Source organism: Abramis brama (assembly GCF_963993115.1).
Source record: "Abramis brama genome assembly, chromosome: 12".
Taxonomy (NCBI): domain Eukaryota; kingdom Metazoa; phylum Chordata; class Actinopteri; order Cypriniformes; family Leuciscidae; genus Abramis; species Abramis brama.
In genome coordinates, this window is record NC_139974.1 from 12,777,499 (window position 1) to 12,901,897 (window position 124,399).

Sequence of the window (124,399 nt, forward strand, 5' to 3'; positions counted from 1 at the left end):
CGTACACCCTAAACAGCAGGCTATAACACCTCGAGCTCCTGTAAATCGCTCTGTGGACCAGTCCCAAGTTCAGTGCTGGAGGTGCAAAGGACATCATTCCCCGGGAAATTGTCCCTATTTTACCGAGGCCGAAATTCCGCTTGGGTGGATAAATGTCCAGATTACCCTTCATAACACCAATATTTCTATGCGGGCAGTAGTTCTTACCTCAACATCGCTGACATATGTAGCAGTGTTGGGATTAGACTTCATCTTCCTGAGCGGCCTCCAACTCAATGTCTCGGAAAGGAAATACACCTTCAAATGTTCTCCTGGCGAGGAATTCTACTTCCAACTCGGGCACGCAAGTATACCTGCTCGCAGAGATCCATGTCAACGAAAAACAAAGAAATCTAAAAGTTCCCAGCAAAATCTTTCTTTAATGAGTTCTGTTCCTCCTCCACAACCTCTATTGGCCTCTCGAGATGCAGATCCTACCCATACAGAGGATCAAGTCTTAATGGACCGTGCATTAAAAGAAGCGACTTTACCACATGATGAAGAAAGTCAATTACGTCACATCTTGCAGACACATCAGGTTATGTGTACTCGCCGACCAGGACGTATGAATGTTCTTCAGCACTGCCTGTACACTCGTCATCAAGTACCTGTTAAACAGCGTCCTTATCGGCTCACACCCGCAAAGCAAACTATAGTAAAAGAACAGATTGAAGACATGTTACAGGCTGGCATCATAGAACCATCGTATTCAGCATGGGCATCACCTGTTGTTTTGGTTCCCAAAAAAGATGGTAGTCTAAGGTTCTGTGTTGACTACAGGAAGGTTAATGCTCTCACTGAAAGTGATGCATATCCAATTCCCAACATCACAGAGATCCTGGAGTCACTCTCTGGTGCAGCCATTTTTTCAACTTTGGATCTTAATAGCGGATATTGGCAGGTACCCATGGAACCTGAGAGCAAGTCAAAAACTGCCTTCATCATGTCAGGAGGGTTGTACCATTTCAATGTCATGCCGTTTGGTCTAAAAAATGCACCAGCAACCTTTCAAAGGCTGATGGAGATCGTCCTGAGAGGGTTACTTGGTACCATATGTTTCGTCTATATCGATGATATCATCGTTTACTCACCATCAATGGGCCAGCATTTTCTGGACATCCAGACCATACTTCAGCGGCTACAAACAGCTGGACTGACGTTGAATCTAAAAAAATGCAAGTTCTGCCTTCGGGAGATTACCTTCCTCGGTCATGTAGTGAACGGACGAGGTGTTACCGCAGATCCAAGCAAGGTGGAAGCAATTCGCACTTATCCAGTTCCCCGTAACCTTAAAGAGGTCCAGCGCTTCCTGGGTTTGGCTGGGTGGTACCATCGATTCGTGGCAGACTTCTCTAGGATCGCAGAGCCTCTCAACGCCCTAAAAAAGAAAGGACAATCATTTATTTGGACACCACAATGCCAACAAGCTTTTGAATATTTAAAAACATGCCTTACATCACCACCCATCCTTGGACATCCCAATCTCCAACTACCTTTTTCAGTGTACACTGATGCAAGCGACACCGGCCTGGGCGCAGTGTTGACTCAGCGGAAAGAACAAGGCGGTGAGGAAGTGATTGCCTATGCCAGTAGGACTTTAAATAAGGCTGAGATTAACTATTCCACCACAGAAAAAGAATGTCTTGCAGTGGTGTGGGCACTGGACAAATGGCAGCATTACTTAGAACCCCGAATGTTCACAGTGATCACGGACCATTCCTCGTTGCAGTGGGTTATGTGTTCCACAAAAACAACCAGCCGACTCATCAGATGGGCTCTTCGACTACAAAGGTTCGACTTTGTGATGGAGTACAGGAAAGGAAAGTTGAATGTAGCTCCCGATGCTCTTTCACGAATGTATCACCGACCAGGATGTAATGTTTACACCAGTCAAAAAGAGGAGTCCGAGTTTCCGATCACCCCTGAAAACATCTGGGATGAACAGCATCAGGATCCTGAGATCAGTAAAATATTTCAGGCACTTGCAAACAACGAACTCACTGAGAGGGAACAATATGTAGTATTGGAAGACAAATTGTATCATACTCACCTGACCGACAACCAAGTCCACTATCGTGTTGTCATTCCCAGCAGCCTTGTACCGAAAATACTACAGTACTACCATTCCAGTCCAATGAGTGGACATCTTGGAATTTTCAAGACCTATAAAAGAGTACAAGCTGTTGCCTACTGGCCGGGCATGTGGACAGACATCAAGAAATATGTCAAAAGGTGTGAAAAATGTCAAACTCTTAAAAGTGACAACAGAAAACCAGCAGGAAAACTTCAACCTATTACTACATCACGACCCAATGAAATGTTGGGGGTGGATGTAATGGGCCCCCTGCCAAAAAGCACAAAACAACATGAGTATTTACTTGTCTTTGTTGATTATTTTTCTAGATGGGTTGAGCTATTCCCCATGCGACAAGCCACTGCCCAGAATATTGCAGAAATCTTGCGAAGAGAAGTGTTGACGAGATGGGGCATGCCAGATTACATCCTTTCAGACAGAGGAACCCAATTTGTATCTGCGTTATTCACCGAATTGTGTGCAAAGTGGAGTGTGAAACAAAAACTAACCACTGCTTACCACCCGCAGACAAATATGACGGAGAGAGTCAACCGTAATCTAAAATGCATGATGGCTTCTTTTGTGGAAGATAATCATAAAAGTTGGGACCACTACCTTCCTGAGTTTCATTTTGCACTTAATACCGCAATTCAGGAGACTATTGGAATGACACCCGCTGAACTCCATCTGGGCAGGAAACTTCACAGTCCGGTGGACAAATTGTTGCAGGGACACAACCTGTCGCCCTCTGGTCCTTCCTATGATGTCGTTCATCAGTTGTCTCAACTACAGAGAAAGGCCATGGAAAACTGCAAAAAGGCCCAAACGAGACAATTGAGAAGTTATAACAAGACAAGAAGGGATGTCACCTTTTGGGAGAAGGATCGTATTTGGATCAGAAATTTTTCTCAATCCAGTTTACAACGCAATTTTACTGCTAAGCTGGCCCCAAAGTGGAAGGGACCATATTGCATAATTAAACAGTTAGGTCCTCTGAACTATCAAGTTGCACTGGAAAGCACAGGAGAGGATGTGCGCAATGTGCATGTTTGCAATATGAAACCGTGTTTTCCTACTGCAAAAGTAGAGGAACGTACTCAGGAAAATCTCCGAAAAATTTTCCATGATACCTCAGACGAGGATGAAGATTTTCTCGGTTTTTAGAGTGGTTTCCCTCTTAACAACTATGCGTTGTCTTCTCAAGGGGGGGAGAGTGTGGCAGAGTAAAAAAAACGATCTACTGCCATGAACTATTACTGTACTTCTACTTTCACTTTGTTAATTTGGTGACGTAAATGGAGGCCAAAGCCAGTGCCAAAGCCATTCTCATTCTCCCACACAAACTACAACACACGCTCTTCTAAAGACGCACGTCGTCCGGAATTACACACGCACTCACTGACACACCCACTGACCTTACAAAGCCACACATATGGTGTGTTTGTTTGACTAAGATTATTTTTGTGGTTGAATTTTCTTTTGTCATTTTTCTGTACTATGAACTGAACTGCTGATTTACTAAGCCTTTGTGCATGGGCCAAGTTGGTTATTGTGGACTTTGAGAAATCTGCACAGGTTCGTTCGCAGTTGGTATTATGTCCACGACGTGTTTGTGGAAAAAATAAAAAACGTAGTGGGGAATAAAATTGTTATTATTTTGTTGTATTGTTATTTTATTTTTATTTTTGTTTACCATTTGAAAAGATAAACCATTGGAGTTGAAGTTGTTGCTGTTGTTTTTTTCCTTTCAAAATTGAATAGCTCATTAACTTGTGACTCATTGAAAGTTTGTCAGCATCCCTCCTCCACCCCATCTCCTCACTTCCAGTTCCATCTACACTTCCAGTTCCATCTACACTTACCAACTGGGGGGAGTACTCTGGGTTCGGGCCTAACTCCGAGCTCGGAGCCCTCCCCCCGGACAGCACGCCAAATATGCATAAACTTATTGTACTAATTATATGTAGATGTGAACTCGTGAAAGAGATGAGGGGAAGAAAACTCCAGCCTATTGTCACTTTTGTGATTTCTATATGTAACAGGTGGTTGTGTTAAGCTATCCTGGGTTTATTTTGACAGGCCTATTCCTGTCTGGCGCCCGAGCAATATTGTTAAAAGTATTATTGGGGCCCACCACCGTTACACTCTCATCTACACACAGACACAGCAGTTATCATTTTTGCAAATCATACATTATTACGATAGATAGATAGATAGATAGATAGATAGATAGATAGATAGTTTATTATAAAAGCATACATCTAGCTTACACATTTACCCAAATTATCGTACGCCTGTTTAACCGAAGTTAATTTGGGTGGGTTTCTCCATCCCCAACGTCCCTGACGAGAACGTCAGTCTCCTCGGCTGTGAACCGCTCCTGGCGTGCGTCTGGCAAATCCGCCGTTATAATAGGAATCCGCTATAGAACAAGCGCGCCTGCTCTTAAAGGGAATGTGAGATGACGCTCTGATTGGTTTATTTAACGTTACGCCCAAACCACACCTATGAATAATGAAGCTACTTCAGACCAACCCATTTTAGATTTCAAGAGTCATTTATCCCGCCAGTATAATAGCAACAGCGCCCAAGACCCGCCCACAAAGTTACTTGCGTTTTGCGCTTGATACTTGCGTTTCAGATCGTTAAAATAGGGCCCTAAGTGTTATTTGATGTGTTTTGCTCAATATTAATATAGGATGGAGATCTGTTAGTGTTTAATGTTCTATTATTTTGGAATTTAAAAGTTTTTCTGGTATGTGTGAGTTTTTGGGGTTACCATTGTACTGAAGAGTAAAGCCTGTGGTTCGGTTGACTATTGGCTGAGCATCTTTATGACTCTACTGATTAATTTTTAAAAGTAATGACTGTGCACTTCTCAGTACAATTATAGTTACTTGGCTAAATTCTTTAGTAAATACAGGTGTACTTGTGCTCTTGTTAACTAGCTTGAAGATATGAAACATTTATAATGTAAATAATTAAAAAAAATATATAAAAATAACTATATTACATTATATATTTCTCTATGTGTGTTTATGTTGCATGAGTAAATATATTTGCAATATATTACACATGCAGTGCCATATCTGATCACATATACATCTATATATTATGATGTGTATTACTGAATATAAAATTACACACATTACCATATATTAGTAAATATATTGTTTACTAATATTATTTTTCAATATATGAAAAGCAGCAATTCCTTATGTATTATTCAATATATTGTAATATATTAACATAATATGGGCCCTATAACGATCTGAAACACAAGTATCAAACGCGAAATGCAAGTAACTTTGTGGGCGGATCTCAAATCAAAAATGGGTTGGTCTGAAGTAGCTACATTACTCATAGGTGTGGTTTGGGCGTAGAGCGTCAGGGCCGTAAAAGACAGAGAAGTGGCATTGTATGGGGATGGGAGAAACCCACCCAAATTAGCTTTGGTTAAACAGGCGTATAATAATTTGGTAGCTAGATTTATGCCTATTTTATCACATCTTCATGGACACCACAATGATTTCATTTGGTAATATTTTTCATATGTATGGTTTGCAAAAATGGGAACTGCTGCGTCTGTGTAGATGAGAGCAGCAAAGTGTATGCACGTTTTGTACACGCTACATTATGGCCAAGCATGTGCCCTTAAAATAGCATGAATAACGCGCCACTGACTTTAGACTAGGTTTTACCTTGTCTGTGGCAGAACTGTTTTCTGAAATAGTGTAATATAGCACCAAGGAACGTTTGCGCCGGAAGACGCCTCCTCTTTTCGCTGAGCTGCCCCCGGGAGCGCAAGTTCATTCCCAAATAAACCAACGTGCGTCTGTGTGTCAGCTTGCAAAATAGAACGTCGGGTGCAAAATAGGTGTAACGAATTTAGCTCAAATAAAGGGAATATTAATAATTATTAATCAGGGATATTATTAACGTATCGCATACAGGTTAAATCACCGGAAAAGGGGGATACTTTTGCCAAGGTATCTGTATAGAGGGATAATCAAATACAACGTATTATAATCAATTATCCATACAGGTAAGCAAAAATAGATCAATTGTATATATCAATAATTAATCACAACGAATTATAATTAACCATTAATATACCAATAGTTCAGGATAACCCTTAATGGAATTATTATCCAGCGAACGGATCACACGATTCTTTATCAACTCTCAAGAAAAGTTATCCTTTTATAGACTCTTACGAAAAGGGTATCTTCCTGGCCATGGAAAATGACTTTTCTGTTCTATAAAAATACTAATTAAAGTATCAACAAATGTAAAGCTTGTAGCTTAGATCTAACATTGAAGGGACTTCGTAATGTTGAGCAAACAGAAGCAATTAGGAATATATTGTTTTAATAATACAACTACGAATATAGAATACTATTCACACAAGTATGCATACACAAAATACAGAACACATAAACAAATACAATATAACGAATAATAGCTGAGAGGGAGAGAGGGTGAGAGAGAATGAGAGAGAGAGAGAGAGAGAGAGGGTGAGAGAGAATGAGAGAGAGAGAGTCACAGTTTGTCACAGTGTCTGGTTTGTGTATTCCTGGTGTCCACTAGAGGTCCTCTTCCCCACGGTGTCATCCACATTATGAACTGCATTCCCCACAATCCTTGTCTGTACCAATCACTGTTCATTGCACTCAGCTGTTCCCCGTCATCATTGTTCCCAGCTGTTCCCTGTTTCATTGTTAGTTCTGTGTGTATCTATACCCTGGTTGTTTCAGTGTTTGTCACGGAGTCCTTGTCTATTATCACACCACTTCCGAGTTCTGCTTTGTTGCCTGTTTTGTATTGTTTTATGTTTTGGATTGCTTCTTTGGTTTTGACCCCTGCCTGGACTGGTTACGATTTGGATTACCCTTTAATAAATTCTTATTGCAATTGGATCTCCCTGTTTCCCATGTGTGGATCGTGAAAGAAGGACTCCGTCATGAATAGATCCAGCAGTAAGGGTTTTCGTAGCTCTTCCCCAGCCATCAAGAGGGGGAATTCGAAGGACGAAGAGGTTCCACCGCGGATGAACATTTTTCAATGTTTTGCGCTATGGGCCCGTCAAACGGAGGAGACCATGGCGACCAAATCCCCCGAGCCTCCTTCAGTTAGGCATGAGCAATCATTTGAGGGAACCCGCCTGGCCAAGTTTTCTGGGACCCGTGGAGGCCGCAGGGGAGGAGGTACTAGAGGCGACTTCCAGCACCACTCTCCGCCTCAGTCTCTCCTCCACCCTGGGCCGGTGATGCTCGACCCAGAGCTCCCTTCACCGTTGTTCCTGTCCCGTCCGGAGCCTACTCTTCGCCATCAGAAACTGCGGAGGAGGAGGACCTCCAGCCTCCCCAAAGACCCAGAGGCCGTGCCCGAGCAGGCCGCTGTCATCCCGGAGGCCGTGCCCGTGCAGGCCGCTGTTGTCCCGGAGGCCGTTCCCGAGCAGGCCGCTGTTTTCCCGGAAGCTGTGCCCGTGCAGCCCGCTGTCGTCCCGGAGATCATTCCTGTGCAGGCCGCTATCATCCCTGAGATCGTCTCGGAACTGCCCACCATCAGTCCGGCCACGGCCAAGAAGGCTGTCTTCCTCTTTTTTGCTGTGGTGGTACTGCATGCGTGGAGGAGGCACAGGACGTCGGCCGATCCAGAGACTGTTCAGGTCATGTCTGCTGATCCAGAGCCTGTTCAGGTCACGTCTGCCGATCCAGAGCCCGTTCAGGTCACGTCTGCCGATCCAGAGCCCGTTCAGGTCACGTCTGCCGATCCAGAGACCGTTCAGGTCACGTCTGCTGATCCAGAGACCGTTCAGGTTCACGTCACGTCTGCCGATCCAGAGACCGTTCACGTCACGTCTGCCGATCCAGAGACCGTTCAGGTTCACGTCACGTCTGCCGATCCAGAGACCGTTCACGTCACGTCTGCCGATCCAGAGACCATTCAGGTTCACGTCACGTCTGCCGATCCAGAGACCGCTCACGTCACGTCTGCCGAGCCTGTGTCTCTGGACAAAATGGCCGCCGCCGAGCCTGTGTCTCCGGACAAGATGGCCGCCGTCGAGCCTGTGTCTCCGGACAAGATGGCCGCAGCCGAGCCTGTGTCTCCGTACAAGATGGCCGCCGCCGAGCCTGTGTCTCCGGACAAGATGGCCGCCGCCGAGCCTGTGTCTCCGGACAAGATGGCCGCCGCCGAGCCGGTGTCTCTTCCTGAGCCGGTGTCAGCTCCTGTTCCTGAGCCATGGCCACCTGAGCCTGTTCCTGTGCCATGGCCTCCTGAAAGGTCGTCTCCTCCCTGGCCTTCTGAAGGGTCGTCTCCGCCCTGGCCGCCCGATGGACTGTCTGTTTCACTCTGGTCGTCGGCTAAGCCGTCACTCACTGTTCCTGTTCCCCTTCATGGACCTGGCCCCCCATCCCTCCCCCTGATCCTCCACCATTCCACCTCCCGCCTGGACTTTTGTTTTGTCTTTTTCGTCTTGGAGCGTCTGGTAGCCGCTCTGTAGAGGAGGGGTTATGTCACAGTGTCTGGTTTGTGTATTCCTGGTGTCCACTAGAGGTCCTCTTCCCCACGGTGTCATCCACATTATGAACTGCATTCCCCACAATCCTTGTCTGTACCAATCACTGTTCATTGCACTCAGCTGTTCCCCGTCATCATTGTTCCCAGCTGTTCCCTGTTTCATTGTTAGTTCTGTGTGTATCTATACCCTGGTTGTTTCAGTGTTTGTCACGGAGTCCTTGTCTATTATCACACCACTTCCGAGTTCTGCTTTGTTGCCTGTTTTGTATTGTTTTATGTTTTGGATTGCTTCTTTGGTTTTGACCCCTGCCTGGACTGGTTACGATTTGGATTACCCTTTAATAAATTCTTATTGCAATTGGATCTCCCTGTTTCCCGTGTGTGGATCGTGACACAGTTGGGCCTATAGCAAGTTTCAAACAGTTAAGTCTGAGAGACACCGATACCTTGAATAGCCCTGAAAAAGGGGAATCGACAACCTTAAAACAGCATTTAAATTTCGATAGAAAAATAATACTTGCATGTAGTCTCGTTGTGACTGCGAAAGACAAGCGTGCGTGTCTGTTTGAGTTGGGCGCTCTGCTCGTGCTTCCGTAGGCGAACTGCGTTTGCGGGAAGTTCAAAAGGTCTACTTCGAGTTAAAGTTGCTGGCTGCGTTCGCTTCACTGAACGTAGGAAAAGTCCGAAGACGAAAATAAAGAAAGATTAAAGAAAGAAAAGAAAAACGGCGAAAACTCCCTAAGGAAGTTGTAGGACAAGGAATCTCTCACTGGCGAAAAGCAAGGTGTGTCTTCTGGATCGATCTTTTATGGAAAAGATGGGTTCACGCCTCTGGTTGCGCGAGCAACCAATGAATGTCCAAAGATCTGAAAAGTTCCTTTGTCTCTTGGGAGACACCCACTGGAATAAGTTATGGTGGTGTTACAATTTGGGCCTTTATACTCTAGGAAGACGATTCATATAGTAATAATCATATCATTGCAATCTATTATCGAGATTCAACTCCGTTAGGTCTCAAGATTTAAAAAGATATCAAACATGTCATATGAAAGATTATAGGGATACACAATATATAAGATATGCATGTTATAAGCATTTTAAAGTTCACTTACATGACTAGAAAAATCATGGCTATGATACTGTAACATGGGAAAACACACCAAAACAAATATCAATATACCTTTAGAAATGATTTTATGATGAGTTTAGTGTTCAAAGTTTGTGTGTGTGTGTGTGTGTGTGTTGAAATGTCTGTGTCAGGAGAAAGTCCTTATCTTTTCGGTGCATCTCTTTGAGGCTCACCACAGGGGAAGCAGACATGTTAGTTTTAGGTCCTGGAGTATCTCTGAGAGGACTGCCGAGTCGTAAATGATGTCAGAAAGCAATCTAAACCCAGACCTGGTGGCTCCATGCCAGTAATTTAGATGCTCGAGAGTCCTGGTTTACATTCAATGAGTTCAGAGTGTAAAAGGCTTTGGGTTTCAGAAGGAATGTGCTTAGAAAACACAGAGAGTCCGAATTTGTTAATTCAGAACAAACGAAAGAATGATTCATAGCCCAGTCGTTACATAGGAATGATACATGCGATGCGACGGTGTACAAAGTGTACTGCTCATCCTTGCAATTTATTTGTTCACTGAGGTGCAAGTTACCTTTGAATTGAACCAATTTAATCCCAATTTATATCGCTTATCACCTTGTTGCTTTTACCAAATGCCAAATAAAGAGACAGTACACAGTTAAAATAAATTTGAATTAAATAAGCAATTAAAATATATTTGACCCAGGCCTTTTATTGGAATCTTAACAGCTAATTTTTTTCTAAATGTATTCAGATGTTACATTATTAGACTCAAAGTAAAGTGGCAGTGACATATGGCTTAATGTAAGTCATGTCAAACTCTTTTAATGGAGGAACACAGTCCTACAGAGTTTAGTTCCCACCACTAATGCACCCTTTACCCCTTTATTTGATTCTGAACATAATTTATGTTAGTGCCACAACTGGTGTTCATGCAAAAGTGATTCAACCTTGATGTGAAATATCACCTACATATTTAAACTTTTTGTTTGTTTTTATCAAATGCCAAATTAAAGCTAGGGTAGGTAATCCTGTTCAGAAACACTTTTTTTTATACTGGGTGAAATGGTCCTTCCATCCTGAGAGTAGTCAATACATTATGTGTTCAGAAAAAGGAATGAAAAAAATCTGACCTCTGTAGCAGCTGCAGGACAGTAAAAACTCTGACCAATCACTGCCATTCGGTGCGAATGTAAAGAACCAATCAGATGCCTTCATGTCTCGTGCCCGAGCCCCACTGCGCGCGCTGCCCTGCGTGCACTCATCACATGTCACCGTTCCCGGAAACATTCAGCTCACTCAGAGACAATTTATATGGCTCACTACACCGAGTAAGCAGGAGTTTGCGGTACAATGGAAGAGAAAATGCAGCAAAATCTACCAATGCCAGCTTTGCTGGTAACTGCTCGCCCTGATAAAAAGCCTAAAAAAAGAAAATCGGAGGCAGAAAAGGCTGCAACGAAACAGGCACTGGATAAAGCCAGAGCACAAACTCGCGTCAACATTGCAGCATTTGAACGGTGGAGACAACTGAGGGAGCTGAAAAGCGATGCCGAGGTTGCGTTCTTTCTGCTGAACAGGTAATTATTTGTTTTGCTTCGGGGGGATTTGTTATTTCCATGATATATGTTACGTTAGGCAACGTAGCTACTTTTGTAGCTAGTATTAGCCCAATGCTAACATTAGCTTCTCTGTCGGTGTAAGCCAGTTGCGTTACAGGTCTGCTTATCTGACTTTTAGGACATGACATTTTGAACATATTGCACAGCCATAGTCGCAAGTGTCTGCATTATAATTGTGATAAAATGACGTTAATATATTGCTTATAAACGGGACAACTGTGGTGATGTGGCATATGTGTTTTGTTAGCTACGAGAAGAAATGTTTGTTACTGTGTGAAATGGAAACAAAGTTGTGTTGTCATTCATTGTGTGTCTTTGAGATGCAGTAATTATTGTCAGATGTGTAATTGTGATATTCTTCCTAAAGGTAAATCACTGCCAAAGGAGTAGATTACCACAGCAGACGACGCCTCATGCAAAGCCTGACCTGTCAGCCATCCCTGGACACTCCTTTTCTTATATATATATATATATTTATTATTTATTATATGTAAATACAGATTGTTTATGACAATCAAAAGCAGCGAAAGTACAGATACTTGTGTAAAAAAGTATTTCTCTTAGGTCTCTCTTGTTCGTTTTTTTTTAAAAATAAAACAAAAAGTGTTATACCACATTCATTGTCATTATTCATTTAGCATGTAAGGAGGTAAGAAAAGTAATAGCTTGTTTATGCTGAAATGGTAAAGGAAAGGCATTTATCGTTTCAAAATATTTATTCCAACATGACAAAAATACTCGGCTTTCCTGTGACCTGCAGCTGACTCCGACTGTGGATGCGCGTTCATGTTTGTGGGGGCGTAGCTTTGGACTGAGTACTGACGGGAGGGGGTTGAGCTTAGAAGAGGTGCCGCTTTCAAATCTTGCTAGCTCTCCCAACATTACCTACTATAGCTTTAATAGATACAACATTCAGTTTGGTTTCTGTTTTGTTTTCATGGACTTTTAGTTTGTAGATCTTTGTTTCCTGTGTTTCCCTTTTGTTTCCATGGTTTCTAGAATGCTCTTGTAGTCATCATGGCAACTCATTGTTTGATTGATTTGTTCCACCTGCTCCTTGTGGTGTGATTATTATGTGTTTGTTATGGGCCTCTTTAAGAGACAGAGGCTGGGAGGGGCTTGTTGTAAACTCAGAATCGAAGACCAGGAGACTTGGTTGTTTCTTCAGCAGGATTGTTTATTGAAAACACGAGCTGTCGGTAGCTGCAGTCACCAAGTCTGACTAATTCTCTGTTCTCTTACAGTTTATATAAATTTAGGGGCAGGAACCAAAACTTTGTGATGAGACAGGTTTCGGAACCTGTCCGGGACTGAGAGTGCTGCCCACCCTAATTCACTCAGCATATCTATTCAAATGCTGAGACCCGAGAACAGGACTGACAGGACTCTCTTGCTAAAACACAAACTCCAAGAGTTTCAGTAAATCAGGACTGACCAGAGTCTTTTGCTAAAAAACTTTGATAATAATAATTTATACCTAACATGCTAAATTCAATGTAAACCTAAATTAAACATTTTAATAAATTTGGAATCCCACATTTGCCCCTTTGAGAGTCTTAAAAACTCTCACAAAATACAAATTTAGACACTTAAAAGTTCATTCTTGTAACTTGTGTAAGTTACAGGCACATAGCAAGTTCAATCTTGTAACTTGTGTAAGTTACAGGCACAAAGCAAGTTCATTCTTGTAACGTGTGATAGTTACAGGCACATAGCATGATCTGTGTTGTTCATCTGTAATTGCATGCTGACACAGAAACAAAACATGCAATTAGGGTCTGTGAAGTTCTTACGGGTAATATTCTTTTATGGTTGGACCAGTCATTTTCTCGTGAGAGGCGTGAGTCATTTGTTGAATGAAACACTTTGAAATACTGTGGAAGCATACGTAGAACGCCAGTAGGAGAAATAACAGCAGCATTGCTATTTCTTTAATCCACAGCCAGGGTTTACCAATCAAGTTTCCGAACCATGAAGAATTGTCTTCAGTCATCTGGTGTAATTTTGTTGAAAGATCAAGAATGTCTTGTTGGATTTTGTTCAAGTTCTCTGTTGGATCCATTAACCCGGTGCAGCACTCAGGTACACCATATGATGGGATTAATGCTCCAAGAGTTCTTGACCACCACGTTTGAACACAAGTGAGTCCTGGAATGCAGCCATCTTTGTTGATAGAAGGAGCTGAATTTTGTAGCTGTGGAGAGCTTGGGGTGGAGTGTATATTTTCTCTGATAGCTGGTAGAACATAAACCAGGGTGCACCTGCCGTTGAATTGGCTGGGTAGGATGCTGTAGACAGAGATAGGGTGTGCCACCCATGGGATTCCGGCTCCTACTGAAGGTGCATGTGGCATGCAAACGTTCTTTCCAGCGAACAAGGCATTTCTTGACATATTCATCAGCTCTAAGAAGATGTTGTTTCTGGGGTCCACACTTTGTGCGATGTCCATGATGGTTAGTAGTAGTACGACAATCTTGATCATGATGAGGGATGACTGAAGTTCCCGTAGGTGAGTCTGCGTTGTGTATTTTTTTCTTCTGTGTTGGTTGTAGTCTCTGCAGTTGGTCTAGTTGTTTTCTGGAGGTTGGGTCTTCATATGCAGGTGTGTAGGTCAGTGCATATGGTTAAAAACAAACAAACAAAGAACAACTGCAACAGACCAGTATTCATTGTAAAGACTACAAACATTAGGGTTGTATCCTCTATTCAATCTGAGTCTGCTATTGTTGTTCCTTCTTTCCCTATGTCTTAATTCATGAGACACCTAAAAGGAACAGTGAGGTGAGGAGGGACTAGTGGTTGGGAAGGGCCTATAAGGGAAGGGCCTGTTGCTTTCGGTTCTTCCCTGGGCTCCTCACTGGTCCGTGTCCTATCCTATCCCTGTGGGGGGAGGAACAACTTTACAGTATGAAACATGAGTCCAGGTTTTCCTTCCCTGATTTTTCTGACATGTAACACACCTTTTGGCTGTTTCTGTGGCTACATTTCTGAATTTTGGATTCCACCATTGATTTGAGAACCTGTGATTCATCGTTGCTGGACCACTGTGACCTAAATTGTGTATTTGTTGAGCCAAATATGGCAGCAGTGATTCGGGAGCAACATACTTTCCCCCTTTGGTCCAGCAGCCAGATGAATCAACAGTGGCTCCTTTGTCTAACCATGTCCATGCTTCATATAGAGGAACATCTTTGTACAAATCAATGATAGATTCAGGAGGCAGAATTGTCTTCTGTGCTGTACTACCTGAACACACTTGTACAGTTACATAGAAACAAGCCTGTTTAGCTGCTACATCTGCAAGAGCATTACCTTTAGCTTCTGTAGTGTTAGTTGTGAGATGTGCTTTCACTCTGATCACCGCTAATTTCTTTGGAAGTTTCATGGCAAACATAAGATCTTTCACTAATTCAGCATGCTTAATGGGGGATCCAGCAGAAGTTAGAAACTGTCTGCTTTGCCAAATGACACCAAAATCATGAATAACCCCAAAAGCATACCTGGAATCTGTGTAGATATTTGCAACTGATCCTGAAGCTAGTGTGCATGCTCTAGTTAAAGCTACCAGTTCTGCAGCCTGAGCTGAAAAATGATCTGGAAGACGACCTGAAGCTACCACCTCAGTGGTGGACGTTACTGCATAACCTGCTCGTCTGTTCCCTTCAATTACTTGAGCTGAACCATCAACAAACAACTCAAATTCTGCATTTTCTATGGGAGTTTCTGCTATTTCACTTGTCGCTGCATATGTAAGCGTAACACAATCATGAGTCATTTCGCCTTCATCCTCTAACACAACTTCAGTCATTGCCCTCATCATACGTGACCGGTGCACGCTGTAAAACAATGTTCGGGGCTGTGAGAGTAGTTAACCAATTTCCCCAACGAGAGGAAGTGACAGAAGTGACTTTTGCTTGATTCATTAGTGCGGATACTGCATGAGGGCATTTTACATTTACCGTCTGACCTAACACCATTACTGATGAAGCCTGAAGCGCTAGATGAACGGCCTGTACTGCTCTGAGGCATGGTCCCATACCTTGAGCTACTATGTCAAGTTTACCAGAATAGTAATGAATGGGACGTAAACTGCCCCCATGATCTTGCATTAGACATGCAGTCATAAAGCCCAAGTGTTCATGGATATAAAGCACAAAGGGTCTATCAGATTGGGCAATTCCTAATGCTGGGGCTTGACATAGTGCTCTCTTCAAATCATTGAATGCTTTGAGGTGAAGTTCTTCCATACAAACAATATCTGAATCTTTACCATGGCCTTTCAACAAGTCATAGAGAGGCTGAGCAATCGAGGCATATTCTTCAATCCACGGTCTACAGTAACCTGCTGTTCCCAAAAATGACCGTAGTGTTTTAATGGTAGTAGGCGGAGGTATGGCTTTGACTGAAGCCGTTCGATCCTGTGTAATAGATCTATTTCCTGCACCAACTGTTTGACCCAGAAATGTGACTTGCTTTTTAGCAATTTGAGCTTTGTGAAAGCTGCATTTGTGTCCTTTTTTATGCAAATAGTCCAACAATGCTGCCAATTCAGTTTGATGTACCTCGTGATCTGTTGAGGCAATCAAAATATCATCGACATATTGGATCATAGTGGACTGTTTTACTGGACATTCTGGGTCACACAAATCACGTCTGACAGCCTGATGGTATATGGTCGGGGAGTTTTGAAATCCCTGAGCCAATCGGGTCCACTGATATTGTTCATGGTCAACTGTGAAAGCTAACCATGGCTGGCTGTCAGAGTGCAATGGTACAGAAAATAATCCATTAGACATATCAATTACTGAAAAAATCTTACAATCTAATGGTAAGCCATTACAAATTGTAGATGGATCTGCCACTAGCGGGGTGATTTTATCAATGTTTTTATTGGCTACTCTGTAGTCTATGGTGAGTCTCCATGTCCCATTGGATTTCTTGATGGGCCATATGGGTGAGTTACAGGGACTGTTGGTTTTAACTAGCACTCCTTGCGTCAGCAACTTTTCTACAATAGGTTTGATTCCCTGTATGGCTTCCTTACTGATCGGATACTGTTTGGTAACCGGGGGTGGAGTTCCTGTCAGTTTGACTGGTTCTACACCTGTCAATAAACCACAATCATCCTTGTCATTAGCCCAAATTGGATGATTCAGTAAGAAAGCATACTCTGGAGGGATTGCATTATTGGTAGAAACGTGTGCTGAGGAAATTGTAATGCTAGCAGATTCTGAGGACATGTCTAAAGTTAGATGTACTTGTCTCAGAAGATCCATGCCTAAAATTGCACCTGTATTCAATGGAGCACATATAAATTTTGTAGTCAGAGTTTTCGGGCCAAATTGTACCTCTATGGACGGGGTTTCATACAAAACAGAATCTTCACCTATTACGCCAGTTAAAGAAAGTTTGGTTTTCTTGTACGGGATGTCTAAACCTTTAGCCAATTTTGTAGGAATTATTGTAATCTCTGCGCCTGTATCAAGCAAAAAATCAATCTCTTTCTCTTTTATGCTACCTTTCACAAAAATTATTTTGTCATTATGATGGATTACAGGCGAAAGGTAGCTACTCACAGCCCCAACAATTAGTTTTTTTCCTGTTCTTTTTGTGCTCTTAGAAGAGCCTGAGCGAGCTATCCTAAAGTTTCAGTGGACACTTGCGGAACTACATCAGGGTTGTAAGCCGGCTGAGAAGGAGCAGAATTATGCATAGCATTTCTTTTTGTATCTTGCAACTTCTTCCTACACTCTCGCTCCCAATGTCCTAAGTTTCCACAGTAGTGGCATTTGCCTTCTTTTTTAGACCACCTGTTTTCTTGTTTTGCTGTGCTAAATGTAGCTGCTGCTACTCTCACTTGGGTTTTAACATCAGCATCTCTTTCCCATGTAGCTAACCTGTCTAGGTTACTTCTGAGAGTTCCGTTAGCCCACGTAACATGTAGGAATGGCAAGGCTGATCTGTACTCAGCTATAAGACCATCTGCCCAAATACGGATTAGAGCTCCTCTATCATCTAGTACACTTTCGGAATCCTCCACTATTCCACTGTAAGTTGCAGCTACCTGACAGAACCTCTCAGTATATTCACTAACAGTTTCTTCTTTTTTTTGTACACAACTGGTAATTTTCGACCAATCTATTTTTGGTCCTAAGAGATTCTTTAGGATTTTCAAAACACCTTCTCTCAAATCGCCTTTACTGGCATGTTGCAGTTCAGACGTAACAGCAGATTCAAAATTGTTGAATTCAGATTCAGTTAGAATTTGTGACATCAGCTATGTGACTTCTGGCAACGACATGTCGTAAAGACGCATTTTACTTATCAATGCCCTTCTAAATTCAGAAAATTCTGTGCGTGCTGAGGGTAAACTCTGGGATAGTCTCTCGATATCTTTGGGTCCTAGCGCTTTGGCAACAGCTTGTATTTGGACAACAGAAGAATTGGGAGGAACACTTTCAGTTCCCTCAATTCCCTGAGACCTTCTCCTTGCCCCACACACCTTCACTGAATCTACTGGCTTATCAGTTACTGATTGGATGGCTACATCTGTTTCAAAGAAAGCTTTTAAGTCAGGATAAATGTTATCCGGCTGACTAAATTCTCCCTCATCAGTTTTTTCTGCATCTTTGTTGCGGTGTAATTTCTTAGTCAAAGAAGATATTCTAGCACGGAGCTCATTGATCTGTTTCTCTAGCTCTGAGTTGCGCTTAGACTGTTCTGTAGCTTTTGCTAAAACAAATTCTCTGTGACAACAAATAATGCCCTTCACATTGTTTTTGCGGATGCTTGCTCCAAGCACCTTTTTACACTCATCTACTGACCAAGTTTTGTCTGGGTGAATTTCATATTTCTGAGTTAGTTCCTGTCTAACTTTTTCAGTGACTATTAGGTCCATTTGTTCTCTTAACATATTTTTGAATTCACTTTCTGACTACAATGGAATCGCAAAACCACCTTTTTCCATTGTGGGGATCAGTCTGGCATTTTTTTCTAAACATTTCTGTGAGTTTTCTTTGTTACCACACAATCAAAAAAAAAAACTAAAACTTCTCTAGGGTACACTTGTTAACACATCAGCTATTGTTAACTCTCCAAATGACCAACACTTCACACTTAACCTCCCTGCCTACAAAAAAAACAGAGGATAAACCAAAATATTAGCAATTTACGCTAAAATCTTCCCTGCCTACAAAAACAGAGGATCAACCAAAATAACTAGCACGTAAAGCTAATTCTTCTCTGCCTAAAGCAAAGGATACACAATATTAACCTGTAATGTTAATCTTCTCTGACTGGCAGAGGATATCTTTCATCTCTAAAAAAAACTTTTTTTAGACGATAACTTAGTTAACAAAACCCTGCAGCTGTCTGTTAACTCTTCTCTGAACGGCGCAGAGGATAAACACATATACTGGTCTGTAGCGGTTCTTTGAATGGAGTGAAACTCACCAACACTTGGTTGTAAAGGAAGATTCAGTCTGGAACTCAGTCAGGCTTTGAGATCTTTGAGCTTGAAGTTTCAAGATTCAGTCTGGAACTCAGTCAGCTTTGTTGAGATCTTTGAGCTTGAAGTTTCAAGATTCAGTCTGGAACTCAGTCAGGCATTGAGATCTTTTTGGAGCTTGAAGTTCTTTGAGTTTCCTTTTTCTCCATCCGGGTTCACGGCACCAAATTGTTGTAAACTCAGAATCGAAGACCAGGAGACTTGGTTGTTTCTTCAGCAGGATTGTTTATTGAAAACACGAGCTGTCGGTAGCTGCAGTCACCAAGTCTGACTAATTCTCTGTTCTCTTACAGTTTATATAAATTTAGGGGCAGGAACCAAAACTTTGTGATGAGACAGGTTTCGGAACCTGTCCGGGACTGAGAGTGCTGCCCACCCTAATTCACTCAGCATATCTATTCAAATGCTGAGACCCGAGAACAGGACTGACAGGACTCTCTTGCTAAAACACAAACTCCAAGAGTTTCAGTAAATCAGGACTGACCAGAGTCTTTTGCTAAAAAACTCTGATAATAATAATTTATACCTAACCTTAACATGCTAAATTCAATGTAAACCTAAATTAAACATTTTAATAAATTTGGAATCCCACAGGCTGGAGGAACCGGGGAAGTTGTGATGGGTGAGAGAGTTGTGCAATAAAAGATGGCAAGTGAGTTAACACGTATGGGCCTGATCTCTTTTGTTTAATAACGTGGCACTCCTTGTTTAGTTACTCTGTTTATTTATAGCCCTCAATTTGAGTTGTTCTTGGTCTGTTTTCGTTTATTTTTAATTGGTTTTTATTCTCCTGCATTCCAGTATTCTCCTGTGCCCCTTGTTGGATTACAATTTTATTATATGTTTAATTTAGTTTGCAACAGTAAAAGTTGAGTATATTGAAGTTAGCATTTTAAGGTTAGGTTAGGATAATGGTATTAACAGTTCCTGCCAGTCCTGTTTTCTCTATTGTGTTTTAAATGAGTCTTTAATGGCTCTAGCCAGTAGCCCCAAGACGCACCTTTTGTCTTTAATGGCTCTGGGATGGCCCGTGGAACCAGAGTTCCTGGCCAGTATCAGCATTTGAATAGGTATGCTGATTAAATTGATACAGGTAACACTCTGGGGTCTGGGGCGGGTTTCCTTAACCTGTATACTCATTTACATGCTTTGTTTGAATTTGTCTCCACCTTCAAAAGTCCCTCCTCCTAAAATGCCTATAAGACACCATGTAAATTTATGTACGTTAGACTTGGAAGAACACTACAGACGATCCAAATAAATCACTTCTGCTTATCCCAACGTCTCCTGGTTTGCTTTGAAGAAAGAAAAACTTTACAACAGATGGTGCCGTGACCCGGATGGAGAAGAAGGAAACTCAAAGAATTTTAAGCTCAAAGAACTGAATCTTGAAACTTCAAGCTCAACAAAAGATCTGACAAAGATTGCCAGACTGAATCTTTCCAGCTTCCTCCAGATTGAAAACTTCAAGCTCCAAAAAGATCTCAAAGCCTGACTGAGTTCCAGACTGAATCTTGAAACTTCAAGCTCAAAGATCTCAACAAAGCTGACTGAGTTCCAGACTGAATCTTGAAACTTCAAGCTCAAAGATCTCAACAAAGCTGACTGAGTTCCAGACGAATTTTTTCTGTACAACCAACGATTCGGTGAGTTTCACTCCATTCAAAGAACCAATGCAGACCAGTACAATTTTGTTTTTCCTCTGCGCCGTTCAGAGAAGTAGTTAACAAACAGCTGTAGAGTTTGGTTAAGTAAAGATGAGCCTCTAAAAAAGTTTTTCTTTTAGAGATGAAATTTACCCTCTGTTGTTGGCAGGGAAGATTAGCAGTTACATGTTAATATTGTTTGTATGCTCTTGCTAGAAGAAGACCTTTGTAAGCTAGAGAAGATTTAGCCTCATGTGCTAATAAGATTGTACCCTCTGTTTGCAAGACAGTAGAGATAAGTTTTTTAGTGTTTGTTTGTGGTAACAGAAATTCACAAAATGTTTAGGAAAAGTACTAGACAGATTACACCTTTTTGGACAGATAGTGAATTCAAGTCTTTGTTATCAGAGCACATGGACTCCATCGTGACTGAGCCAGTCAGATTGAATTTAACAAAGAAATTTGGCATTGATGCAGACAAAGTGTGGTCAATTGAAGATTGTAAGAAGGTACTAGGAGAAAGTATTCGCAAGAACAATTTGAAAGGTATTATCTGTTGTCACAGAGAATTGGGTTTAACACTAGCTACAGAACAGTCTAAGCGCAACTCAGAGCTAGAGAAACAGATCAAAGAGCTCCGTACTAGATTATCTTCTGTGACTAAGAAAGTAAACCGCAACAAAGATGCAGAAAAAACTGATGTGGAAGAAGTTAGTCAGCCTGATAACAATTATCCTGACTTGAAAGCTTTCTTTGAAACAGATGTAGCCATCCAATCAGTAACTGATTAGCCTGTAGATTCAGTGCAGGTTTGTGGGGCTAGGAGAAGATCTCAGGGAACTGAAAGTGTTACTCACAACTCTTCTGTTGTCCAAATACAAACTGTTGTCAAAACATCTTTAGGTCCTAAGGATATAGATAGACTCTCCCAGAGTTTACCCTCAGCACGCACAAATTTTTCTGAATTTAGAAGAGCATTGTTCAGTAAAATGCATCTTTACGACATGTTGTTGCCGGAAGTCACACAGCTGATGTCACAAATTCTAACTGAATCTGAATTCAACAATTTTGAGTCTGCTGTTACTTCCGAACTGCAACATGTCAGTAAAGGCGATTTGAGAGAAGGTGTTTTGAAAATCCTAAAGAATATCTTAGGACCCAAAATCGATTGGTCGAGAGTTACTAGCTGTGTACAAGAGAAAGAAGAAACTGTGAGTGAATACACAGAGAGGTTCTGTCAGGTAGCTGCAGTGTACAGTGGAATAGTGGATGATTCCGAAAGTGTGTTAGCTGACAAAGGAGCTCTAATCCGAATTTGGGCAGATGGTCTTGTAGCTGAGTACAGAACAGCCTTGCCATTCCTAGATATTACGTGGGCTAAAAGAACTCTCAGAAGTAACCTAGAAAGTTTAGCTATTTGGGAAAGAGATTCTGATGTCAAAGAGAGAGTAAGAATTGCAGCAGTTTCTGTTAAGGTCAACTCAGAGAAGCCAAAGAAACGCAAAAGTCCTAGAGAAGCCAGTTGTTCTTACTGTGGCAAGCACGGACATTTTGGAAAATAATGTAGAAAAAACAAAAATAACTTAAGACCAGTGTTGGGTAAGTTACTCAAAAAAAGTAATCCACTACAAATTACTAATTACTGCTCTAAAATTGTAATTTGATTACATTACTGATTACTGCATGTAAAAAGTAATCAGATTACTAATTACTTTACTTTCAAGTTACTTTGAAAACCTATTAAACCTACAAGAAAACACTACAAAGTGAAACTCAGTTCTTTCAGTAATTTAATATTGACTGAAAAATATTACAGAAATATGAAAACAGCAACTTGACTTAAAGATCCAATGCATTTCTATAACTTAACATTCTTAACATAAATTTGCCTAACAATGAAAACTGTAGTCTTTTTAAATGTCTACAGTATGTCTTAACTACAACATTCCTTGCTGTGTGCAACATGCACTGCACTGTATGTGTGTGCTAGCTTGTACTAACTGTGTTTGTGTGCATTAAAGACAGGAAAAAATACTTCAAATTGATAACACTTGAAAACAGTATTTATAAAATAATAAAAAAATATTGCATATTTGAATGCTGAAATGTAGTTGTTTTTCAACTACAAAGTGAAAGTTTAGTCTACACTACAGGGTACTAATATGCAATTATGCATGCAGCAAGTTTCTTTCTTGAAACTGTTACTTGTGACATATTTGCAAATCTCAGAGCATAACTTTTCTGTAATGGTTTTTGCTAAGTCTTACTTTTGTCATTAGGTTTAAATTAGATTTGTTGACGCATGTCCATTAAGTAAAAAAATGGGTTTGCTATAGGCTACACATTAGCCAAAAAAGACTTAAAAATGTAGGGAACAAGTAAAAACAGTCATCAAAAAGCACATTATGAGCAATATGAAAACAGCAACTTGACTTAAAGAGATCCAATTCATTTCTATAACTTAACATTCTTAACATAAACTTGCCTAACAATGAAAACTGTAGACTTTTTAAATGTGTCTACAGTATGTCTTAACTATAACATTCCTTGCTGTGTGCAACATGCACTGTATGTGTGTGCTAGCTTGTACTAACTGTGTTTGTGTGCATTAAAGACAGGAAAAAATACTTTAAATTGATAACACTTGAAAACAGTATTTGTAAAAAAAAAAAAAAAAAAAAAAAAAAAAACATTGCATACTTGAATGCTGAAATGTAGTTGTTTTTCAACTACAAAGTGAAAATTTCTTCTACACTACAGGGTACTAATTCATTTATTTTACTTGTCAGTAAAATAGCGGTTGTATCTCATCAAAAGAAGTTTCTCAAATCGCTTGCTAGAAAGTCTGTTTCTCTTTGGGGTCAGCACAAGACTCCCTAAACTGAAAAGTCTTTCAACAGGAGCACTCGATGGTGTTGCAGTGTTGTACTTGAGTGAGATGACTTTAATGTTTGGGAATTTGTTGAGAATGTCCAGCTCTAATCCTGAAGACTTCAAATACTCCATGACTTGTGTCTCTGAAGAATAACACGCATCCTCATCTTCAAACACAAAAAAATCATTGTCATTGGAGTTAGAAGGTTTCTGCTCCACAGGATTTGCAATGTGGCCATCAGAGTGCTGAGCTTGACATTCCGCAGTCAGCAGTGACTTCACATGGTTTCTTCTCTCCTCATCTTTAATCCACCGTATCTTGAACCGGGGTAAAGTGGCAGCCGCCAAAAGAGCATTTTTACTGTCCAAGACAGAACTGAATCGCACTTGTATGGCCTGTAAGAAAAAGTATATGTATTTACAAATACAATTACATTTCATTTAATTCCTTCTTTATAGCCTACTGTTTCAACATCTGAATTAAATTTATACAAGTCAAGTCAAATATTTAATGACTAAACACATTAGGTTACACCAGGGTGCGATTTGCCCCCTCCCAATAATTGGTCACACAATGATGCAGCCAGAAATATGTTATTCTTTGCTTTTTATAATAAGCTGCGCATGGTTAACATTTATCATGCAAGTAATCTTTATAAAAAAAAAAATACCCCAAACTTTATGGATAAAAACATACCAAATATACACTGTCATATATTATTTATAAGCATCATGTTTAATCTATGCTGTTTTGGGCGGAGACAGAACGCGGAGGTTTAACGTGTCATCGAAAGAAAGATTATGATCACGCAATATCATCTGACAGCGAGCCATACATTTCAGAATTTAGAGAGGGGCATTTTTCTACAAAAATCACACCCTGTGCGACACTAACAAAAGTATCTTTAAGGTTTAGAATTAGTAAAAAACTATAACTTAAATGTACAGTATCCACTTTTTAGAGTATAGACTTACCTTTACAATCGCATCTGGCAGACCAGATGTCATCGCAGAAAGCCCACTCTGAAGTGCCAAGGTTTTGGACATGAGAACTTCTAGTGTTGGTAAGATGGTGCCATAATAGCAGTGATCTTCACCTTGTAAGATATCCAAGGCAGTGGCGAGGGGCTTCAGTATTGCGCAATATTCCTTAAGGAAATGATACTCCTTTTCTGTGATGCATTTAATCCCCATTTGGTTGCAAAGGGTGTTTAAATCTGTAAGTGCGATCTGAGATATTCGTGATAGTGCATCATGGAATGAATTCCATCTCGTTGCGGTGGGGACAACAAGTTTTCTTTTTATAACATCTTCAACCAGCTCCGAGGCCACTGTTGAGCGGCTGGCTTTAGTCCACAAACCTGAGCATTTGCCGATGACACTTCTGTATATAGTTTTGGATTCACTTTTGGTTGTTAGCCATTTTTCTACATCATTACGCGACACCAAATTAAGCGTGTGGGAAGCACAGCTCAGGTGAGGGGGAAGAGTAAACTGTCCATCTGACTCAGAGGAGAGGGCCTGGCCGACATCTGTGAATGTCACTTCATCATCATCCAATTCGTCTTCAGAATCAGATTCTGTATCCTCAGCAGGCTTATACATTCTGAAAGCTTTAAGGAAATTTGACCCATTGTCCGTTACAGTCGCTGTGATTTTAAATGACAGTCCAAATGCTGAATGCACTTGCTCTATTTCACTTGCAATCACATCGTATGTGTGCCTTCCTTTTATTCTTTTACAGGCTAAGGCAGCTTTTTCACGGCTGAAATTCACAGGATTGATCTAATGGGCTGTCATTCCAAGGAAGCTTTTATTATTACAAGTCCATATGTCTGCGGTTGTGGAGACATATTCCAAACGCTCAAATGTTTTTTTAAGTTCATACTCCATATCCGCATAGCATTTATCTAGATACCTTGCAAATGTCTTTCGGTCCTGCAAGGGTACAGACCTGTCCGTCACGGGTATCATCGTAAGCAAGTCTCTAAATGACTGCGATTCCACAGTCGACAAGGGCAGCATTTCCTCCACCACATACGCTGCTACAGCTCTCTTCACCTGTCCAGAAGTTACCTTCCCTCCCGATCTTGTACAAAAATCCAGTCTAGCTTGTTTAGAAGAGGTTGCACCGCTCTCGTCTCGGGCGTGGGTAACGTTAACGTTATCCTCCTTGGCGACGAGTTTTGTCGTAGAATGCACTCTGTTCAAGTGCTTCAACAAATTGCTTGTCGAGTTAATAGCGGTAGAAAGTTTTTTAGAAATTGCGCACAGTTTGCATTTAACGGTTATATTTTTGTTTTTACGATCACAAAACTCAAAATAATGTTTATATTTCCACTGGAAGAAACGTCTCCGTCCATTTTAACAGCACGAGTTCTCCGGTAATTCATTAAAGCGCATGCTCAATAACTGACGCAGCCGCCCCAAAACGTGATTAGAAATGCATTCTAATTTATTTTCTTTAATATGTTTTTCTTACCAATACATTTGTAACGCAAGTAACTTAATTTTATTGACATCAGTAACTGTAATCAAATTACATTTATTTTAAATGTAATGAGTTACATTACTGCGTTGTCACGAAAAGTAATTAGAATACAGTAACGCGTTACAAAGTAACGCGTTATACCCAACTCTGCTTAAGACAAGTTAACAATGTTATGCAGCTCTTACTACATTTGTTTGCTACTTTAAAGCAACCCCTCCCCTCGTCATTGGACTCGTGGCTAAGCTTTTTGAGGTGTTAACCATTTGGGCTGTGATTGCTTAATCTCCCCAGTAACTCACAACAAAGATGAAAGACTTAGTGACTGTCACAGCCTTTGTTTGGGGGACATTCAGTATACTCACAGACTTAAATGTTATACTGCAGAACACTACAATCAGACACCATCCTCTGTTAATGATGTTTATTAGGACTGATGTTTCACTGGAGAATGGAAATGTGCCAATTTTCTCACACACTGTACAGTGTGTACACAACACAGGGACAGAATAGGACACGGACAAGTGAGGTGCCCTGGGAAGAACTGACGCAACAGGCGTTCGGGGGTGAACCCAGGGTGAAGACACTACCTCATAGGCCTTTCCCGATTTAGTCCATCCTTACCTCACTGGTCCATAGGTGTCAAATAAATTAAGAAATAGGGAAAGAATGAAACGACAACAGTAGACTCTGAAAACGATAGAACCATAGTGTTTAAACTGCTACAACCGTAGTGTTTTGAAGAAATACTGCTCTCTGTTTTTTCTGTTTTCTGTCTTACAGTGTGCAGATAAAACTTGATGGCTTTTCCGAGATCCATATGCAACGACCGTCTCATCTGCGTATGAAGCCCCAACCTCAAGAAGACAACCAGACCCACTGCTGAACGAACTATCACAAAAGAAAATGAAAAATACACAACGCAGAAAATTCACGGACCCTAATTGCATGTTATGTTTCTGTGTCAGCATGCAATTACAGATGAACAACACAGATCATGCTTGTGCCTGTAACTTTTAAGTGTACTTTGATAAAAGTTAGACTTAAAACCACTATACGATCAAATGACTTATGGAAGGATGAAGTCCATGCATGAATACTGCTGGTCTGCCGTTTCTTTGTTTTATTATGTTACAGGTATGTGTGTATGCCATGATGTCATCACAAGCGGCATCCTGGTATAAAGCATCACCTCAGATTTCCATGAACAAGCCTCATGAGGGACGAGTCATCCAAGCGACTCTGCGTGAGAAATGGACTCTACGGGAAACAGACTTCACAGCTATTCAGGCGCCATGGACTTTCCAGACTTCCACTCTTATGCTACATGGTTTTCTGTGTAATCATGTAGTTTATATGACATTTTACACCCTGCGTCGCAGGTGTCAACAGTTATGGTTTTGAGAAGAACTATGACACTCCTGTAAATCAAGGACACAACACAGAATAAGTTATACGTGCCTGTAACTTACACAAGTTACAAGAATGAACATATGCTATGTGCCTGTAACTTACACAAGTTACAAGAATTAACTTTTAAGTGTATAAATTTGTATATTATGTGAGAGTTATTAGAACTCTCAAAGGGGGAAATGTTGGATTACAATTTTATTAGATGTTTAATTTAGTTTGCAACAGTAAAAGTTGAGTATATTGAAGTTAGCATTTTAAGGTTAGGTTAGGATAATGGTATTAACAGTTCCTGCCAGTCCTGTTTTCTCTATTGTGTTTTAAATGAGTCTTTAATGGCTCTAGCCAGTAGCCCCAAGACGCACCTTTTGTCTTTAATGGCTCTGGGATGGCCCGTGGAACCAGAGTTCCTGGCCAGTATCAGCATTTGAATAGGTATGCTGATTAAATTGATACAGGTAACACTCTGGGGTCTGGGGCGGGTTTCCTTAACCTGTATACTCATTTACATGCTTTGTTTGAATTTGTCTCCACCTTCAAAAGTCCCTCCTCCTAAAATGCCTATAAGACACCATGTAAATTTATGTACGTTAGACTTGGAAGAACACTACAGACGACACACAGCGAAGATCCAAATAAATCACTTCTGCTTATCCCAACGTCTCCTGGTTTGCTTTGAAGAAAGAAAAACTTTACAACACCCTGCATGTTTTTTTTTGTTTTGTTTTTTAATTTCCATGGTTCTCATTCACATTAATAAATTCTTATAATCAATCAATTTTATTATTTTTAAATCTCATTAATAAATTCATAAATTCTCATTAATTTCCATGGTTTTTGGTTTATTGTTAAATAAAGTGACTGCTGCATCAATACTCTTCCTTTCTGCAACCTTCATATTTGCAAGTGTGACAATAGACATTAAACAGATAAAATAACATCAGACGCAAATACACTTTATTTGACCCAAAATTTTTATTTCTACAACAATCTTAATTGCTGAATTTTCTAAAAAGTATGAATTTTGATGTTGCCTTTAAAAGTAAAGTGAAAGTGACATATGGTTTCATGTAGATGTTCCATAGGATATCTCCCCTGCACCCTTTGGGATACTCCACTTTAAAATGATGACAAAATTTTCATTTTAAAGTGGAGTATCCCTTTAAAGTAGTGATGCTCCCTTTCGAATGGAATTTGCCCTACATTTATTTGATTCTAAACATAATTTATGTAAGACCTTTGCTATCATTAAACATAAATCCAAATTGTCAATTCTCTTTGGGGCCGTTTACATGACATTGTTTTCATCTAAAAACGTACATTTTAAATGTTTTGCTCATTCATTTGCATAAAAAAAAATAATCAAAGTGCAAGTTTTTGAAAACGAGACCGTTATCTACGGAAATTTGTGAAAACGGTGATGTCATGCGAATGCATATTACTTGTTCAGTCTGTAGTGTTTATAAAGTGACATCGCCAATACTGGCCTGGCAGCATAGAAAAGTGTTTTTAATAAAAAAAATTTGCGGTCCCGCGGATACGTGTGAACAGGGATCGTTTTGACAATTGAGTCGTCTGTAGGAAAAACGTTTCCGTTTTTAGTAAATCTGTCACAGGTGGTTGCAGGAAAGCAGACGAAGATAATGAGTATAATTCCAACACGAAGTTTAATGATGATAATACAAAGATTAAACAGACAAGCAAGAGGTGATGTTGCAGCATTATTTATCAAAGGGGAAAGTAAATTAAAAGGAAGAGAGGGCCAAAACCAAACAAACATCATTTAAATTTATAGTAGCCTATATCATGTAGGCCTACATTTATTCCAGTTGAAAAAAAAAATTAAACAAAAGAATAAAATGAAGAGAAATGCAAGATTGCATTTATTAAACTAACACATACATTTGCTACTTCTAAAAAAAAAAAAAAAAAAAAAACCCGAACTGTAGCCTACTTTTTCCCCCTCAAATGCAAGTAAAAAAACAAAACAAAAAAAAACAGCAACTACATGTAAATTTCTATCCTGGCAAGTTCTGTCACGTTTACACAGCACATTCCATTAGCACATTTATGGCATCTTCTGCTATGTCATCCAGAGCTCTCTTCAGCATTGTTGAGACTGTCATATAGGACATCCCTCCTCCCACCACAGAGCCAAGAATGGGTATGAGGCTCACAACATACTCAACTGCTTTTTCAGCTCCAACGATGAATACAGCACCCAGTAAAGATAATATTGAAGCTAGGTTTATCCCACCACGCAGAGGTGACTTCATCAGACTCTTTAGTTCCTCAATGGTCTTCCCAGATGTCTCACAGACCTTCTGTAGGGATGGATCATCTAGACCAAATGTATTGTAGTACGTTTCAATCTCTCTTTTGACAATGGCTAAATCCACAGCAACTGAAAGACCAGGAACAGGAAATGTAGCCAAAAAAGCAGACACCAAGGCTACTTTTCCAATGTTTTCCTCCAGAGCTTTCTTCTTTTTCTCATTAATCTCCAGTGTAATATTCGGTAAAGCCAACAGCAGCACACGTCTCTTATGCTGTGGAAGCTCATTCTCCATCTTCTCCTGCAGCTGATTTAAATCAAACTTGCCGAGCTCCCAACCAGAGATCAGGAACACAACAGGATCCTCTATACCAATCTTTCTCAGACCTATAGACAGAAACAAGGAAGGGCATCATAAAATACAAAAAAGTACAAATAGAGATTTATTAAATATTTTATAATAATAATTATTACAGTTTTTTTCGATTGCTAAACGACAGTGGGCACAACTGGAGTCACATGTGCAAAACTCTAACTACAGTCTGCACAGCAGCAGTTCATGTGGACCAAACTCTAGTTCGTTTTTCATTGGCTTGAACACAGTTTTCAAAACTCTACACACTTATCCCATGACTTTAACCACAACCTGCACAACACTGTGGATTTACAACACTTTGTTCAAATGCTAACACACTGCTGTCAAAACTGTGAACCACACATTCAAAACAGAATAGATTTCAGCCTTGTGCCTTTCAAACACTGCTGATTGTGGCCTGATGCTAGAGAGAGGCAGGATTAGCCCCTCAATTATTTGTTTAAATTACAGTGTGTACTTTTAGTTTCTACCTTTTTTTTCTCATTACTGTAATTCCGTAAATTACTACAGACTATTGAAGCAAACTGTTACAGTTTTTTTCGATTGCTAAACGCCAGTGGGCACAACTGGAGTCACATGTGCAAAACTCTAACTACAGTCTGCACAGCAGCAGTTCATGTGGACCAAACTCTAGTTCGTTTTTCATTGCTTGAACAGTTTTCAAAACTCTACACACTTATCCCATGACTTTAACCACAACCTGCACAACACTGTGGATTTACAGCACTTTGTTCAAATGCTAACACACTGCTGTCAAAACTGTGAACCACACAATCAAAACAGAATAGATTTCAGCCTTGTGCCTTTCAAACACTGCTGATTGTGGCCTGATGCTAGAGAGAGGCAGGATTAGCCCCTCAATTATTTGTTCGAATTACAGTATGTACTTTTAGTTTCTACCTTTTTTTTTCTCATTAGTGTAATTCCGTAAATTACTACAGACTATTGAAGCAAACTGCTAATTTTCATTTTCCTTAAAGAATTGTTATGTTCTAAAAATGTAAATAAATCATGTGAAAGAATGTCACTCTATTCTTTGAAGAAAATATTACTTTGTATGAAGTCACTGAAATTGTTCAAACTGTAAAGATGAAAAGTTTGTATTTTCTGTATTGGTGTTTGATGCTAGTGTTTTTACTCTCAGTGTGTTCTGAGTGACAGTGTGTGTTATCTCAGTGAGGGTTGTGCATAGTGTTTGGCTGCACTGAGCCTGTTTTGAGCCATGTGTTAAGAGTTGTGTTGCTTGGAATGAGTTTTGCAGGTGATGTGAACTGTTTAGCTCAGCTGACTGTTTAGCAATTGAAAAAAAATGTAATTTTCATTTACCTTACTGTAAAGAATTATGTTCTAAAAATTTAAATACAGTTTTTCTTGATTGTTTACACACATTTTCTGAAAGCATGCCTCATATTTTCCGCAACTTTATTCGGATCGGGAGGGAGAGGACGCTGGCGTTGTTTGTTCGCCGCTTCTCCGCCCGCGATCTTTAATTGCGTCTATAGTTTGATTATATATTTTTAAACTTGTGCTATTTTTACGAGCCTTGTGCCTTTTATGAGCTATTTTTACTGACATAAGGTGCACACCTTTTATATTAGTGGGGAAGCTATATAGGTAACTTGGCACCTACCTACTACAGATGACTTCCAGTTCCTGTATGGCGTTAAGTTATTCCAGCTCGCAAATCCGACGATTTAATTTTGCAACTACACCGGGATTTAACATCCCCATCATTAAAGAACTTGGACTTCTTCGCCGCCCTCGGTACATTCATAGAGGCTCCGGTAGAAAATTCATCTTTCATAACCAGCCAAGCTGCTCTGCTACAAACATCTCATCTCTCTGGTCATCTGTCGCATGTCTGACGCGTCATCAGAGTACCGTCACTCCAGCTACCATCAACACTGGAAATATCGCGAGACCTCTGCACTCCAGTATGGGATTCCAGCACTTTGGGCTGGATACATTTCGTGGAGTGGATTCCAGTCTGCGTGGAGTGGATTTTAATGTTTTGCGACCTGTACAGAGATTTACCCCACAGACATTGGTCAAATTCGAACTTTTTAACACTCAATCCATCAATAATAAATCCATATTGATTGAAGAACACATCAGGGAAAAAGGACTTGACTTCATGTGTCTGACGGAAACCTGGCATCAGCCAGAGGTTTACTCTGCCCTAAATGAAGCCTGTCCCCCCGGCTACAGTTACTTGGAGGCAGCTCGCAGTACTGGTCGAGGTGGTGGCCTAGCTGTCATTCACCGACAGGACCTGGAGCTGTCCCCTATTGCGCTGCCTGCAACATCTTCCTGCGAGTGTCTTGCATTTAAATGTAAGCCCCCCTTTCCAATGACTGTTCTACTTATCTACCGGCCCCCCAAATCAAATTCTGCATTCATCACGGAAATGTCTGATCTCCTAACAACACTCTGTACTACCTCTGCTAATACGATAATCCTGGGAGATATAAATATTCATGTCGATACCCCCTCATGTTATCCCGCTGCTGATTTTCTTCAGCTGCTAGACTCCCTTAACTTACAACAACATGTTGATGTCCCCACACATTCCAGGGGACACACACTCGATTTGGTTATATCTAACTACGCTCCTATCAGCAACCTACATGTTTATGATCTTGGTGTTTCAGATCACAGGGTCGTGTCAATGGAGTTGCCCTTTCCTTCCTCCCATACCAAACCAAAGCGACAGATCCACTACAGAAAGTTGAAAAACATCAATGCGGGTGCCCTGGCCCAGGATCTTCAACATCTCTCTACCGGCTTTACTGACTCCCTTTCTGTTGATGACTCAGTGGATTTTTACAATCAGTCCCTGAGCAGTCTTTTGGACCTTCACGCACCCTTAATATCCAGGTCAGTCTCATTCACGCGCTCAGCACCCTGGTACACCTGCGAGCTGCGAAAGATGAAGACGGCTGGGCGTGTCCTTGAGCGGCGGATGAAGGCCTCCGGACTGACTGTTCACAAACAGGCATACAGGGAACAAATGAAGGCATATGCAAATGCTCTGAGGGATGCACGTTCCAGGTTTTATTCCATTATCATCAATAACAGTCCCGGTAACTCCAAACAACTTTTTTCAACAATAAACCACCTTCTTAAACCCCCCTTATTGTCCCATTCTGAGACCACCGAGGAAAGGTGTAACATGCACATCAATTTTTTCAAACAAAAAGTTATTAACATCCGCTCTCACCTCTACGCCACCGCTGTCCTCCTTACTCTCCCAACGGTCGACCCACCGCTTGAGATTGTTCAGCCCCTCTGCTCTTTCTCTGATGCCACACAGGAAGTAGTGGAGGACGTCATCAAAAAAATGAAGTCGTCTACCTGTGCCTTGGACCCTTTCCCTTCAGCACTGCTGAAGGCAAACATTACTGCTATCTCTCCATTCATCACTAAGATCATAAACCACTCCCTCATGGTTGGCCATATCCCATCAACGTTAAAAACTGCTGTCATCAGACCCCTACTGAAAAAACCCACTCTGGATCCTGAAGTTCTCACTAACTACAGGCCCATTTCCAATCTTCCATTCCTATCAAAGGTTCTGGAAAAAATAGTAGCAGCACAACTTCATGTTCACCTCAAACACAATAATTTGTTTGAAAAATTTCAGTCTGGTTTCCGCCCTGGCCATAGCACAGAAACAGCCTTGGTCAGGATCACCAACGACCTCTTGATGGCAGCAGATACTGGTTCCCCATCTCTACTTATCCTTTTAGACCTAACAGCTGCTTTTGATACAGTAGATCATAATATCCTCCTTCACCGGCTGCACTACACCACTGGACTCTCAGAAAATGCTCTCAACTGGTTTATTTCATACTTGACTGGCAGAACGGAGCACGTCGCCCTGGGCAAAGCAAAATCACACACTCACAACGTCACCTGTGGTGTACCTCAGGGCTCTGTGCTGGGCCCTACACTCTTCTCCATTTATATGCTCCCGCTTGGAAAAGTCATTAGCAGACATGGTATATCTTTCCATTGTTATGCTGATGACACACAGCTTTATCTCAGGACAACCCCCACTTCTTCTGCTCCCTTGCCAGCATCCACATTGACCACATGCCTGGAGGAGATAGAGGCGTGGATGAAGCTCAATTTCCTTCAGTTAAACAGTTCCAAAACGGAAGCCATCTTAATTGGCACACCACATCAACTCTGTTTGTCCACCATCAACAGTATTACTTTCTCTGGCCAAAACATCGCCCTTTCATCATCTGTCACCAATTTGGGTGTTAAAATGGACTCTCAACTCACTTTTGACACCCACATCAAACACCTCTGTAAGACATCATTCTACCACCTAAAGAACATAGCCAAGCTCCGTCCAATACTCAACCTGGCAGATGCAGAGAAGCTCGTCCACGCCTTTGTTTCCTCCAGGCTGGACTACTGTAATGCACTCCTTATTGGGATCTCTAGTAAAAGCATTCAGCGACTCCAATACATCCAGAATAGCGCTGCCAGGATCCTGATGAGGGTGCGCAAGCATGATCACATCACCCCCATCCTAAAATCTCTTCACTGGCTCCCTGTCCCTTTCAGAATTGAATATAAGGTTTCCCTCCTCACCCATCAGTGCATTCACGGACATGCTCCCCTTTACCTACAGGAACTCCTCACTCATCAGACCTCCTCACGCACTCTCCGCTCTGCAAACACAAACACCCTCTACACCCCCAGAACCAAGCTCTGCAGCATGGGTGATAGGGCCTTCTCATCGGCTGCCCCGAGGTTGTGGAATGCCCTCCCTGATCAGCTGAGGGCCCCACAGACTACAGATGTTTTTAAACGAAACCTAAAAACGCATCTTTTTAAAAAAGCTTTTCCCTAAATGTATTTTCTTTAGGTTTAACTATTTTTTAAATCTTGATTTTTTTATTAGATTACTATATGCTCTGTAGCACTTTGAGATTGCCATAATGTAAAGTGCATTATAAATAAAATTTATTATTATTATTATTATTATATTCTCAGAACTCTACACACAAATAAAAAAACACACACAATGGGCAAAACCCCTCAATTCTCCTGCAAAATGAAACTTTACATTCAAAACAATGTTATTTCTTCTCAAAATGGTATTTTGTTTTCAAATGACACAATCCATCATATGAATAGACATTTATAAGAACCAGTTGAACACTGATGTGCTCAATGTAAAACACTATGATGAATGGAAAACACTTCTTCTCCATTCATAATGATTTAGGCCTTTTTTTGTTCAGTGTTACACTTACTACAGACAGTACATACATAAGTGTGTTGTAAAATATCTGAGAATATTGTTTTATACTCAGAACACACAAATACACGGTAACGAATATATTTTATTTTCCCCAAAAAAACAATGTACACAGTGTACATCCCAGCCAACACAAAGTAGGACATACAGTGGTCTACATACAAAACAACAGAAGAATTGACTGTATACAGTTACAGTAAAAAAAAGAGAAAAAATCCAATGTTGGCATCCATTGCTCCATTGAAGAGCTCACCTGTTGCCCTTTTATGCTAAAGCTCTGATTGCTAATTGTAAAACTGTGTGACGGGTGTTTGCCCATGTGATGAGTCAGTGTGCATATTTGAATGGCAGTGTGTTCCTTATGAAAACAAGAGATTTTCTGCATGAAAATTGTGCCAAAAGCAGAGAATTGTGTGTAGTGTTTTGAAAAAGGTGTGTTTTAGAACTGCAATTTGAGTGTAAAGCAGGAATTGTGCTTGTAGTTCAGCAGAATTGGTTCAGGGGGTTGGTGAATGAGTTACATGTTGTGGTCATTGTGTCTCGGGTACCAGTATTTGTGTGTAAACAATTGAGAAAAACTGTAAATCATGTGAAAGAATGTCACTCTTTTCTTTGAAGAAAATATTACTTTGTATGAAGTCACTGAAATTGTTCAAACTGTAAAGATGAAAAGTTTGTATTTTCTGTATTGGTGTTTGATGTTAGTGTTTTTACTCTCACCCAGCCAGCAATGACACGTGGGGCCCAGATGGGTTAACTACGGGTTCCATGGGTACTGTGTGGGCATGGGCTTTGGCTGGGTGAAATCAGCGGGTCCCATGTAGGTTTTGTAGTACGAGTCCCACATAGGAAGCCCATATGAGCTGATTACATGGGCCCCATAAGGGACAGGCATGGGCCAAGTGGGCATGGGTTTGATCTGGGAACACATATATGGGTCTTGCATAACATATTTATGGGCCAAGTGGGCATGGGTTTGATCTGGGAACACATATATGGGTCTTGCATGACATATTTATGGGCCAAGTGGGAATGGGTTTGATCTGGGAACACATATATGGGTCTTGCATGACATATTTATGGGCCATGTGGGCATGGGTTTGAACTGGGAATGCACATATGGGTCCTGCATAGAATTTTTATGGGCCAAGTGGGCATGGGTCTGAACTGAGAACGCATATATGGGTCCTGCATGGTTTATTTATGGGCCGAGTGGGCATGGGTTTGATCTGGGAACACATATATGGGTCCTGCATATAATTTTTATGGGCCAAGTGGCCATGGGTTTGAACTGGGAACACATATATGGGTCCTGCATGGTTTATTTATGGGCCAAGGGGGCATGTGTTTGATCTGGGAACACATATATGGGTCTTGCATGACATATTTATGGGCCGAGTGGGCATGGGTTTGATCTGGGAACACATATATGGGTCCTGCATAGAATTTTTATGGGCCAAGTGTCCATGGGTTTGAACTGGGAACACATATATGGGTCCTGCATAGCATATTTATGGGCCAAGTGGGCATGGGTTTGATCTGGGAACACATATATGGGTCTTGAATGGCATATTTATGGTCCAAGTGGGCATGGGTTTGAACTGGGAACACATATATGGGTCTTGAATGGCATATTTATGGTCCAAGTGGGCATGGGTTTGAACTGGGAATGCATATATGGGTCCTGCATAGAATTTTTATGAGCCAAGTGGGCATGGGTTTGAACTGGGAACACATATATGGGTCTTGAATGGCACATTTATGGGCCAAGTGGGCATGGGTTTGAACTGGGAATGCATATATGGGTCCTGCATGGTTTATTTATGGGCCAAGTGGGCATGTGTTTGATCTGGGAACACATATATGGGTCTTGCATGACATATTTATGGTCCAAGTGGGCATGGGTTTGAACTGGGAATGCATATATGGGTCCTGCATAGAATTTTTATGAGCCAAGTGGGCATGGGTTTGAACTGGGAACACATATATGGGTCTTGAATGTCACATTTATGGGCCGAGTGGGCATGGGTTTGAACTGGGAATGCATATATGGGTCCTGCATGGTTTATTTATGGGCCAAGTGGGCATGTGTTTGATCTGGGAACACATATATGGGTCTTACATGACATATTTATGGGCCGAGTGGGCATGGGTTTGATCTGGGAACACATATATGGGTCTTGCATGTCATATTTATGGGCCAAGTGGGCATGTGTTTGAACTGAGAACACATATATGGGTCCTGCATGGTTTATTTATGGGCCGAGTGGGCATGGGTTTGATCTGGGGACACATATATGGGTCCTGCATAGAATTTTTATGGGCCAAGTGGCCATGGGTTTGAACTGGGAACACATATATGGGTCCTGCATGGTTTATTTATGGGCCAAGTGGGCATGTGTTTGATCTGGGAACACATATATGGGTCTTGCATGACATATTTATGGGCCGAGTGGGCATGGGTTTGATCTGGGAACACATATATGGGTCCTGCATAGAATTTTTATGGGCCAAGTGGCCATGGGTTTGAACTGGGAACACATATATGGGTCCTGCATGGTACATTTATGGGCAAAGTGGGCATGGGTTTGAACTGGGATAATATAGGCCTAATATAAAAATATATTTTTGATTTATTTACCGGTATGTTGTGACATTTGAATTGTTTTTTAAAGATTATGTTTGTTGTTCAATGTAACAATTTTGTATTAATGTATTTTTTGGAGAGCTGTTTTTTTTTCAGAGATTTTTTTTAATTTAAATATATTTTTGATTTGTTTACCGGTATATTGTTGTGACGACCACAAAAGTGTTGTATTTGTGTTTTAAGAATATTCACAATTATTGTCTTTTATTTGAAACAAGTGATTGTATTTAAAAAAAAAAAAACAAGTATCCCAATTGTTTTATTTTTAATGTGAATTTTCGTGACTTAAAGTGAATTGTGTAGTGTTTGCTCCAGGCCAGTAGGGGCAGTGTAGAGTGACGAGTTACTGTAGCTGCGTAAGTTGCGGGTTTCTCATTACTGCAGAGAGCTCGAAACTGATAACACTGTTTCCTCGTTTCTCTCCTGTTTTACAGGTGGGTAAATGTATAAAAACACCTCAGAAGTAGCATTTATCTATGCTGGAATGTATGTGAGATATGAGTGAACTGTTTTTAGTGAAATGAGTTTCGTTAGGGTCTGTTTTTGATTTAGTTTGAAATGAGTTGAAACGAGAGGGCACAGTCCTACAGAGTAACTTAACGGTCGAGAGACATTACTAGAGAGCAAGTCAGCTCAACACACACTTTCCCCGTGTATATGATATTTTTTTGAGCTTGTAATGTTAACAGATATGTTTAGCTCACTGTATGTCAGTTTCCCACCATCTGTTGGAAATGTTTTTTTGCTCAATGAGTTTATACAAAAATGTTTACAGTTTAAAATGAGGTTAAAAGTTAACGTTACACTTTAAGCACTTTATGAGTTCTGAGCATGCTTTTGCAGTACTGTATTAACATGATACTGATAAAATACTGTGAATGGAAGATTCAAAGTATCTAAAAAAAAGCTGGTGAATATTACCATTGTCTTTACATTTCATTTTGATAAATAGTATAAAATACAAGCATGAAGAGTAAGTGAACATGCATTTGGTGGAAAGAGGTTTATTTTAATATGGATTTTGCATTGACATGGACACTGAAAATTAATTGTAATGTTAAAAAGACACTGAACATGTAATATGTGAAACATACAATGATACTTAACAATAGAGATGTGATTGCTGAAGAAAATTCAGAAAATAAATTACTGCAGAGAGCTCGAAACTGATAACACTGGCTGAGTCCCAATTCGCCTACTTATACTACGACCTAAAAGTATGTACTTTTTTTGTGATGAAAAAGTATGTACTTTTGAGTGTGTAGCAAAAAAGTATGCACGTTCTGGGACATACTTCGATGACGTCATGCAACGTGAACTTGAACGTGGTTGCCTAGTTACGCACACCGCGACTGTTAACAAAACATTTAACATTTCATTCATTCTTATATATCCAATATAATTTTATTTACTATTCCCATCTTTTTTTCCACAATACATTTACAATGTGTTTACCATATTGAGGAGTGAAGCAGGGCGTCGTCGTAGATCAACCAAACGCAGGTCGTTTGTGAGGCGGCTGGTTCTTAAAATAAGCGCTACTTATTTTCTGAGTAAAAATATTTAAAGTTTATAGTGTAACTATTGTTTAACGTATTTTATACTTAATCTTATACTTATGTATAATACTTAAAAATACCCCAATGAAAATTAACCATGCTTTTACTATAGTAAAAGTGTAGTAACCATGTTTCTTTGGTTGGACTGATAAAGTTAACATATGTACAGCCACAGTATTACTACAAATAAGTCAGACAGAAACATCAAAAGAAATACATAAAAAAAGACACTTGCATGACACTGTACTAGAGCCTTTTTATTTATTGTTTTGTAGCCTGCAATGAGGCGCTCGGTATCTTCATCGGACCCTACAAGATAAACACGGTACTTTTTTGGCACAACATAAACCCATTAATATTACGAGACAATAAAATATAATTTTAATTAGGGTTAAACATTTGAATTCTCACACTTAAAAACTGAGGGCGCATCTCCGTTGCTGCATCCGACTGCCAGGTTTACATCACCATCATCACCACAAAGCTCCTCCCTCCCGCACGCAATGGGTTGTGGGCAATATTAGCCGTTAGAGTGTGCATTGATCTGCACTTCGAATTCTAACCGGAAATAGTAGACCATCCGGGTATCTTTGGAATACTCATTTCAACATGCTACGATTTGGGACGTACTAATTCTAGTTTCGCATACTATTTAGGACGGATAGTATGCGAATTGGGACTCAGCAACTGTCTCCTCGTTTCTCTCCTGTTTTACAGGAATTAATCTGTTATCCACGGTGCCGTTGCTACGGTACCCGTTACATTGTGACATTTAAATTGTTTTTTAAAGATCATTTTTGTTGTTCAATTTAACAATATATTTCTTGCAGTTCAAAGCGTTTTCTTAGATTGTTTCCTTAAAGGAGAACTCCGGTCAATTTTAACATTGAGCTCATTTTTTTGTACATTTGGAGTGCTGTCAATACAGAGAACAACGACATTGGTGTTGCCTACACCGAGTTATCCTCTTTTTAAAATTTGCACCCTGTTGACTTCAATGGGGCAAGTTTTAAATCTGCTTTTAGCCTCTTAACATCCTTGATGTGTCATTACAAGTGCACAGGTCATGTGAGTGATTCCTTCGGAGTGAACGCGGGTCAATCTGACTGCAGTAGATGTGAAAGATATGGATAAAAATGATATTTATTTAGCCAGCGCTCATACCTGTATTTACATCCTGTTTTCGGTCAAAGTCCATAGTAATCAATTGTCGAGTTCACGCACATGATCATAGGTACTAAACCAATGCGCGTGAACTCGACAATCGATTACTATGGACTTTGACCGAAAACAGGATGTAAATACAGGTATGTGCGCTTGCTGAAATAACATCACTTTTATTCATATCTTTCACATCTACTGCAGTCAGACTCACCCGTGTTCACTCTGAAGGAATCACTCACATTAGCTGGGCACTTGTAATGACACATCAAGGATGTTAAGAGGCAAAAAGCAGGTTTAAAACTTGCCCCATTGAAGTCAACAGGGTGCAAATTTTAAAAAGAGGATAACTCGGTGTAGGCAACACCGATTTTTGTCGTTGTTCTCTGTACTGACAGCACTCCAAATGTACAAAAAAATGAGCTCAATGTTAAAATTGACTGGAGTTCTCCTTTAAACCATTTGGCATGGTTGGGCTTAGATAGGCCTTGCATGAATTGCCCAGTTAGGACCCACATAAGACTCTTACAGAGCCCATTTAAAGCCCATCTGGGTAGCCATGGTTGGATCCCGGGTGCAAGCCCACTTTAGACCCATTTGGGCAGGTGGGGCCCAAATGGGTCTGACATGAATTGCCCAGTTAAGACCCACATAAGACCCTTACAGATCCCACTTAAAACCCACCTGGGCATCCACGGCTGGTCCTCATGTGGATCCCGGGTGCAAACCCACTTTAAACCCCTTCAGACTGGTGGGCCCCAAATGGGTCTGTCATGAATTGCCCAGTTAAGACCCACATAAGACCCTTACAGATCCCACTTAAAACCCACCTGGGCATCCACGGCTGGCCCCCATGTGGATCCCGGGTGCAAACCCACTTTAAACCCCTTCAGACTGGTGGGCCCCAAATGGGTCTGTCATGAATTGCCCAGTTAAGACCCACATAAGACCCTTACAGATCCCACTTAAAACCCATCTGGGCATCCACGGCTGGCCCCCATGTGGATCCCGGGTGCAAACCCACTTTAAACCCCTTCAGACTGGTGGGCCCCAAATGGGTCTGTCATGAATTGCCCAGTTAAGACCCACATAAGACCCTTACAGATCCCACTTAAAACCCATCTGGGCATCCATGGCTGGCCCCCATGTGGATCCCGGGTGCAAGCCCATTTTAAACCCCTTTAAGCAGGTGGGCCCCAAATGGGTCTGACATGAATTGCCCAGTTAAGACCCACATAAGACCCTTACAGATCCCACTTAAAACCCATCTGTGTAGCCATGTTGCAAAGCCCACTTTGGACCCCATTGGGCAGGTGGGGCCCAAATGGGTCTGACATGAATTGCCCAATTAAGACCCATGCATTACCCTTACAGGTCCCACTTTTAGTACGTCTGGGCTTCCACGGCTGGCCCCAATGTGGATCCCGGGTGCAAGCCCATAATGGGGCCCACATTTGCCGCCCATGAAGCCCTCATCTGGGCCCCACATGTCATTGCTGGCTGGGCAGTGTGTTCTGAGTGACAGTGTGTGTTATCTCAGTGAGGGCTGTGCATAGTGTTTGGCTGCACTGAGCCTGTTTTGAGCCATGTGTTAAGAGTTGTGTTACTTGGAATGAGTTTTGCAGGTGATGTGAACTGTTTAGCTCAGCTGACTGTTGGTAGTGCAGACTGTAGTTAGAGTTTTGCACATGTAGCTCCAGTTGTGCTCACTGTCGTTTAGCAATCGAAAAAAACTATTATATCTAATAAATAGGCTATGTACCATATAATCTTTAATATTATAATTGTTTTTTTTTTACATTAGTAAACTAGATTTGTTCAATGTTACAATTTTAAACACAACATCTTAAACCATTTGTTGTTCAAATCATTGTTATAAACTTAATAACTGACTATTTTCACAATTCCCTCGAATGATATCCAGTGTCTTTTTCTGGTCAAAGTTCTTCTTCCTCTTCTCAGCAGTAATGCATAAGTCAATCTTAGAACGAACAAAATAAAACCTTTTCCCCATGTTCTTGATCTCTTTGGCCAGCTGAGTGTGGCATTCTCTGAACCGATCTGAAGCAATGATGATGAAAAAATCATAGCGTTCAAACTGAACCAGTTTAAGATACTCGTCGGCTTTGAAGTCTGGTGTTCCAATGCCAGGAAGATCCCACACTTTCACATTTTTGTATTTAGGGTGAAGGTAAACTTTAGGCTCTATAGTGGTTTCTACCGGGCCAGTTTCAGCAGAGCCTTCATCTTCATCCCCTAAACCCCTGAATGCATTGAGAAACGTGGACTTTCCAGAACCTGACTCTCCCGTCACACCAATGTTAAGTTCTACAAGATCTTGCTGTTTGAGGTATTCTTTGATTGTGTTTATCGCTGATGGGAGATCCAGAGTAGATATGGAATCTTTAATATCCTCCAGAAATGATGCTATAAAATAATCTTCAAATGTAGCCATCTAAAAAAGTAATGTCAATTTTAACAGTGTTATAAAAAGAAACTGTTGAAAAAATGTTGCTTAAAAGAACAGTTTAAAATGTCAGAAGTCCCTTTCTCTGTGTTGGCCCATTTTAGCTAAAAACTTAAAATCCTTACACTTAAAGGCCCAGTTTTCCAGACAGGGCTTAGAATAAGCCAGGATTAGGCCTTAGTTTAATTAAAAAATGTAAGTACACTGTAAAAACAATCTGTAGAAATTACAGTATTACTGGCAGCTGCTTGCCAGTAACTTACTGTAGATTTAAATTGATGTTATTCACTGGCAACAGTTTGTTCAAAGTTAAATGAACATTAAACATTAACAAGTCTTTATCTTTACAGAATAAAACTAAAATAACAGCCTCATGCAAAGCATTCTGGGAACCAAAATCTGAAGGAAAAAAAAAAACAGAAAAAGGTTGATGAAGATTTCTGGTTCCCAGAATGCTTTGCATTAGATTGTTATTTTATTGTTTTATTCTGTAAAGACAAAGACTTGTTAATGTTTAATGTTCATTTAACATTGAACAAACTGTTGCCAGTAAATAACATCAATTTAAATCTACAGTAAGTTACTGGCAAGCAGCTGCATAACTACAGCATTTTTTTTACAGTGTAGCTTTTATAAAAGTGCCTTAAAAAACATTACTGGTGTGCATCTTGAGACAAAAGAATGGCATTGACATATTTCAGGATATGTCAGTGCTGGTTGATTTCAGTTAAAACAGCGCAAACATGCATTTAGTCTGGGACTAGGCTTAAGCCTTGTCTGTGAAACTGAGAAAAAATTCTAATTTTTACTGATGGGAGGTCAAATGGGCCATCAACTAAACTATCAACTAAATAGTCTTTTACAGTTTTTAAAAATTGCTTACAATTTCTGAAATGGCTCCATTTCTCAAAACTCTACACACACAACCTCAAAACATGCACACAAGATGGAAAACTTCACACATCTCTCACAAAAGCAAACACTTAATTCAAAACTATTTTAACTCGTCTAATGGTGTTTTTGCGTAGTAACTACACACAAACCATTACATGGTTTTTCTGAATTGCTAAAACACTAAACCCCATTCTCTGAACCAAATTCTCAATAGCCTAAACCAATTTGTCAAATAAATCACCCTTTCTGTAAAACATTAAACAAGTTCAGGTAGTTAAAACACTGTTTGCAAATCTCATGCACTCTTTTTTCAAAACTCTAAACATGTTTTTCACTCACTAATACACATTTCGCACTGTGATGCACTTACTGTATGTTCAAAACGCTAAAAACACAGGCAGGCAGTAGTTTAACACAACTACAACACAGTTATCATCGTTTACACACAGCGACTAAAAATTGTTTACACTTATTTCTGATGATGTGACCAAACCAATAATAAAAAGTCAGTTCAGAGTCCCAAAATGGACTCAAAATGTTGCACTGAAAGTTGATACCAATAATGGATGGAAGCAATATACAGTAAGAGGGAAGAGTTTGAGTAAAAGAGTTGGTGAACAAGGAGGAAGAAGAGGAGGATGAGGAAGAGCAGGTTTGGAAAATGTTGTCAAGGCTGGATCTATGGGATTAATATCCTGCCATGATTCAAAACTGAAAATAAAGTTCTGAAAGGTTGAAACTAAGTGTTCGAAAACTCAAAATCTTACAAAAAAAAGTTTTGCAAGATCGAAAAATAACATTTGCAAGCTTGCAAAATGTAAAAAAAAAAGAAGAAAAATATCTCTGCAAACATTATGTTGTTTTTGAGATTTCCTTCTTCAGAACTGCAACATTTTTTTTATGATGTTGCGCAAACAATTTTTCAGAGTTTCAAATTTGTCACTGTTCTCCCACTGTATTAGTTTGTTTTCCAGGTTTGAAACCTTGTAAATGGTGATCTGAAAACTGGTGTGCGAATGTGTGAACAAAAGTTTTGAAACTCTGAAAACAGAGTTTTGCAGGCTTGCAAAGTGGTAAAAAAAATAAAATCTCTGCAAACATAATTTTGTTTTTGAGTTTTCCTTCTTCAGAAGTGCAACACTCTTTTTTACGGTGTTGTGCAATCATTTTTTCAGAGTTTCGAATTCGTCACTGTTCTCCCAGTGTATTAGTTTGTTTTCCAGATTTGAAACCTTGTAAATGGTGATCTGAAAACTGGTGTGCGAATAGGTGAAAAAAAGTTTTGAAACTCTGAAAACTGAGGTTCGAAAGGGCGAAACTTACTACATTACATTACATTTGCACTCCTATTGCAGACTATTTTTTCAGAGCTGAGTTTACAACACCCACTTTGCGGAGATACGCCCACACAGTTGCGAGCTTGCGACTCACGTGATTTGTGGCAGTGTTGTCACGCAGCTCTGCTCTGAAACTCTGAAACTCAGACTGAGCGAAAATGAAGCTTCGCAACCTCGCAAAAAAAAAAAAAAAAGCCTGGAGGGAGGGCCTTCTGCTCTTGGCCAATGCTTTGCTGTCTGCTGACGTACAGTCCAATCACAAGTCATATTTACTGAAAAGGTGGGATTGACCGACTGCTCTGCCAATGGCGAAAGCGCACAGGATACGCAAACAGGATGCACGGCTTTTTTAAAAGTTTATTTTATAAATGATCTTTAGAATAGAATATTCTGAAAAAGTGACATTTCCATTTTTGCTGATTCACATCGGTATCAAAACAGGTAAAACACATTTCAAAGTTACATACACCATTATATTTTTATAAATATCACATTAGTTAACTGTAGGCCTATAAATTACTTTCATGTTGTTTTTCTCTATCAGATTATAACAGATTATTATTTGATAACACCATTCAAAAGAATATTCAACATGAATGCCCCATTATGTTTTATGATTATTTTTTGTTTTTTAACTCCAATTGTATTCATAAGTTTTATTGGCTTTTTTATTGGCCAGCAGCAGTCATTAAACAAACATAAAATACACATAATATACACAAAATATTTTTTAATTTTTGCCCCATGCATTCATGTTGAATATTTGATACCAAAACAATGTTGTTGGTTTTTTTTGTTTTTTTTTTATGCTTGTTTTGCATATTAAACTTTTTATAAATGCCACCTCTGATGCAGATTCTGTTTTCTCTGCAGTGGGGGAAAAAATGTTTTTGTTGATACTAGTCAATTTGATTGGTAAAAGCAATATAGTGACTTAAAATGTATAGAATTTGACTTGAAAGATGACAGTTAGGGGGAAATTGCCTTTATAAATGTAAAAAAAAAAAAAAATGCAATGAGAATCAATTTAATATTATTGGTTCAGAATAAATGACTTTTACAACACAAAAATTGAACAGTTTACTGAAGTTAGTTATTGCACCAATACAGTACTTGAGATTTTATTATAATATTAGGCCAATGTACATGACTGAGTCGCTCGTTGCGTGAGGAAAGTGAGTATGGGGCGCCGTTTGTAAAGCGTCTCACGCTGAAAATAACAGCAACATGTTGTCACATTTAGCTTCAAACAATGTTGTATTTAACTGGTATGAATTTTTGACGGTCACTTTTTACCACATTTACAACAATATTTGTCAACTTAGAGATATTTTAAATAGTTAAATCTAAATATTAAATGTTACACTTAAATGTTAAATGTTAAATCTAAATCTAAATCTAAATGTTAAATCTAAATATTAAATCTAAATCTAAATGTTAAATCTAAATGTTAAATCTAAATCTAAATGTTAAATCTAAATATTAAATCTAAATTAAATGTTAAATCTAAATGTTAAATCTAAATCTAAATGTTAAATCTAAATATTAGGCTAAATCTAAATCTAAATGTTAAATCTAAATCTAAATCTAAATGTTAAATCTAAATCTAAATGTTAAATCTAAATCTAAATGTTGAATCTAAATCTAAATGTTTAATCTAAATCTAAATGTTGAATCTAAATGTTTCGGGTGAAACTAAATATTTAACTAATATGCAAAATCAAAATGCCGGTAACCGGAAGTGCCAAAAAAAAAGCTCGAGGAGGTCAGTGTGTGTTTATAGCATGGTTTATAGTGTCAAATAACGAATAAAAACCATCTCATCCGAGGAAATGGACTGCTGGACATGGATTATCGTGATAATAACTACCGAAAATAATAAACACGGTTTGGAGAAACTGTATTTGAAGAGTAGGCTAGTGTCACTTGTATGAAAAGTGTGGGACTTATGACCTGTAGCCATAATAGCCAGCCACGAGGGGGCTCACTTTGACTGAATGTCATGTCATCACTCTGTCATCACTCTCATCACGAAACTCTACAGTTTCTCCAAACGTGTTTATTATTTTCGGTAGTTATTATCGTTATATTATAGTTATTATTATGAGATGGTTGTTATTCGTTATTTGACACTATAAACCATGCTATAAACACACACTCAAGCTTTTATTTTGGCACTTCCGGTTACCGGCATTTTGAATTTGCATATTAGTTAAATATTTAGTTTCACCCGAAACATTTAGATTCAACATTTAGATTTAACATTTAGATTTAGATTTAACATTTAGATTTAACATTTAGATTTAGATTTAATATTTAGATTTAACATTTAGATTTAGATTTAACATTTAGATTTAACATTTAGATTTAGATTTAACATTTAGATTTAACATTTAGATTTATATTTAACATTTAGATTTAGCATTTAGGTGTAACATTTAATATTTAGATTTAACTGTTTAAAATATCTCTAAGTTGACAAATATTGTTGTAAATGTGGTAAAAAGTGACGGTCAAAAATTCATACCAGTTTTTTAAACATTGTTTGAAGCTAAATGTGACAAAATGTTGCTGTTATTTTCAGTGTGAGATGCTTTACAAACGGCGCCCCATCAGGGCCGGCCCTGACCAATTTGCTGCCCTAGGCAAGATTTTACCTGGCGCCCCATGCATCACAGCCCATTTCACCCCGTCATTGTGTTCATGATATACAGTATATATATATATATATATATATATATATATATATATATATATATATATACACACACACACACACACACACTACAGGCCAAAAGTTTGGAAACATTACTATTTTTAATGTTTTTCAAAGAAGTTTCTTCTGCTCATCAAGCCTGCATTTATTTGATCAAAAATACAGAAAAAAATGTAATATTGTGATATATTATTACAATTTAAAATAATTGGTTTTCAATTCATTATACTTTAAATTATCATTTATTTCTGTGATGCAAAGCTGAACTTTCAGGACCATTACTATCACATTATCCTTTAGAAATCATTCTAATATGATGATTCATTATCAAAGTTGGGAACAGTTCTGCTGCTTAATATTTTTTCATAACCTGTGATACTTTTTAGGATAATTTGATGAATAAAAAGTAAAAAAAGAAAAATAAAAAAAGAAGCAAATGTTTTAAAAACAGAAATCTTTTGTAACAACAATATACACTACTGGTCAGTAATTTGGGGTCAGTAATTTTTTTTTTTTTCTTTTTTTGAAATAAATCAATACTTGATAAATTGATAAAAAGTGATAGTAAAGAAGATTTATATTATTAGAAAATATTTTTTTTTATTTTGAATAAATGCAGTTCTTTTTAACCTTTTATTCATCAAATATATTAGGCAGCAGAACTGTTTCCAACACTCATAATAAATCAGAATATTAGAATGATTTCAAAAGGATCATGTGATAGACTGGATGTCACATGTGACACTGAAGACTGGAGTAATGATCCTGAAAATTCACAGAATCACAGAAATAAATGATAGAAGAACTTCTTTCAAAAACATTAAAAATATTAATGTGTCCAAATTTTTGGCCTGTAGTGTATTACATCTAGCATTCAAGTCAAGTCCCCATTATCTTTTATAGCGCGTTTTACAATACAGATTTAATGTGAACTTTGCTATTTTTAATAAACCTGTAAATAAATATCATTACTAATTTTTGCAAATAAAAAAAAAAAAATGCCATATATCCCCCAAAACTGCACAACTGTAGTGTAAAACATTAAAAAAGTGATAAAAAATGCGTCTTAAAACTGACATGATTGTTATACAAAATCACACTGTCTGTGGCCTCTGGAGAACTCACAACTGCTAACATTAAGTTTAAGGTTAAAATAAATGCCATTAAATTATAGTATCTTAGGCTACTACTATGCAATTAGATACTGTTAATTCACTACATCATGCACTTTACCTGTCTTTATCCCCTTTTATCTTCTTCTCTTCTTTTTGACACTGTATTTATTGCAGACTATAATGCTAATTTATAATGTGTCATGTAAATTTGGCCATCCGTCACAATCAGGAAACTTTCACCGTGTCTAGACCTGGCGCGAGCTGCCAGGTCCGTTTCTACAGGGGAGCCTGAGTGTGTTAAAACAAACAAAAGCAAACCAAAAGCAATGCTGTCTACATTGGATGTGGCGTCGCGCACGCTACACAACAAATTACCAACAACTGATCGCGCGCGCGCTCTTTTTCTGACGCACTTTAAGCAATCGCTGAGCGGGGGAAGATTGATGTGCCGGACTTTTTTTTTTTTGCTTTATTTGGTAGTATTTCGAAGTAATGGTTTAAATAGTATTATTACATTTTTTTTTTTTTAAATTAAAAAAAAAAAAAAATTCACTCGTTCACTCATTTTGGCGCCCCTATGGATGAGTGGCGCCCTTAGCATTTGCCTATACTGCCTATGCCGCGGGCCGGCCCTGAGTGAGTCGCTTGCTGAGGAAAGTGAGTCCGCTCGCTGTGTGAGGAGAGTGAGCATGAGAATTTCGAGAGTGAGAATTTCGCCATTGGCAGAGCAGTCGGTCAATCCCACCTTTCCAGTAAATATGACTTGTGATTGGACTGTACGTCAGCAGACAGCAAAGCATTGGCCAAGAGCAGAAGGCCCTCCCTCCAGGCTTTTTTTTTTTTGCGAGGTTGCGAAGCTTCATTTTCGCTCAGTCTGAGTTTCAGAGCAGAGCTGCGTGACAACACTGCCACAAATCACGTGAGTCGCAAGCTCGCAACTGGGCGTATCTCCGCAAAATGGGTGTTGTAAACTCAGCTCTGAAAAAATAGTCTGGCCGAGTGTCCGTATCTGCTTTACTTTTCGAAATGGATGATCCCCATGGAGGGAGAACCTGAATTTGAAAACTTGGGACGGTTGTTTTATTCTCAACGATATGAAAAGTGTTGCCACTCCCATTTATTGCACATTTTCTCCCGAAATCATATTGCACGACCCGTAATATGCAGGCAAACGCGGTTGCCTACTATATCAATCGAACCAATAGTGCGGCAAGATACTGACATAGGATTATTATTAACCAATCAGATGTAGTTTATTTAGAACAGCTGTTACACGTATGATTCAGCTATCGGACACGAGCAGCAGCTGCATCGGCAGCAGCACATTGACCATCGCCAAGGACATTCTTTCCTTGATTGTAAGTATTAATTTAATTAGAATATGATATCTAACGTTATATAAAATGTTTTGTACACTGTGTTGTTCAAACGTATGTAACGTTACTGTAAGCGTCTCGTTAGTGTCGTTTTAACCCTTGCATGGCAGGTCTGTAGGACCCGTTTTCATTTTTTATCAAGAGAAAAATTATACGATTAATTATTTAATGCCCCCCTCCCCACCAACCACCCCACACACCCCACCCCACAGGATGACCCGGGGCTAATAAAAGTGTGTAAATTGTAGGTCCTGTGTACCTTTACTCTGTCCTCCTCCTGTCAGGGCCTACTGTGTGTGTGTGTGTGTGTGTGTGTGTGTGTGTTCTTGCATAATGGTTTATGAGGACACAAATGTGTATGAGGACATCTGTGCCCTTATAAACCAAATGGCTTAAAAAACATACTAAATGGTGTTTTTTGAAATGCAAAAAATGCCACAAGTTTTCTGTGATTGGTAGGTTTAGGGGTAGGGTTAGTGCAGGGGGATAGAATATACAGTTTGTACATTAGAAAAACCATTACGCCTATGGAGAGTGACCGTACACCACATATCTGAATGAGTGAGTGAGGTGTGTTTGAGTACAAGAGTGAGTTTTGTGTTTCTACCCCTGCCGTTCCCACACAGGGTTTCAATTCTTTAATGTGATCTAACAAAGGTAAAGAAAAAAATATTAACCATATATGCAGTTTATATTGCTTGTAATTGTGATGAAGTAAACATCTGTTGAGTATTTTAACATAACATTTTTGATTGTGTTGAACTAAAAACCCAAACATACAGCGGGTCCATCAGACCCACGAACACTGGCTGAATAACAAAAATATGAACACCACACAAGGTTTAAGTAGGGTAGTTTCAGCTGGCTATCTAGCAGTAGCTAGCATCATGCGATTACATATTTGATTTAATCAAATTACATGTTGATTACATGTGCATCTACCCTTAACACAATTTGTTTTTTTACAAGAGCAGTGCACAAGTTCCAGTATGGCCTCTGGAGCTGGACGTGTAGAGATCACGGGGCGCAAGACCTCAGAGCCCGTGTTTTTACTGGAGTTGCCTCACCATCCTCTGCCTCTACCACTACAAAAAGTGCAAAACAATAGATCTAGGTTTCTGCACCCTTCCCCACATCACTGATGAAGGAAAAATGGTTTGTAACTTTCAGCAGGGAAACTCATGCTCCATATATTGGTTCCACCTGTTCCCTTAACATGGGTAATAACCAGGTTCACAGCGTTCAGGTGTCCGGCCTTGTTGATGTTAATGATGCCATAATTGGAAGGGTAAATTTTTGCAGGGTGTTTTTATTATATTACTGTTAATGCACTGTATATTATCTATATTATTTGTACTACTCTTATACTGTTACTGCGACTACACTGCACATATCTGCATGTTGTTCGTACTGCATATCCATATCTATTCTGCTCTTATAAGGCTACTGCTAATGCATTGCTCATTTATATTTACTTTATATTACTGCAAACCATACTATCTTAACTGTATACTACTGTCTGCACTGCACTGTATGTCTTATACTGCACCGCCTGTCTATACAATATAATACCAACCTTTCTTTGCAGTTTCTTCAGCTATTACTGCCTTCTCTCTTCTCCTTTGTGCTCGTTTTATCTTCGTGATATTTGTGCTGTAGCACTCCCTGTGGTAGCCAGTGCTAGCTGGTTTGACTAACTGGTTTGTAGGTTCATGGCTTTGTAACTTGTATGCCTGTACTGCCTCTTCTGCTATAATACTTTCTCTGCACTCAAGGTCTTTCCACAAAAACACTGATTTAATGAATTTGTCCCAACTTATGTCTGTGAAAGGAATGGTGGGTCCACTTCCCTCAAATATATGCATGCAGCACTTCATGTTTTGCCATTTCTACCCAGTAAACATGTACTGGACAAAAATCGGAGGTGAAGGAATTGAGAATTAATTATCTTACCTTTCCATGTCTCCCTAAAATGAAAGGTTCATTTTAAAGTAATAAATGACATATACCCATCTAAAGAATTCATGAAATGAATACGCAAAGAATTCATGAAATCTAAATTTGATATTGGAGAAAACTCTTCTCAATTTTGTGAACCGAGTATTGCAACCACTGAATATTTTTTTTATTATTGTAATCACTCAAAATTGTTTTGGTCTCAATTGTACAGTAAACTGTCATGTATTATTACATGTGTAAATCCCCTTGAATACAAACAAATTAAGTTTGGTGTACTTAAGAAAGATTGTCCACAGTACTACTTGCTGCTTAATCTTTTTGAATTTGCTAAATACTTCATTCATAAATGCAGATTTATTATGATTATGATTGTATATTTGATTTGAGACTTCGTCACTGTTACTTATTGTATTTTGCAATTGTGTCTGCCTTTTGAAAACTGTAAGTTAATATTGTTTGTTCAATACCTTATGTTGTCTGTAAATTTGAATTCAATAAAAAAAATTAACCGAAACAAAAAAAAAAATTGTGAAATCAGAACGGTGCATTTATTAAAGATTACAACTAAATGACAGGACGTCGTATGACAAAAGATGGTTATATAAAATAAAAACCGTAAGAATGGATAATGTTACCTCTACATTCACATTTTGTGTCAAACTTGGTAGCATAAGTGGGTAAAATGAGTTAAGTTAAATCTTTCCTTGGCGCAGAGCGCCAGTGTTTTGACAAACGCGTCACCAACACCGACACTTTCCACGCACGCTATTGGATGAAGGCAATAAATACGTCATACGTGTCAGACCCATAGACTGTAAAAAAAGACCCCACACGTAGCTGCCTGCTCTATTCGCCGGGAAAATAACCTGGAGAAAGTTACCGATATTATAGTAATGGACAAAGTATGTGAGTGGCAACAATTTTTATTTGCTTTGTTGAAAAGCGTAGCGGTTACATATAAAAAACTGGGTTATCCCTCACCACAGATCGTCCGAAAACACGAAATCTCCCCTCGGCCCACCGTCTAGTAATTGTGCTTTATCAACCATTTACTTTATGAGTACTCCATGCATGGTGTTGATCGATGCTGAGACGGGCGCGTTCACAGAAAATCTGGTGCACACGCACTGACCAGCACAAACTTGATGGGAGGGTATTAGTTGATAGTGGGGGAGGGGCATGAGAGTTGTAAACATTCAAAATTTTCGCTAAGTCCACTCAATCTTCCAGGGTTGCCGACGGCAGCTTTAATCAAACACAGTTGTTCTGAATTTCTAAAACACTAAACCCCATTCTCTGCAACTGCAAAATCAAGGTCAGTGAGAGAGATTTTATTCTACTTCAGATCATGTCTTCATGTTGGGCCTGAGGACTTTCTCCACATCACAGACAATGTCATCTCTGCAGGCAAAGGGAAAAACTCTAAAGCCAGATCCTATGGGATTAATATCCTGCCATGATTCAAAACTGAAAATAAAGTTCTGAAAGGTTGAAACTAAGTGTTCGAAAACTCAAAATCTTACAAAAAAAGTTTTGCATGATAGAAAAATAAGATTTGCAAGCTTGCAAAATGTAAAAAAAAGAAAAATATCTCTGCAAACATTATGTTGTTTTTGAGATTTCCTTCTTCAGAACTGCAACATTTTTTTTATGATGTTGCGCAAACAATTTTTCAGAGTTTCAAATTTGTCACTGTTCTCCCACTGTATTAGTTTGTTTTCCAGGTTTGAAACCTTGTAAATGGTGATCTGAAAACTGGTGTGCGAATGTGTGAACAAAAGTTTTGAAACTCTGAAAACGTACTCGGTTACTAACGTAACCTCGGTTCTCTCTAGAAGAGGGAACGAGTACTGCGTCTTAGCTAAGACGCTGCGGGAAAAGTCTCTTTTCACGAAATACTGAAGCAAAAAATTATCCTTAATTTTGTAATATTGTAAAGCGCATTTGCAGCAGCATACAGCCATAGGCGAGACGGCTCGCTCGCTCATTGGCTGCTCTGCGGCAACTGCATAAGCCTATCGAGCGAGGGCTGATGCAACATCAGACCAATGAGGGCGCTTCGCGCCCTCCTTGCCACTTCCCGCCGAAACGGGCGTGGCCTAGCCTTATAAAGGTAGCTCGAAAAGGCTGACTCACTTGATTTATTTCATCGCCGAAGCGAACCAGAGTGAATCGTACGCACGGCGGGGAACGCAGTACTCGTTCCCTCTTCTAGAGAGAACCGAGGTTACGTTAGTAACCGAGTACGTTCTCTTACGAGAGTTCTCTCGTACTGCGTCTTAGCTAAGACGCTGCGGGAACCCAATGTAAAACGCCGTGCGTGCAGGGATGAAACACCAATAAACCTGGAAGCGAAGCCCAGGATTTACAGTGCACAATCACTAGAGGGACTCACAGAGAGTCCTAGAACAGGAGGGGGAACCCTCCGTCCCCATATATAGCAGCGTCCGCAGACGCGATAATATGACATCACATAGTCAAGGCAAGAGCCTGACTAATGTGGGAATGTGGGTCTTACGCAATACTGCCCATATGACAGTCGGCAGCGCGCTGCGCTTGCGATCTCAGTGTTCCAATCAGACTACTGATTCAGCTACACCGACAACAGCTTAGCCTGTAAGGCGGGAACCTCTAGGTTATAAAACCTGATAAATGTAGACGGCGAGGCCCAACCTGCCGCCATACATATATCCTGTAAGGATATCCCACTAGACCAGGCCCACGACGAGGCAACGCCTCTCGTGGAGTGCGCTCTGACACCCAGTGGGCACTGAAGACCCCTGGAAGTGTAAGCTAACGCTATGGCGTCAACTATCCATCTGGATAGGCTTTGTTTCGAAACAGCCATTCCCTTGGAACGTCCACTGAACGAGACAAACAGCTGCTCAGTCTGTCTGAAGACAGCAGAGCGAGACACATAAGCTCTTAAAGCCCTAACAGGGCAAAGAGAACTTAAGTCTCCTTCCTCTTCCGACACCGGCAGGGCAGACAGGGAAATAACCTGAGCCTGAAACGGTGTGTTGAGGTTTGAGTATGACTCCTGAGTCATTAGGCCCAAGCTCCAAGCACGTCGGGCTCACCGAGAGCGCGTGCAGGTCACCTATGCGCTTCACTGAAGCGAGAGCCAGCAAGAACACTGTCTTAAATGACAGATGTTTGAGGCTAATCGTCTGGATGGGCTCGAAAGGGGAACCTTTCATGGCCTCCAAAACCGTAGAGAGGTCCCATACAGGGACTGAGGGAGGTCTGGGAGGATTCAGCCTCCTAGCTCCCCTGAAGAAGCGGATGACCAAATCGTTCCTTCCTATTGACTGACCATGCGTTGTTTCAGAGAACGCTGCGATAGCCGCCACATAAACTTTGAGCGTGGAGGGGGCTCTGCCCTTATCCAACAGCTCCTGTAGGAAGGAGAGAACCTCCGTCACCTCACAATCGAGGGGTGAACATCCCCGAGCTGTGCACCAGCTGGAGAATACCGACCACTTTGAAGCATAGAGCCGTCGAGTCGACGGAGCTCTAGCCTGAGTGATAGTATTTAGCACTCCCACTGAGAGATCAGCGGGTAACCGTTGAGCGCCCACACGTGGAGGGACCACAACTCTGGTCGAGGGTGCCAAATCGAGCCCCTGGCCTGCGAGAGGGGGTCCCTCCTCAACGGCACTGGCCACGGGGCAGTGTCTGCTAACTGCATCAAATCTGGAAACCATGGTTGGTTCTTCCAAAGTGGTGCTACAAGCAGCACTGAGCATTTCGTTTCCCTCACCCGTTCTATCACCTGAGGAAGGAGGGAGATGGGGGGAAAAGCATAGAGCGGACAGCGAGGCCACCTTTGGGACAGCGCGCTTTCGTTCTTGGAAAAGAACACGGGGCAGTGAGCGTTTTCGTGGGACGCGAAGAGGTCCACTTCCGCTCTGCCAAATCTCTCCCACAGCAGCTGGACTGTTTGTGGGTGTAAAGACCATTCGCTCGTGGGAATGTTGTTTCTGGACAGTCTGTCTGGACCCAGATTCTGTAGCCCAGGCACATGAACTGCTCTCAGCGAGCGCAAGTTGTGCTGAGCCCAAACCAGGAGGCGTTCCGCCAACCTGTACAGGTCTCGGGATCTGAGACCGCCCTGGTGATTTATGTAGGACACCACAGACATGTTGTCCGAACGGACTAAGACGTGATGGTCCTTGATTCGGGGACGAAAACGCGTCAGCGCGTTTTCCACTGCCAGCATTTCCAGACAGTTGATATGTCGGAGCTTTTCTCGTTCTGACCACAGGCCAAAGAACGGTCTGCCCTCGAGCAGCGCTCCCCATCCCGAGGTGGAGGCGTCCGTCGACACCACTTTCACTCTCGAGGAAGTCCCCAGGCTTACACCTGATTGGTACCAGTCGTTCGCTGTCCAAGGTTTTAGAACTGTAACAGCTCTGATTGACCTTGAGACGCAGCCGACCGGATACCCACGCTCTGCACGGTACCCGCGCTTTCAGCCAGAACTGCAAGGGGCGCATGCGGAGCAGGCCCAACTGAAGAACTGGTGATGCTGAGGCCATGAGACCTAGCATCTTCTGAAATTCCCTGAGCGGGAAGGTCGCGCCGCAGCGGAGAGAGCTCGCTGCGCGCTGAATGTCCAGCGCGCGCTGTGGCAACAGCCGCGCCATCATAGACTGTGAGTCCAGAACTATACCCAAAAACGGGATCGTTTGACTGGGGTTCAGTGAACTCTTCGTCCAGTTGACTCTGAGACCAAGTTTCTCGAGGTGATCGAGTAAAATGGCCCTGTGCTCCACGAGCTCTGATCGTGATTGAGCCAGAATCAGCCAGTCGTCCAAATAGTTCAGCACTCGCATGCCTCTGAGTCTGAGAGGAGCGAGCGCTGCGTCCATGCACCTCGTAAATGTACGAGGCGCCAGGGACAGGCCGAACGGCAGGACTGTTATACTGGTATGTCTGGCCCTCGAAGGCGAATCTCAAGTATTGCCTGTGACATGACGCTATCTGTATTTGAAAATACGCGTCCTTCAGATCTATTGACATGAACCAGCCTCCTCTGCGAATATGCGCGAGGATTTTCCTGGTTGTAAGCATTCTGAAACTGCGTTTCGCTAATGCTTCGTTCAGCTGTCTTAGATCCAGTATGGGTCTGAAACCCCCGTCTTTCTTGCCAGACAGTATCTGCTGTATAGCCCCCCTTCGCTTTGAGCTTGAGATACAGGCTCTATAGCCCCTTTGCTCATCAGTTTTGATATTTCGGCACGAAGTAGGTGTGCTACTTCTGAATTCACCGTAGTTTCGACGCGCGCTGTGAAGCGGGGAGGGCGTCGACAAAACTGTAGCGAGTAGCCTCTCTTATAATGTCTAGCACCCATTCCGAAACCTCTGGGCGACAGAGGTGCTTCGGGCGTGCTGTAACGTAGGCGTTATGCCTGTGACATTCGAGGCGGGGAGCGCGCTGATCACAGCGGGCAGAGCGCTCGTCCTCGACCCCACTACGGTGCTTAACCGAGAGAGGGAGGGCTGAGCGAGTCTCGTGGGACTCGTTGTCTGTGAGTAAGTGTGGGCGGGAAGCGGGCACATTTACTGCTTTTGACGCGCTGTCTGCCTGAGCAGAGCGAGCATGCACAGGTTTCGTTTTACAGAAACCACGTGACACGTGTGACATAGTGTTTGTGGCACTGGGGAATGTGCACATTTACTATGATGGGTGCGCGATCGACCTGAGTCGAATTTATGGGCGCAAGCCCCGTGTGAGGGGCTGTGCTTGTGTGTAGCGATGGGCATTGGGCAGTGGGCATCAGCACTACATTTATAGCACCATCGGCCGTGGCCGGGACACCAGAAAATACATCCATATGCTGATATTTCTGGGTAGCCGTAAAACGGCTTTTGTGTGCAGGCAAACAGGCACGGGTTGTACCACGTGGTCGTCGGCTGCAAAATACATATCTGCAGTCGCCTCTCAGGGCACTGGCAGAGCGATTTGTATTTGGCGGCATAAAAACTTTTTGCCGTCAGACCTGGGAATCGAACCCGGGTCGCCCGCGCGAAAGACTTAGAATCTACCACTGGACCACAGAGGAAGACACATAGGCTTTCAGTTACCGCGAGTATTAACCACACTAGCGTTTGTTGCAGGCATGTGTGTAGTACAACATGCAATACTGACATTTTCAGACGCCTGAAAAGTGTCAGAATGTGAGAAGAGTGGATATCGCCCGGTTTCAGCGGGGCTAAAACACTCCATTCTCTTTTCGCCAGTGACGCACGGGAACCGTAGAAACGGTGTTCGGTTGCAGGCAAGCGGGTACTACGCGCTTGCTGGCTGCAAAAATACACCTCTGCAGTCGCCCCCGGGGGACTGACAGAGCGGAGCATTGGCGGCATAAATATATGCCGCAAGACCGGGAAACGAACTCCGGTCTCCCATGCGTTAAAACCTATCATTTCACCACTGAGCCACAGGGGATACAGGCTTTTGGTATGCGTTGATCGTCAACATGTATTCTTCGGCGTTTGCTGGCAGGCGTGCCCTTGCTGCAAATGACATTTCCAGTCGCCGACAGGGAACTGGGAAATGTAAGAGAAAAGGGGCCAGTAACTACGAACACACTTTTCTCCTTTCGCCGGTGAATGACGCGCAGAGGCAGGGTAGTTTTTCTTGTAACGTAAAGAAAAACTAACCCCGACCGTCCGCTTCCAGGAGGAGCAGCCTCGGAGAAGGATGCCAGGTGAGTCCTCAGAGTCACCATAGGCAATCGGCTCGGAGTGAGGGCGGTCGCCGTCAGCGAGCGCGAGAGCTGCGAGATCCTCTAGGAAAGGGGGGCGTCTTGAAAAAGACGCCCGGCTCTTTTAGTATAAAATGTACATACATAATACACATTATACACAGAAAATATATAGAAGGATATAGGCGCCGGAATGCGCAGCAGGTACGGCAGTGGAAGGCGGCGCTGGCCAGCGGCTTCAAGTGGCTCGTCCCGCTGAATTGCTTCTCAGACGACGCGTTGCTTCTCTCGTGATCCAACGATGCGTGAGCTTCGCTGAAGAGATGAAAAATCAAGTGAGTCAGCCTTTTCGAGCTACCTTTATAAGGCTAGGCCACGCCCGTTTCGGTGGGAAGTGGCAAGGAGGGCGCGAAGCGCCCTCATTGGTCTGATGTTGCATCAGCCCTCGCTCGATAGGCTTATGCAGTTGCCGCAGAGCAGCCAATGAGCGAGCGAGCCGTCTCGTCTATGGCTGTATGCTGCTGCAAATGCGCTTTACAATATTACAAAATTAAGGATAATTTTTTGCTTCAGTATTTCGTGAAAAGAGACTTTTCCCGCAGCGTCTTAGCTAAGACGCAGTACGAGAGAACTCTCGTAAGAGAACAGAGTTTTGCAGGCTTGCAAAGTGGTAAAAAAAATAAAATCTCTGCAAACATAATTTTGTTTTTGAGTTTTCCTTCTTCAGAAGTGCAACACTCTTTTTTACGGTGTTGTGCAATCATTTTTTCAGAGTTTCGAATTCGTCACTGTTCTCCCAGTGTATTAGTTTGTTTTCCAGATTTGAAACCTTGTAAATGGTGATCTGAAAACTGCTGTGCGAATAGGTGAAAAAAAGTTTTGAAACTCTGAAAACTGAGGTTCGAAAGGGCGAAACTTACTACATTACATTACATTTGCACTCCTATAGGCGGATCTTTTGTGACGTCATTGTTTATGTTTGCCGCGTTGCATCACGGGAATCGTGTGGCAGGAAACACCGCTAGATACCTGTAATTTGATTGTTTTGCACGTTTGGAGGAGGATTTAGAGAAGATGATGGTTCACTCTTGCTGTGTGGTCGATTGTACGGCTCGTTGGGGGCCTGATAAAAAGTTTTTTCGAATTCCCTCCGAAAAGGATCGCGAAAAACGAAATAAATGGTTGCGTGCAATTAACCTGGACGCTCCGAAGCCTGGATTCCTAACGTTACTGATCGAGTTTGTGAGGCTCATTTTGTTCATGGTAGGTCTAAGTCTTAGTGACTATGTATTTATAGAAGATTGAATAAAATAAAAAAATAATAAAACTGAGTCAAATCAACCGAGTCATATGTTTTCGCGTTCTGATTCAGGTGTCCCAAACCGCGATCCACAGCACCCAGACTACCGTATTTTCCGCACTATAAGCAGAGGAGCACCTTCCATGAATGGCCTAACTGTTTTCATATATAGGGCGCACCGGGTTATAAAAAACAAGTGGCTGAGCTGTAAAACGTCTCCGGTTACTATCGTAACCTCGGTTCCCTGAGAGGCGGGAACGAGACATTACGTCAAAGACGTATATGGGAACTCCCTTCCTCCTCATTTTCACTGAAATCTTATAGGCTAACGCCAGCTGGAGACAGCTGGCCAATTGACGCGAAACATGCAAATGCTGACCGGTCCGCGGGCAATATAAATAGCATGGGCGCGACAATTACGTCAGAATCAAGACTGAACGCTAGCACAGCTGATCAAACGGCGAGCACGGCGGCTGACGTAATGTCTCGTTCCCGCCTCTCAGGGAACCGAGGTTACGATAGTAACCGGAGACGTTCCCTTTCAAGGCGGTCACTTCAACATTACGTCAAAGACGTATATGGGAACTGTATAGAATCCCGCCGTGAGAGCAGTGAAGATAAGCCCTAAACGGGGTCAAGCTACACTCCCACGAGAGACAACAGTTCTAAGCCAGCAGCGCTGCTAGGAGCACTCGAACTGATGGCGAAACTAGACCAAGAAACGTCTGTTCCGACCTACCAAGTTGCATATCCAATGCAATGAAGCGAAGGCTGCACTGGAGGGCAGCACAACACCATAAGCACTCAAGCACAAGAGTTAACACAGTGTCGACGGCAATAGCGGTGACAGCTGCATAACCTTATAGCCATACACAGAGTTAACAGAAATTGAAAACTACTGTGTAATGCGGAAACAGCTATGTAACATTATAGTCATAACACAGAGTTAGCAGCAATGGTAACTCTGCATAATGCAGACTACTGCACAGCTGGTGGAAACAGTTCATGAGTACATTAATAAAACTCACCGAACCCACGACGCTATAGGCAGTGCATAAAACTTGAACCCCTGGCGAACGTGTTCTGAGAAGACAGCCAGCATACCTATATCCCGTAGGCATTAAATCACATGAAAAGCGTCAAATTCAGTGAGAAAGTCTCAGTCCCTAGTACCATCCACCAAGCACACAAACAGCTAGTCAGACTGCTGCCTGGTGGTCCACGTACATCCGCAAAGCCCTTACAAGGCTAACAGCACTCTGAGCATCAGCATCATGTGAGGCTGACAGCTTCAGCAGAAGGCGGGCAAGGATAAATCTGTGCTCTGAACGGTGTAAGCGTCTTCGGAACGCAGTTTGGTATCGGACGGAGAGTGACGCTGCAGTCACTAGGTCCGAGACAATGTAACATCATTCAATAGAATGAGCGTAGGTCTCCAAGTGCTTCGCTGGGGCGAGAACAGGTGGAAAGGTCCTTCTCAAGGAGATCTCTCAGCACTTATTAGTGTGAAGTGTCTTGCTCAAACGAAGGACCCAACAGCGGACACACAAGAAGGTTCCACAGCTTGGGGCTGGGGTGCCAATCGTGCCGATCGCCTGTAGAAGCAGGACCTTACTGAGGGGGATTGTCATGGGGGGGGCCCCATAACTCTCTCAGGTCCGTGAACCGGGGATGATAGGCCAGCAAGGGGGTCACGAGGAAACTGACACTCCCTTGTAGAACATAGTCCGATGTTCTATAGCCGATGTACAGAAGTGCAATTTAACACATAACTGAATGTACATAAACACAGTGCCAGTGGCCGTAGCGACAACAACTGTGAATATACGCAGTTAGATAATAGCCCCATAATAGCATAGCACCTCAGAAGTACACAAACACAGTCGTAGCCGTAGCTAGAACTGTGAGTATACGAGTTAGTACAGAATAGCCAGTTGCAGTGAAGGAAACGGGGCAACATAATAGCGTAGCACATGTACGTAACAGCATCGGTCGCTGTAGCGCCAACTATACGCAGTAGCTCAGTATAGGCACTGAAGGATACGGGGCAACACCGCAGCATGAACACATCCATGTGCAATAATGCAGCGCAGGTCGCCGTATCGACAGAGACTGTGAATATGCACAGTTCGACTGGGATAGCTAGTTGCACTAGATACAGGGCAACATGACAGCATAACACAAGTGCGTAAGAATAGTGCATCCATGTATGTACATAACGCAGCGTAAGTCACCATAGCTGAGATGCACAGTTAGATCAGGATGGCTAGCTGCACTGAAGGAAACAGGGCAGCATTACAGCCTAACACATCCGTGCACGTACATATATCCAGAAACTGTGAATATGCACGGTTAGATTAAGATAGCTAGTTTTGCACTGAAGGAACAGGGCAACAAAATAGCAAAAACACGTCCTTGTACGTACATAAGTGCAGTGTAGTCGCCGTAGCGACAGAACTGTGAATATGCATAGTTAGATAGGACAGCTGGTTGTTGCACTGAAGGATAGAGGGCAACATAACAGCATAACACATCAGTGTGCACATTTAGAACATCTGTGTGTATAATGCAGCGCTAGTCATCGAAGCGACCGAACTGCATGAACAAGCGCAGTTCAAACACAATGGTCAGTTACGTTGAGGGTAACATAACAGCATAACGCTTCAGTGTGTACACAGATGCAGCGCAAGTCGCCGTGGCGACGACTGTGACTATGCACAGTTAGATAGGATAGCTAGTTGCACTGAAGGATACAGGGCAACGTGATAGCATAGTTACATTGATGCTGTACAAGCACAGCGTCAGAGGCATAGCGACATCGACGTCGTTAATCAGAATAGCCGATTGCACTGAGGATACAGGGCAATATATAACGGCATAAATCATAGACACATATCAATGTACATAACACAGCGTCAGCCCACAACAACTGTGAATACACAGTAATCAGAGTAGCCAGTTGCACTGAAGGAACAGGGCAATATATAACGGCGTAATTGTAACACATATCAGTGCGTAGTGTGTACACAGCGTCAGTTGCGTCGCACAGCAACTGTGAATACGTAGTAATCAGAATAGCCATATGCACTTTAGGATACAGGGCAATATATCACGGCAAAAATCATAACACATATGAGTGTGTAGTGTGTACGTAAACACCGCGTCAGTCGCATCGCGGAACAACTGAATACGCACTGTGTAATAATCAGAATAGCCATTGCACTGAATGATACAGGGCAATATATAGGCTAATGGCATAAATCATTACACATAGAGTGCGGTGCACAACACAGCGTCAGTTGCATCGCGCAACAACTGTGAATACGTAGTAGTCAGAATAGCCATTTGCACTGAAGGATACAGGGCAATATACAACGGCAAAATTCATAACACATATCAGTGTGTAGTGTGTACGTAAACACAGCGTAGTTGCATCGCGCAACAACTGTGAATACGTACTGAGTAGTAATCAGAATAGCCATTGCACTGAATGATACAGGGCAATATATAATGGCATAAATCATTACACGTAACAGAGTGCGGTGTGTACATAACACAGCGTCAGTTGCATCACGCAACAACTGTGAATACGTACTGTGTAGTAATCAGAATAGCCATTGCACTGAAGGATACAGGGCAATATACGGCAAATTCATAACACATATCAGTGTGTAATGTGTACGTAAATACAGCGTCAGTTGTATCGCGCCACAACTGTGAATAAGTACTGTGTAGTAATCAGAATAGCCATTGCACTGAATGATACAGGGCAATATATAATGGCATAAATCATTACACGTAACAGAGTGCGGTGTGTACATAACACAGCGTCAGTTGCATCACGCAACAACTGTGAATACGTACTGTGTAGTAATCAGAATAGCCATTGCACTGAAGGATACAGGGCAATATACGGCAAATTCATAACACATATCAGTGTGTAATATGTACGTAAATACAGCGTCAGTTGTATCGCGCCACAACTGTGAATAAGTACTGTGTAGTAAGTACTTAAACACAGCGTCAGATGCATCGCGCAACAACTGAATACGTGGTATTACGTGCTGTGTAGCAATCAGAATAGCCATCTGCGCTGAAAAATACAGGGCAATATATAGTGGCATAAATCCTAACACAACAGTGTGACGCGTGTACGTAACACAGAGTCAGTTGCATCACACAACAACTGTCTTCGTAGTAATCAGAATAGCCAATTGCACTGAAGGATACAGGGCAATATCGCGGCATAAGCATAACACACACATATCAGTGTACATAAACACAGCGTCAGTGGCTTAGCGACAACAACTGTGAATACGTAGTTGAATGACCAGTTGCACTGAAGGATACAGGGCAATATAACGGCACAAATCATAGCACATATAGTGTGCAGTGAGTACATAAACACAGCGTCAGTGGCGTAGCGACAACAACTGTGAATACGTAGTTGAATGGCCAGTTGCACTGAAGGATACAGGGCAATATAACGGCACAAATCATAGCACATAACAGTGAGCAGTGTGAACATAAACACAGCGTCAGTGGCGTAGCGACAACGACTGTGAATATGTAGTTAAATCAGCATGGCCAGTTGCACTGAAGGATACAGGGCAACATCAGCTGTAAGCACATCAAAATGTAATGTTACGTAGGCCCAGCGTCAACAGCATAAGCGGTAACGACTGCGCAACAACACTCACCGGATTGCGGCTGTGCACTTCCATTGTCAGAGCGAGGCGGCTAGAGACCTCTCTGCTAGAGATCTATAGCATCCGTACTTTTTTTCCCTTTTAGACACGGAGCCATGGCCTTTGCCTCGTCTCTCTAGACGCGCGTCTTGCGCACGACTACCAAAGGACGCCGTGGAAGACGGAGTCTTCTTGAAGTAGCCTGGCTGAGATACCGGGCTGAAGTATTCCTATCAACAGGGGCTATCGCGTCGAGTCCTTCTAGCGAGCCCGCGAAGAGGACCGGAGTGGCGACGGGCAGCGTACTCGTCCTAGGGCAGGAGAGGGCCCACCAGCGGCCTGCTGGCGGCAGTGGGCCTCATCCCCGCGGATGCCCGGGTTTATTCCCCTGAGGGCGCGCATTGTCCGGCACATGCCCGTCGTCCGTGAGTGCGGCCTCGGTTGAACTTGTTAGGGTAGAGCGAGTCGATAGGACCCGCACATATCTGGCATGTAAGTTAGCAGCCATCGGATGCGGGGAGGAAACATGGTGAGTAACCTCTATTGCAACTTCCACGATGACTTCAGATAAGACTTCTAGCGTGAAGAAAGAGATTCTGACGTAATTGTCGCGCCCATGCTATTTATATTGCCCGCGGACCGGTCAGCATTTGCATGTTTCGCGTCAATTGGCCAGCTGTCTCCAGCTGGCGTTAGCCTATAAGATTTCAGTGAAAATGAGGAGGAAGGGAGTTCCCATATACGTCTTTGACGTAATGTTGAAGTGACCGCCTTGAAAGGGAACCTTGTTTATACTCGACGCGTCCGCATGAGCGCGAAGGTAATAAAAAAAACTAATATCCGTCTGCTCGGGCAGATTCGGCTTAACAGCGCGCGCGCCTCCGCATCCGCAGATGCACGACTTTGAGCCGAATCTGCCCGAGCAGACGGATATTAGTACATCTCATCATCACCCAGTTTGCGCGTCTAAATCAGTTGTATGGTCTGGTGTTCAATCTAAAACAAAACAGTTGCGTCAAGTATAAATGCCTCGTCTGTTTGGGGAGTTGCACGCACAGTCAGCGGAGATCTCATATGGGCTTTGAATAACTTCGATTTTGTCACCAATACAAATTTTGAGCTTCTCTCCAAACCTCCTCCGGTCTTCAGATGTTAAAGTGCTTATATATTGTGGATTTTGCCCGCTAACTCTCTTGAAAGTGCTCGTCGCGTTACAGCCCGCAATACTGTTTGATTTGTTGCCACACAACCACTCGCGCATGCGTACAAAGATGTCAACAAAGATCCTCCTATACCTGTCGAGAAGAAATGTTGCAAGCTCTGACCTTCTAGCTCGAGGTTAACCGAGGAATTGGAATCTTTTCCGCCATCACTCTTCGTTACTGCGCGAACTTCAGGCGTGTGCATGTGATTGTAACGTGCGCACGACCTGTGATTGACAGTCAGATCTCACACCCCCCTGCGCAGATTGGACCCGATGATCCGGGAGTGGTGGATTTTTGCAAAACAAATAACACGCTCCAGGTGGAGTTAGAAGCTCGGTTTTTTTCTAAAACCACCTTATTTATGTTGTTCTGTCGGATTATAGTGTCGATTTCACTGAATATGATCAAAAAAACTTTGCCGACTTAAAATGGTTTTGAAGCAATTGTTTGATTTTGTCAGAAGAGTCAGAGGTTCTCTGAATGTGGTTTGAAAATTTGGTTTTGTGTTTAAGGTTTTGAAAAGTGAGTGATGGTTTAAAAAAAAAGTGTTTTAGCAATTCAGAAAAACTGTAAATGATTAGCCACATAACTGCACACAGATGTGAAAAATGTAAAACAACTATTGTATCTTTGGTAACACTTTACTTGAAGGGGTGTGCATAAGACTGACATGACACCTTCATAATCATGACATGGCAGATGTCATAATAATGAAGGACGTCTTATGCATGTTTATGACAACTGTCATTAAGTGTCATTCGCTCAATTATGACATTTTTAATGCAAATATGACATTGTTTGAGATGTCTTTGTTATGACAACTTGACATAAACCAATACATCATAACCTGTCAGCGTCTTTGTCACGACAACTTGACATTACCAAGACAACATAAATTGTCATAAATATGTCATAAACATGACATAGCAGATTAACTATCAAACTTAAGAAACCACTTAGCTTTATGAGTTAACATTTCATTAAACTGTCAGGTGGTTGGTTTTGACATAGGCTGTCATGAAGCCATTATAACTATGTAGGCTAATGAATGTTTTTCTTGACCTCAACTACAGTGGTACAAATTTAATTTGTCATTAAAATGTTATAATGGCTTCATGACAGCCAATGTCAAAACCAACCACATGACAGTTTAATGAAATGTTAACCCATAAAGCTAAGTGGTTTCTTAAGTCTGATAATTAATCTGCTATGTCATGTTTATGACATATTTATGACAGATTGTGTTGTCTTGGTAATGTCAAGTTGCCATAACAAAGGCATCTCACACAATGTCATATTTGCATTAAAAATGTCATAATTGAGCGAATGACACTTAATGACAGTTGTCATAAACATGCATAAAACCTTCATATTCATGACATGTGTCATGTCATGATTATGACGGTGTCATGACAGTCTTATGCACACCCCTTCAAGTAAAGTGTTACCGTATCTTTTAATAAATTAAAAGTCCATGAAAACAAATCTAAAGAAAACCACAACGGAATATGTGTAACACAGACCTTCTTTACAGCAGAATTAGATTTTTTTTTACTGTTGTGAAGCTGCTGCGAAATAAAGGTGATTTGACTTGTATGCATGTACAGTATATATTTACAAAATATACAGACATGCAAGGATCAAAAATATATTTGTTTCTCAAAACATTGAGTTTGATTTCTAAGTGAGCAATTTATGTAAAGTATTTTCCCATGATTTCCATTACATGAGAGTAGATGTTAAAACTTCATGCTGATTTGCACTCGGCTTTCGCCAAGCTAAGCACCAACTAGCTTTACAGTAACCTATGCGTCTCCATCCATTTACGCTTCCTTCCATATGATGATGTGAATATCCTTCTGTCTGGTGTTAATGGCTGAAGTATATTTCCTGGCGTGTCAACACACACAAAGCTCCGGGGATCAACCACAGTGCGGTCTCCCCAGCGGATCAGCATGACAACCGTCTGGATTGAGCCGAGTAGGGTACATCTCTGGGGTCTTCAAGTGGGCACCTTCCATCCTCAGTGTTTCGTTGACTAGCCCACAACACCTCAAGAGGGCTCAACAGTGATTCTGGCGTCCCAGAGTCAGCCCACTCCGTCCCCCACTCAACTCAGCCCAGATTACTTACCTGTACATTAGCGTTTCTTTCTTTCTATTGTGCTTGAGATCCCTCCTACTGCTGAGGTTGCTCCTTCCTCGTAGTTCGGTGGCATAAACACTTGATGTGACCTAACCACAATCTCCTAACCACAATCTCTAACGCCACAATCTCACCGCAACCCAACCATATGCGTCAACCCGTTTGACTAAGGCTCTAAGCCCCACTGTCATCGTTAAAGCAGGTTCAGTGGCAACGGTTCCGTATGGCATACTACCTAACCCAACCATACGCACCAACCCATTTGACTAAGGCTGTCGAAGCCCCACTGTCGTTGTTAAAGCAGGTTCAGTGACAACGGTTCCGGATGGCATACTACCTACTGCAACACACAACAATATCTGTTCAACACAAATCCTCATTCACACAAAATACAGTACATGGGATTGTAATAACTATGATAACTATGCAAACTATACAAATAATCCAACAGACTCTTCAAGTTTTTTAAGAGTTCTTCGAAACCGTATTGTGTGGCGGCCTGTACATAGCTAGCCAGAATCTTTTTGTCTCAATCACAGCCAGTTGCTGCTCCTCTCTGCTGCTTCAGATAAGTTCTTCACTGTGCAACGCAACTCTTGGCCACTGAATCTGACGTCTCTGAGCAACCGGGTTGTAGAGTGTGCCACAAATCCTTGACAACCCACTTCCACTGGATAAACCCGGACACTCCATCCTCGCTGTTCAGCTTCAGTGGCTAGATGAGCATACCGCAGTTTCTTCCTCTCATACGCCTCATCTACAGCATCCTCCCATGGCACTGTTAAATCTATCAGGTGAACAAGGCGTGCTGATCCAGACCACAAGACAATATCTGGTCGAAGGTTAGTGGTGGCAATCTCAGGTGGAAAAATAAGCCGTTGATCAACATCTGCCAGTATTTTCCAGCCTCAAGCAGCTTCCAGTTGTCCTGGGCAAGAATTGATTTTAACACCTATTCTTGCTGATTGCTCTCCTGGGCGGAGAAATATTGTCTTCTGTGTGTAATGTTTTGCTAGAACAGGTGGCAACTTATTGGTCATGTTACGCTTGTCTCCCAATGCTAAAGCCAAACTTTGCAGTTCCTGGTCATGGCGCCAATTAAACCGCCCTTGGCTAAGAGCCACCTTACATCCTGTCAAAATGTGCCTTAATGTGCCAGGTGATGAACACAAAGGACATCCCAGAGGTTTAGGTTCTGTGGTGATGGGAGAACATCATATGTTGACCTGATAAGAAAACTGATCCTACTCTGTTCCATTGACCATAGGTCTTGACAGCCCATCTTGCATTGTTCCACACTCTCCCATCTCATCCATTCTCCCTGCCTGACCTGGGAAATGGCATTTATACACCTCATCCTCTCCTCCTGCTTTCGCACCTCGTTGACTACCAGCTTCCTCCTTTGAGCTGGGGCTGCCTTGTGCCATGTAGGAGGAGCTAAACTGAGCCCAAAACCCCCTCTTCCATGCTGTACTTGCCCCACAATATCACCAATTTGAAGGGCAGCCTTTGCATCTTCCACAGCTTTCTTTGCTGAGCACTTTCTTCCAGTTTTCAACACAGGTGCTGCCTCTCTTACACATTTGTCACGTGTCTCTACTAATGTCATTTCCAGTCTGACCTTGGTGCACTTAAACTCCTCGGTTAAAGCGGAGACAGCTGCAATATTCCTTTACTATAAAGTCACACTCTGCTGAGGCAGCGTGGAACTCCCAACCTTATTCTGATGCATGAACTTATTAAAGCTTCCAGCTTCTCTACTGTTGTCAAAGAAACCTTGTGCACAGTCAGTGGCCACAGCAACCTCGGCAGTAGACCAAACTGAAAGCAGTTTGGTCTACTGAAAGAAAGAGTTTTAATTTGCCTGGTAGAGCGCAGCTGTTTATGCTCTTCAACCCTTCCACTGCTTCCACACATGATCACTAGGTCATCAGTAAATGAATGTGGCATTTAAATGGCAGTGTTTCCCAAATTAAACAAAAGAGCTGCTGTTTTGAGTCATGAGTCTAATGTAGAGAACTGTGAAACAGAGTTTTGCAAAAAGTTTGTTTTACAATTTCAAACTATAAAATTAGTTTTTACGTGCATATGATATGCACTGTAAACCCATTGGGTAGGAGGGAATTTTGGTTAATTTGTTAAAACCAGGTAACATGAGAATACATTATGCATATGTAAATTCAACATCCTGCTCTGATATTTATCTTGAACTCAAAACAAAAATTTTGCGCTATAGCACATTATAAAAAGAACTTAATACCACACTCGGCAGACGTAATAATTTAAAAATACGTAAATAATTTTTTTTTAATGTAAGGCATCATAAGTGTGTATAGCAGTGGCAACAGAGGTGATGTTGCAGCATTATTTATCCAAGGGAAAAGTAAATTAAAAGGAAGAGAGGACCAAAACCAAACATGCTCAATTCATTATATATTATTTCATGTATTTCATTTATTCCAGTTGACAAAAAATGTAAAAAAAAAAAAAAAATGAAAAGAAATGCAAGATTGCACTTATTGAACTAACATAAATTTGATCTAAAATGACAACAAAAAGATAACAGTTACTTATTTTGCTTATGATACGAACTGTAAACCCCTTGGGTAGGATTAGTGGTGTGGGTTTAATAAACTTTATTACAGTGTGTATCATATGCACGCAAAAACTGCATATCATATGCACATAAAAACTAATTTCCGCATACAAATTGCACAATAAATACAATGCATGCTATAGAGATGCATTTTATGTGATCAGGCTGGGAATTCCAGAGGTGTCAAAATAATTCCACTTTTAGTGTGTAAGCTATTTTTAAACTGTAATTTGTAGGTTACATTTGTTTTATCTTAGCATTTTTTAATATATGAGTACAAAATCATTCACTCATTTTAAGTTTTGTAAAATTATTTGCCCTGCACACTTTTATGCGCTTATGCAAACCATGTGGACATCTGTCACGGTTTTGTTTTTGGGTTTGTTCACGTCATGTTTCCTTGTTTGTCATGTGATCCTGCCATGTGTTCCCTTGTTTGATGTGTCATGTTGTCATTGGTTCATTGTTTCATTGTTCACAGGTGTCCCTTGTCTAGTCATTAGTCTTGTGTGTATTTAAGCCCTCATGTTTGCCATGTGTCTTTGTCAAGTATTGTTTCCTGTTCATGTTCATGTTCAAAACTGCACTTGGGTTCTCATTTACACTTGCCTACAGTGAATCACATTACAGAATACTTGACCTCGAACATGAACCCAGCAGTTGCCCTCCTAAATCTACACCAGGGAAATCTTCCCCTAGGTAAAATTTAATGATGTGGCTCTTAAAGACATTTTTCCTTTTGGGCTGAACGATCCGGTGCGGTCCCAATTGCCAGGGGGAAAATTAATTTTTCCATGGCCCAGTATATTGACTATGCCCTTTTGTTAAGCGGCTCAACTCTTACTGTGGGTTTAACGGATGAGGAACACCGCAAACCCCCAGTATCCTATCAGCCTGAACCACTTTATGCCATGTCTGCCAAGTCTGAGTGTCTTCATGCCATGTCTGCCAAGTCTGAGTCTCTTCATGTCATGTCTGCCAAGCCTGAGCCACTTCACGTCATGCCTGCCAAGCCTGCCAAGCCTGAGCCACTTCACGTCATGCCTGCCAAGCCTGAGCCTCTTCACGTCATGCCTGCCAAGCCTAAGCCTCTTCACGTCATTCCTGCCAAGCCTGAGCCTCTTCACGTCATGCCTGCCAAGCCTGAGCCTCTTCACGTCATGCCTGCCAAGCCTGAGCCTCTTCACGCCACGTCTGCCGCCAAACCAGTGTCTCCGGACAAGATGGCCGCCGCTCGATTTGGCATCCTCATCCAGAGCGCTGGTCTCTGCATGCATGGATAATCAACGGATACCCGTTGTCCTGCCAGAAGGGGTTGTGAACACGATCACACGGTCTAGAGCTCCTTCTACGAGAAGGCTCTACACGTCTAAAATGGTCTGTTTACTAGCTGGTGCGCCGACAAAAACCTAGACCCACAAACCTGTGGGGTCTCTGGGGTGCTTTGTTTCCTTCAAGAGATACTGGATAAGGGCAGGACCCCTTCCACGTTCAAAGTATCCGTTGCGGCCATTGCGGCGTTAGCAGAGTCGATGCGCGGCCAGTCAATAGGATGGAATGAGTTTGTCATCCGCTTCCTTAGAGGAATCCCCCGTGACCCCCGTCGATTCCTATTTGGGATCTTTCTATGGTCCAGGAGGCCCATACAGACCGTGGATCTGAAATACCTTTCGCTCAAAACCGCTTTTCTTATAGCCCTGTCATCAGTCAAGCGTGTGGGTGACTTACACGCGTTATCTGTTAACGCTGCATGTGTCGAGTTTGGACCTAATGACTCTAAAGTAATCCTCAAGCCGAGACATGATTATGTCCCCAAAGTGCTTGGCACTCCCTTCAGAGCGCAGGTTATTACGTTATCAGCCCTACCGGGATCCGGTAGCGAAGTCGATGTTAACCTCCTTTGCCCTGTTAGGGCGTTAAGGGTTCACGTCACGCGCTTCAGGCGCTCGGAGCAGCTCTTCGTTCCGCTCGGTGGGCGCGCCAGGGGCCTCGCCACCTCGAAACAGAGTCTGTCCAGGTGGATTGTGGACGCTATCGCGGCAGCATATGCGTCTAAAGATCTGCAGTGTCCCTTGGGCGTCAGGGCTCATTCCACTAGAGGCATGGCCTCTTCGTGGGCTTGGTCCAGTGGGTTTTTTATTCACAACATTTGTATGGCGGCAGGCTGGGCCTCCCCCTCTACATTTGTTAGGTTTTATAACCTAGAAGTTCCTGCCCTTCAGACTAAACTTTTGTCAGTCTAAGTTACGAGTATGTTCTGCTCAGATTCGTTTGCACGCAGGCTACTCTCACATTTATCCTAGCTCCCCTGGTTGAGCTGCACTATAAGGGTAGATATTCCCATTTCAGTATGGACCGGCTGTGCCACTCTGTATTCCCTGCCATATGATACTGTGTGCTTATGTACATGTACTGGCCCACTCATGTTGGCCGTCTTATTCCCACTAATCTGTGTCCCCCGGGTGTGCCCCTGGGACTATATGTGGTTGATGATTGGCGCACACGGCGTTGACAAGGGGTTCCCATACCGTAAGCAACTTACGCAATACGAGAGAACCTCTCGTAAGAGAACGTATTCGGTTACTAACGTTACCTCGGTTCTCGATGAAAACCAGGTAAGCAGCTCCCGAGCCTGTCCTTTTATACGCTAAGCCACGCCCATTCATTGGGCGTGACGTCACACAGGGCTCAGTGGTAGGCTGCTGCAGTTGCCGCAGAGCAGCCAATGAGCACGCTAGTTAGCCCGTTCTAGGTCTGCTAGCTGCTGCAACACGTTGACAATAAATACAAAATTAAGGATAATTTTTGGCTTCAATATCTCGAGAAAATATGACTTTACCCGTAGCGTAAGCAACTTGCGCAATACTCGTTCCCTCTTCTAGAGAGAACCGAGGTTACGTTAATAACCGAGTACGTTTTCATGCCATGCCATGTTTTTGTTTCATGTTTGATTTTGTTTATAATAAACTGCACTTGGGTTCTCATTTACACTTGCCTCCAGTGGATCACTTTACAACATCACAAGACAGATCTTAAATGCAATTTATTTTTATAAATACAGTTTTTTAAAGTTTTTTAGAAACTAAAAGTGGAATTTGAGGCCCATGATACGGTGGCCGAGAGAGCTCAGCTCAAAAGTCTACTTTATTTTATTTATTTTAACTTTTTTGTTGTTGAAAAACATGCAGAGATTAAATTTTTATGACATACAACTTGTATGCAATATACAAAATGCATTAACAATATGTTCAATGTCATCAGAATACAAATGAAAAAAGAACAATGAGCTGAAACCTAAATAAAGATAGAGAAAAAGAACATGAGGGAAAGATATTAATCTATATATCAGTTACACTGTACAAATTGTTTCATGTTATGTTTAAATTTTCATAAAGAAAAGATTTATAAGAAATGTTAGGTAATGTAGAGTCTAAAATTTCAAAGTTGAGACACTCGTATATATATAACGCATATTTGAAAAACTTTTTTGTAAAAAAAAAAATATATATATATATTTATTTGCAACCGTTATGTTAACAGCGTTATATTTCTGTCATAAGAACAGCTACTCAGCTGATGGACACCGTGCTGCGTTATGGGAACATCCCAGGTGAAAATAATGAGGAAATTATGATGTCGATATACGCCCTCGATGCGCACTGATGCGGGCTCCGCAGCACACTTCTTCCTGACAGTCAAAGCGGCATTACGTCATGAAAGTGCGGACTAGTAGGAAGACCACGAGTGCTTAGGGTGCCATTTGGGATAGGGCCATAATGGCACACTAGTGCCCTGCTCACTCCGAAGTCCCAATTCAAGGGCTCTGCCGTCTGCCCTTCGAAGAGAGTAGGGCATAGGGATGCTCACGGTTAATAAGCACATCCCAGCCGGGTTTGTCACTTATTTGGTTCCCCTGGAAACATTTCCATTGTGGTCTGTGTTATTTGCAGCGTGTTTTGGTTGTGTTGTGAACTTTTGCAGCGCGTTTCTGTATTTGGTTGTGTTTTGAGTTTTTGGAGCACACGTGTGTTGTAAAACCGATGAAGATGCGTGTGTTTTTTTCTATTTGCATGCGTTTTCTTCAGTCGCAGCATGTTGAGCTCTCTCGGCCACCGTACCACGAAACCTCTTATACTTAATCTTCCGACCAAGTCAGCAAAAATACAAGCACATCACATGCTTTAAACTCAGTTTGATATTGTAAAACAAACTCTGTTTCGCAGTGTTATGGCAATTTTTAGATTTTCATTGATTTACAGTATTGATTTTCATTTACTTTCAGTAAGACATTGAAATTACTCTTTGTTGGACTGTACATGGTCTGCCAACATATGACTAATGTGTGTGTGTTTTTTTTTTTCTCGTTTAAACACTGGGAAACAGGTGAGACGTCAGGAGGAGGCAGACTGAAAAGGGGCTCTAACCCCTAGGGTCAGAGGCCGTCCAATTTAGAACTTGTGAGTTTGTAAGAATAAACTCAGCAGGATTAGATCACTAGCAGAGAAACCTTCCCTTGTTTAGATAAGGGCCTGTAAGCAGAAGACCTTGAAAGCAGTATAAAGACTCCTCTGCCCTCCCTTCCTGGTCGCACTTGTTTCACAGACTGTACTTTTGACTTCTGTGTGGCAACTGGGCCTTCTTGCAAGAATAAACTACTTTTTAATGATCATTTGAATTTCAGAGTGTCTCTTACGCAGTGATTGATTGTTTAATGAATATTTTTGCCACAACAATTGGTGTCAGAAGTGGGATTCCTTGGATGTGCCCTTCGGACCCGAGAGCGGACGGTGAATTGGCCTCCTGGACTCAGAGTCACAGCCCTACCCCGAACAGTTTTGAGGGATGAGGGGCCGTTCCGCCGGGGTCCGGAGGAAGCAACCACTGGAATTAAGAAAACGAACCGTGGCAACAAAACATCTCTGGTAAGAGACAGCTAAATTATTTTCTTTTTCGGGGTTCAAAAATGATGAGTGAACGTGAACCATGTTGGCTGAGTTTGCTTTTGGTACGAGCGAGAGGTGATTCGGATAATCACAATTGAGGGAGAAATTGATCTGACGGTTTCAGACCGGTTTCTACCAGACTTAGCTCGTTGGTGGACAGGGGTCCACTGGTGATTCAGGGGAATCATAACTGTTGATTAATTAGTTTTGCTCAAAATCTCTGTAAAACCTGTGGGAATTCTTGTAAAGGTGGGCAAAAGAGCCACATCAAATTGATTCACTTGTTTGTTCTTGATACGAGCAGAGAAAGGTTTTTGAGTAGGGAACTGGTCGGTCGGACCCAGACCGGTTTCTGGCGAACCTAGCTCGTGGGTGGGCAAGTGAATCAAAATTAATCAAGCGCTAGGGAGCGCTCATGGGAAGAGTTTGAGCAAAACGTAATTACAGAACTGCAGCATATTTGCTGAAACCCGTCCGATTTTGGGTTTTTAAGATAAAGATCGGATCTGCTGAAGACGTTCGGCAGATATTGTAGGACACGTGTCGAATTGTGAAATCCAGAAGGCAGATTCAGCCAAAATGGGGTCATCTAACAGTAAATGCGACCGGTTTTGTACACCGGTTTACAGTCAAATGAAGAAAATGATGCAGAAGGAACTGGCATGTAGGGAAAGTTGAGAAGAAATGTATGCAAAATGTATGGTATAAAATAAAATTTCTGATAGAATTTAGGAACTATTTATGAACGCCTGTTAAGTCAAATTAAGTGATGTAAAACAAGGAATGAAGTTTTTATTAAGCAGAATGGGGAACAATTATATTTTACTGGTAAAATAGTGATGTCTAGAGAATTTTCATAACATTAAGTTGAATCTGCAGACTAACCATTTGATAGAGGAACATTTAATGAAATTGATGGCATAAAGTACAAATGTTTATACTTTATGAAGAATCCTGAAACAAACAGTGAAACAGAAGAGAGCAAACGCTGTAAGCAGCTGTGCTCTGAAGCTTTGACTTCAAAGAAATGTGAAGTTAAAAAAGAAAAAAGAAAATGTTTATTGAAAACCCTTATGTTGAGTGATTTTCTGTGCAACTTATGGAAATTAATGTGCTGCCAATAATAATGATGACGATTATGATTTGGCTGTTGTGATTGAATCCGCCACTGGTGGACTGTAAAAGAATACAGAGAACTGCTTATCAGTGGCTCTGTTTACATTCCTGATGGGGACACACTGCTTCAAGGGTGTGCAGTAAGTTGGAGCCGTTTGCAAGCTCAATGATCAAACTATAGGCAAAGAGAGTGTTTTAATTGTGGTCAGCAGGGCCATTTAGTCCGTAATTGTAAATGGACACTCAGAAAAGAAAGTGATAACGTGAAAGTGACGTGTATTAATGTGGGTTTTTGAAAGTAGAACAGTATTTAAATGACGATGTTAAAGTTTTCGTCTGAGAAAGAATTAAGAATGTGAACGCAGTGCTACAGGAAGTGAAAAGAATGTGCAAGTAAATAAGGGAGAAAAAAAAGTTGAAGGAAAGTTAATAGATGGAAGTCGTAAGAAGATTGAAGGTTAAAAGAAGGTTGAAAGATTTAAGTCTTAAGGGAATCCTTTTGAAGGAAAGAGCTAGTGAATTGATGAATACAGGTTGATGTAAAATTAATGACTCCAACAAATGAGTTGCAAAATATTTTAAAAGTACCGGTAACTAAAAGGATGATTGTGTTTTGAATGAAACGCTTTGATAAGGTTTTAGATGATATAGAGAGACAAATCTAATGAGTTTTATCACAACTTGTAATAAAATGTATCACAAGAGAGGCAGCCTCAAAAGTTAGTGTGAATCCTAAAAGAAGATTGATAAACTCCAAGAGAAAACACTGAAGTCAGGTATTAAATTATGGTAATTGAGAACCTGACAACTAAAATTGAGATGAAATGTGAAACGTTATTAAGAACTAGAATAATTATTATTCTTTCTTTAAGATAAAATAAGCAGAAGCAGTGTTACGGGATTAACAGTTGCTAAATGTAAAATGTGTAGAAAGGCATCTGATTAAAAAACAGTTTGTTAGTGTTTTGAACGTGGAGGAATAGTGTTGACCATGAAAGAACGAGGAGCTGATGTTTTGCCTTTCAAAGATAAGCTTGTGATTTGCTGAAACAGTTTGCTTGTCTGAATCTGGTGTGTGCTGTGGCTGAAACAGCCAGTGCGACAGAGACAAGATCTGAGAGGAAATTTGTAATGTAATGTCTAAATTCCATGATGTGGGCAAAAGACAAATATAAAATTATGTTTATTTGAAAATAGATGTAAATTCTGGCAAAGATGCCTTACTGCTGGGCTAGAGTTAAAAGTTTAAGTGGTAGATAAAGTTTGATTTTAGACGTTTATGAGAGATAAGTGTACCAGTCCTAAATGCCTCAGAGTCTCTCTCTCATTCAATGTCAGCTAAAAGCTGTTATGTGTCATAAGTGATAATAAGCTATTTATAGTGAAGCACATTGTTTTAGTTGAAACCCATAGACATGGGTGTTAAAAGAAATCATGCTACAAGGCAGTTCAGATTTCATACATTTAAAGGGAAATTTGTAAATGTTTTAAGAAGTAAACTGAATGACTTTAAAGAAGTCTTAAACGATAGAAGTGACATTTTTGACTAGTTTAGGACCAGTAACTTCTTTGTCTGATTTTAGCCTCCACCATGATACAGGGCTGATGGCTCCGGCTACAGATGTAACTGTACACTGAATGGACGTTGTGATAACTAAATTTACTGAGTGTAAGCTCAGTATTGCGATTTTGCTGATTTGAAGATGTTTAAAATATTTAAGTGATTAAATACTGTTGTTATTAACCTGTCTCCCTGTGTTAACACTATTAGGCAGTCCAAAGTGCTCTGGTGACTCTTGAATGTGCCTTTCCTAAGCTCCAGAAAACAACTGAGTCTGTTGGGGAAAACTGATTTCGTGATAAGAAAGAGCGGTTACCAGTGTGCACGAAGTGGCTACTCAAGGACGGGTAAGAACCTTTGGCCAGAGGTCAACCTAAGGCAGGGGGTCACGCCGACACTGGCCATCTCCTGAAGGGAGGTGTTTTTAGGTGAGAAAGGTATTAGAGTTGAGCGGTGACTGTGAGGCCAGCAGCATCAGCAGATCACTGAGAGGGGAGATGGGCTGTAAGGAGTTACGGCAGTCTGACCCAGAAAATGTGAGTTCCTCTATATACCACTTGCAAGAAACCGCATTCATTGTATGGCTTGTTTTTAATTATGACAAGTGTCTGCAACCATGCCAGGGGACAACACCCTGAAGAAGATTATAGATTAAGAGCTAATGGGAATGGGCTTTCAAGAGCCAGCTGAGACTGTGAGGTGATTGTCATTATTTGTTGTGGAGACAGTAACAAAACTTAATTTATATCAGGAACATGATGATGGTTGCCTTATGGGCAAGGGAAAATATTATAGTAGTTGATATTGAAATAATATGTCTTTAAGATAGTTTTAACTCCTGAAGGTCGTTAGACATGGTGGTGGCTAAAGATGAAGACAGCTTGTGGTGAGTCAAGAGAAATTTCTGGATAACAAAGGTTAGGTGAATTGAGTATTTAAACTAAAGATAACCTTAGAAATGCTCATAGCATGATGTATTTTAGATTGTTGTAATGGTACTAATTTGAGTAAAAAATTTTATTTTAACATTTGTGAACTATTAAGGGTTCTAGACTATGATTCATTTAGCTACAGTCTTAGAGGGCTGTTGAAAAGATAATTTGTGAGAGAGTGGAGGACTGTTTATGTTATCAGCCTGTTAAAGTAAGCTGAAGCAAAATAATGATAATGAACCAAAACAACCCAGCTGACTTTTCTAAGAGAAAATTAATAATGAACAAACGTGCTTTGAAACTGGTAAAGAGACCATGTAAAATTAGATAAAAGCTACAGGAAAATGAGAAGTTTAAAATCTTACTTAAAATTTAAATATGTTTAGAGAAAACACCAAAATATATGAATATGAGAATATGAGCGGTTCATAGTCAGGTATGTATGTACAGGTATGTGTGTGTTTGATGGTGACAGAATTGTATGTTTTGTGAGAGTTAATTGATGTTTGGTATGTGTTAGTTTCGAGCAGCTATTCCATCTGAATAGTGTGTATATGGTGTCATTAACCTCTGGAATGAGTGTTCTATCATTACAGATGGGTTAAGGCAAATTATAAAATTTAAAGAAAATCTGATGAAAAGATAATACAGAACACGGGGCAAGTTTTAAGTTGATTAGCCATCAAGCTCTGTCTGGCAGTAATTAATTTTGTCATTTGTGGTGTTGATTTGAATTACTTTCTGGATCAGTTTAAGTATTTATGTAAATTGGAATCGTTGTAGATCGTCGTCCATCGTGGGTTGATATAAACGAAAATGTTATAGATTTGATGGCAACAACAAAGTGACACATTGGCTAAGTCAATATCAAATTTTCCAGATAGCTCCTAACATTTATGATTATTGTGAACAAAGGAGGAGAATGTTGTTTGACTGATACTGACCAAGTCTGTACACCACGACCTGACCTGATAGAAACAATTGATGACTTTGACATTGGAGAATGTTTGTAGATGACTGACTTAAGAGACTAAATAAAAGGCCTGAAAAACAGTGAGACTCAGGGCCAGTGCCCTTCAAATTATTAGATAAGAAGATGAGATTGTGGCTTACGTAATGTTTTGTTTCAGAGGCAGAGAAAGATGTCTGGGGGAAATTTGGCTGAAGGACAACGTTTGGGTTAGTGTTGAAAACTTTGTTTACCCAAACACCATTATGTTAAATTGATGCATGAGTTGGATCATGCAATCAAAAGGGGGATGGTAACAATTGCCATACCAAGGGGTTCAGATTTGATGAATGCATTCGCACAGGTGGGACAATAAATGTTGGGAGGACACGGGGTTTAATTGGGAAAAAGCCCTGCAAGAAGCCATTCTTATGCCTAACAAAATTGCTGTCTGTAAGTGTCAGTCAAAAAGGACTGTTTCAACAGGAAACGCCAGGGCAGATTCGGCAGCGAAGGCTGCGGCAGCACAGCAGACAAAAGAAACTATGTGTACTTTACTATCTGACAATAACCTCGACGGTTGTTTTTCTTTACAGAGCATGCAGACTTTTGATACAGGGTAGACTGTGCCAAGTAAAATGATTGCTATGGATGAATGTGGCTAACTATCCTGGCCTGGGTTATTATTGTGGCAGAAAGGTGCACACCTGCGCAATGCGTAACTTAAAATTTTCCCTTTGCAGAATGTCAGGATGGATTGGGTCGAACAGAACTGATTCTGTTCCAAATGTATAAATATTGTTTTGTTGACATGAGCAAAGTGGGTTGAGTGTGTTTCAGGGAAAACAAGGACCCTGAGTGCTATTCAGTGAGCAAAATTATCTGGTGACAATATGTTTCAGGCTGTTGATTCAACAGGTCACACCAGAAGGGACGACCGGCTAGACAAGCGGTCAATAACAAAATAGCTAGGGTCTGCATTCACAGGTGACAGCAGGCAGGAAATGGTTCATTCCAGTGGAGGTGTGGTCGGGATCTAAGGAAAGATCTTGTGAAGACGGAACGTCCATGGGGCAACGAGATGGTCAACACACCTGGAGGAGGATGTGGATCAACTAATGGTTTAGGTTTAGCAGAATAATTTGTTTTGTGACGATTTTGATGATTTTATTTGATTAAATCAAACTAGGGCTTAGTATTGATATAGATCTAATGATTTGATTGGTGCAAATGTTTTCAGGAAAAGTATAAAATCTATTCAATGATGTGAAGTACGGTCATAAACAAAAAAGACAGTCTGTCTGTAATGGAAAAGTCAGAGTTAATTTTTAACAAACACATTGGATAGAATGGATAAAATCATAAAACTCTTCTGGTTAGATTTTATTAAATAGTGTATTAAATAGAGCTTACTAAGTAAAACCATTGCCCGATTGAATTAAAAGTTAACAAAATATGGTTAAGAAATATGTAGATGGGTGTGGATTAATGGAAAGGGCTGAATGTAGGATAGGAGTTATGATTGTATGTGTTATTCTGATAATTTTGTTATTCATGGGTGAGTACGAGTACTGGAATGTCTGTTCAATTGGTGAAAATCACAGCCTATCCCAAGGATGAACAAAATTAAGCAGATGGTGGAAGTAGTGGAAGCTACAGTAACGTGGTAAATTGGGGGGTGTTTTTCATTTTCCTATTTTCTTACTTTCTAAATTCTTTCTTTCTAAGGACGATGATAATGTGTAAAGAGGGTTGAAAACAGTAGCCATCCGTGTTACGAGGTGGCATACAAGGACAGGGTTTGAATTGAGGGATATTTTTTATCTATCTTTTCTTTGTGTAATAGTTTGCTGAAATCAACAAGGGGTGTTGAATTGATATGTGTTGAACTGATGTGTTGTTTTCCTACTAAATATAACCTACACTTTTTCTTGTTTATACTGAGATGACTGAGGGTCCGATCTAGAGTGTTGGGGATAACAGTGCTTATTCGTCTAGCCCGGTTTCAGAATAAACCTTTATTTGATTGCTATAAAATTAAGGGCCTATCCTTACAAAAACAGCCTAAGCTTATTTCATTTTTAATCCTTTCTTTTCCTACAAGTTTAAAGAAGAGTGATCAGTCATATGAAAATCAGAGAGTTGCAGTATTAGTATTAGTATTTTTATTATTGATTGATCAGTTATCAATAAATGATAAAAAGGGGGAAATGTTATGGCAATTTTTAGATTTTCATTGATTTACAGTATTGATTTTCATTTACTTTCAGTAAGACATTGAAATGACTCTTTGTTGGACTGTACATGGTCTGCCAACATATGACTAATGTGTGTGTGTTTTTTTTTTTTCTCGTTTAAACACTGGGAAACAGGTGAGACGTCAGGAGGAGGCAGACTGAAAAGGGGCTCTAACCCCTAGGGTCAGAGGCCGTCCAATTTAGAACTTGTGAGTTTGTAAGAATAAACTCAGCAGGATTAGATCACTAGCAGAGAAACCTTCCCTTGTTTAGATAAGGGCCTGTAAGCAGAAGACCTTGAAAGCAGTATAAAGACTCCTCTGCCCTCCCTTCCTGGTCGCACTTGTTTCACAGACTGTACTTTTGACTTCTGTGTGGCAACTGGGCCTTCTTGCAAGAATAAACTACTTTTTAATGATCATTTGAATTTCAGAGTGTCTCTTACGCAGTGATTGATTGTTTAATGAATATTTTTGCCACAACAGCAGTTAAGCCACATTAGACTAATGACTCAAAACTAACAGCTCTTTTGTTTCATTTGGGAAACACTGCCATTTAAATGTCACACTCATTTCCTGAAGACCTACACCCAATGATCATGTGAAAACAATTATACATAAATTGATCACTTAGAAATCAAACTCAATGTTTTGAGAAACAAATATATTTTTGACCCTTGCATTTCTCTTTATTTTGTAATATATACTGAATATGCATGTCAAGTCACCTTTATTTCTGTAGCACTGTAACACTATACATTGTTTCAAAGCTGCTTTACAATAGAAACAAATCTAGGCTAATTCTGCTGTAAAGCAGGTCTAACAAGCAATGTCATTATTCAGCTCAAATCAGTTCAGTGTTGATTCATTTAATTTCAATAACTGTAAATTCATCAACTGTGCATTCACAGTGTATTTGTGCACATATGCACGTGTGACAAACTCCCGTACACTCCACTGCACACTGAACAAGCAAAACATTTTACATTTTTCACATCCGTGTGTGGTTAGGCGTGTGTGGCTAATCATTTGATGTTTATGCGTAGAGCTACTTCACAAAATAGCATTTTTAGAAGACTTAAAATAGTTTTGGATGAAGTATTTGCTTTTGCAAGAGATGTGTGATGTTTTGCATCTTGTGTGCATGTTGTGGTTTCGTGTGTAGAGTTTTGAGAAATGGAGCCAGTTTCAAAAATTGTGTTTAAGAACTGTACGGTTTGAAAACTGAACTGTAAAGCGTTATACAGACCCCCTTTTATCTTTTAAATCTCACCTTTATGTTTCAGAGCACGAGACACAGGAAGAACTTAGACTAGAATAGAGGAGCTGTTGTTTCCTTCACCAACGTCAAATTCACTGTTGTAAAGAAAAGTTTGAAATATTTAATTAAGGACTGCAAATGAATACATGAATTACTCTGACAATATAAAGCCTTATTGATTCAGCAGGGATTTTCAATGTAACATTTGATTGCTAAAAAAGCTTCTAAAATGGATTTGACATAATCATGGATTATTTGGGATTATGGATTATCCATCCTGCCACATCACCATAGGAACTAGAGTCAGAGGGACATAAATATTTATCTGGAGTTCATGTGTTGAAATATGCACATTAACACAGAGGTGCGTTGATAGACCCATTTAGACCGGGAACAAAAACAGACAGTTGAATATATAGCACAAAAAGTCACACAGAACAGTGAAATGTGATCATTTCAAATCAAGTATCTGTCAGGTTCATTCAATAAATATGATGGCATTGAAAATAATATAATTCATTTTATTGATTATAAATACAACAGAACCACCCAATGAAAGATTAACCACTGTTAATATTGTGTTTCGGGATCTATGGAAATGTTTGGTGGAACCCCACTTGATGTAAAATACAAGCAAATACTCATGAAATCACATGGCATAAGAACAACCACCAAAACTCCTTAGCCCTTAATAAATAATTACAAATGAGTAAACATTTAATATAAAGGACAAAGAAAGTGGATGAAATGCTAAAAGTTAGTTTTGTAATCTTTTTGATTTAATTTAACCTTATTTTTTAACTTCCCTGTTTTGGACACTGGGTGGATATCTGCATTCACTGAGGCTTAAAATAGCATGGTATGTTTATTCAGAACTGCATTGACCTTCTTTTGTTTCCTGAAGAGAAACAATTAATGAATTGTGATGAAAGTACTTGCAAATATTAGTTCATGTGGCATATAACACACAAGAACCATCAGAAAAAAACTCCTTAATCCTTGATAAATAACTAGATGTACCGCAGGGCGGTACAAAATATGACCGCCGCTCAGGCCTGCACTGGCTTTCCACAAAAATAAATGACGTGGAGCAATTTGGCTGTGTTGCGTGTTTATGTATATACCTAAAAAAAGTAGTAGTATGTGCATGTCTGTGTGTATGTGTGTGTGTTTGTGTATGTGTGTGTCTGTGTGTGTGTGTGTGTGTCTGTGCGTGTATGTGTGCCTGCGTACATGTGTGTGCGCGTGTGTGTGTTTGTGTGTGTTTGTGTGTGTGTGTCTGTGCATGTGGATTTGTATGTGTGTGTATGGGTGTGTGTCTGTGCGTGTGGATGTCAGTGTATGTGCATGCTTGCGTTTGTTTGTATTCCTGCATATGTGTGTGTGACAGTATCATCCTAAACCAGCAACCCTTCGCTCAACAGCACCATCTACAGGCCGATGAGTGTACAGTCACTAAATGTGCACATAAATTAATTTATTTTATACCCCCCCATGGATGAAATTCTACGAAACTTAGCATACCCCCAGAGGATGTCAAGTTAATCATACACATGAAATATGGTGCAGTTCTGAACATCTCAACTGAAGATAGGGGCGATTAAAGTAGAATAATATTGCATTTTAATTTTTTATGGGAGTGGCGTAAATCACAAATGAGTGATTATGGGCTAGGTTGATGTGGGCCCTTAAGACCAACATACCATAAAAAATTTGTCATCCTCGGTGCCACGGTTCAGGTAGTTATGTAGGAAAAACTGCATTTTTGGGGTTTAGGGGGCCCCAGCTCGGGGGGGGAGTGGCCCCCGGGGACCAAACGAAATTTTTCCGTAAAAGTCTAGTGGGGCTACATGCCCACAAAATTTCATGTTCCCCGGTGTTTCGGTGTCCCTGGTATCGTTGACGGAAAATTCAGTAGGTGACGGAAGAAAAAAAAAAAAAAAAAACTTTGACAATCGATTATGGGCTAGATTGATGTGGGCCCTTAAGACCAACATACCATAAAAAAATTGTCATCCTCGGTGCCACGGTTCAGGTAGTTATGTAGGAAAAACTGCATTTTTGGGGTTTGGGGGGCCCCAGCTCGGGGGGGGGAGTGGCCCCCGGGGACCAAACGAAATTTTTCCGTAAAAGTCTAGTGGGGCTACATGCCCACAAAATTTGTCCTTGCCCTTAATCAACACATTACTCCCAGTGTAAGAATCAGGTGAAAAAGGCAACACAGACCCTAACACAAAGGTTTCTGCTGATCCTGTATCACGTAGAATATTTACTGGTACGGTTTGTGTGGAATCTACCATTCTAACAGAACCCTTTGTAATGAAAGGAGTAAATGCTGAAACACATGGCGAGCAATTTTCTTGCATGTTCACTGTTGAACCAGTCACAGCCAAAGCCACAGACTTTACAGGAGACACAGGTTTAGATTTCACATTAGAATTGTCAGTTTTTGCTTTCAATAACAGGCATTCATTCTTCCAGTGACCAAATTCGACAATAATTACACATATTCGCTTTGTCTTTTTCTTCAATAGATCTATGCCACTGTGCATTGGATGAATCATGCATAAACCTGGAAAATTTGCTCGAACTTTGCCACGGTTCTTTTATTAAATTCTCTTCACCGGATCTGTTACCAAAAACAGTTTTATGAGAGAATGAAAATTCATCAGCCATGACGGCTGCCTCATACGCAGTGTCAGGTTTGCGCTCGCTAATGTAAGTTGCGATACGATCTGAAATGGAACTTTTGAATTGTTCAAGCACCATTAACTCTTTTAAATCATCAAGTGTTTTTACATCAGACGCTAGTCACGCTACACACCAACGATTAAAATAGACCGAAATATCGTGTACAAAGTCAACATACGTCTGCTTTTCACTTTTCTTCCAGGACCTAAACCTTTGTCTATAGGCCTCTGGAACCAGATCATAAGCCCTCAACACCGCTGCTTTTACAGCTTGATAATCAGAAGCATCCTCTAAACTAAGGGAAGAACGCGTCCTGGGCTCTGCCTGTAAATACAGACTGCAGCATAAGCGTTCGCTCTTCATCTGGCCAATGGCGCGCATTCGCAACACGTTCAAACAATAAAAAGAAACGCTCAACCTCTTTTTCATCAAATTTAGGAATCAACTTCATATTTCTCACTACATCAAACTTGAACGAACTTGAACCACGTTCTGACTCTCCAGTTAAAGGCAGTTTACCATCTCGTATTAAATCCAAATGATAACGCTCAAGTTCAAGTTGTTGCTGTTGCAATTGGACTTTAGAAAACTCAATGCGATTTTGCGCTTCTAACAGCTTTTCTTTCATTTCCGTTTGAATTATCAACAATTGCTTTTGTTGTTCAAATGTTAAATGAGACTGTTGATGTTGCGCTGACAAAAATGAACGGGTCTTCTGAAGATTTAGACTCTAGAATACCACGTGGGTCATTCCTGGTATGCGGTGACATTTTGGCTTCATAAGTGTTGGGAAAAAAAGTACATGATTTTCATGTTTTTAGCATTCTACCAAAATAGTGGCATGTTTAACTATAAGGAATACATATTGGTCAAGCTCAGGGACTCAAAAAATAATAATTATGGGTAGATTGTTCAGACACTGTCCATGAAAATATTCCACCCTGGACATATACATAGTTATCACAACATGTAAATAATGTAAATGTTAAACAATAATGAACTTTTCTTGGGTAGTATATGTCCCTTATGCCATCTTATAATTTTTTTTCTTCCTGAAACAAGCAAAACAATTTTGGATGAATAGTATATGTCTTGTTTATTAAAAACAGGTACTTTTTGTGCCCATTTTTGCAAATAGTATGGTAAATAATAATAAAAAATTTGGCTCAAAAACATATATTATGCTGTTCGTGCTCCTCGACTCACAAAATAAGACAAAAGTATACCAAACATTTAACAGTGCTGTCAAATTATTATTTAAAATGACTTGTCTAACAGGGTGGAAAGGAGCATAACAGGGTGGAACGGAATATAACAGGGTGGAACACCAGTGTTAAAAGGTTCAGTGGATGAGGTTTTTGTCATTGTCCTGCATGGTTTGCCATCAGTAATGTGTGGAACTGCACCTATATAATACTGTTTCAAAACAATAAAATACAATTAAAATCCAAATTTCCTTTGGGGGAGGGACACAAAAAATAACTATGTGGTTCCTTATCACAATCAATCATGGTGGCAAAACAATTCTCTCTTCAGATGGCTAGAGAAATATTTACAAATTAGAGAAGACAGACATAATAAATTACATTTTTCTTTATTTATGTTTGATTAAAAATAAAGATACTATAATTAATTTGAATTAACTAGATTAACAAACATATACAAAATTCTATTAGAATTTCCACCCTGTTAGGTTTATAGACCTAACAGGGTGGAATCTAACAGGGTGGGAAATTCTGAGCTAAGTTAAAGGTAAGTCATAGCTCTTTGAGTGATTAACATTTAGCTAGCTAACCTTCTACAGATGAACAGAACTTTTATAACTATATCAGATTTGTTTTAAAAAAAATTTGATAGGACAAACATTCTCAATAACATAGCCTAACAGGGTGGAACTTTAAGGGTGGGACAAGCAGGATAACATTTCAAAAACTAAAAATAAAGTTAGGAGTGAGAGTTGAAGCTTTCCTCAGTTTGTACAGTTGAATTCCAGCGGGAAAAATAAATGATGTCACTTCTTGAAAAAGGTCTCAATGAAATTGCAGTCAGATTTGGAAGGCAGAAAAGTACATACTAACAGGGTGGAAGATGACTTCAGGGACGCAGTAATTGAAGAAAATTTAAAGAAATTTCCACATGATTTATATGAATGATTAGAGGCAGTTTAGCCTAGTCAATAACATAATTTAAAAATATTTTGAGGTTTTTGCCATTTCATGGTTTATATTTCTTGCAGAAGTTGATTACTGTGCACTGAGGACGATAAAATCGAATGTATACATCAATTAAAATTGTGTAAAATACAAAATAGTATTTTTAATGTCTATTATCTCTGTTTAAATGGTAAAGAAAATGTACATCTACAATTTAAGCCATTTATTATAAATATGTGACTCATTTTAGAGAAAATAAAAAAAAGGAAAGTCACCGCATACCAGGAATGATCCACGTTCAATTAACTCTGTCTTTACCAAGGTTTTAACCTGATCCTTTAGACCAGGGGTACTCAAGTTCAAATGCCAAGGGGGCCACATTTAAACCATATTAAATGTGAAGGGCCACAAATTACAACTTGCATCATAAAACTTTATTTATGACAATATTTACAGTTTTTACTAAATTCAGTTTATTACCTATCTTGCTAGGTAAGTCTTGCTAGTCTTTGTTCTATTTAAAATAATACTGAACATAAAATAATTTTTTTAATTTGGATAATAATTTTCTTGCGATATTAATGCAAAAAAAAGAGAGTTCATACTCAGAGTATTAAAAAACTTTGCTAGGTAAGTCTTGCTAGTCTTTGTCCTATTTAAAGTAGGCTAATACTGAACATGAAAATAAAAAATATGGAACAAAAAGTGGATTAACAGTTTTCTAGCAATATTAATTATTAATATTAAGCAAAAAAAAATAAAAGTTCATATTCAAACAGAGTTTTTTTTCTTTTTTTTTTCAAAACGCTATAAATCCATCCTTTTCCCCCCCAAAAAAATCCAAATCTTTTTTTGTTTGTATTTTTTAAAAAGTCTTTTGTCTTTTATTTTTCGTGTTTGCATTTATGAGGAAAAAACAATGTTACGTGACAGTTCTCCGTTACGGACGTGAGCGGCACTAAAAGACTTTCAAACTTTCACAGAGACCTCAAACAGAAAGCACAAACCTTTCTTTAAAAATGGCGTTTATCGCGTTTTGGAAAAGAGCTCTTCATATATTATCTTTATATTTAAATATTTAACAATTATTGATTAGGCCTATAATATATATAGGCAATTAGCCTACATCAAATGTTCAATTATTTATTATATGTTTTCTTTATATGACATTATACAGGGTCGCTTTACAAATTTATAAGGCTATTATTATTAGTATACTAATACTAGGCCAACTATTATCCCAGTAGGCTACATCTAACTTTTAAGTTTGTCAGAATTCGCTCAAAAGCAGCTTTGATCAGTTTTTCATGCGAGCCGTGCCCCGTTCCGAACAAAACTGCCGGTTATAACTGGAGGTTTTGCAAGAGTTTCGCGAACTCATTGACGTATTGACAGCTCGATCGTAATTGTAATGGGAGCGCTTTTTGCTACTGTTTATAACCCATTAACAATTTGATAATAAGTTTTGTTTTTTATGCTGTTAAGAGGATCATCGGCCAATTACACACTAGGCTAGAGATGCGCGGATCAGCTCTAACGTCACCCGAATCAGCTGTGAAAGTGCGCATCTCTGAATGCACGAGCCGCACACACAAGTTGCCTGATAGTTTTACCGCTTGTTTTGCTATTGTTGCGCTTAGCAAGTTAATGTACATTTCGGAGATATCAAGTAGCTAAGTCTCACTAAACATTCCACACACATCACAATGACGATGATGAATGTTATTTTTTATTAATCGACCAACGGATTATCGACCGTCCGCAATATACATAGATAAAAATCACACTGTCTAATATTCGCGCAACTTTTGAGCTCAAATTATAAAAAAAAAAGTGCGTTCATCTTTTGCATGACGCGGGCCATACAATTAATGCCGATGGGCCGGATGCGGCCCGCGGGCCGCCTGTTGAGTATCTGTGCACTAGACTAATGTGTATCTGTGCACTAGACTAATGTCTGAACAAGACACACCTGTGATGCGCACAATGAAACAAAGAACCAATAAGAACATGACACATAAGACAATGGAACACATGGCAGGATCACATGACTATAACAGGGAATCACATGACTATACAGGAAACATGACTGAAACAAGAACATGAAACAAAACCAAAACAAGACATAACAGCAAAGCACTGAAATGTATTTGTCGCGGTCAAAGTTGATATTGTGGTGGGTCGCCACAGATAAATCAATGTATGGAAAACACTGCAAAGGACAAGACAAAATAATTAAATCAATGTTCATGTATCTGTGTGAGTGCGATTTCATACTTTTTGTTATTCAAATGTAAATATACTTAAATATACTCATGCAAATATACTCCTGTAAATTCAACATCCTGTTTTGATCTTTGTGTCTTTGTGTTGTTAGCTATCGGCGCATAAGCACAGCTTTAGCTCCGCTCACACGGCACGCCTCCAGCCGCTCGTTTTTTTCCGGAAAGACTCGGTAGGCTACAGCCTATCTTTCTTTTATAAATATAATAAAACTAAAGACTTTTTGGAGATATGAAGGATGCAATATTACTCTATAGGTAGCCTACTCAAGATTAACATGAGATTGACTGAAAATGAGTGTTTCACCCCCCCTTTAAACAAAGAATAGAGGAGCTGTTGTTTCCTTCAACAATGTGAAATTTACTGTTGTAAAGAAAAGTTTGAAGTAGGCTACATTCATTCCAGGAGTCCAAATGAATGTATGATTTACTCTTATAATGAAAAGAAAAAAAAAGCTTCTAAAATCGATTTTACATTACAGCATTAAAGGAGACTTTACTAAATAAATGTATTTTATTTTTAAAGAAAGATTTATTGTTGTGTATAAGATATAGGCCAACAAATAAATTTAGAACATTTAATTTTACAAAATTTTCTTTTTCTTTTCAAGTCTGTATCTTTCTTACCAAATTTGTCTGAACAATCCACACAGCAAGAAGACACCGACAGCATATGATGTGATATGAAGCGCAGATGACCTTTTAACTTTTCCATTGGACATAAAAGATCCGCCCCCTCCCAAAATAACTTTCACTTTCACTGCCAAATCACCATAGTAACAGTCAGAGGGACATAAATATTTGCATGGAGTTTGCTGACATGTGCATTAACACCCATGCGTTGATTTAACTGCAGTCTAAATGTAGGCTACTGAAAAGATTTTGGTTCTGATTGCAGTGGCATGATCATTTCTGTCTGTTGTTTTACAATTGCTAAGTGTCTACAAATCCACAGCAAAATGAAAGACCAGTTGCCACACAAGGCAAGGAAGGCTATAATACACTTACAATGTAAGAGTTGAATATATAGCACAAAAAGTCACACACAATATAGCAAAATGGGATCATTTCAAATCAAGTAACTGTGTCAGTTGTATTAAATAAATGTGATTGCATTGAAAATATAATTAATCTTATTGATTATAAATACAATAGAACCACCAAATTAAGTATTTATAGATTCAATAAAGATTCATAAATGTTTGTAAATCTCTAAAGTTGTTCATATGTAAATGATGCTGTCAGTAACCTATGTTAATATTGTGCATTTTGGGATCTATGGAAATATTTGGTTGAACCCCATTTGACGTAAAATACAAGCAAATACTCATTAAATCACTGGGTGGATATCTGCATTCACTGAGGCTTAAAATAGGATGGCATGTTTATTCAGAGCTTCACTGACCTTCTTTCTTGTTTCCTGAAAGGAATTAATGAACTGTGACTTGTACTCTCAAATACACATGAGATCATGAGACATAAAACACACAAGAAAAATCGGTAACACTTTATTTTGATAGTCCGTTTGTTGAGACTTTACTAGTTATTAGTAGCCATTCAGTAGCTTGTCAACAGTGCATCAGTTGACATTCAGCAACACTGTTTCAACAGACAAGTAACATACGTTCAACTGACTGCCTATAGACTATAAGGTACAATTCAAGTGTTAATCTACAGATTTTACGAAAAAGTGCCTGTTGACTGTCAATATTATTTTGCAACAGGTTATTAACCAATTGGCGACTAACTTTCAATTGTCAACTAACTTTCTGTAGATTGAGTACCAACAACTCAAGATTAATCTGTCAGTTAAAAGTCAACAGTCATGTCAGCATATGAAGTATATGATACTGTATATCCTTCTCAAGGGGTCTCATGTGCATCAAATTATTTAATTATTTTAGCTGTTTTAAAAAATTGTTAACCATTTGTAGATAATCTGTTGATAGTCAACTAAAAATTAGATCTGTTGCTTTTCAACAAATAAATTGTTTATGATTAGTAGACTATTAATAGACATTATCCACTAAGTGTTAGTCCTAAAATTTATCTACTATCTAATTAAAGTGAAAAACAGTTTATATCAGTAGAAAGTCTATAACCTATCAACAGATTGAAAACATACTTTTTTGTACGTTTGGATAGATGCTGAAACGTATGATACAGACATGTCTGCAACGTAGAATTATTACGAATTCACAGCTACAAAACGTTTACGAATCATAAAGATATCTGTATCATTTCCCTTATACTGTTTTATAGATAAATGTAAGTTCCCTTAACCCTACTCCCAAACCTAAATATAAATTACTCATTTTATACAGAATATAAAAAGAATAAAACACTTTATGGACAGAGATGTGTAGGGAAATGCCAGTTTTATTAATAGCATTAAAATATATTTTGAGCCACTAACATTAATCCTACTCCAGCCCCTAAACCTACCCATAACCATTTCTTAAAACTATGCAGGCTAAAATTATGAAGAAAAACAACAGATGTGTAATCATAATAATTTATTGCGAAAATGTAAATCGGTACCAAAAGTCGCTCAAATGACGATGTGTTGCAGTCCTCTCTGGCAGTATATAGTAGTTTTGTATAAGGGACAGAGCAGAATTTAAGTTATTAATCCATGAAAATGTTAACCCAGCTTCCCTCTGCGTGAAGACGGCGCGCGCGCTTCTGCATCCCTTGTGAAAAAGAAGTGTGCTTAATTGTATTGAAAGCACACTTTTTGTGTGCTTAAAATAATCAAAGTATACTTTTTGAAAAGTGCACTTGCAGATAATATAATAAAATTAAAATTAAAGACCACTTAAGTGTACTTAAAGGGAATACACTTTAATGACAATATTTATTAACACACTTAAGTGCACCTTTTACAAATGCACTTTGTAATAATATCTAATTAAGTTTAACTTAAAGTAAGTACACTTTCATCACAACATTTATAAACACACTTAAGTGCATTTTTAAAAATGCACTTTGTAATAATGTCTAATTAAGCTTAACTTAAAGAAAGTACACTTTTATCACAATATTTATAAACACACTTAAGTACAATTTTTACAAATGCACTGTAATAATATCTAATTAAGTTTAATTTAAAGTAAGTACACTTTCATCACAATATTTCTTAACACACTTAAATACACTTTTTAAAAATGCACTTTGTAATAATGTCTAATTAAGTTTTAATTAAAGAAAGTACACTTTTATCATAATATTTATAAACACACTTAAGTGCACTTTTTACGAATGCACTTTGTAATAATATCTAATTAAAGGAACCGTATGTAGGATTGTGGTCAAAACTGGTACTGCAATCACTTTAAAAATACTGTAGAGCGGTGTATCCCCTCCCCCAACCCCCTGACTCGAGGTTGCCAGATAAGGTGCAGGATTCAGCAGAAACGTAGGCTGCTTCAATGAGCTTCCAATGGCAAGTGATGACGAGACATACACAGTAAGTTTTTTTTCTGTTAATTATGTTTATGCTTCATGAGAAGTAATTATGTATTTAAAAAATTTACTAATTTGATTTCTTTATTTTGAACATATAAATACAATTACAATTAAAAAAAAATCTGAGAAAAAAAAAGGATAATAGTAAAACAAAACAAAAAACATATAAACAACAAAATAAAACTTCCTTATTTTTCAATACGAAAAAAAAAAAAACTTGATTTACAAGTACTAAAGTTTTTGTCATAAGTAGGCTAACAAATAACCAAAACATTTGCCACATCAGTTATAACGCGGGACAAATTCAATATCACCAATGGCTATCACAGGGTTGTTTTCAGTCCCATCAGAAAATATTGTTAGAGTAACTAAATTACATTAGCAATGGTCATACAGGTCAACTTGCAGCATGTGTAACTTAGTCCACGATATACTGTACGTGAAGAACGAATGACGAATCATTTTTTCTGAGGTAAAGTTAGGCTTCTGTCTCAATTACGTTTCAAATTGCCATAATGGGCGTGCTAATGTTGTTTTCCTCAGCGTCTCAGCAAAATGACAGAGAAACGGGCTCCTATAATGCATTGCTAATGTTAGCATACGTCCATGTGAGCTAATGTTACGTTACTTTGCACGAACATGCATAACTTTGTTCGACTGTCATGAATATATGAAATGTCCATTGACATCAAGTACAAGTTAGCCAAGCATAGATGAATCTTACCTGTCCAGGAGAAAATTAGCAACGTTGGCGTCTGTTTTCAAATTCTTCTCCGTTTTCAGCAGTCTCCATCTTTCAAAAGCATCTCCAATAGAAATTCTGGTTTTATTTCGGACTTTGTCACGACGAATTTCTAAATTATAACGAGGTCTTTTTGATTTAGTAACGTTAGACATTTTTATCCGACTAGAGTTAGGGTAGGTTAGAGCAAAGCTGGCAACCCGGATCCCGAAACACTACTGACTTCGTGATTGGTAGATAGGTGGAGGGAGGCGCGTCAGGCCAAAACACAAAATGACAACATCAACATCAGTTGAGGGGCCTGTACCATGAAGGTAGCTGAACAAACTCGGGGTTACAGGATTAGTTTTGAGTTGACAAAACCAAACCGATGCGATCAGGCTTTATTGGTACCATGATGCAGCTCATCAACTTTCTCTGTCAACTCAGGCTTTGATCCTCAAGCTATGATTACTCCACGCGCGCGTGCACATAAAAGAGTGACGTCGACACTGAACAACCAATCGCGGGTAGAGCGAGAGCGATATATTTTTCCGCGGAGGAGCAAGAGATAATCTTTCATAATTACGATGAATTTAAATATGTATTTCTAGCTCTAAACAATACGGTCTCTGCTGCCAAAGCAAGAGAAGACTGTTGGAGAAAGATTGTTGATTGTTAATGTGTAAGTTAAACAAATACGTTCTATATTTATGTAAAAGTATATATGTATAGCTTATTACGTGTATTATAGCCTGTAGCCTATTTTTATAATATATAAAAATGTGCATGTACTAAGAAAGATTAATATTCATTGATTTTTAGATGCAACCCCAACTCCAAATGTTCTTGGCAGCAGATAAAGACAAAATATAAAAATATAATTTAAAGTGGTGAGTATTTACCACAACCTTTTATTATTTTTGTGAACATTTTATCACAAACACTTGTTTGCAGCAAACAGAAATAAAGAGTTAAATTCAGAAAACCAGAATACACTGTGGCGGAGGAGTTGGCTCTGAGTAGGCAATAAGGGACGGCCGATTATGGATGGGATTACAGGTGCTGTACAATCTGACCCTGGTGCTGGCTCCTCTAAGCAAGTAACACTGGGTACGTGTGCAATACATTACTACTTTTTTAAGTTTTAAATATGGCAATTTTACAACAGTTATGCTTTTGACTGGGAATGGAAATCACGCAGCATGCAACACGCAGCATGTCAGCTAGACGCTGCTCAAACCTCTTGAATATTAACCTGAAAGATTCTTAAATAATTGAATCAAAGCTGTACAAACTAAACGAAAAGAAAATGCCGCCAAAAATGAAAGTCGAAGAAATGGAGGAAATTAAGAAATCATTGAGCTTTATGTCGGAGGAATTGAGCAAAGTCTCTAAACAACAAACAAAACTCATGGAGCTAATGGACGAAGTGAAACTCCTCAAAACAATAATTAAAGAAAAGGACGAACGGATCATGAACCTGGAAAGGAAAGTTGATGACTTGGAACAATACACCCGCATGGATGATCTAATAATAACTGGATTGGAGACGCGCCATCAAACGTATGCCAGAGCGGCGTCGAACATTGACAAAGGTGCGGATGCACCGGCTCACGAACTACAAACACTAGAACAACAAGTAATTCAGTTTTTCAACAATCTCAACATGCCGATTAAAAGCAATGACATCGCTGCTTGTCATACTTTTCCTAAAAGGGAAAATGGGAAGGCGAATATCATAGTTCGCTTCATTAATCGTAAAAGCAAAGTGGGATTGCTCAAGGAAGCTAAAAAAAATTGTCTGGAACCGGAGTGTACATAAATGAACATTTGACTAAAAAGAATGCTGATATAGCACGACAAGCGCGTATTCTCCGACGACAAAACAAAATACATGCAACCTGGACTAGAAATTGTAAAGTTATGATTCGCCAAATTGGCCCTTCAGAATCCGCAAAAGTCATATGGATAAAAGAACTGCAGGACTTGGATCCATACAAGAATTAAAATCCATAACGGTTCATCACATGAAACTGTTCGGTGATCAATTGATGAACGTGACAATAAAGACTACCAAACATGACCGAACTGTTAAAAAACTCCACTCGTACTACAGAGGAAAGAGATGACGCGGAACACGATCAATTCAAATCATCTGACAGCGCTGCGATGAATGATATATGCAGCATGAACATAAAATGCTTTGAGTTTACTGATCACAAAAATTATGATATGGAGAATGAAATAGATCCAGAGAACCACTTCTATACAAACAATTGCCACTGCGAGTATTATACGAATGAACTATTCAAATCCAGTGTAAGAATGAACAATGCTTTATCAATAATACACTTCAACAGTCGAAGCCTGTATACTAACTTTGAAGAAATTAAGGACTACTTGAGACAATTTCCTAATTTTCACATCATTGCCTTATCTGAGACTTGGCTAAATGTGAATAGAGAATGTGACACCAAACTCGATGGGTATGAATTGTTTAATGTGAATAGAACTAATAAAAAAGGAGGTGGTGTAGCTTTATATGTATGTAGTGGGTTTAACTGTAAATTAGTAAAAAATATGACAATTGAAATAGATAATATGATGGAATGTGTTACAGTTGAAATAATGGTTAAAAAATCGCAAACAATCCTGGTAAGCTGTATATATAGGACTCCAGGGTTATGTATTGATGCATTTAACAGCAGAATTGTGGAAATGTTTGACATGTCAAAGGTAACCTTTGTTTGTGGAGACTTTAACATTGACCTATTGAATGTACACAAATTACAAAAGCACAGAGATTTTATGGATACTATGTTTAGTTTAGGTCTTTTTCCCACTATCACAAAACCATCAAGAATCACAGCAAATAGTTCTACTTTAATCGACAATATCTTTACTAATGCAGTCGACAGCAGAATAGAAAGTGGTCTCCTTATAAATGATATAAGTGATCATCTTCCTGTCTTTAGTACACTGCAATGTTTTTTTCAGAATCTAAATACAAAGAAACAAGGAGTACCAGTATATATTTTAAAACGACTCAAAACCGCAGTTTCCGTTAGAGCTTTTAAACAAGAATTAAGTATACAGACTTGGAATGAAGTCTACTCAATTAATGATCCAAATGAATCTTATAATAAATTCTTGTCTATTTTTACTCACTTATTCAACAAACATTGTCCTATAAGCATGCAAAAACAGTCAAAGTATGAAGCCAAACCCTGGATCACCAAAGGACTTCAAAATGCATGTAACAAGAAAAATCTCCTATATAAACTCTTTTTAGAAAAAAGAACAAAGGAAGCCGAACTCAAATATAAACTATATAAAAACAAGCTAGTAAATATATTAAGAAAAACTAAAAAGGCCTATTATAATAATCTACTAGAGCAACACAGAAGTAACATTAAAGAGACTTGGAAGGTACTATAGTGCAATCAAAGGAAACACTAAGAAAAGCGAATATCCAAAGTACTTCACAAACCAATTGAAAACTATAACCAAACCACAATTTTCAAAAATATTAGAAAAACTATTTGAAACAAGATTAGACAGTTTCATTGAAAAATATAAACTATTAAACGATCATCAATATGGCTTCCAAGCAAATCGATCCACGGAAATGGCTGTAATAGAACTTGTTGAAAATCTGACCTCTGCAATAGAAAATAAAAATTACTCAGTTGGAATTTTTATAGACTTAAAAAAAGCTTTTGATACCATTGATCATAAAATATTATTAAAAAAGCTTGAAATATATGGTATCAGGGGCGTTGCACAAAGATGGATTAGTGACTATCTCAGGAATAGATTTCAGTTTGTGCAGTTCACCAATGACAGGTCACAGCTTCAGAGGGTCACTTGTGGGGTTCCACAAGGATCAGTCCTTGGACCAAAGCTATTTTTATTATATATCAATGACATTTGTAATGTGTCTACTCAATTAAATTGTGTTTTATTTGCTGATGATACAACTTTATTTTGTTCCAATCAGAATTTGGGACAGCTTCTGGACTCAGTGGAAGCAGAAATGAAAACATTAAAAAAATGGTTTGATGTTAATAAACTGTCACTAAATATAGATAAAACTAAATTTATTTTATTTAGTAATAAACAAATAAATACAAAAGTCCAGATAAGAATTGATAAATTTGAACTAGAACTGGTAAATGAAATTAAATTCTTAGGTATCATCATTGACCGCAAGATCAGCTGGAAATCTCACATAACCTATATAAAATCAAAAATGTCTAAAACACTGGCTATCCTGTCTAAAACAAAACACATTCTTGATACAAAGGCTCTAAACATATTGTACCAGTCTCTAATTGTGCCATACATGACTTATTGTGTAGAGATCTGGGGAAATACATACAAAACAATAATAAAACCAATTGTTATTCTGCAAAAACGTGCAATACGAATTATAAATAAAACTGATTATTATCACCCAACAAACAAGTTATTTATGAATTCCAACCTATTAAAATTTAACGACTTGGTGGAATTTAAAATAGCCAAAATAATGTATAAAATAATAAATAATAAATTTCCAGACTGTGTCCAGAACTTGTTTCAGATGAAGTCTACTCCTTATGAGCTCAGAGGAACACTTATGTTCAGCAAACCTCAAATCAGAACCAATGTCAAACAGAGATGTCTGTCTGTTCAGGGGGTTAAACTGTGGAATAGTCTTGATGATGAATTGAAAATATGTAAATCCATTAGTAGTTTCAAGAAATTATTAAAAAAAAAAAAAGATCACATTATACAAAACTGAATGAATTTAGCTTCTTTTTCTTTTAGTTATTGCATGCATGATGACTTAGGGACTTGGTGTTGTGTATAAAATAAATGTTATGCAAAAAGGATCGGCGCAATAAGCATAAGCTTCAGCCGACACCTTTTCGGTCGATCAACTTTTTTTTTTTTTTTTCTCTCTCTCTCTTTTAAATATTGTTTACATTGTAATTTAATGTTTGCTTCTATGTTTGCTTGTAAATTGTTTTTCTTTATGAAGTTGACCGAAATAAACTTTAACTAACTAACTTTTTGGCCTACTTTTATTTATTAGGGTGGAGGAAATGAAGACAATCTGTCTGTGTGTTCTCAGACAGTTGCTGATGTGAATGCATGGGCTTTTTATTATGGCAAACATTTGAATGTGTGGCATAAAAAAGGGACTGGCCCTTACACATCTCTTTTATTGTAGGATTTCTCACAACCTGCCCCAGAAACTGAAGCCTCTACCTCAATGGGCTTCAGAAGAAATGTGTAAGGACTTAAAACCCTTGACATAAATTACAGTCAGTCCTGTGTTTGTAGGAAGTCAAGGAACTTTTTGTGATTTGATGAGCCTCCAGAAAACTTGTAATGATCATGTTTGTGGTGGAATTATGTTTCAGGTGGAAACAGACTCAGTCAGGGCCCTGTACAAAAGGAGTCTTGAACTAGACTGCACACTAAAGGAGTCTTGAACTAGACTGCACACTAAAGGAGACTTGAACTAGACTGCACACTAAAGGAGACTTGAACTAGACTGTTCACTAAAGGAGACTTGAACTAGACTGTTCACTAAAGGAGACTTGAACTAGACTGTTCACTAAAGGAGCTGGACTGTGAACTGAGGAGGCTCCCAAAAAAAAATGGAGATCAAACAGCTGGATAAAACTGATCTCAGTATGTGAACTTATTTAACCAAGTAACACTTTAGTATGAATATTTATTAATGCAATTTTGTCTTGCTCTCTTTCTCCCTCCCATCCCACAAAACCAATAAAAGAGACCTATCTGCAGTTTCAATGTGCTTTTTTAAGCGTAATATTGTATGGTGATTGCATCTGCATCAGCTGGGTGGTCCGCTCTGGTGACTCTGAAGCGCCGAACACAGTTGAAACGTGCCTTTAGGAGGCCAAAGGTCATCTCTATCTTCACTCTGGTTTTACTGAGGGCCACATTGAAGCGGTGCTGTGGCCCTGTCTGAGGGTGATGATAGGGGGTTATTGTGTAGGTTTTTCTATCTCAGTTCAAACTAGATGTACCGCATGGCGGTACAAAATATGACCACCGCTCAGGCCTGCACTGGCTTTCCACAAAAATAAATGACATGGAGCAATTTGGCTGTATTGCGTGTTTATGTATATACCTAAAAAAAGTAGTAGTATGTGCATGTCTGTCTGTGTGTGTGTGTATGTGTGTGTGTTTGTGTATGTGTATGTGTATGTGTGTGTCTGTGTGTGTGTGTGTCTGTGCGTGTATGTATGCGTGCGTACATGTGTGTGCGCGTGTGTGTTTGTGTGTGTGTGTCTGTGCATGTAGATTTGTATGTGTGTGTATGGGTGTGTGTCTGTGCGTGTGGATGTCAGTGTGTGTGCATGCTTGCGTTTGTTTGTATTCCTGCATGTGTGTGCGTGACAGTATCATCCTAAACCAGCAACCCTTCGCTCAACACCACCATCTACAGGCCGATGAGTGTACAGTCACTAAATGTGCACATAAATTAATTTATTTTATACCCCCCCATGGATGAAATTCTACGAAACTTAGCATACCCCCAGAGGATGTCAAGTTAATCATACACATGAAATATGGTGCAGTTCTGAACATCTCAACTGAAGATAGGGGCGATTAAAGCAGAATAATATTGCATTTTCATTTTTTATGGGAGGGGCGCAAATCACAAATGAGTGATTATGGGCTAGGTTGATGTGGGCCCTTAAGAGCAACACACCGTAAAAATTTCTTCATCCTCGGTGCCACGGTTCAGGTAGTTATTTAGGAAAAACTGCATTTTTTGGGTTTGGGGGGGCCCAGTGCGGGGGGGGGAGTGGCCCCCGGGGACCAAACGAAATTTTTCCGTAAAAGTCTAGTGGGGCTACATGCCCACCAAATTTCATGTTCCCCGGTGTTTCGGTGTCCCTGGTATCGTTGACGAAAAAATTCAGTAGATGACAAAAAAAAAAAAAAAAAAAACTTTGACAATCGATTATGGGCTAGGTTGATGTGGGCCCTTAAGACCAACATACCATAAAAATTTCTTCATCCTCGGTGCCACGGTTCAGGTAGTTATTTAGGAAAAACTGCATTTTTTGGGTTTGGGGGGGCCCAGCGAGGGGGGGGAGTGGCCCCCGGGGACCAAACTAAATTTTTCCGTAAAAGTCTAGTGGGGCTACATGCCCACCAAATTTCATGTTCCCCGGTGTTTCGGTGTCCCTGGTATCGTTGACGAAAAAATTCAGTAGATGACGGGAAAAAAAAAAAAAAAAACTTTGACAATCGATTATGGGCTAGGTTGATGTGGGCCCTTAAGACCAACATACCATAAAAATGTCTTCATCCTCGGTGCCACGGTTCAGGTAGTTATTTAGGAAAAACTGCATTTTTTGGGTTTGGGGGGGCCCAGCGAGGGGGGGGAGTGGCCCCCGGGGACCAAACGAAATTTTTCCGTAAAAGTCTAGTGGGGCTACATGCCCACCAAATTTCATGTTCCCCGGTGTTTCGGTGTCCCTGGTATCGTTGACGAAAAATTCAGTAGATGACGGGAAAAAAAAATAAATTTTTTTTGACAATCCCTATATGACCGCTTTCGCTAGCTATGCTAGCGGCGGTCATAATTAACAGTGTTTTGTACTGTACCAAATTTAACTTGCTTTCCTCAAAGCGCTGACACAACACAGACTCACGGAAAATTCGTGAGTAAAGCACTGGAGCCAGACCATTTGGCATCCAAACTTGTGATCATACGTTCATGACCACAAGTCGTCTGCAGATGAAATGTTTAGTAGATCGTTATATCTGTTAATGTTACTATTAATTTAAAGATGCATCTCACAGAAAATAATCATCTCACATATTCACATCATCTCTACCTGAACATTAAGGCTGTGATAGGACTTCCTATTAACATAATCTGCCTCATGTTCCCCTAGAGCAGTGGAGATAGACTGCATACATGTTGCAATGACTCTAGGGAATCCTATCATAAGATTAACAGAATAATAATAAAAAAGATTTAAAATAATTCTTAACATGTATTATATTGTATAGTACATTTGAAATTTGCTTTCTGAAAAAAAAAAGTGTTCATGTGATGTCACCCTATCAATATATCTTATCGGCAATTTTATAAAAGCCCTCTTTTATGGACATGGTCGATAAATGTCCGTGGAACACTATTAATGAAACTATTCATGTACTCCTGCAGAGCGAGGACCACCTTGCGAATGGTTTGACAAACCGTGTTTTCCCCTAGCTTCTGAGCGTCACCGTGCAAGAATGTACCACTTGCAAAAAAAAAAAAAAACGCAATACCATTTGCGGTACAGTAAGTGCATGAATTCGACGTGTTAAATTCTTTATGTGCGGCTAAAGATAAGACATTCCTTCCGCGGAAAATCGGTATCTTTCATACAAGTAACTATCAGGAAAGGCAAGGGGATTTTGTCTGGCTAAAAACTCTTTCTCTACGAAGTGCTCGTCAAACAATTTGCGCTGAGATGTCCATCGGATTTGGAAGAAAAGGTGATTTGAAGTCATTGCAACAGACACTGGGAATAAGTTACGTCACCTATATGTTTCTTTGCTCTCAGCTGATTGGTCAAACTTCAGTCTGAGATCTTGAATCCAGAACATAACCTGCCCAGAGCAGGTTAGCCGTGCAGCGTAAGATACCATGGCAACAAACACCGATTAAAGCCGAGCTACTTTCATAGTACCTAAAACCCAGGGTTGGCGGAAACTAAGCTAAAACATAGCTGGCTAGCCACCTAATCCGGCTTCATGGTACAGGCCCGAGGGCTGCAAGTCCACTTTTTAAATGACAATATCCTAGCCATACTACTGTTGTCAGTGATATAAGTATTTGAAATGAACATGATTTCTTAAAGGGGTGGTAAAACACGATTTCACTTTTCTAACTTTAGTTAGTGTGTAATGTTGCTGTTTGAGCATAAACAACATCTGCAAAGTTACAACGTTCAAAGTTTAAAGCAAAGGGAGATATTTGCTTTTAAAGAAATCAATTTCTAAGAACTACAGAAACGGCTGATAGGGACTACACGACATTCCTGTGGGCTTGCTGACATCACTAAGCCCAATATTTACATAAACCCCTCCTCTGGGAACACAATACATAAAGGGGGCGAGGCCATTTTATGTTGCTTTTGAAAAGAGTTGTTGTGGTAGTAGCGAATCACAACACACTGGGCCAGCTAACCAATCTGAGCCCATTGCGTATTTTTGAGGGCGGGGCTTCATAGAACCAGGAAATCATCCGACCGTTTTTACAAGGAGGGACAGAGCAGTGTAGAATAATGGTTAAATATGTGAAAAATAATGTGAATTTTTAAAAACTAAGCATGAACACATGTTATAGTGAACCCCACAAACACAATCAAGCCTTCGAAAAAAGGTGTTTTACCACCCCTTTAATGTCTAGTGACACATCAGGGCCATTTTATGATTAATTGAAATAGATTTCTTACATACAGCTCCTTTAAGTTTAACTTAAAGTAAGTACTCTTTCATCACAATATTTATAAACACACTTAAGTGCATTTTTAAAAATGCACTTTGTAATAATGTCTAATTAAGCTTAACTTAAAGAAAGTACACTTTCATCACAATATTTATAAACACACTTAAGTACACTTTTTAAAAATGCACTTTGTAATAATGTCTAATTAAGCTTAACTTAAAGAAAGTACACTTTCATCATAATTTTTATAAACACACTTAAGTACACTTTTTACAAATGCACTTTTTAATAATGTCTAATTAAATGTTACTTAAAGAAAGAACACTTTCATGAAAATATTTATAAACACACTTAAGTGCACTTTTTACAAATGCACTTTGTAATAATATCTAATTAAGTTTAATTTAAAGTAAGTACACTTTCATCACAATATTTCTTAACACACTTAAGTACACTTTTTTAAAAATGCACTTTGTAATAATGTCTAATTAAGCTTAACTTAAAGAAAGTACACTTTCATCATAATTTTTATAAACACACTTAAGTACACTTTTTACAAATGCACTTTTTAATAATGTCTAATTAAATGTTACTTAAAGAAAGAACACTTTCATGACAATATTTATAAACACACTTAAGTGCATGTTTAAAAAATGCACTTTGTAATGTCTACTAAGTTTTACTTAAACATACATTTTAAATAATTATGATTTATAGTTGTCATCATTCTGGTATCCTTCTCTGTCTCCCTCTTCTGGTCACACACCCACACACACATAACCTTAGCTCACCTTTACTCTTCCCCAGCTGTTTCTAGTTACTACTTGTCATCACGCTCATTCCTTCACACCTGTTCTCTGTTCTCTCTAATTGTGTTTGCTACTTCTAGCTTCCCTTTTTCCCTGCTTCTTTGCCAGATTATTTCGTACTCAACTCATGCAAGAGGCTTCACCTTGCCTCCTGTCCGAGTCCTGTCCGAGTCCTGTCCGAGTCCTGTCCGAGTCCTGTCCGAGTCCTGTCCGAGTCCTGTCCGAGTCCTGTCCGAGTCCTGTCCGAGTCCTGTCCGAGTCCTGTCCGAGTCCTGTCCGAGTCCTGTCCGAGTCCAAGACCGTTCATACAACCAGCCAGGCACAGGTCTATTTCAATCTGTTCGTTTGTAACCTTTTGTTCTGCACTCTGTCCAGTTGCTGACGAACACCCAGAGCATTCTCCTCTCCAACTGATCCCTTTCTCTGACTGTTTGCTGCTGTCTACTCGGAAAGAGACTTTCTGTTTGAGACTTTCTACATCCTGATACTCAGGTGTTGTATATTCCGTATATCTCAGATCATTACCCAATTATATTTTTTACAAAATGGATCCAAAGAGCAGCTGATCCATGTATAAGGAGAAAAATAAAAATTCTTAATAACAAAACCCTTACAAACCTAACTCAACATCTCCTAACTAAAAACTGGGATGAATTTTATAGCACTACTGATCCCAATAAGGCATATAACAACTTAATCCATGAAATAACTAAATCAATTAATGAAACTATCCCAGAACGGACAATAAAATAAAATGGTAAAAAAAAACCTATGGATTACAAAAGGAATTCTGAAGTCTATTCAAAAGAAAAATAAACTTTACAACCAATATCAGAAAAACCCTAATAGCATAAATGAAGCCACATACAAAATATATAAAAATAAATTAACTAGTTTAATACGAGCAAGTAAACAAAACTATTACACTGACCGATTTAAAAAAGCTTCTGGGGATCAAAAAAAATCATGGAATGTGTTAAATGAGATACTAGGCCGGAATACAAAGTCGTCAGTTACCCCAGACATCGCAATGCAGACCAAAGTAAATAATATGACAAAGAGCGTTGAGCTTCCAGATAAGTTCAATAGTTTCTTTGCATCTATTGGTAAAAATTTGTGTCAACAAATATATCCATCAGGGGCTGAAAATTACAGTTCCTTTCTTAAAAATAGTTATCCCAGCTCATGCTTTTTTTAAACCTACCTGTAAAATGGAAGTAACCAACATCATAAATAAAATGAAATGTTCCTATACAGCCGGTGCTGACGGAATCTGCAGTAATATTCTCAAAGCCATAGTAAATGTGATAGCTGAGCCACTTGCCTATATAATAAATAAATCTCTACAGTATGGTATTGTACCAAAACTGACTAAAGTGGCAAAAATAATACCAATATATAAGTCTGGGGATAAAAATGATGTTCAAAATTACCGACCTATATCGATCTTACCAACCTTGTCTAAAGTTCTTGAAAGAGTGGTCTGTTCAAGATTGATGGAATATCTGGAAAAACACAATATTTTGGTACCTTCACAATATGGCTTTCAGAAACACAGTAGTACATATATGGCCATTTTAGATCTGTTTGAAAAAATTAATGATGCTTTTGATAGAGGAGAATTTAGTATTGGAGTATTTCTTGATCTCTCAAAGGCTTTTGATACAATCGATCATAAAATTTGACTTGGAAAGTTATGTCATTATGGTGTCAGGGGCATAGCACTTACGAGTTCAAGGACTATGTTTATGGTAGACAACAATATGTGAACATAAATGGGTCAAACTCCGGAATTACAAATATAGACTTTGGGGTCCCTCAGGGATCAATTTTGGGCCCTCTTTTGTTTCTTGTGTATATTAATGATTTTGTGAATTGTTCAAGTGACATTCATAAAATACTTTTTGCTGATGACACAAGTTTGTTTGTTTCACATAAACGCATGGATCAGCTTGAAAAGCATTTAAATGAACAACTATCTAAAGTCAATTCTTGGTTTAAATGTAACAAATTATCCTTGAATATTACCAAAACCTCCTATATTGTCTTCTGTACAAATAGACATATATGCAATGACGGTAATATAAATATAACCATAGATCAATCAATAAAGTTGATTACACTAAATTCCTGGGAATCCACATAGACAAATCTATGAATTTTAGGAAGCATATTGATGAGTTAACAAAAAAATTATCTAAACTAGTGGGTCTATTTTTTTAAAATAAGACGTGTGCTTCCTCTAGAAGCCTTGTTACCATTATATAGATCACTGTTTGAGCCTCATTTGTGCTACTGTAATATTATCTGGAATAATACATACCCTACCTATACTGAAAAATTACTTGTATTACAAAAAAAAGCTATAAGAGCGATTTCTTGGTCCAAGCAAATTTCTCCTACAAATCCTCTCTTCCACAGATATGGTCTCCTTAAGCTTTCTGAATATAATCTTTATCAAAATGCATGTTATATATCAGGTTGTTCACAGATTAAATACTCACTTATGTGAACTCATTCCATTATATTCATCCCTTCACCAACAAAATACGAGGAATAAATTGCTTCTAAAAGGAAAATACAGGAAATTAAAATGTACTCGTTTTAGCATAGGTTTTAGAGGACCACAAATATGGAATGAGTTGGAAAACAACATAAAACAATCTACTACATTTTCTATATTTAAAAGAAATTTAAAGCACTGTCTACTGGGGAGTTATGCGTCCGATGGTTTCGAGGCTTGACATTCATAAGGTCGAAACTTTCTACCTGTATATGAGGGAGGTGATGAGTAGCTATGTATCGTTTATGATTATATTGAAATTATTGTATTGCATTGTATTTGCTGAATTGAAGGATTTATGAACCATGACTGAGAGACGCGATTTTTGTTTTGGGCATGCAAACAGGGTTTTCTCCTTGTATATGGATTAGAGGGAGGTTACGAGTGTATATATATATATATATATATATATATATATATATATATATATATATATATATATATATATATATATGTTTATCATTGTATTGAAATTGTTATTGAAGGTTCTATGGACTGTGACTGAGAGATGGGATCTTACTTTTGGCGTGCGTTAACACAGCGTTGTGTTCCTGCTGTATGTCGGGTGGTGGTGTCTAGGATCCCTGTTCTATAAGCTTGTAGCTTCAGAGGGAGTCCTTTTTTCACAATGTATTTTTATTGGCAAATTGCTTTTCAGTTTGTATGTAAAATTTTGAAAATAAAAAATAAATCAAATGTTTCATGTTATTAGAGCGTCAGCCTTGATGGTGACTTTTCTGTTATTTAAGAAGAGGAAACATATTTCTGTTGGACTGTTCTCTCTCAATTAAAGAGACTGTTCCTGCACTTCGCTTTTGGGTCTTATCTTTCCACATCACAATAGTGTTTTAAATTTATTAAAGTTATAAGTTATTAAAGGGAATTTATTTTGATGATTTGACTAATATATAAAATAACAGTTTTAATGGAAAACATGGAAAATAATTGATTTTAATTCCAACTCAAGTGTGTTGTCCAAAATTAATTTGTTAATGTATTTTAAATGTGTTTTGTCTATAATATATACTGTGTGCATTATGCAGTTGAAATGTATTTTTCCAATACATCTGCATACGGTATAATCCAGTACAACTTATTGTTGACATTTTAATCACCAGCCCTTGGTCTATGAACTCATAGTGTCAGCTTTCTACATAATATTTGAAAATAAAATGTAATATATGAGAGGAGCCTAATAGTAATGTATTGTAGCTACTTATACATCTGTGAACATAATACTTTCAATATCATTATGTTGTTCTAAGTCAATTAAACACACATTTAATTGTATTAATTGCGAGCAAAAGTGAAACAAATGTAAACAAAATGAATTTGCATTTAAATTCAGTTAAAATCTATCTATCTATAAATTACAGAAACGTCTGTCTGTCTGTCTGTGTGTGTGTCTGTCTGTGTGTGTGTCTGTTAACCACATATCTCTCGAACCGTTAGTCCGATGGATTTCAAATTCGACCGGTGTCTTGCCACGGGCACGAGTAAGTGCAGTGCCAAGTTTAACGTTGTTTGGATGAGAAATGCTAAAGATATTGTTAAATATATCATTTTTAAAAGGTTGTGGTTTAAAAATAAACATTCTGACATTAGAGGGTTGTATCGTCAAAGAAGCCCCAAGAAGGCTGTGGTTTAAAAATAAACATTCTGACATAAACACTCAGTCAGCTACACTGTTTACTTCTGAATATTATAGTTTGGTTCCAGAACATGATAAATCCATTTTGATTAATTTGAGTAAAAATGTGTTTTCTTTACCAAGAAAGTGGCAAGATGAAAACCACTATTTTCTGTATCATAAAAAATTCAAATCCAGATTTGGATTTTCAAAGATCTATTATAAAAACGGATTATTTTTTCCCCCAAAATGCAATAAATTCATGACACTTTTTTTTCAAAATGCTATCATATTGATTGAAACTGTTGAAATCAGCCATCACTAAGAAATATCTCCTGAACTTTTTTGACGGCGATCAGCTCACAAAAACTGATTTTGCACGGGCACTTTGCACTGCTCCCTGAATCGACGCGCTTCTTCATTTGTGGATGTTAACTGAATCTGTAAGTCAGCTATGCTGTTTACTTCTGAATATTATATTTCATTCTGGTGCGCTTAAAGTTATCGCTACTGTGTAATAGTAGCCTATGCTATTCACCAACTAAACATATCCTATTCATTGTGTTCACAGTCTCTTTCACGGGCAACATTTGTAGTAGCCTATTCACAAACTGTTTCCTCAAGCATAGCGTTTTCTCAAAGTTCAACTGTGTGCTTTCTACCATGCACAAATAAAAATGTCACTGAACTTTTGCTGTGTAATTGTAACAATGAGCACTCAAACACACCAAACCAACAATTACTAAAAACAAAAACTGATTTTGCACAGGCATTTTGCACTAGCACTTAGAAGGTTGTGGTATACATAAACACTCTGTCAGCTACACTGTTTACTTCTGAATATTATAGTTTATTCACAGCCATCATTTGTAGTAACCTAGCCTGCTCCCTGAATTCAATGCGTTCACAGTCTCTTTCACGGGCACCAAACCAACAATTACTAAAAACACACACAAAAACTGATTTTGCACGGGCATTTTGCACTAGTACATTTAATTTTAATCACACTACACTACATTGAAAAAAAAGATTGACTTTTAGTTAGGTTAATGAGTAAAGTTTTGTGAACTTACAGAGTTTAACAACACAATGAGTTAGAACAACTTCAACTTAAACAGAAAAGCTGAAATAACATTTAACCATGCATGATATATGAATATGTTGTTTAATGCGCATGCGCGAGAAATACTACGTCATTATGACGCTCTACTTCACTAGAATTTGAAAAATGCGCTATGTTTTGCGATCTGTTTGCGATGCGTGATGATACTGAAGCTAGCCAAACAAGAGAACAAAAGGAGCAACATGCACGTTTGGATGTTTGTTTGCAGATGAGACGTTATGCTGCAAATAATCAGTCAAGTAAGTATATATTGATGCTTTCTTTAGTTAATTTTTTTTCACCGTAACGTCAGTTGCTGAGTGCATTTTAATCGCAGATATTATAAACCCAATAGACTCGGGAGGTGAATTAATCATGTTTTCAATAATTTATATATGATTGCATTCTAATAATGTCTTATATTGTAATGTGAGGAAGGCGTGTGTGGTCGTTGTGGTCGAGGAATTTGCCCAGGTGAAAAAAAAGTTCACTAAAATACATTTTATTTAAGTGCACTTAGTACACTTCCATAGTGTACTTCCATAATGTACTTAAAGTGCTCTATTTTCGCGCACTTATTTTGTACTTAATATACTAAAAGCTTATCTTTAGTACTTCTTAAGATAAACTTAAGATCATCTTAGTGTACTCAACTGTGCTATTTTGAGACACACTGAAGATGAACTAAAGTGTATTTTTAATATACTATTTCAGCTTTAAAAAAAATGTATTTTGTTACCACTTTTAGTAAAACTGAAACCATCGTTAATGCATTTTAAATACAATAATAAATTATTTAAAATATAATAATAATAATATATAATAAATATATACAAATTATAATTATAATGTATTAATAGGTTAAAAAAAGTGCACTAAAATACATTTTATTAAAGTACACTTCCATAATGTACTTAAAGTGCTCCATTTTCGCACACTAATTTTGTACTTAAAGGGATAGTTCGCCCAAAAATGATATTTAAGCCATGATTTACTCACCCTAAAGCCGTTCGAGATGCATATGTCAATCTTTTTTCAGACGAACACATTTTCAGTTTTTTTAGAAAATGTCTTAGATCTTTCAGTGGTTATAATGTGAAGCAATGGGGTCCAGCTGATTCAAGTCGGAAAATGTGCATGCATCCTTCTCAAAAATAATCCATCCGGCTCCAGGGGGATAAACGAAGGCCTTCTGAGGGTAATCCGTGCGGTTTTGTCGTAAAAATATACATATTTAAAACTTTATAAACTAAAATAAGTGGCTTCCGGTGGCGGTCGGTGCGCGTTCACAGAGATGAATGCTGGCTTATGACGTATGACGTAGCGTAGGAAGCGTCGTGACGTAGAACGAACGTTGAGTTTTGTTTTGCTCTGCTCTCTGGCTCCGCATTCATCTCTGTGAATAGCCACAGTTTCACCCCAGCAGTTTCACCTGCGCATGCGCAGTTTCAGGTTGTAATTCAAGCCCTATAAATAGTCATTTATATGCAAAATTGTCTATAAAACACAACCGGTCTTCCGACCTTTTACTATATGCACGAGGGAGAGAGAGCAATACAGCGCTCGTGTTGTTTGAAGGCGGTGAGAGTGAACGGGCTGCGCGCGCGCGTCCGGGGCGGGCGCTATATTTTTTTTCCCAGGATGGTAGGGGAAGACTCATGAATAGTCATTAGGGAAGTCATCCCTGATTGGCCTTAACTGCCGCGTGTCGACCAATCGGTGATGGTAAATGATACCTCGTGCCAAACCCAGACCAATCACTGTTCCATTCACGCCCTCCTCCCCTTCCCTCCTGTTCTCAGTGTTGTGTGCCTTGTGTGTGATGAAGGTGCTACTGGCAAATGTAACGCAAGTAACTAGCTCGGGAAAACTGTAATATTACCATTTTCAGACAAGTAATGCCTTACACTACCAGTTACTGAAAAAAGTAATATTATTACAGTAACGCGTTACTTTGTAACGCGTTACACCCAACACTGGTAACTATGCCATGTTTGGTCTCCTCTGACAGCTTATAAACTGAAATTAATGGTGGTGAACTTAATAGAGATATTAAAGTATCCTAATGTACAATCTAGGCATTATTGCTTTAACATACATTGCGGAGAATATGTTAATAATGTTCTTCTCCCCCTCTAGATCTCCACCCATTTGCCTCATCTTTTGGTTTCCTGTCAGTTGGGTTTGGTGTTGGTATTCCACTCATGTTTAACAATGCTTTGCTCAGGGTATAATAAAGAAAGGTAACTGTTGATCTAGGAGAAAAGGCTTTAACCCTGCCACTCTCACACTGTAATGATGCAGCAGACGAGGAGGGATCCATTTGCAGCTTTATTTAGAGTGGTCAGACAGGCAGGGTTAAACAACAGCAGACAGAACAACGGAGAGAACACAGAGCAGATCGGGGTCACAGGCAGAAGTCAGGGCAGGCAGCAAAAGGCAAAGTCCAATTAACAATCCGGGTGAAGGCAGGCAGAGAACAATCAGGAGTCGAGATACACAGTCCAAGGTCAGTAAACGAGAACAGCAAACACAGGAATAAACGCTCAGAAATTGTACGCCGGGGCAATGCAATACTTCACAATGAACTTGAGAGTGAACAGGGTTTATATGGGTGAGTGTGGATGAGCTGCAGGTGTTTGTGTAGATGAGCTGCAGGTGTTTGTGTAATTAGTCCAGGTAGATGCAGGATGGGAAATGTAGTCTGTGAGTGAATCTGATAGTCCGGTGTGGAGTGCCCTCTGGTGGCTCTCAAGGGCACTCCAGCTGGTGACCGTTACATAGCCCCTCCCCAAAGAGCGGCTTCCAGACGCTCCAAAACTGTCCAGGTGGGAGGTGGCCCGGAGGCGGATCCGGGGGCGGGATGGAGGGCCAGGTCCGTGGAGCGGAAGAGGACCTTGAGACTGCGGTAATACGGAAGGCCAGGGCGGAGCAGGCTGTGCAGGCGACCGGGGCGGAGCAAGCTGGGCAGGCGACCAGGGCGGAGCAAGCTGGGCAGGCGGCCAGGGCGGAGCAGGCTGTGCAGGCGGCCAGGGCGGAGACGACCCTTCAGGCGGCCAGGGAGGAGACGACCCTTCAGGCGGCCAGGGAGGAGGAGACCATGGCACAGGAACAGACACTGGCTCAGGAACAGACACAGAGACAGGAACAGACACCGGCTCGGCGGGGACCATCTTGTCCTGAGACACTGGCTCGACGGTGGCCATCTTGTCCGAAGACACAGGCGTGGAGTCGGCCATCTTGTCCGAAGACACAGGCGTGGAGTCGGCCATCTTGTCCGAAGACACAGGCGTGGAGTCGGCCATCTTGTCCGAAGACACAGGCGTAGAAAGAGGAACAGATTCAGGCTCAGGCTCAGGATCAGGATCAGATTCAGTCTCGGCGGGATGAGACTCTGGACGGGCGGACGTAACGTGAAACTCTGGCTCGGGCTCGGCAGGACTGACGTGAAACTCTGGCTCGGCAGGACTGATGTGAGGCTCTGGCTCTGGCTCGGCAGGACTGACGTGAAGCTCTGGCTCTGGCTCGGCAGGACTGACGTGAAGCTCTGGCTCGGCAGGACTGACGTGAAGCTCTGGCTCTGGCTCGGCAGGACTGACGTGAAGCTCTGGCTCTGGCTCGGCAGGACTGACGTGAAGTGCAGGCTCGACTGGACTGGCGTTAAGTGCAGGCTCGGCAGGAAGATACTCAGGCAGGAAGGTCTCGGTGAAACATGATTTATGCAGGATAGTCTCGGCGGGACGAGACTCCTGCACGATGGCCCTTATGGCAACACGTACAGACCTCAGCGGGGAATCGGCCACACTGGATACCAGTCCTGGACGATAATAGACCGATCCGGTGACTAGCTTGATGGCTGGCATGACGGGAACAGTCTCTGGAAACGCCCCCTCAGCAGTAGAGGGCTCGGGGAATTCTGCCAAGACGTAACGAGGCTCTGGACGGTCTGCTGAGACGTGACGGGGCTCTCGAAGATCTGCTGAGAAGTGACAGGGCTCTGGAAGATCTGCTGAGAAGTGACAAGGCTCTGGAAGATCTGCTGAGAAGTGACAGGGCTCTGGAAGATCTGTTGAGACGTGATAAGACTCTGGTGCGGCTGCCATTATAGACGCAGAAGTAATGGTGCATTCCTCTGCGCCTCCCACGGTGAACGCTGAACCAACAGTCAACAAGGCATAGTTCATAAACTGACTGAGAGATGAACGGGGACCCTCATGGATTAAACGTGATCTGAGCGGCAGATTAATGCCCTCACAAAAGAAATCTATGAGCACACAATCCGGCATATCAGAATAGTAGGCGAGATCTAAATACTCTTGGATATAATCCTCGAGTGATCGAGAGCCCTGCTTAAGGGTTAATAACATTAATGCATTGTCCAAATCTGGCCGATATTCACAGGGAAAGCCACTGGATCCTTGTAGTGGCGAAGTATTCTGTAATGATGCAGTAGACGAGGAGGGATCCATTTGCAGCTTTATTTAGAGTGGTCAGACAGGCAGGGTTAAACAACAGCAGACAGAACAACGGAGAGAACACAGAGCAGATCGGGGTCACAGGCAGAAGTCAGGGCAGGCAGCAAAAGGCAAAGTCCAATTAACAATCCGGGTGAAGGCAGGCAGAGAACAATCAGGAGTCGAGATACACAGTCCAAGGTCAGTAAACGAGAACAGCAAACACAGGAATAAACGCTCAGAAATTGTACGCCAGGGCAATGCAATACTTCACAATGAACTTGAGAGTGAACAGGGTTTATATGGGTGAGTGTGGATGAGCTGCAGGTGTTTGTGTAGATGAGCTGCAGGTGTTTGTGTAATTAGTCCAGGTAGATGCAGGATGGGAAATGTAGTCTGTGAGTGAATCTGATAGTCCGGTGTGGAGTGCCCTCTGGTGGCTCTCAAGGGCACTCCAGCTGGTGACCGTTACACACATACCGGTGCAAAACCTTATACTACAAGAAAGGCTTTTACGGCCTCTTCTGCACGACAGTGCATTATTTGTTACAACTAAGTTTCTATACAGTATGTTGTTCCATTCTACTGTCTGTATATTAAATGTAACTTCAACTGCCTTTTGTTCCGATTATTGGTTCAAAATAGCAGCGTAAGCTTCCAGCCTTACAGTTTTTGGTGAGCCCGACGTGATACATTTTTCGCGACGTGATTACAGTTTTAATCGTGCTGTACTTTTTTGTATCCACAACTACTTTGGTTTTTGTCATTTGACATTGGATTATTTTATCCTTGGAGTAATGGCTTCACATTAATTGGTCATTGAAATGGGGAAACTTTTAAACGGATTAATGCTTCTGCACGGTGAATTTGAACCATGTGTAAAACAGAGCCCAACGGGCTAGTCTTGGGTTGAGTCGTTTGGCTTCTCTGAGATATTCCAGGTTACGGTGATCTGTGATGACTTCGAAATGGTGGTGAGCTCCCTCCAGCCAGTGTCTCCATTCCTCCAAGGCGAGCTTGATCGCCAGCAGCTCACGCTTTCCAATATCGTAATTCTGCTCCGCTGGAGACAGCTTTGGAGTAAAAGGCGCATGGATAGAGTCGAGGAGGCTCACCCTGCTGCTGGGATAGAACCGCTCCAACCCCGCTGGTAGAGGCGTCAACTTCGACCACAAATGGGAGTTCTGGATTGGGGTGTACCAGGATTGGAGAGGTGAGGCATTCTTCAGGCGATGGGAGGCTTCTGTGGCCAAGGGGTTCCAGGACAGAGACTTGGGATGGAGTGAGGTGAGAGGTGAGCTGAGAAGACTGTAATTCTGGATGAATCTTTGGTAGAAGTTGGCGAAGCCTAGAAAGTGTTGGAGTTCCTTTATATTGACAGGTTGGGGCCAGTTCTGAATGGTGTCCACCTTCCTCTGGTCCATCTGGATACCTCGTTGGTCGATGATATATCCAAGGAACTGGACGGATGGCATGTGGAACTCGCACTTCATCTTGAGATAGAGATGGTGTTCTCTCAGCTTTTGGAGGACCTGCGTCACGTGTTGGTGATGTTCGGCCAGGTTCTGGGAGTAGATGAGGATGTCGATGTAGACAATGACGAAGTGTTAGAGGTACTCTCGGAACACCTTATTCATATACCCCTGGAATACGGAGGGGGAGTTGGACAGGCCATACAGCATCACCTGGTACTCGTACACTGAAAAAAATGATTATGGCCCCAATTAAATTAAGCATAATGAAATTTTGCTCATTTAAATCATTTAAATTTAGTTGTTGATTTTAATTAAAAAAATATCATTGGTTTTATGAGAATGACATGCATTTTGAATCAAGCTATGTGAATTAATTAAAGTCAGTTAAAAAAAAATAAGTTGGTTCTTTGCGCATGCGCACATCTTTGGCGCCTTTCCAGTCAGCTTCTTCAAGCAGTGCAAGAGTCGGAGTTGAATTTTTTTGGAGGTGGAGTTTTTTCATTCCATTTGCACAGTAAGTAATAATTCTTATAATATATCACTGTTTATTACAATACATAGTTTGTTGGTTGTATAAAGAGTATAAAATGCTCTGGTTCAGATTCAGAACATGTAAAGTTAACGTTATAGCAGCTAAGACAAAAACACAGCGACCGTCACATACTTTGCGCGCGCACACCATAACGTTAATTGTTCAAATATTACTGATTTTCTGTCACGGAATGTGCTTTTAATATATTTTAGGCGAGAATGTAGTTTTATAAACTTCAAATATGGTCTTTGTTTATAAAGATAGCTCCTATTTAAAAATTGTTCAACGTTTTCTGAGCTCCAGACCGTCATCCTCCGAACAGACTATTTAAAGTTACGTTATAAGTTAACGTTACCCGGTTATACCTAATTCCTTCAAGAATTTGCTGCGGCTTCTAATGTGTCTTTGGTGGTTACACGTGAGATATAAATCGTTCTGGACGGGTAATATTTGATCTTAATACTCTATTTCTTTTAGAGCAGCTGGGTGTTTTTAGCCGAGCGCCTGGCGTTTTCAGTGGCTGAAAAAGACTTTCACTTGTGAACTCAAGGCGGTGAAAACACGTCAATTTAGCGTGTGCTTAACGTTACATAGAAAAACTATGGAGTGGAAAACGACTTCTGTGGGAAAGGCCTCTAAGTTAATCGTTACGGTTTGCATGTTACCGAAAAATTAAAACTTAAGTTAGCGATTATGGGTTTTTGAGGCAATGAGGGGGAGATTGTGCTTCTGCTTCCTTGTAAGTTACTTTGTCAGTCAACGACTGTGTGTGCTGTAGTAATTTATAATATGTGGATAATTTCATATTGGTAAAGTTCAAAATATAGCATTGGATTTCTGAATCTTTCAGTGAGACAAGTTAACAATAGGGATCCTGTAAATATGTAGCCTACCTGTAATTATGATCCTGTGATTTAAGCAAACATCTTTACTACTGAAACATCTCCTATTTTCGCTAGTTTTATTGTGTGGTTGTGGTGTGTTCAGTATCTTGAACTAACAATAATAATCATTGTGTGCTTGCTTTCATTTGAGGTGCTGTCTGCGCATGCGTGACACGGAGGTTCCAGTAAGTAATGTTTCATTATGGAGCATCATTCATTACAGTTAACAATCTATTGACTGGTTAAAGAAAATAGTGGTTATGAAGCGTAATATAATATGCTCAACGCTAAAGCATTTACATTTGGTTACATTATGCTTTTTTTTATCTTTACTACTGACTGAGACAACCCCTAGTTCCGCTAGCTTTAATGGTGTGGTATGAAAATTTATCCAGATTCCAGAACAAACAATAATAATTATTTTGTGCTTGCTTTCATTTGAGATGCTGTCTGCGCATGCGTGACACAGAGATTCCAGGTTCACGTTTTCAGTCCAGTCCCAGAGTTTTTTTTCAAACGATTTGCACAGTAAGTAATGTTTCATTATGAAGCATCATTCATTACAGTAAACAATCTTTTTACTGGTTAAGGATGTGTTTTTTTTGTACCTTAGGTCGACATTGGATGTGAAGTTGCTGGAGTTTTATTATTCCAACACTTGGCACAGTAAGTAATTTTATATTATTATAAATTAAAATTATAATAATTCTAATATATTAATTTTATTATTATCATCACTCATAGTAAACAGTCTGTTGACTTAAAGGGGTCATGAACTGCATTATTTTGTTTTATAAATGTTGCAAAGGTCCACTTGCAATGTCAGTATGATTTTACTTCAAAAATTGCCATAATTTAGAAATAAAATCAGTTTTTCCTTTCCTGATTCTAGCCCTCTGATTTGAACGCTTTGCTGTGAGGCTTAAGTGTAAACAGAAGCAAAAAACTAAATGTAATGTCCGCACACTGATATAACGGCTCCTTAGACATCAGACCAGGGTTTTTCCTGGGTCAAAATTGGTCTTCGGTGGTGGCTGACCGACATGGTCATCCACACACAGCAAAGAGTATCCTAGTACCCACATGATCCGCAAGCCCAATATTGACAATTAATGTTAAATTAAATTAAGTATCCTACTATGGAAGTCAATGGGACCCAGAAACTGTCTGGTTACTGACATTCTTCTAAATATCTTCCTTTCTGTTCAGCAGAAGAAAGAAATTCATACAGGTTTGAAACAACATGAGGGTGATTATATGATGACAGAATTTTCATTTTAAAGTGAACTACTCCTTTAATGCTAAATTTTACTAAACACTCTTGCTAAATGAGGTAAGCACACTTACTTTCTCATTTCAGATGTGTATGTTCTTCTAAGTAATGATTTGTTATACACCGATTCAGACACTGACGGGCAGACCAATTGCTTTAACCATTCATTATAATGAATCGGCTCAAAGGAGTCATTAGGTCATAGTCATATATATGTTGTGGTCCTAATTTCCTTTGATTGTATAGACTTTTCAAACAGTTATGAATCAAAAACAATTTCTAATAACAGTTTCTTGTCATTTAAATATAGGACACTCAAAGAAACGAGTTCTTGGAAGACCTGGCAAACATCACCATGGGCATCACCGTGATTAAAAAGGAAGGGGGAGTTCTTGGAGAGTATGATGACATCGGCATTGTTGTTGAAGGAGAAATGATTCTGGAGCAGATTAAATCTTTTGCACAAGCCTGTGCAATGATGCTGGGTGCAATCTATGCATTTGATTAGGCATACCCAAAAGAACTCAAGTACTATTATGAATTTGTTCAGAAAGTCATTCTGCAGATGGATTCTGAAAGGCTGTCCTCCAAAATTCAAAGACTGAAAAACAGTGTAATGCTGTAATCATTTTGCAACATGCATGAATGTTCAGCCTCATGAAATTTGTTGCATGAAATGTGAGAACTTTGTTTTTAGGAGTTGTCAAGTTTTATTTATTCACAAACTAGCAATGTGTAATGTTATTTGTAAGCACTTCTTTTTCAACATTTGAGCTTTTGGCACTGATTCAAAAACAAATGTATTGTGGCCTATTCCTACTTATGATTTTCTTTTATTTTTCACAAAGAAACCGACTTATTAAACGTTCGCTATTTGATTGCAAATGGATTCTGAAAGGCTGTCCCCTAAAATTCAAAGACTGAAAAGCTGTATAATGCTGTAATTTTGCAACATGCATTTATGTTCAGGCTCTTGAAATTTGTTGCATGAAATTTGAGCACTTTGTGTTTAGGAGTTCTACAGTTGTATTGATTCACAAACAATGTGCTGTTGCCTGTTTCCACATGTGATGTATTTTTTATGTTTATGAATATGCAGTGTTATTTGTTAGCACTTCTTTTTCAACATTTGAGCTTTTGGCACTGTTTTAATGATTCAAAAACAAATGTATTGTGGCCTATTCCCACTTATGATTTTATTTTATTTTTTTATTTTTATTTTCCACAAAGAAAAGGACTTATTAAATGTTCACTACATTTGATGGCAGTCATTAAAGATAAGTTTAAAACATTAAAGTAATTTCTCTGTGTATTTGAAAGCCATTTAATAACCTCATACTGTCAATTAAATACCTCTAGACGTTTAACTAGTAGATTTAGCTTAATAATTTTGACTACTCAATAAAAATAAATAATTTAAGTAGAAGTAACATGATTAAATAGGGGTGGAATTACAAAAAATAATTATACTAAGGTAACTAAATAAAATTGATTAAGTCCAACTTAATTGATTTTACCTACCTTTAAACAAATGCATTGCGTGGAACCACTTACGATAATTTTTTTTAGTAAATTCAATGAATAATTTTTTTCAGTGTAGTGGCCTGTCAGATTCATGAATGCCGTCTTCTATTCATCCCCCTCGAGTATCCGAATGAGGTTGTAAGCACCCCGCAGGTCCAACTTGGAGAAGATGCAAGCCCCACTGAGCTGTTCCAGGGCGGCAGGGACCAGAGGAAGAGGATAACTGAATTTGACCGTCTGAGAGTTGAGTGCCTGGTAGTCGAAGCACAGCCGCAAGCCTCCGTCCTTCTTGGCCACGAAGAAGAAGCTGGAAGCGGCAGGGGACGTCGATGGTCAGATGAAACATTGTTTGAGAGCTTCCTGAACATACTCCTCCATGGCCTTCTGTTCCGGGATGGACAAAGGGTAGACCTTACCCTTCGTGGAGTAGCCCCAGGCAGTCCTATGGCCGATGAGGTGGTAGACGGGTCGCCAACTGCTTGCTGAACACATCCTGGAATGCCTGGTACACTGGAGTAATTTCAGCTTTGCTCGGTTTCTGGGCTCTTAACGGAGGTGGAGTTCACCTGAATATTGGATGAAGACTTCAAGGTGTGTTGACAGGTCCGGCAGATAGACGGTTTGGGCACAGAAGAAAGGCTGTCCTTGAAGCAGGAATCACCCCATTGCAGAATTTCTCCAGAGTTCCAATTGATGGTGGGTTCAGTTCAGGTTGAGTCTTTGGAGAAATTGATGAGAGATGAAGTTCCCTGCGGATCCGGAGTCGATGAGCGCTTGTGCTGGAACGGGAAGTTTTTGGGTGAGAATTTGGACAGGTGTACGAGTGAGGGGGGCAACTTTTGGGAGAAGCTGGATTATACTCACCGCTGGGCGTGGTGGTCAAATCGGGCAGTTCGGGATGACATGGCCTTCTCCCCCACAATACAGACACAAGTGTTGCAATAGCCTCCTTTGATGCTCCACGCTGGTGAGGGGATATGCGTCAACCTGCAACCTGCACCACACTTCTGGTTTGAGACCCTGGCGAAAAGCTGTTAGCAGGGCCATCTCTTTCCACCAGCTGGATGCTGCTAAAGTGCGGAATTGAAGAGTATATGCATTTATGGAGGTTTTACCTTGACGGAGGTTGAACAGCTGATCATGGACGGATAGTACTGATGCAGTTTGACCGAAGACTTCTTTAAAGTGGTTGATAAACGATGTTAAGGAACTCATGACTGGGCCGTTGTAATGCCAGATGGATTGCGCCCAATGCAGCACTCGTCAAGACAACAGTGAGATCATAAAAGCTGTGGCTGCATCTCAAAGTACAATGAACATTGTAGTAAGAACCCGCTGCAATCCTCCACCTCACAGTTGTATGACGCTGGTCGGGCCATGGGACTGGCAGAGGCAGGTGGCGAAGAAGCAGGTGGTGCAGAGCGGAGAGTTTGCCGAACTGCTTGCACGAGTTCGGTAAACGGATCCGGTGGATGTTCTTTGCTGGTTTCAGCAGGACTCTGCATTGTGGTCTGGTCTTCTGTCACAACACAGAAGGAAACAAACAGGTGTATAAGTGATAACAGTGTTAGTTGAGCAGAGTGGTGAGAAACAGCAGGAACTAGATGATGGTGAGAGGATGGTGACTTGTTGACTGATGATGGTGACTTAGCTGATGAAGACTGAAGTGAATTATCTGTGCAGGTGACGAGTGAACAAGAAGACAGGATATCTGGATCAGGACGATGGATGGCAGTCGGATAGAAGACTGGAAGCTTAAAGAGAAAAATCACAGGTAAGTAGACAGGTAAGGAGTCTGACGGTAAGCAGTGTAACTGCAACGAGACCAGACAATGAGTGGATGGTGAACTAGGAATATGTAGGCTGTGTTGATGAGGGAGTGCAGGTGCAGCGAGTCAGTATTCTGGTGATTGTGAATGAGTGGGTGGGTCCTGGTGACTGGGTGATGATTGGGGCTGTGACGGTGTGGCTGACTCTGTGACACATATATGGGAAACTAGTGCTTATATTTTTCAATATACTGCTATATGTATTGACCATGTATGGCTATATAATAATACATATAAAATAATTATAAATGAAGACAATAGCAGCATTACATGTTACATTCACAAAGTTTTATCCTTTATTTTGTACATACATGTTCCCATAAATGTGAATGTATGTTCACTCATATACAGTATATATATACACACATTCACTGAATGAGTTACAACAGATTTCTAGTTCCCAGCATGCTTTGCTTCTGACTGTTAAAGGAGAGCAAATGTTAAGATTAAGTGTTATTTGATGTGTTTTGCTCAGTATTAATATAGGATGGAGATCTGTTAGTGTTTAATGTTCTATTATTTTGGAATTTAAAAGTTTTTCTGGTATGTGTGAGTTTTTGGGGTTACCATTGTACTGAAGAGTAGAGCCTGTGGTTCGGTTGACTATTGGCCAAACATCTTTATGACTCTACTGATTAATTTTTAAAAGTAATGACTGTGCACTCCTCAGAACAATTATAGTTACCTGGCTAAATTCTTTAGTAAATATAGGTGTACTTGTGCTTTTGTTAACTAGCTTGAAGATATGAAACATTTATAATGTAAATAATTAAAATATATACATAAAAATAATTATATTACATTATATATTTCTGTGTGTTTATGTTGCATGAGTAAATATATATGCAATATATTACACATGCAGTGCCATATCTGATCACATATACATCTATATATTATGATGTGTATTACTGAATATAAAATTACCACACATTACCATATATTAGTAAATATATTGTTTACTAATATTATTTTTCAATATATGAAAAGCGGCAATTCCTTATGTATTATTCAATATATTGTAATATATTAACAAAATATCGGCCCTATTTTAACGATCTGAAACGCAAGTATCAAACGCGAAACGCAAGTAACTTTGTGGGCGGATCTCGGGCGCTGTTGATATTATACCGGCAGGATAAATGACTCTTGCGCCCGACGCAAATCTAAAATGGGTTGGTCTGAAGTAGCTACATTACTCATAGGTGTGGTTTGGGCGTAACGTGCAATAAACCAATCAGAGCGTCAGGGCCGTAAAAGACAGAGAAGTGACATTGTATGGGGATGGAAGTAACCCACCCAAATTAGCTTTGGTTAAACAGGCGTATAATAATTTGGTAGCTAGATTTATGCCTATTTTGTCACATCTTCATGGACACTACAATGATTTCCCTCGTTTGGTAATATTTTTCATATGTATGGTTTGCAAAAATGGGAACTGCTGCGTCTGTGTA

General features: G+C 39.9%; 2 protein-coding genes across 2 annotated transcripts; both read right to left on the reverse strand.

Annotated features, from left to right (window-relative positions):
- Positions 1–22,333: 22,333 nt before the first annotated feature.
- Positions 22,334–24,567, reverse strand: LOC311093132 (uncharacterized protein). The gene is made up of 2 exons (XM_084130285.1): positions 24,344–24,567; positions 22,334–23,764 (listed from the first exon to the last, which is right to left on the reverse strand). The coding sequence occupies exons 1-2, from the start codon at positions 24,560–24,562 to the stop codon at positions 23,273–23,275; spliced, it is 711 nt and encodes a 236-aa protein (XP_083986411.1). The 5' UTR covers positions 24,563–24,567; the 3' UTR covers positions 22,334–23,272.
- A 4,348-nt stretch (positions 24,568–28,915) lies between these two features.
- LOC311093130 (interferon-inducible GTPase 5-like) lies at positions 28,916–91,889 on the reverse strand. Its single transcript, XM_084130276.1, has 4 exons — positions 91,825–91,889; positions 84,084–84,166; positions 42,456–43,017; positions 28,916–29,928 (listed from the first exon to the last, which is right to left on the reverse strand). Exons 3-4 carry the CDS (start codon positions 43,015–43,017, stop codon positions 29,309–29,311), a joined length of 1,182 nt encoding a protein of 393 aa, XP_083986402.1. The 5' UTR covers positions 84,084–84,166; positions 91,825–91,889; the 3' UTR covers positions 28,916–29,308.
- Positions 91,890–124,399: the final 32,510 nt, after the last annotated feature.

Excerpts from the sequence above, each read along its gene's own strand:
- LOC311093132 (XM_084130285.1), bottom strand. The coding sequence starts at position 24,562 with ATGGGGATTAAATGCATCACAGAAAAGGAGTATCATTTCCTTAAGGAA. Across the intron at positions 23,765-24,343 it reads TGCCAGATGCGATTGTAAAG|GCCATACAAGTGCGATTCAG; the intron begins GTAAGTCTATAC and ends TTTTTCTTACAG.
- LOC311093130 (XM_084130276.1), bottom strand. The coding sequence starts at position 43,017 with ATGGCTACATTTGAAGATTATTTTATAGCATCATTTCTGGAGGATATT. Across the intron at positions 29,929-42,455 it reads TCGAGGGAATTGTGAAAATA|GTCTGAGAAAGATTGGTATA; the intron begins GTCAGTTATTAA and ends TTCTGTCTATAG.